Raw genomic sequence first — 121,896 nt, 5'->3', positions numbered from 1 at the left:
TCTTGTTCATTTTAATGCCTGGTTAAACTAAAGGTACATTTGTTTGGACAAATACAATGATAACAACAAAAATAGCTCCTAAGAGTTTAATTTCAGTGCTGATATATCTAGCCATTCTCCATGTTTTCTTGATAATAACCAAAATCACTTCAGTTCTTACATCAATATCTATGGCATTGTACTGCCAAAAACAGTGCTTTTAGACATTCCATGTTTTCGTTTCTGTTTTAGTCACATGATACACACGGGAGTTAGTACTTGATTGCATAACCATTGTTTTTGTTGACTTTTGATGGTCTAATAATTTTTTCCGCAACTGTATACAGACAGTGCATTAGATGAATATCGGTGAAATGTGTTATATTAGTTGTAAACACCAGGTGGCGCTGTTGTATCACTAAAACAACCAATAAGCAATAACAAACAGGGCCTGGTGGATGTTAAGGGTATGGCTTTAAAGTCAAAATTATTGATAAATAAACAAATGTTTGAGTAATAATCTGTATAAAGTGACAATAACTACACATATGTGATAATGGTAGGCTGTGACATGTGTTGTAGTGTTTTAGGAGCAGTGGTTGTAGTTTATGAGTGAATAACTGTTGTTTTTCGCTCTTTAGTCCAGTGTTAACGCAGACATACTGGTTGTGGGGCTGAGACTTTAAATACATTTTCGTGAGTCTATAATAAAGTTTTAATGGGAGTCCGGGGCTCTGCAGTCTCCCCATTGGATGGAGGGGCTGCCTCTGTCGTACGTCCGACCGTTTATGCAAATCCGCTCCCGAATATGGACACGGAGGAATGAAATATGGTGGAGGAGGCGAACATGGAGGACCGAGGACCGTGAATCCGCCGCTGTGCTGTTTCTGGGGCTAGTGAAGAAAAGTGGATGGAACTCCGGAGGGACTTTAACTACGGACCAAGCTCGGTGGAAACTTTTCTATTTACGTGTCCGTTGTTTGGGCCGACAAGTGCGTCGAAGTAGTTTGTTGTAATGCAGTGAAGACAGACTTTTCGGGGGGATAAAACGCAGGGCAGGGGGCTCCAGCCCTCTCACCATCCCGACGCTATGCCGTGGGTCAGCGGCGGTAAGCGGAGAGAGAGCTCGGAGCTGCCGCTGCCCGCGGGCTGGGAGGAAGCCCGGGATTACGACGGAAGAGTGTTTTTTATCGACCACAACACCCGGCAAACTTCATGGATAGACCCCAGAGATAGGTATGGTACAGGCCCCGGGGCTGCTGGGAGCACACACACTCACACAAAGTCCGATGAATTCAACAGGTCCCCCCGTAGGAAGAGGCTGGAGGGACGGGAGGGAGATGTCAGAGCGGCCGGAGGGAGAGCCAGGGAGGGCGGAGGCAGAAGGCTCACTCAGGGGCCACTTTAGTTAGTTTGGTTTACTTTATAGAGGCAGGACGATAAATCCACGGCTTCCTTTAATGTTTTACAGGGTTGTGTTGTAGTTATATTGTTGCTGCGACAGATGAATCAGCTGAGATTTGGCCTCCCTCCTCTAGAAGCTGTTCCCATGCTAACATGGGATGTAACGCCCATGGTCACCCACTGTGGGCTCCTTACACTATCACATTCACATTTCACTAACGTGGCTCAAGTCAAGTAAAAAAAAACACACACAGTGGGTTTGACAGCTGCTTCATGCTTTGGAGTTAAATGTGATCACAGGAATGCACTAAATGTTAGTTTGTGGTCATAGTCCAACTGTCAGTGTGATCATATGAGGTTTCACTTGGACCCTTTTTATGCAAAACAGGCAACTTGATGTCCATGTTTAACCCCCAGACCCATCAGTATTTATGACTGGACTGACCTGAACATTCCTGATTCACACATCTAACAGAGAGCCATTGTTACCAGGCTCCCCTTTACTTTCCACACAAGGACACCTCCTTTGGACCACTGTGTCAAGTACAGCTTCATAATGTTGCCCCTCTCCCCCCAAATCACCCTGAATGTGTGTGTGTTTCACTTGATTTGACAATGGAGCGCAGTATGACAAGAGCTTTAAACTCCAACTCCCAGAAATCTTTGTGAAAGTATGTGAGGAATGCTCGCTGGGCCACTGGGAAAGCTGCAAGGATGTGCTTTTGTGGGGACTGGGATTTCACCAACTCAGAAACAGGCTCAATCAGGCATTCAAAGCAGACTTTGTGAGATTACTGGGAATTATAGCAAGTATTTAAACTGTGCTGCATTATGAGAGAAAGGCAGAAATGCACAGCGTCTGACAAAAACATCTCTAAATGTGGTTGGGGAGTCCAGAGTGAATTTGCATCTCTGTTTAAAGGAAAAGGAAGTTGACTGGTGTGTAACTGTGTTCAGCACATTTTAAGGCACATTTCTTCCATCTGATTTCAGCAGTGGGAATGTAGTAGCTGCATGTAATCGAGATAAGAAAAACCTGATTTCCTTGATGGCCCCCCTCCTCCCTGCATGTTGATTAACCATTGTTATGTGAGGCTGATAGCAGTTTCACAAGATCTTAGGCCTAGTAGTCAGCGTTTGATAGGGGGCTATGGGGTTTTACTTTTGCATGACTAAAGAATGTTTTCTGCATTTGTTCTGGTGCTGCTCAGTGATTTATAGGTTGTTTCGGCCAGAGGAATGTCTTCTGTCACCACCTGATACTGACTTTCCAATAAATCACACCACTGTACAGCACTAAAGCTAACTTTTTGCTAACATGCAACAGATACAAAAAGGTGTCAGCTCCTCGGCTGGTGCAACTGCTTTTAAAATGTGTGATTCCTTCCATCAGCCACAGATAAAACGGGCTGTTTGCATGCCACTTAGGCATGATGGGAATTGCAGGAGCCTCACAGAGATGAATGCAGCCACGATATGAGTTTCGTGCTCGTCTTTCAAAGCCCTGTTTGACAGCTGCTCTGTTTGGAGTGCAACTAAAATCAGAGGCTGATTGTTATTGTAGGCCTTCATCACAAGCTTAAACTCAGAGTGACACACTGCCACATGATTATGTGCAAGTAAGGAACGACAAGTGATCATGATCAGGTTCCTTAAATATGTCACATGACAAGATTCAGTCAGGCGTAGGCTGCTGGTTGTGGTGTTTAAGAGCCAGAGAGTGAGTGAGGTTGATCTACATTTATGACAGTGGGTGATATTTTTATCTGACAGCTTGTTGGACTTGGGGATGTTCTTATTATTATTGGACGGAATTTATTTACTTTTATAATTCTGCAGATACTATAGGATAGTTTAAAGTGATGCAGCAGATACACGCAGATTAATATTTGTCAGATTCTTGTTTGTGTGAGACATGAAGTTACAGATGCCTCTCATATTTGGAACAGCTGAACAACATGTCAAAGGAATCACAATGTAATGACAGATGTTACAATTGCCACATCAGTTACAATTTTAGTGGCTAGCCTAATTGTTGTACTTCATTTTTTCTTATCTCCGCTGGAATCTGTCCTAAACATGCACAGTCACTAATTATGTGGCATTTGTGTGGCAATATGCTTTATTTGTAATGATTTGTTATGACAGACTTACTTACCTTTTATTAAAAAAAAACAAAAAACAAAACAGCTCCTGCAATTTGTATTTCAGTTGTGGTCATACTTCAATTTTGATCATATTTGATTTGATTATTGTTCTTCCCAGTGTTAACCTCTCAATATTTTGGTGATAATTCACGGTAAAACTGTGTGACATGAGCAAGTGTCACATCCTGATGAAGATTTTTGCCTCATAGCCTGATAGCAGCACATATCATTGAAAAAAATATTTTCTGTGAATTAAATGAATCAGTATATTATATACAAACAATACACATCTGTCTGTATATTTTTATGTAAGTACTTTAGTGTAAATGTTCCATTAAATGTTTAACATGAAAGTTATAAAATATGAATCAGTAAATTCTCAATTGTTGAAGGAAACACAATATATGCATATAAATATAAAATATTACAATAGACAATCAAAACAGTTGATGCATCAACATCACGAGAACCAATGTGATGTGTTGTACAGATTACTTAATATATTGATATATTGTCATATCTCATTAAATAGTAATGCATACTCCTGATGTGAACAAAAGTCCAGGTTCTTAATTGGATGAATCTGCAGGTTTGTGAGCACCTTGTGCAGTGGTGGAGCGCAGGTCCGACCACCCCGTGATCTGGAACGTTGTACAACTTGCACCCATGGTCGCTGGGTGTGTGTGAGCCTCAAGTCTGCTGACCCACTGGGAGGCGTGTCAGCGGTGGATTATCGCCTAATCACTAAAACACAGGGACCATTGAGCTGAAACAGAGCTGTCAATGATGATCATGATGCACTGTAACAGAGCTGCGTATCAACCAGAGTTCAAGTTTGTTGCTTGTGGGTGAAGAGGACATCCAGAGGGAGCTGTTTTGGTTTAATGACAGCATGTAGTGAAAACTTAGATGGATGTGTGAACACAGTGCACAGATACCTGGGAAACTGAGGGAGCACCTCTCAGCTCTGGTGTTTACATACTGTGACCTGACTGTCAGACACAACGAGTAAAATAAAAAAGTCCATAAACATGAGCTCCTGTAACTTTAATGTCCACATCATGTCTTTAAGGACGGTGGATACCTTGAGCTGCTCTGGGGCAGCCCTGCCAACTTCTGCAGATAAGCCGAGCAGTTCTGTGGGGTTTTTTTGTTACTGTGGAATGAGTGTTATGTTAGGCATGCCTACACTAATGCCCAGGGGCTCTGCTCGCTCGCGGCCCCAGACAAAGCAGCAGAACAGAGGCAGTTCCCACGTGTCTGCCTCCTCCTCTCCATCATGGGCCCTGTAGGCCTCCTTTATTAGCTCTGTTATGCAACAGCCATGGCCGGCCTGCCGCTCAGCAAAGGGAGGCCTTTATACTTGGTCACAAAGCACACCAAATTCAATTATTCTGGAAAGGGTGAGCTGTGTTACCAGCATCGAAAGGTTATTCACATGCGCTGAACCCCGCTGTTATTTTGCTTCCCCCAGTGTTTTCATTATGATGGCTCTTTTTTGTCTTTGGGTGGGGGGAGGTTACAAACACGCCATTACTTGATCCGGTGTCATTTTGCTTATGTGTTTTCTGTGTTCTTTTGCACGCGTGGACAATGTGTCAGCCTTCAGCTTTCACCCCTTTCCTTGTTCTGGAAGTTCAGACCTCCAGTAGATTGGCTGGACACTGCCTATGTGCCTCTGATACCTCTAGTGCCTCTAGTGTCCAGGTTTCTTTAAGTCTGAATGACTGGACAAAATTAAAAACACTTAGTACCTTCTTAGCATCAGTCTTACTGTGTTGCTGCGGCGTCTTTTAGCAGCCTCAGTCAACAGTCAGACGTGTAGGCCGCCTGTGTTTTATGTGTATATTGTGACGAGTGCTACCTAAACAGGACATGCCAACCTCAAGCTGTTGGACACCATTGTTCTTTTCCCTTTCACATGTCTGCACAATTCTTTACTTATTCAAAATGGAAGAAAAATGTAGTTGGCAACACCAGCTATACCTGTGGGTTGGTGTGTACTTTCTGCAGCTCATCATCACTGTTTAAATCCTAACTATTAAAGGTAACCACTGAGTCAGGAGGGTAATTCAGGGTATTATAGTGTAATCTGCAAAGTCTGCAAATGAGTACTTACACCACAGCATTTTAGGTAATGATTCACTAACGCTTGTGCTCAAGATTTTATCATTTTATATGATTAATATTATTATAACTGTATAAAAAAATATCTGCACAAGAATTCACTTTTAATGGATTGTAGTCTAAACCATTTATTAATTGTTCTGAATCCTCATCCGGGTCGGTTCTGTAGGAGAGCTTTTTATGATATTGCGTGCTAACGTTACAAAGAAAGAGTTGGTTTTGCCAAATTTGTTGTTGTTTTAGTTCAATTAACTCTGATAAAAGTAAACCATGTATTTAAAAAGTATATAACCACAAAATGTACTTAAAGAAAGAAAATGTAAAAGTAGTCACTGTGTAGTAAAGTGATGTTTTACTCTCGCATAATGATTTTTCAATTCATATTACTGATGCAGTCATGTGTATGTTGCATTTTACTGCTCTACATGGTTATGGTCCACATAAATAGATCAAATCATCATATGTTTGTAGGATCGCTGGATGTCATGAGCTCAGAACAGGCCTTTTTTCAAGTGTCTGTAACTACATTTTCCAGTAAATCCAAGAGGGATTTAAAGAGTGTGTTTAGCTTAAGTAGAAGAACACAAACAAATAATCGCATATGGAGACTTATGGTTTTCACTCGACAGGAAAGGGATGACAAATTGAAATCCGAAAAGTAACTAAAGCTGTCAGACAAATGCAGTGGAGTAAAAAGTCTGTGCCTCTGAGATGTAGTGAAGTCCATGAATTGTGAAAGGCAAGATAAGTAGCAGTCACTACAATCAAAATGAAAAATACAACTAATTGTTAGCTCCTTATGAGAAAGGCAATGAAATATCCAGAGGGTTTGGACTTGTTGATTAGTCAAAACAACAGCTGTCATGACAACCCTTTGGCCTCTGGGAAATTATAAAAGGATGTTTTTTTCACAGTTTTTGACACACTTTTTCTGCACATTAAGTGATAATGAAAACGATTTTTGACTGTTGCCCTTGTCTGTGTGAAAGCTTTCATATAACGAGAACATGCACACTACTGTGAAGAGCATCACTACCATTAGAGGCATTAGATTTATTCATATTGAACAGACTGCAGATTGTACATAAAGATCCTCCAGCGATGAAAGATTCCCTTCATGTTATACTGGATGTTGTAAAAATACTCAAATATTATTAGAGTCTGATATGATTTTCACACAAAAAAAAATCTATGTTTTTAAAAACTGTTAAAACAACATTATCTTTCAATCTCTGAATATGGAAATACTGTTGGCTTAAGAAGAATAAGTCAGTGGATGAGAAGCAATGGGTTTTGGTTTCCACAGTGCAACTGTAAAAGTTCATTCATTAATTTTCTTAACCACTTAGCCTATCCCAGCTCCCTATGGTTGAAGGTGAGGTGCACCCTGGATGTGACACCGGTTCATCGCAGGGCTGACATATACAGATGACCAACCATTCACTCACAAATTCACACCTGTGAGTGATGGAGATTGACCGATGTCGAAGTCGCATAATAAACTGCATTACACACCAAAGTATTTGTGATGCCATGAATTCTTCAGTAGCCACTTTTACACAGAGATCCCAGAAAAAAGGTGAGATGGTTATCTCACCTTTTTGCCACCACTGACTGATTTCCACAGCCAATCTAAAGGAGTAACAGAGGTGAGACAGGTTGGACTTTTACACAGCGGGCCTACATTCTGGAATCAAAGGGGCGGTGACGCAGCACAGCGTATAGTGTGATGTATGTGATGTATTTCCGATGCCCATCGGAAATACTCCAAGCATAGCGTAGTCCAGAGTCATTGTCTTTCACCATTCCACAAATGTTAGCATGGATAGGGTCCTCTGCCCAAAGTGACAACAGCTCACAGATCATCTCCCCAGTTCAACATCTTTTTGGTCACGTTGATATGTTTCTTTACTGTACACGGCCCGGGGCGGGGGTCGCACTTGCAATACATCATCAAAACGTCACACCTTGGGGTGAGAATGAGAGGTGTTCCTTTTACATAGAGTTCCAGAATCATGATTCCACCTTTATCAGGGCTCTGTTACTACCTCCAGAGGCATTACAGAGGTGGGACCAAATGATCCCACCATTTCGTTTACACAGATGTCGTTCCAAAATCAAGGTGAAAGTGCTGTGTAAAAGGGGTTAGTGAGTGTCAAACTGTGCAGACGTCATTTTGTTTGAATTCACAGCGACACTTTAAGATTAATACCTCCAAGGTTTTGGAGGAGAGGAGGTGCATTAATTCAACATGTTACATTGCGCTTACATGAAGTTTGTCTTGGAGTCTGTTTGTTGTTGGGAGAAGATCATTTTTTGACATTTGCTACCTCCATTACAAAGCTGACAACTCTCTCCTTATTGAGTTTTTCCTGGCTTAAAATGAGGTGAATCGTACCATCCTCATATATGCAGCACTGTATTTTACTTCATCAAACACCTCTTCAAGTGAGCAAAATGAGGGAATGTTCACTGATTATGTTGTTATCACAGCAACATTTATTGAAAGTCTTGAGGAAAAAATGTACACCACAAGAAAGATTAAAGCAGCCTTTTCTACTGCAGTTAAGTAATATTTCTCTTTGATTTAAAAAATAAAAATAAAAAATTACAGCACCACCACATTAGCATAATGCTGCAGATACAGTTACAAGTGACAGTTTCACAGAGTGCAAGGCTTAACATATAATAGAGTTTTCAATGAAGACCTCCATTTTCCCCTTACATAGATCCTGCTTACGTCCATGATTTTAAAAAAAAAAAGTAAAAAATTTGTACACTTGCTCCCAAATTACACATTGGCTCTTTTCTAACGTACTGTTAGCTTAGCAATGTGTCAGTAGCCTACCAGCACCTAATACAACACAGAACCCTCCAAACATTTAATCTGACACAGGGGTAGATTGTCTCTTGTGTCCCATTCCAGGGCAAACTAAGTAAATAAGACGCATAAAAAAAAAATCCTGTCCCATCCCAGTCCCAGAAGAATAACTACAATCTCCTTGTACATTGGGGAAGTCTTGAGGCAGTGACTTTCTAACATCTCTGGCACCTTGCATTTCATAAGTGATTCCTCAGATGCATTTAATTTCATTATTTATATTAGAAATGCATTATTTATATAAAAGCCAACATATTGTTATAGTGATTCCTGTTCCTGCCCACTCCTGCAGGTGTTTTTTTCTCCCTCTCCTAATCACGTAATAAATAACTAAAGTGAAATACAATCTTCCACATGGCAGCGTTAAAGTTTTCTTGAGTCCCTCCACTCCGTTGTCCTGTTGACCTGTCTACGCTCGGCCCCTAGCGAGACCAACCCTTCCCAAGTGTCCAGACACTGTCTAAATGTGTACAGTGACAGGGATGTGGGGCTACTTATAGAAGACCTATTTCCATGAGATTCAACACATAATAGGACCAGCAGGTGTCCGTCTGTCTGTCTGTCTGTCTGCCACCGTCCACCAGCTGCTTCAGACCTCGCTCGGAAATACTGGACCCGGCCCTCAGAGAGGCTGGACATAAATGACATTCCTCCCAAAGTTGTTTTCACATTTCTTTTTTAACACAGAAAGGAATTTTTAGACCAACAACACTTGTGGCCTTTATTTTCTGAGACTCTGTCTGTCTATCTGTCTATCTGTCTGTCTGTCTGTCTGTCTGTCTATTGCCCTCCATAGACGAGCTAACAAGGGAGCGGTGTGGGAATGAAAGCAGGTGGTATTTGTGTATCGGAGTTAAAATGAGCGCATGCAGAGTTCTCCGTTATCACCCTGTGTGCCCGTCTACAGCATGTCACCGCATTTGTTGTTTTTTCTGGTCACGTGTGCACTGCTCGTCACTCAGAGGTCAAGCTTCAATTCTTATTCCTAGACTTCAGCAGCTGGGACAATAACAGAGTCTGAGTGGATGCCCACTAAGGTTCCTGTGGGTGTTTTATCACATTAGTGTTTGGTTTATTTATACAGTGAGCCTGCGTACAATTAAACATCAGTGTCAAAAATGTATCCATCCCTTTCTGTGCTATGAGGACACTGCTACATTGTGACGACGACGTGTCTCAATTAACACAGGTTTTTTAATTCAATATAAACTGAGTGAACTGGCAGGAGTGGCTGTAAAGTTTCTGAAAACATGTGGTAGTCATGCTTTTTGTGGTCAAGCTGAAGGATAGTAACCCAATCCAAAATAAAGAATGGAGGCTATGGTGTTTGAATAAAACATAGTGAGGAAAATTATTGTTAGTGTAACACAGAGGCCATCGTGAACAAAGGCTGTGGAGTTTGTGTGGATGGTCCAGACCAGACGAGGTCCACCAGCCCAGACTCCAGTTTCACATGCCTTTCCCATGCAGCAGCTCGTCACCGGGTATAAAGGGGCTGCTTCAGATAGAAATATCTCTGGGGACAACCAAGGATGGCACAGATTATTCTAGAATTAGCAAATGTCTTTGACAACTAAATATATTTGGCTGGGAAGTGGCAAGTCACTAGCAGCATTTCATCCGTCCACAGCTGAACATGCCTGTCATTCTGTAGGCATCTCTGTTTTCTATGTTGCATATCTGTCTCATTTTCTGTTTCCTCTCTGATTGTAACACGATCCTGAAGAATGTGTAACATTTTTGGGCAAAACTTCACCCATCATTAATAACCTCCATCTTTAACTGCTGGCAGTGTTACTGAGTATTAAAACCAACAGATTTCTTTCTTATTTAAACACAATTTACATTATTGCTGATAGGTTTTCAAATCATGCATAGTATCTTAAAACATTGTTGTTTTCTCTTCATATATTTGCAGACATTTCCACTAAGGAAACTATTCTGGTTATCTTTTAATTTGCTGATAAAACATCAGAAATGTCCTTATATTCCTTCTCTTCCTCATTTACTTGAATGCATGACCTTCTGGGAATCTCAGATTTTCTCAAAATACATTCCAATACTTTAACAAGTGTGTAATATCTATCATTAGGGATCTCAGTCAAAATAATAAAGAAATAGTTGTAGATGAAGTGAAATAATGGGAGATCACAGGACTTGCTGTGTTCACCATCGTCACAGCTGAAAATCTATCTGATGTGACATTTATAGACAAGCTAATATGGTTAGAGATGTATATTCCTATTATTACATTTCAATTGAAGGAAACAACAAGTAAACGTTACAATTGGTAAATGGGGTGTGATGGCATTGACGTGTAACTGAATGAAACAGGCAGTTATATGCCGGAAGCATTTGATATGATGTAAATACACAAATCAATAAATGTATAGCATAGGCCCCAGGGGGATGTTTTACATACAATGTGTCAGTTAAGACTATCTTATAAAGACTGTACAAACACTGACATAGGAACTTTGAGTTATAACAAACATCTGGTGTTTTGAACAATCATGACAAAATCGATTGATTAATCAACTAATTATTTTATACGCTACACAGATATTCATCAGGGTAAACCTGGTGATAACCTTGGTCAGTCAGACACACAATATTTATTGGACCGCTTTTAGGTCATATTCACCACAGCATCATTTATGCCACACAGTGCTTATCTGATGGCACAATGAATGTCTCAAGATTTATTTTTGTCCATAGTTGCACTAATTTTTGGCCAAGATTATGTGTTAATGATGGAGAGTCGGACGACTCGGACCACTGTTTGAAGTATGTTCAGTCACATCCCAAAGTTTCTCAGTGGGGTTCAGGTCTGGAGTCTGTGGTGGCCGATTGATGTGTTAAAATTCTCAGTCTCATTCTTCCTGAACCATAATTTGGTCCTGATGAATCCTGATGAGTACATTATCATCTTGGAATATTCCAGTGTCATCAGCGAAGAAAAAAAATCCACTGACGTTCAGGCCTGGTCATTCCTGTATGTTCATGCCGTCAACTGACCTAATTTTATTGACACAATGTTGTTGAACCTAGACCTGACCAACTGAACCAACCTCAGATCATAACACTGTCCCCACAGGCTTATACTGTAGACAATAGGCATGATGGGTAATCACTTCATCCACCTCTTCTCACCCTGATCCACCTATCACTCAGGAACAGGTTCAGTCTGGACTACTCAGACCACATGACCTTTTACCAGAGACCAGTGTTTACGGTCTCTATCAAACTGTTGTTCAAGAAAAAAAATGTAACTCAATGCATCAGTTAAAAAATGTGTTTCCAATAAATACATATTAATCACTGCAGTAATTATCCAATGGAAGGATCTTACATAGTAGCTTAGTGAAATTCAGATGCTGACTTTTTTATGACCTTGCAGTATTTAATGTACATACTGACTGTGCTGCCACAGCTGACTTTGCAGACATAAATGAGTTTTGTTGGCTTCCTCACAGGATGTCAGCCCGTGCGTCAACATAAAACCTCATTGACATCAGCCAGTGATGCACTGTCTCAGAGCACTGCGCACTACGAACTAAAACTAACTTGTGAACACACATGAGGTCAGTATCTGTGTAGTAACCCTGTAATATAAAGTGTTTTGCTATGTGTACTACAGCAGTCTCAGCCCGGCGTTAAATCCAGCCAGGTTACGCATGATGTTGACCGATTCACTGTGTCAGCACACAGAGGTTTATCTGGGGTCACTGTGTCGGTCGGACAGATGACGACTGGCACAATTATTATCAGAGCTCAGGAAATGATGTTAAAGACGTGTGACGTTTTGCTTATAAAGCGTTGATTTCATTTGAACAGACACAGCACACTTCAGCTTTAGTGTATTGTATTTACTGCGTATCATCCACTGTGTTGTACACAGCCTCCAAAGACATGACTTGGAAAACCAGAGGCTACTGTCACAAGACTGCGTAACAAACCAAACATTCAGATACTCAGATTCAGATCTGTGAGAGGACATGGTTTTCCCTCTGTCTCTTTCTCTGGGGAGGTCGGAGGGCAGCCGAGGACTAAACTCCCCCACAAACGTCACATAGATTCCCAGCTCCCACCCAGGCCTCTTGTGGTCTTTCCCTCTGTTTTTATGACCTCTGTGACTGAATCCAAAATATATCCCAGCTACTGTGAAAGTGCCTGTGCGTACCATACACAGCTTTGTTGTAACTCTTCTGAATCGTCTCGTCACCGCTCCCCCTCCACTCATTATTCACATGAATTGTGACCACATAGGTGTGACTGTCTTGTTCGAGTGTTTTTTAAGTGTCAGGACATTTGTTTATCTTCAGCAAACACTTAAAGCAGGAGAACGTGGGCAGTGTGCTTGTGTTTGTCTTGTGCTTCTGTTTGACTACGTGCACTTCTTTTACCTTACTACTGACTTACAGACTTTTCCAGACACTTTCACCAGTGGGTTTCTATCAAGTAGAGGTAGATGATACAGAAAAAATGTGCTGTATGTACACATATGCAGTACAATACTCATCATTCAATAAATTAATTATGAATTTGAATAATAAATGTGATATATGTTAATGTTGTACACGTGGTAATATGTTGTGCTCTTTTGAATGAATGAATGATTTATTTGTTTTTAAAATGGGACAGTGCATATTAATAAACGTTTACACATAAATATGCAAGATTATAACCATAAGGCTAATTTCCATCTGGAGTCCCATTGGCAGGAGAAAAAAAACCCAAAAACTACAGCTTACAAAAAAACAACTTACTTTTTTAATTTCACTGTAGTAAAATTGTCTTAGGAGTATGCATAGCCTACTTCTTTTCCCTGTCTGTTGTCTTATCTAGTTGTCAAGACTTAAACTCAGCGTATAATAAAACACTTTGTGCTGCAGTTGTTCTGAGAATTATTAGAGCTAAGTAATAATAGGCTAAGCGAACGGGTTTCATTCTGAATTTTTAAGCAAGAAAGGAGTCCCAGGGAATAATCACAATGTTGTGATTTAGGCTTTTTTTTCATTTATTATTATTAAGAATCCCTTATTATTTTAATTAATTTTATATATTGCCCAACAATACAGTAGCACAGATCATAAGGCTTTGATAATCCTGGAACTGATATTTTCATCCATGCTGAGTTATTGTTTTTTTCTTTTGTTTTGGGGTTTTTTGTAACACTGGAAATGGGTTTACTTCTTCAGGCTGTTTCAGATAATTGAAGTCAGATAATTAAAGATGTTAATGGAGATTATTCACATTTCTGTAAAATAAATGGGAAAATATCAGATCTACATTTCTCAGAATTAAAATAAATGGATTCAATACCTATTTGCTTTTTTGTAATTGCTGACTCATTATTTGTTGTTTTTGTCCATTTTACCGTTTTTGTTTTATTTGGTCCCTTAGACATCGAATGTTTTCCATTTTCAAAATTGGAAAATGGGACAATTAAACCATAAAAAATTATCTAATAGTGTAAATTAGAGTTATATGAAACACAATGACTCAGAACATTCCAATAAAACTAAAAGACCTAATACTACGTTATCAGCCATGAGTAACACCCAGCCCCAAAAATGTGTGAAAATGCAAAGGGAGTTCATTAGTTTTATGGCATTGTTGAAGGCTTCTGACAAGCCTTTGTGAATCATCCTCTACGATTCTACTTAATACACCCAAATACCGCTGGATATGCTAATTTAATTAAATATTAGTGTCAGAAGTGTTTTATTGTGCATCAGATATATTTTTTGTTGTCACTCACATAAAGACTGGTTCAGACAGAAGGCAGACTTCATCTGTGCTTCCTGTTAATTCCAGTCATCAGCATGTGTCCCACTTTTCATGGCCGTGAAAACCATTTCATTGCGAACAAATTGTAGTTAAGATGGAGTGCAGCCTTGGGTGAGGAGAGCTGCTGTGTCTGTCTCTTGAGGAATGCGGTGCAGAATGCCTCAGCTACTCTCTCTGGGCCGTCCCTTCATTGTGTGCATTCCTCTCCAGGATCAGGCCTTGTGCTCTATCTGCGTTGTGAGCATTCTGCGGTACTCGAAGGGGTCACTGTTGCTGGACCTTTTTGTGTGCGCTGATTGATGATAATCAGGCAGTTCCAGTATGTGCTGCTGTCATCAAAGCCACTGGTTCACAGCTCACTGATATGTGCAGATAAGTAGTCAGCCATGCATCAGCCTGATGTCATTAGCTGTGCTCAGACCGTCATAGTCACTGCTACAGGCCGCCACAGTGGAGCTGATGAGGCCACATCCACAGACACAGCTAAAGACATCATGACACTTGGGCTCTGTTTTTTTTTTGTTTGTTTTTTTTTAGCTGAACCCACTTTTATTAGTCTTTGGTACATTTATTTGTGTAACAGCTCAAAAAGTTTGAATTTGAACCCTCCAGGTGCTGCAAAGCTATCTTTATATTCATTCCGGCAAAAATCAAGTGGAATTCTTCAACCCGTTTTAATTCCGGCTTAATTTGTTACATTTTGTAATTAGTTACGTCACAACATTTGCACATATAAGGTCAACACTTCCTACGAACATTTCTCCAAGTACGCCATAATTGTTTATCAGTAGCAGTGGTTGTAGTCCATCCTGAAAATATGTCCAAACTTTGAGCCGATTACCTAAAATGTTCATTTGTTGGTTGTATTAATGAACACAAGTGGCTGAACGTGACAGAAAGTACAGTCAACAACCTGGAGGGGGTGGGGTGTGAAGTGGCTCATTTGGATTTAAAGGGCCAGCGATCAAAACAACCTTTCTCATGTCCTTAGTCAGAAACCGGGTTGAAGATGGACCTGTGGAGTTTAATTAATGAAGAATTCAGACCCAAGCATAGCATTTACAGTTTATGTAGACCAGAGGGAAATGTTTTAAAATGCGTAATTCCATTTAAAAAAGCAAAATATCACTCTTTTAAATGGCTGCAGGTTTAAGAAGAGCCCCAGCCTTTCGGTAAATGTCATAGTTCTTGTATTTTTATCCAATGAAATTTATAGCTTCCATGTACACTTCCACTCTAATTTCCAGATGTTACACACATGGGTATCTTTTTATCCACCTAGCTCATTTCCATTCACTCGCTGCAGTTTATGCTACCCATATTGAGATATCACAGTATTGTGCCAGATAACTACACATTTTGGGTTTTTTCTTGAACCCATTCTCTAACTTTTTCTGGTATTTCATTATTTCCATATCCACTTTTAAAGTCAAAGATGTATTAAACTAAAGATGAACTAAATTTGATTTTGGCTTGGTAGTATCACAGTGTGTGTAAAACCGTTGTTTGCTGTCAGATTTCTATATTTATCCCTTATCCTCATTGAGCTGTGGGAGGTAAACAGTCCCTTAGCTCTGTGATGCTTCGTATCCTGTTAATTTCCCTTTTGTTGCAGATTGATCCAATTACATCTGAAGGGATTATCTTAAATCCACTTGTAACCAAACACTCCCCACATCCACCATGTTGTTTTACTTGGAATATACATGACATTACCTAACTTCCCTCACGAAACACGGTTATAGGTCAGTAAATCCTCTTGGGCTTCATTAATATGGTTTGCAGTACATTTACTGTCCTGTACAGGTCTCAAGACATTATTCCACAGTGGTGAAGGTATAAATAATTATAACTGTGTCATTTTCATCGCTGCCTTCAGGGCTTCAGTTTGGTCTCTGGCCCACCTGAACTGATTTGCTCCCTCTCCAAGGGGTACTGAAGCAAACACCTTTGTAACCCTATAAAACACATGAGCTTGTAAATCACCAACATAGGAAGAGTAGTTCGACTTTAACAGAAGCTGTGGTTCAGTATCGCAGATATGCAGAGTTTCTGCTCTTCATCTTGTTCAATGTTTTTTTTCAGTGCAAGGTTATTATTTCTTTCTACTCATCAGCAGATCCCTGTTCGAGGTGATTAAAAAAGTTTCATTCATTCATTATCTGAACCCACTTCATCCTCACTAGGGTCACGGGGGTCACTGGAGCCTATCCCAGCTACTTATGGGTGAAGGCAGGGTACACCCTGGACATATCGCCAGTTCATCGCAGGGCTGATTAAAAAAGTTTATTACAATTTATTTATTTAGTGAGAAAATGCCTTATTTAGCATCTTAGAGCTACTGGTTTGTTCCTTAAACTGATGCTCAAGTGCATATGTACATTCCTCTCAGTTACTGTTGCACTAAATGGATGTTAAATCATTTCAGGATCACAAAACCGCTGACGTTTGCTGACTGTGTTGGAGATGAGCTGCCTCTCGGGTGGGAGGAAGTTTATGACCAGCAAGTGGGGGTCTACTACATCGACCACATCAACAGTGAGTACATCCATCCGCTTTGTCTCAACCCATAAAAATGAAACTGGTGTGGATGCAAAGAAGAACATACCGACTCTGTGATTCATAAAAAAGTTACCGTGCATTATCATGAGATTATTGGCTCATTTTTCACTTCTGGCTGTTGACAGAGACCACCCAGATTGAGAACCCACGGACTCAGTGGCGGCAGGAGCAGGAGCGCATGCTGAAGGAGTACCTCGTGGTGGCCCAGGAGGCCCTCGAAGCTAAGAAGGAGATGTACCTGATCAAGCAGCAGCGTCTGGAGCTGGCTCAGCAGGAAATGTTGCTCTTTCGTGAGCTCTCTGAGGATAACCGCTCCCTCACCAGCAGTAAGACACACTAATGTCCAGCCCACTCCCTTTACAGTGAATATGTGCCCAGTCCTCTGTGGTTAATCACAACATATGCAGAGGAGCATACATAAAAAGACAGATATAGGGCTGAAAAGAGTGGTAACTGGAAGGTTAGATGGACGTGACACTGACCTTAGCTGACCTAGTCATGTCCCTTGAACATTCTATATAGTTGACGTCTCTTCAGGAGCTGCTAGGGGTTTTAGATCTATAGAAAACCATCCAAAGCCTCAGTCCTGGTTCACCCCACCCTCTCTTTTATCCCAGTTCAACCTCTGACTTCAGACAGCTGTCACACACAAAAGTAACCAGGGGGCCGTCCATAGAGAGCGGAGACACCGAATCCCCCTCAGCCTCAAAGATAACTGTCATGTCATCACTGTTCACTAACTGCAGATCCCCCTCTCTCCTTTCTCCTCCTCTGTTCACAGCACTCTCCAGCTCGTCATCAAACGCGAAATACGACCCTGACCAAATAAAAGTGGAAATAGCTTGTAGACGAGAGCGGGTAAGTCATTATCAGAGGAGAACAATGGGCTGCAGCAAGGGGCCCTTTTTGGGCAGAAAAGGGGGCTGGGGTGTGGCCCCTACAGGATACTGTGCCTCTGGCCCAGGGCCTTGAGAGGATGAGGATGAGATCATCATCAAAGGGTCAGGCAGAGGCTAGGTCAGTGACTCACCAGGCCAAGTTGGACATTTCTGTGTGCTCAGTCATTTGGTGTTTCCTTAATCGGGGACTTTATAACCTGAAGTGTTAACTCTGAAAAGCTGAGCTCAACTGAAATATGCTGAAATAAAAAAAAAAAAAAAAACTAAAATGCTCTGTTTATTACAAATATGAATTTGTATAAAGATATTTCACAAGTACACCATTTAGAATTTTTCTTGAACCAATTCTGTCCTTTTTCCTCTATTTCTCTTATGTCTATAAACAAATTGAAATTACTTTTGGTGTAAAGCTAATGGTACGTACTCTAAAACCATACCTTAACAAATACTTTGAAAGTCTTAAATCGCTATGCAGAAAATTGTGTTTTTATGTCTATAAAACTAGAGTTTATTGTAAAGATGCACAAGTAGCGATATTTTAATTTTAAAGTATTAAATGTTTAACCGCTCCAGAAAAAATTTAAAGACCAATCCAAATTTCCAAACTTCTGGAGTGTGGTGAATAGACAGATGGATGGTCATGACTGAACTGCTTTCATTTGTTTAACAGGAGTAAAATAAAGCACCAACAGCAGTGAGACAGACTGACAAGACACATGAAAACTATGACTGGAAATCTTGGTTATTCCACTAAGTAGTGATTTCTAAATTCTTCCAAAGTTGAAGTAGTAGTATTTTATTAAAATGTATTATTTGAGATCTTCACTGTCTTGGGCACGTGACCAGCATTTTTTTTAATCTGCAAGTGAATGCTATAAATGACAATTCTTCTGATTGTGATTTTGAAGAAATCTGTCACTAGATTCTAGAATAAACAAACGTCCCACTTAGATGTGTAACTGTAAATGCTAAAACCAGTGGTCTTTTAACGTTTCCCAGGCTGTGTATTGTATTTATTGTCAACACACTGTCAGTATTAATACAGATGCACATACAGTATCAAATTTAAAAAAAAATAAATGAGCAATAAGCTGTAAATTAGACAGTAATCAAATATGTTTAGTTTTCCATGTTAATTGACTAATGTAATCTTTATTGTAATAGATCATTCAGGTGTTATTCTTCGCCTGTTAACAAATTTAAAAAAAAAATACTATTACAATAACAATAAAAATTCTCATCTGCCATTTGTTTAGGTGAGAAAAGCCTTGGTTTTATGGTCCAGAGTTGGTGGATGTGGATATGTATGTCCGCTGGTCTTTGTATAAACATATCTGAGCATTCCTCTATGTGAATAGTCATGACTAAGCACTTCAGGTCAGCGGTGGTGGTGAGAGAAGCCCATTGTGTGCCATGGTAACCCGGTGCTCGGCCTTGTGTCCACAGCTCTCCAGGCTGAAGCAGGAGCTGGCCCAGGTGAAGCAGGAGCTGCAATATAAGGAAATGGGTGTGGAGACCCTACAGGAGTGAGTGTTCCTCTGCCTCTGTGTCCCAGACCCCCACCCTTCCTCCCATGGCCACCCTTCTCCCTCCTAGACACTGGCCCCGCTGCTCTGCCCCCCACCCAACAGCCTTTTCCCTTCTCATTCTCTCTCACCCTCAGTGTTTGGTCTTGTCCTTTACCTTCAACTTAACACAGACTGGCCTTTTTCTGTGTCCTCTCCACTTCCTGTCCTTATCTTTGTCCATATTTACTGTTTCGTTCAGCTGAGCAGGTTGTCTGATTTAAAATATGTGTCACTAAATAATTTCACGCTGCTCATACATGCAATTCATCATATTTTAATTATCTAAGAAGGCATTATTTTATTCATCTGCCCAGGAAATCACTAAAGTTTTGATCAAAAGCCTTTTTATCTGTGTAGAAACCTACAGGTTTTTAAGGAAATAAGAGGATCGTTTTATTTAACTTTCCCCTTTTTCTGACTTCGTTGTCTTGGTGAGTGTGTGATATTTTTATGTGCTTACACATAGTGTCTTTTTGTGCTGGGAACATTTCTGAGCCGTTCCAAATTTCATGTTAGAAAATAGAGGCTCCACCTCTTGGAGGGAAAAAGAGAGCATTTGAGAAAAAGGCAAATGGAGGGAGTTTTGATGGAAAAGGGGACTCCACCTCAGGAAGAGGATGCACCAGTGGAGTGCAGGGAGCCAAGGCTCAGCCTGGAGAGGAAGTTGCTCCATGGAGAGGGAGGGAGGAGGGGGGGTGTGTAGGGCTCCAGCGCAGTTTCAAAAACACAGAGATATCTGGCAGCAAATTCCTCTGCACTTCCTGAGGCCTGGCAAAGAGTCCTTATCTCTTAGATAATACACAACTCAAGTGATTCCCAGAATAGCCAGGAGAATACACAGCTTGCAGAAAACACGGCAGCATCCTCCTCTTGAGTTTTTTTTTGTGTGTGTGTGTGTGTCCACGTACTTGCTCGTATGCGTGTTTGTGCCTTTGTTTTACCTCTGTGTGCGTTCCATTGTTTCATTGGGTCGGTTTTGCCCAGTGGGGTTGAGGCCAGGAGGGACCCTACGGCTGTTGTTTGTTCAATCTTAGCTGTTGTCAGCAATATAGCTAATTGTTCTCCACACTATGTCGCATCAGATAAACAGCCTTTTGCGTATATCCCCCTCCCCTAAAGTCATTATTATGAGAGTAAAAGAATTCAAGAGTTTATCTCTTTACCACAGTTTGGCACATATATATCTTTTCTGCTCATCTGTGTTACAGACCATCATAGCTTATCTTTGCAAATGTTGTCCTTTTTCTGACATCAGACATAATTTCACTGCACCAATATAACTCGAGATTAAGTATTTATGTAGCCCAAAAGCCTAATTGACTTTAAAACATATTACTTGTTAAGAAAATATTAGCTGGCTCTACAGAATGTAGGGCGGGGGTTCAGTCCAGGCAGGCACTGAGGGGTGGGCAGTGGCTTTTTTTACTAAACATATAAACTCCCAGGTCCTGCCAGTGGGGCGGGGGAACAAAGCAGGGCTTGTTTTGGGAGGAAGAGGCAGGGTCGGTGAATGAACAGTACCTGCTGTTGAAGGCGAGTGAAGGAAGCGAGCTGTGGTAAGAGTGGGGGCCACGTGCCAGGCCCACTGATGGAGGAGGCACCATGCCTGCCTGCCGCACTCCACCAGCAGCAGCTCCCTGACCGACCAACAAACCCCCCTGTACCAACCGACCACACGGAAGAAAACAGGCTGATTCACTTCAAAGCAGCAAATCAGAATAGTTCAGTTCATCAGCATCAAGATTAGCTCTTTACACTGGCCCGTCACATGCACTGTCAGTATTTCATAACTGACCACAGTCTAAAAACGGCTCATGAATGTTACATCCCTCACAAAAACACTTACCATGTCTGTCTGGTGATTCTTTGTTTTCTCTAATGACTTATATTCCACTAACGGCTTTTCCAACATGAAGCAACACCCTGTTTCTACTGAGGAATGTACGATGTCATTCTTTAACTTTAAGAGGCTGCACTGTGTCCAAACTCTGCACATAGAATACACCACAGTTTAGCATGCACAAGAAGAGTGATTTTTTTGCCCCATAATTAACAATACCTGTCTCTCCTACCCCCTTTTGCTGAAAAAATTACTTGTATTAAATACACCACATGCTGCTGTCATTTCAGAAAAAAATGCTAGTTAACACCACATAATCATAGTTTCAGCATTGCACATTTAAACCTTTATTCAAAGTCAGAAAAAACTGAGGTGAGTGCTTCATTTCTGATGTAACAGTAAAGAATTACTTTGAAAGAGACAATAAAATGTAAAAGACTATTCAGTGAATTAATTTAAGGTAAGGTAATATAGTCAGGGTTCCCGCAAAGTCTTAAAAAGTCTTAAATTTACAAAATCTGCATTTAAAACTTTAAAAAAGTCTTTAAAAGGTGTTAAATTTGATATGGTAGGTTCTTAAGTTATGGTGCCATAAACTTGTTCACTGTATTGTGTTTAAATGTGTCTGTTAAATATCCAAGCTGCAAGGAAGTAACGTTATTCTACTCAGTTCCACCGGTTCTAACCCAACAATTTATACTGAAATTAGGAACCAGTAATTGCTAACTTTGCAGCCCCCAGTGAGCAATGACCCGGGACAGTGGGAATCAAGGCGCTGGAATAAATCATTACATTTTCCTATATTCTAGGAGTCACAAATTTTTAGCCAGTATGGCCATGAAATAGGCTGTGAAATGGGTATTAAATTCTGTTCTAAGTAGTCTTACAAAAGATCTTAAAAAGTCTTAAATTTAACTTGTAGAAACCTGAAGGAACCCTATATACTGAGTTAAAACACTTTCTGAAATGCAGTCCAGGTTGCAAGTGCAGAGTGCAAAACAGAAAAAACTGTCCCCTTAGTCTCTTAATTTTCATTTATCTGTTCTCTTAGAACACTTATGACAAAGAACAGCAGTGAAAGACAATAGTGAAGTGATATGGAGGTAAAATATATATATATATATACTAGTAAGGGCTTTACTTATAAATATTATCATAAAAACTTAGCTCACAGTGTTAGTATTGCATTTATTATCAGTAATAAGTACTAGAACAGAATTGTATATACATGTACAAGACCTTTTGGTTGTTGGCTACAGTAGGAGAAGTGAAGAAAAACAGGTCTATTACACTGGTTGAAACATCACTTCAATGAGAATTATGTAACATGCAGTAAAATCATAAATGTTGTGACATAGATTTACCTGTCACCTGAGTTTTAATAAGTCTTCACATGTCTAAAAGACCGCAGGACAGTAACTATTGATGGACCACTAAGACACAAACTTTGGACTTCATGCATATGCAAGTATGTTCATTTGTGCCATTGTGTCGCAGGATCGACAGGAAGATGTCCAGCAGTCAGACTAACTACAAGCTGGACGAGGCTCAAGCTATCTTCAATGAGCTGCGCAGCATCAAAAAGGCCATCAGCACAGGCGAAAAGGAAAGGCAGGACCTCATCCAGGTAACTCCTTTAAAAAACACGAAAACTCCTGTCGCTGTTGTTTTTATTGTTGGAATATTCTATGCTGACCTCTAGTGTCTGTCAGTGTACTGCTGCTGCAATTGTCTTAATAAGCACATTTCCAGACGTCTGAATCACCAACCACATCTCAGAATCCGTCAGCAAAGCAAAGAATGTCATGGAGTAATAATGTATAAATAATGGAGTGGTAACAGGACAGTGATTCAAGGCTGATCATCACACCACATTTGAAGACTCATTTCCTGCTAATATCTCTTTATACACTTGTAATGGAGCTCAATGACACACTAAAAATATTATTAATAATATGTCTAAAGGATAGTTTGGAAGCAAAAGCCACCTTTAAAGGTTAGTTTTGGTAATCGCTTTTCCCTGTTTGTTAATGTCACAACAGCCACATTTCCAATGAAACACCCAGAACTTTTAGTAAGTAAAACTTTATTGTCATAACACGTTTACAAAGTGATAAAAGTACATAAACAGACAAACCAGGCAAATATTTCAACATACATGTTAAAAATAAGAACGGCCAAGGACATAAGACATGTGCACAAATACACATAGTAACACAAATATACATACATACACACCCACTCATATAATAATAGCTGTTTACTATAAAAATGGTTGACGATAAGGGTGAGTTTTTAGAAGATGATGAAAGTTCAGACCATTGATTGTCTTCATTTCTGTTTTTACACATTATTTTGTGTGCAACATCCTCTAGATAAATGCAATACAAGGCTGGACTTTGTCCATATGCTTTATTCAGTAACCCCATGCTAATGTGTCAAAGCACAATGAAAAATTGCATGACTTCTTTAAAATGGTGACTGAAATACATTCTTTAGATTCTTCAGTAGCCACATGACCCCTGCCAGTGGAATTTTTTTTGGTACAGGAGAGTATATATTAAACTCTTTAGCACAATACGAATACAGGCAACAACGTACATATTGCCAATAAGTAAGCCAGAAGTTGCCAGAAGTGCAGGAAGGACATAAGGGATTCAGGAAAGCCTTATATCTGCCATCGTGAACCACTAATAAATAACACTGCCATTAAATCAGTCGCTGCAAGTACCACACAGCAACATATTTGAGGTAAAATAAAGCCCCTGGAACTAAATTTAGACACTAGTCATTAGGATGCTACTCTACATAATACACAAACCACCCAACAGTTACACTGTTACCCACGCTGTTATGTTTTTAACATATTTATCTGGATGTTAAATTGTGACCACACTGTTACATATATAACATAATTAAACTGGACCTAATTGCACTATTGCACATATTTCTATATATATCTATATTTTTGTACTTTGTCATATTTTCCTGAGACACAGGAAAGTAAAATTTTTTTTCTTTTTTTTTTTTTTTTTTTACATTAAATAATTCTCTTCTCTGATACATTAAGTAAAGCTGTGAAACTCTTGCTGGGAAAAATGCATTGCTGGGGCTGAAGAGAATATTTACTTCTAGTTCATATTTCTATCTATTCTGCACATTTCCTACCCTTATTTCCCATTTATTTAGATTTATATATTGTTAAATGTTTTTTTTTTTTTTTACTCTGGATACTTAGAGATGTAAACAAAACCTTGTGCACTGTACTAATGGACTGAACTTATATAGCACCTTTTTTCTACACCTTCATGGTGCCCAAAGTGCTTTACAGTGCCTCACATTCACCCATTCACACACACATTCATACACCAGTAGGCTACTTGTGTTCGGCAATGGCAATAAACCTGATTCTATTCTATTTAAAGGTGTCTAATTCCTGGAGGGAGTTGGCCTGCTACTGATATAATGTCAACTATTGTTATATTATTTGGAGATAGTTATGTAGATTCTTTAATAAGTTTGATTGTGTCATCCCACAGAGCCTGGTGAAACTGACGGTGAACTTCCAAAGCAGCTTGTCCATCAGCGACTCGGCCAGCGAGGTGGCAAATAGCACTGGAACCGCGGGTGACTCGTGTGTACTGCAGCAGTACTGTGACACTGGCTGTCAGACTGATTTAATGGGAGAGGTAGGAGACACTGCGAGTCCTCCCTTTGAGGAGTAGAGAAGATGACTGAGGCTGCAGGAGGCTTATTAACCCTCCCATCATAGATCTGAAAGGACAGCACATTAGATCATATTTGTAATCCATGTTTCAACGTATATTTAAAACCACGCTCAATACTTTTTCATGTCGTTTTTCCCTCAAGTATGGTTCCCAAGATTCCTCACATTTGGTGGACAAAGTGAAACTCAACTGGCAGTATGAGGAAGCCAAGAAAAAGTAAGTCTGTGTGGTTGTTTGTTTATCAGTCATAGTACTATGACACAGTGACATGCAGCTCTGACTCACTGGCCCTGCCGGCCCCCACTCTTTCCTCTGCCCTGCATTCAGTCCAGTGGGAGGACGTGTTTTAATAGTATTTGCGCCTGGTGGCCGGGGCTGCTGAGCGATGTCTGGCTGCAGGAATGAGCTGGGTGGTCACATTTTTCCCTGGCCACGCTGCTGCTGACTGTGTGCAGCCTTTGTGTGACTGGCCAGTGCCTGCCTCAGTACACACCCTGCTACTCCGCAAGGTGGTTTAATATACACACTGTGTGGAGTTTGGTTAAATATATCCCAGCTCAGGCTATAGCAGGAGAAATTATATGTTGGCAAAGTAGGCGTCAAATGAAGCCTGAAATGTACTCCATAATGAAGTGGGCCCAGGTATGACTGAAGCTGATTTAATGATGCAGGACGGACAGTGTATGTTCCAGCTGTGATGGGCAGTGGCAGCACCATGTTATTATGATGGCTCCATGCAGTCTTTTTTTTAAAACAAGATTTATGTTGCTGTGGTGACCCAGCAACAGCATTGCCAACCATGACATCAGGGAAGGAGAGAGAGAGTGAAGAAGAAGGGAGACCTGTGGAAACTTGCATGCTCTGTCCCTGAGTCACTCTGTCTGAGATCCAGCACACATAAACACAGTTATTTCATCCTGAGCTGAGGACTCGGACCTCTGAGGTCCCACTCAACTCTGTCTGCACAACATCTCAGTGACACGCACCTGTACGACCACTGGCGGATGCAGCAGCAGGTAGAAATTACCACGCTGAATGCTGTCATTATAGTCTCAAACTTGAAGCGTACTTCACTTAAATATGTGAATCTGATTCTGCCACAAGGCTATAAACACTTGTGTAGAAGCTGTACAAGTAACAAACTCAATAACCCTTCATACAAATATTAATAACAGCTGCATGTCTCTTAAAAGTCTAAAATCATCAGAATTGTGTTATTTCATTGGAATATGAAGTTAACGTTATTTTCATCTAATGTGTAAGTATAAGCTCAATGACGTCTGCTTGAGAACAGCACATATCGTGGTTTGTTGAAGCAAGGGCTGAGTGGCATGTCCTAGTGAAGAAGTTTATGTTTGTGTTTTTTTTTTTTTTTGTGGCTTTTTTCCCATGAAGTTATTTAAAATAAAGCAGGATTCAGAAATGGTTTAATAGAACTATGTGCCGCGTTTGTAAAAAATAATAATCTAACTGCAATGACAGCCTGTCAAATTACATGATTGCAAAAAACTGCAATTTGAAGGTTTAGATTTAGGAAGAGTTAGAGTTATTGCCAATAGGAAAAATTGGAGAAAAACTGAAAAAATAACAGTCTCTGTCCTCTGGTAATATATGGCACTGTGTAAAATATGCACAATGGAACTCACTACAGTATGTGTATTATTTTATGCCAATTAATGTTTGTATGTTTGAGAATACACATTCAAAGCTAGTAATCTGCATTTTCCAAACAAGTGAACTCAAATGGCAATGTTACCCTGGATAATTTTAATATGATTATTTCACAAATGTGTGCAGCCCTAGTGCAATGTGGTGACTTTAGGGGGATACAATTGGAGAAATGGAATATAATACTCATAATTATGCTCTGATTAGTTTGTAATCACACAAAAGTAGTTATTGTTTTTGTTGTGTTAGAATGAGGTTTTTATATTCACGGAGGGCATGGGCTGATATTTTGAATCAGTCATGTTTCCGATTTTCTTCATTTTTCCATTTATTAGCGGATGGCACACCTGCAACTGCATTTTCTCTTGTAGATGTAGTTAAATATCATGCAATTGATGGAGAAACATATTAACAATGGATTTATTACAGCTAACAAACAGGTTTAATTTTTACTGTTTGTTGTGTAAGAAGAATTTACAGCAGAGGTAATAATCTTCATTTTGCAGTTTGGGCATGTTTGTCCACAAGTAAACTGATTAATTCAACATATTACATGGTAATAGCTGAAACCTGTTTGTTGGAGTTTGATGCATGGGTAAAAAGCCACCTGCAAAAACCTGCTGTCAGTTAGTATTCTTCTGTTTTCACATTGGAAACATGACAAAAGCATCACTAAAGTCCAGTCTCAGGATTTATATTAACTCCTAACAGCTCTGCTAAGCAACCTCTGGACAGTGCTCAGACTGACATTAACTTTTAAGAGATTTTCTTTTATATCCTTCTTACTTTTTGGGTGTGAAATAAGTCTTAAATTACATTTAAAAGGGTCTTATAAAGTCTTAAATTGAACTTATTGAAACCTGCAGCAAGGAGACATTAATCTGCTTGTGGCTTGTCCTTATCATAAAAGTAATGTTTTTATGCCTGTTTTTAGGTCTTTGGGGAAGTTACAGGCAAGAGTTAAATTTGTTATAAGAATAAGTATTACAAGGTAACTGTTTCTCCATGCACAGGCTATGAAGACTGTGACAATATCTCTTCATATAAATTTTAGGCCATCAGCACAAAAAAATAACATGGTGACATAACATGACCGATGGTCTCCAGTTGTGATGATCTGGTATTCTCAGTTGGTAATTGTTTTTTCATCAGAATGACAGCACATATTGTCTGCTTGTTAATATGACACTGTGAAGATGAACATTAAGAAGTTGGTCTACAATGTTTTAATACTTTACAGATTATTTTAGGGTCTGGTCTAGGTCTAGAGGAGGGCAAATTAAGAAAAGGTTATGTGCATCAGATCTCAATAATTATGGTCAATGTTGGGAAAATGACTTTTAAAACTAGTTGCCATCTTGAAAAAGTAATGCTTCGGCTGTTTTAACAATTGTTTGATTTACTGACAAATAGTGTGGTGATGACAACAGAGTTATATTCAGATGTGATCTTTTGTAATCGCTAATATTTTGATTAGTAAGTTGAATTTTTTTTTTTTTTACTGATTAAAATAACAATTATTTTCCACCAGTTAAGTTAATAGTGGGTTGTGGGTTGGTTGCTCCTCAACTTCAACTTAGGCAGAGCAGCTCAGTTCTCTGCACCTCATTGTATCAGACACTTTTGGCTCAAAGTTTCTGCACACAAATGTTTCTAAAGTAGTAACAGCATGTACTTGCCTGCCTCTGAATATAAATTAGTCACTTCTATCTTGAGCCAGCGCCAAGTATTGAGAGAAAAACAAAAAAATGTCAACACCTTTATTTCAGCAATAATGAAGGTTAAATATAAAGGTGAAAAAAAAATGCCAACACATGCTGCTCTGTGCTGAGTCTCCCTCTGCTGTTTCCCAGGGTGCAGAGCATACAGCACCAGCTAGCACAGCTGGACAGTGAGAGCTGGTCTGGACGGGCCGAGGCGGACCGAGACCGGGACTTCATGCAGCTCCTGCGTGAGAAAGAGGCACTCCTGCAGGAGATCATCTTGGTCAGCAAGCAGCAGCACTCACCGGAGACGCTGCTGCAGCTGGAGGAGGAGCGCAGACGGTTAGAGGAGGAGGTGCAGAGGGCCCACAGCTCCCAGAGCCAGGGAGCCAATCAGAGGTCAGTATGATGGCGATCTGAGCTGTCTCAGGCAATGAACACAAATTTAGTTTGTGCACTTGTGTGCTGAGCTGTCTGGATTGCACCTGTTCTGAACAGATTTTTACTGTAATTAATATCAGGGCTCATAAATATTGTAGGGTTAATGTTTAACATTGTTTAAAAAAGAGACAGAAATTCCAACATCCTGAAACCGGGAACTTGTAGGATCTCAATGTCTACAGAGACTCTGAACCTTCAACACAGATTCCACCCAGTCAGTCAAATACTGTCACGTTTTATTGTTTATTAATTGTGAGCAGTACAAAACATTCAAGCTGCTGCAGTTTAATAAATAACAGTAACGCGCAGTGCTCTGACAGTTATGATTAAGTTATTTTCATATACTTGAAACAGACTGTCCTGTGACCCTAGTGAGGATAAAGCGGGTTCAGAATGAATGAATGAATGAATGAAACAGACAGATAAGAGAGCAGTAGACAGATATGAGTGATGACTATTTGACAAAGCCAAATGTTATTAGGTCATAAATACTTAAAAAATAAAATGCATCAAGACAAGAATCAATTACTTTGCAACTATTTTGATGTCCAACTCACAATATTAAATCTTTTCTCATACAATTATCAAACATAAATATTCAGATCTTTGACTGTCTTGTGGATAAAAAGTTTTTATTCATCCCATGCATTTGTGATGCATCTGAAAACTTTTTTCCACTACTGCACTACTGTACCTTTGCTTTATGTGATGGTGAGCTCAATATGTTTAGATTTAGATTTGAATTTAGATTTAGATTTATTTATTTATTTCGAACATGCAAAGAAACAAAATAAGACAAAACGAAGCAAATTAAAACAAAAACAAAATAACATTTAAATGAACAGAATCTATCTTCAAGTACATACAAGTCTGAATCTTGCATGGTCGAAAAGGAGTAGGAAGAAGTATAAGCTTAGTTTGGTTTAGGACAGTTACAGCATCCATTAGTAGGAGATAATATCTTTATCGGGCGGATAGCACTTGAACCTCACAGCAAGAAGGTCCTGGATTCGATTCCAACACCAGTCGATGGGGGTGGGACTGTGTGGAGTTTGCATGTTCTCTTCGGGTACTCCGGCTTCCTCTCACCATCCAAAGACATGCACTGATAGGTTAATCGGTTAATCTAAATTGCCCATAGGTGTGAATGTGAGAGTGATTGTTTTTCTCTATATGTCAGCCCTGTGATGAACTGGTGACATGTCCAGGGTGTACCCCCACCTTCACCCATAAGTAGCTTGGATAGGCTTCAGCGACCCTAGTGGGTTCAGAAAATGGATGGATAATATCTTTATCTAACTTCAGTGTATAAAAAAAGCTATAGATGAGATCAATCAAAGGTTTTTACTTTGTATATTATGGAATACCATATGTCAACCATGTTTGTAGCTTCAGGGGGAGGAGCTTGAATATAGATGTATCCTCTCTACTTTAACCAGACTATAACACAGACTAAAACACCTCTGGTTTTTCAGTAAGATGAACACACCTTACTGTTTGATATGATACCACAGGCTCCTGGGATACACAGACTAATTTATGTTTTATTATTGTGTTTTCTGGGACATCTGTACTTTATTACTTAAAATTACCTACAGCAGACAGCAAGCAGCTGAGTAAAGATGAGCACACACTGAATGACTGACCGGTCCTGTACGAAGTCCTGTAGTATTTGGTGTTTTAAATTAAGTTAAATCACCAGATTTTGCTAAATGTTCCTGGCTGATTTGCTTGAAAGTTTCAAAAATAATGTCATTAGTCCTGGGAAACTCCACCATCCAAATTTTCAGCCTTGAATCTTCATTATATTTTGAGGTGTTGAGGCTTTGAAAATTGGGTGGGATACTGAATTTATGGTAAAAACATGGAACATTTAAAAGATGTAATGTTCAATATATATACAAAATTATATCCTTCTGAAAACTGTAAAAAAAAAAAAATTGTCATTAGTGCTTCAGAGCAATTTTGATCTGTCTTTGTCTTAGTCTATAGTTGAGGAAACAATTATTAGACCACCCTTGTTTTCTTCAATTTCTTGTTCATTTTAATGCCTGGTGCAACTAAGGGTAAATTTGTTTGGACAAATATAATGATAACAACAAAAAGCTCATAAGAGTTTAATTTCTGAGCTGATATCTAGCCATTTTCCATGTTTTCTTGATAATAACCAAAATCACTTCAGTTCTTACATCAATAGCTATGGCATTGTGCTGCCAAAAACAGTGCTTTTAGGTTTTCCATGTTTTCTTTTCTGTCTGTTTTAGTCGCATGATACACACAGGAGTTAGTACTTGATTGCATAACCATATTTTTTGATAACTTTTGATGGTCTAATAATTGTTTACGCGACCGTATTTGTTGTATCTCCACAACATCGGATCATTGAAATTTTGGTATTTATTTCTCATGTTGTACTGCTGTTTTGGAGAGATTTTCCTCAAATAGAATTTTCTAATTCATGAGGCAAAAATAATTTCATGCCTATATTTTAAATGCATTTCAACATAAATATAATTAGACCTTGTGTGCATTAAAACATGCACATAATACGACGATGGTATCTATAACCAAACTATACCCTTTAAGATATCAAATAGGCCCTTTGCTGACCGTTTAAAGCCTCTGGTGACACATGGATTGACCTAGTTTTAAGGCGTTTAAGTCGTGTGTTTTTTTAAGCCTGTAACTGTTTGTGATGACTGTTAACAGCTGAATACATGACCCAAACAAACGAATGAGATGAGGAAAGGCGAGGAAAAAGGTTTGTGATGTGACAGGAAATACCAGAAAGTGATTGAACTCTGGCAGGAGAATTAACAGCAATAACACACTACATTACACACACACTGCATCTCCATCAGTTTTATTACTATATAGGTTGATGGCTTTACCTAAAATTAGCTGTGTCTCTACAGACTATAATACATATCGTTAGCCTCATAGCATAATTTTTTGCCAAATTGTGATATCTGCATAATTTTTCTCTCCTAACACTGCTGCTTCATTTTTCATCATTGGTCATGACCTGAAAAAAATGTGACTTAGGCAATTATGCTATGAGAGTAATGCTATTTTAGAACAAGAACTGATGGTAGTTTCCCGACCATGAGATCTGATCAAACTTTGACGTGAGGTTTTGATTTTAACTTCTTTTGACAGGATCCTGCAGCAGGAGAAGAGGAACGCTCTGCTCCGACAACTGGAGGAGGCAACACGCATCACCACCTACCTTCACTCCCAGTTGAAGAGGTACAGCACTCACTCGTTCTTTACATATAAATGTCCTTTTGTGTGTCTGTGTTTTGTTTTTAACACCTGTCTCCTCTGACTTCCACCAGCCTCTCGGCCAGCTCTTTGACAGTATCGTCCAGCAGCAGCCGTGGCTCTCTGGCCTCCAGTCGGGGCTCGCTGGCGTCCAGTCGAGGCTCCCTGAGCTCCATTAGTTTCAGCGACATCTACGGCCTTCCCCAGTACGATCGGCACGACGGGGCAGGAGAGCCGCTAGACTCCCACCTACGCTACCTGCTGCCCCCAGAGACTGTGTCCAGAGACTGTTCCATTTTCACTCCCGACCCCCTGACCCAAAGCAAAGCCAAACGCTCCCACGACACCCCACAGTCCCTGGCCTCCCTCTCATCCCGCTCTTCGCTGTCCTCTCTGTCCCCGCCCAGCTCTCCCATGGATACCCCCTACCACTCTGCCCCTCAAGACTGCCCCCTCACCCAGATGACAGAGGAGTACATGGAGCAGGCAGGTCGTGGCCTGTTAGAGGGGCTCCGGGCCCAGTCGCAAACTCTGTCACACACCGCCATGTTGAGCAGCGAGGACACAATCGGCCCTGCAGCTGTGCACCAACTGGACAACAAGAGTCACCGAGACAGCAGTGCACAGGGCGCTTTCACCTCCTCAGGCACGTAAACACAGCCATCCACATAGGTCAAAGCAATACACATTACCTGGTGATTATTGTTGGATTAACTGGATTAATGTGTTACACTGTAGGAGTCACTCTGAGGGGAAATAGTGCCAACAGAAGTGGAAGAAGAGCCAGGAGAGTTTCTGCAGGTGTGTCTGAGGACGCCCTGGCAACAGACAGCGGTGTCTTTGAAGCCTGGGGCAGAAGGTAAGCTGAGGTCCAGCCTTATGATGCTAAAATAAAAACACAAGGGCAACTGCACCTCCTAGTGACGAAGAAGAAAACTGCTGCAGAAAATCACCGACAGACAGTCGACAAAGTAAAGGACAAACCAGTGTCAAGGGTTAGCTCAGAACATCTTTAATGCACCTTAGCACCGATTCGTCAGTCTAGGACTTTCAGTGCAGGGATGAACTCCCTCTCTTGGTTTCGATAATGATGGATGATCAAACACATCAGTCCAAAATCTCCCAGAGATCAACCCAACCTAGCGATATCTCTCAAAATCTCTGTTAGGTTAATCTGGTGACTGCAAATGCTATAAAATTCAGATTCAGTTTCAAAATACTTTATTAATCCCAGAGGAAAGTGTGTCAATAATGTTGGTCAGGTATCGCCACTGATTTCCAGAATTTGTACAAGGAATCAGACGCTCTCATTACTTCATTTTATGTAACCAATTGGAAATTTGTGAGGGAGGGGGGGTCGGGGGCCTGTCCCATCTGACACTGCGTAAAGGCAGAGTACATCCGGAACAGGTCCCCAGTTCATCTCACTGAGAACACAAGCAGTTGCATTTTATTTAACTTAACCAATAAGTGCTGCTGAAGGCTTCATGTAATGCAGAGGTGAGTGATGGGGTTGAAGCCCAAGCTTAACTCACCCACAGGAAAAGGCATAAACAATATCTGCATTTGATCAATCACTATTGGATCATTACAAGTGAAGATCTTATACCAAACCCTAATATGATTCACATCATCATCAACCATTTGACATAAAAAACAAACTGTTTTTTTTTTGTATTTGCATGTTTTGACTCATCCATATAAAAGCAGCTGAGGGCAGATATAAACTGTGCAGTACAGTTTTAGACAGGACACATGTATTGTCATCCTGAAAGTGAACATTCTCATTGAGGATTTCCGTCTGTTTTTGATGTCTTTAAAAAGATCAAGCAAACATATGTAGCTCTTCGAATCTTTTCAAGTTAATTCTGTGAACTCGCTGTATCAAAGATGAATCGCTCAATCAAAGATGAATTGTGTAAAACAGTATTTGTCATGTAGGCCCCTTAACTACATTTAAGATGTTTTAGGATATTGCATAACAAAAAGTATTTGTTCGATGAGGAAGGCAGTTTGTTTATTGGTTGTTTTGTCCAACAGGGCTGAAGAGGCTGAGGAGATGTCTTACATCAAAGAGCTGACATCTGTGAGCGAGCCCACCCAGATCCAGCTCGGACTGCTGTGAGTAAACTGAGTGCACACTGTATGTGGGTGGTGTGCTCATATCCTGTTAGTATCTGACTCCATATTCTCTGTGTTGTACTTGTCTCTTTATAGGTGGGAGTCCAGTTCTCAGTCTCTCCGACTGCATCTGTTACAGCTGAGGAATCTGAACAGGTCCATAGTGAGAGATGGTTATAAAGTGTGAGTATGATCATCACAGTGACCACACCTTCACACCTTTCATATGTCTTAATTTTCCCACTACTAGTTTTAATTAACTATTTAATTTTGTTAAATGAATTTAAACATGTATCCATGCATCTTCTGGCTCACTTAATCTTCATGATGGTCCCCGGGTGGTACCAGAACCTATCCCAGCTACCAGCGGGCAAAGGCACAGTACACCAGTGTGTCACCATTTCATCACAGGGCAGACACATACAGACAAACACACCTACTACTCATTCTCACACCTACGGGAATTTACATGGACCAACTGACCTATTAAGGTTCATGTCTTTGGGCGGTGGGAGGAAGCGGAGTACCCGAAGAGAAAGCAGAAATGGGGTGAACATGCACTTTCCTGCTGTGAGGTGATAGTGCTAACCACTGGATCACCGTGCCACCTGAAATTAAACAGAAATGAATGAATGAATAATAAACACAAAACAATGCAACAAACAAATTCTAAATCATGGATTTGCTCAAATATTTGTTTGTTCATTTTATAGTTGGTGCAGTGTTTGGCCTCACACAGTTCCAGGCCCTTCTCAGTTCTCCTTATATCATTGTGCGTTCTCTCTGGGTACCCTGCATCCTCCCACCGTCCACCTTCCCTCATAGATATTCAGGACCTGACGCCCCCGAGATCCTCCTGAAGACTAAGCAGTTCAGAAAATGGATGGATTTTATAATTTGTATCTGATATCAAGTGTCTTTAGTCTTACCTTTTTCCAGCTTCTATAAATCAAGGCTTTTGTCTAATACAAGAAAATGAAACACTAAAACTAAATAAAAACTAAACTTAAACTAGTGAGTTGCTCAAAGTAAAAACTGTCATCATTATAATAACTGTGCTGCCATTTAAAGAACATCCTTGTACCTTCTGCACCGTATGTTTAATGCATGTTATCTAATGATTCTTTGTCTCTTTGTGCAGGTATGTGAAGGTGCATTTGATTCCACTGGACGCCGGCAGAGCCTGTGCGTTTTACTGTTGTACCGCGTTGGAACCACAGTCCCAGATGAGTTTCAACGAAGGCTTCCGCATTCCTGTCCCTGCAAACGCCCTGGCGGTGTGTGCTCTGCAGCTGTCTGTCTGCTCCCTGGGACCTCAGGCTCAGGAGGAATTACTGGTGGGTCTGAAAGTCCGACTAGGAGGCCACTGATCTGTTTGCCATCAGTTAAGTCAATGCTAATGAGAAGTAAAATGGCGTGTGTTTGCCTGCAGGGTAAAGCCCAGGTGAGTCTGGCAGATTGTGAAGGAAGCGCAGAGATGGTTTACCACTCGCTCCAAGTCCAGATGTTGAGCGGGACGGAGCTGCCAAGGCCTGAACAGAAGAACCTGAGCCACCGCAGACAGCACGATGGTCAGGAAGAAGAGCAAAGGCCCAGACCCATGGTAACGAGCATGCATACGCACAGGCTGCTTCAGGGAGGAAAAGAGAAAGATAGTGGCGGTCATCTTCTCTTAAGGAGGGGCAAGGAGAAAAGTATTCTGTATTTCACAATGGAGAAGAATAAAAACCTTTTCTTGTGCTCTTTGTGTGAGCAAAAATCTTAAACAAACCACAAACGGTACATTTGCAAATTAGAACGACAACGCGTGTTCTTTACATGTCCTTTCTCTCAATTAATCAAGTTTTTACAGATTTTTGTAGTATTTTTGAATAGATTGAAAGTTAAGACTCAAAATTAGTGAGCAAGAGGAGCAAAGTATGCAACAGGGCAAGGAAATTAGTGGGCTCTGCTTACTTTTTAGTCCAGCGGCCCGAAGGTCAGATGGACTATTGGTATCAGTTGTCCCCGTCTTCCATCTGTAAGCAGTTTTTCCAAGAATCATCTTCTCCGAAACCATCAGTCAGAATGACTTGATATTTGTTGTGGATAATTTTTGGGCTAAGGTCTACCACGTTTGTTCAAAGAATTGGGAAATATTAATTTCTGAATTTTTGAAATTTTTTAAAACCCCATTGGTTTACAATGGGACGCATTTCAAAGTGCTATAACTTGAAAACAGATGAAGACATTGTGATATAATCACTGTTGGCAAAAGAGAGGATGTCACCTATAGGCTCTCATTTGGTGCCGTGACCTTTGACCTTGACTGATCTTGAATGGTCAAACGAATGTCAATTATTGTCTTTAAATATGCCGTTGGACTACAGGACCCTTGATCCTATTTTTCACTTGTTAGTCTTATTTTCAGTCTATCATCAAATATACATTTTTAAAAAAAACTTGTAAATCAAACAAAACTCAACAGGAATCTAGTTTTAGTCTTAAATATAATGACAATGTGTCACTCACTGAATAAAGTGTAAAGCTCATTGTTTACATACATCTGTATTATGTATCATCAAGTTTTCTTCCTCAGACAAAACTCATAGCTGGTTATTTTGACACTGTTTCCTAAAATCTACATAAAGGATACTACATTAGTCAATATTTTACATTATAGGTCTGTTAGCTTAGCTCTGAGTCTGTTTTTAGACAGAATACAGTGACAGTAAAACCACAAATCACCTGTTTTCTGTAGTTTGTGTTGTCAGTAGCTGGACTACAGATCTGTTTAGAATCGTCCAAACAAGGTCAGAACTGTCACAGTTTAGTCTGAACTATGGATTAACAAACGGTGAACTTAGCAAACAAAATAACGTCACATAATAACTTTACATTTTCATCATATCACAATCAAACTCACTCATGTAGAAGAAATACTGTCATTTCAGCATCAACCTCCATTCTTTTCATAGAGTTGTGTCCAGTGGTGAAAGCAACAACAGTGCATCTAGCTTTTGTTGCTTTGACTAAAAGTTGTCTCTTAATGGTTCTCATCCCATCTGGCTGTTTTCTGACACTTCAGTCAATGGCTCCATGCTGTTTAGTTTTCCTCACCATATGAGACCAGCACAGTGACTCACTGCCCCTAGTGGTCACATAAATCTGTAGGATATTTGGTGTAAATGTATTCCGTTCAGATTTCCTCAATCCAGTACATTTGCATCTTTGGCATAACTTCATAAATCTTTATTCTGAACTCTAATGATTCTTTTAGGTCATATCTGGATATTTTAAAATAGAAATACTACATATGGCTCCTTTGAATATATCTTCCAGAGGAGTTAGTTCAGAGGAAGTCATTTGTTACCTGTAACTCATTATTATAAATTCCTCTTCCTGCTGTTGCTTAGCAGTGTGTAGGACTCAGTGTGCAGGTGTTCAGATCATCAAAGTGCAGAATTGACAAGAATGTGGATCATAAGCCAAACCAGCCTTCATACACCACCCATAGCTGTCAGAGGAGGAGGGAGTGTTGACAGTAGTAGCAGACGGTGTTTGATAGTTTGGTGTTTGATTTTGCAGGACACTGTATGCACTCTGCTGTCACGCACCAACACCACCACACATCTGGAGGAGAGGGATGCTGAGAAGAAGAGTGAGGAGCCAGGGGAAGCAACATCTGAGAGGTGCCACAACTTTTCCATCTCAGACCGAACTTAGTCATCATGTGTTTCCTTTAAAATGGTCTCCAGTATATTCTCAGTGAAGTGACAAGGGTGTGTTCGACAGGAGCTGGCAGGCAGAGTCCGTGGACAGCGGCTGCAGCAACAGCACAGCATTCCCAGCTCTGTGCTCCGAAGGCCTATGTGCAGAGGGCGTCTGCATCACCACTGGAGGGCGCTGTGAACAGACCACCAGCAAACTGTGTGCAGTGAAGGTAAAGGTCGGCAGCAGTAACTGACAGCAGAACACGTGTGGGATTAAAGGCTGAATTAAAATGTGGTTGAATCGCTGCTGCAGGTGGAGAAGGCGACCATGACAGAAGGTCCGTTCCCAGAGCCAGTACGAGTCCGGCCCAAGGAGAGGGGAGCGCGCTGGGGTCATGCTTCGCCATTCATGAGAGGCAGCACCATAGTTCGCTCTCAGACCTTCTCTCCTGGTGCTCGCAGTCAGTACGTCTGCAGGGTGAGTTTATACATGGTCTATTTCACCAACAGGGTGGGAATCATAGAGTAGCACACAATACAGTACTGTTACTATAACAACCGCATCACCATACACTATCTCTGTTCATTCATTTATTTTTTATTTAGAACATCAACATTTAAAACCAAAAACAAGGAAAAACATAAAAAAGAAAAAAACAACATATTCGAAAAGGAGCGGGTTGAAGTTCATTTTATATACTCCCACCCCCTTACTCCATCTTTTTGTACTGTCCCATGTCAGCTCCCCAAACTAACTTAAATCATCTTACATATCAAAATAAATTCTGACCAAGCCTGCACAAAATGCAACAAGCTTACGCTCTTATACTCTGTGCTATCGTTTCAAGGCTGTCATCATCCACTTAAAGATTCATTAACATTTGTCAGCTCTTAAATGTTCAGGTCTGTGTTCACCTGCACTTTATGTAATAATAAATACTGACCTGAAATGACTTCAGTCAATGAAGAATTCCCATAAGATGGTAACCTGCTGCTCTGAATTCTGATTTCTGACATATAGTTAGTTTGATTTACACAGATGCTTTAGAGGTTCATTCAAATTAAATGCTTTTAATGCATTCTAAATGTAAAGCGGGACAAATTAGAACACAATCCATGTACTTAACAGAAAAACTGCTGCATTACTGGTGTATTTATATTAGGGAAAACATGGACTCATGTTTGCTTTATATATACCATTAGAATATTATGATGTTTGTTCAAAATGGTTAACGTATGCAGAGTTTCTAGTTAGACAGCAACAAGAAAAAGCCAACGAATACCACCTCAGGCCTCCAGAAACCAAATAAAGAGGAAGATATCTGAAGGATTTGTCAAAGCCCTAGTGGGCAACAGGCGTCAGGTTTTGACCTTGTTTTACCCATACATTCAGTGTGAGAAAGTGCCTAATCTTGAACCAGTTCTTCATGCTTTGAAAGACACAACAGAAAGTTGAGTTTCAGAGCACCACCAAGCCTCATGTCAGGAGATTATTGTGATCAATAAGATGGACTGACTGCCATTAAAAAAAAAAGGCTAGAACTGAAAAAGTAATTTGGACAAAGCAATTTTGACCTGAAATTAAAAACAAAAAATAAAACAGACACACGTAAAATTATTTGGGGGGTTTTCCCCCCTTGATTTGTTCTGTTAGCACTTGTACCTCATGTCATGCATTTTGTAGGACCTAATATCTGAAAAACTAAACTAAACAGGACAGTTTCTCAAAATAAAAGTCCTTATGCAGTCATAAAATGAACTAAAGCTAGGTTGAAATAAAAAAACATCAAAGGCCTAACAGTATAATGAATATGAACCTGTCATGTAATCTGTGTAGAAAATGAACAGAAGTTGGCGCTTGTAGGAAAACAAACTGGTTGAACCATCTGTGAACTGGCACCAGGTCTGTGTTGGTACAATGGGGGCATGTGAAGTCTTTCAGTCCTTTAATATTTGATTTTCTTTTATCTTCCAGTTATATCGAAGTGACAGCGACAGCTCGACTTTACCAAAGAAATCCCCTTTTGTGAGAAACACAGTGGAGAGAAGAACATTACGCTATAAGCAGGTACAGTCTGGTTCTGAATCCTTGTGCGTAAACATGTTCAGAGTGTTTTCATTCACTCATCTGACGTGTGTTGGTGTGTAATGACAGCAGTCGTACCGCTCCTCCTTGGTTGAGCAGCCGACACGTACATCTCTGGACCTGGAGCTGGATCTCCAGGCCTGCAGGACACGTCAGAGGCAGCTGATGGAGGAGCTGAGCGCCCTGAGGGAGCTGAAGCTGCGTCTGGAGGAGCCTCAGGCCAGGGAGGCCACGGAGCTCCCCCACTGGGCCCTGAGGGATGAGCGCTTCCGCTGTCTGCTCAGAGAGGCCCAGAGACAGGTGAGACCCACCGCCCAAAACTGACCCGGTCACAAATACTCAGGAGATCTGGCCTCGACGATGCTGACGGTGTTTGTGTTGTGCTACAGGCGAGCCAAAGCAAACAGGAGCAGCGGCAGGAGGAGGCGGCGGAGAGGAGGCTGAGGAAGGCCTCCAAAGAGGTTCTGCAGATGAGAGGGCAGAGCCAGAAGGAGCCCCTGCCCGTGCAGACATTCAGGTCAGGACCCACCGCAAAATGTCGTCTCTTTAATTCTAGTTCTACATTTATCTAAATATTTGGATGGACACCAAATTTCTTATTTTTCTCTTTATTATTTCCTTTTTCACTTGTTCGTGGTTTTTTACCCCTCGGCCAGAAATGGCCAACGGAGTGTTGTAATCATTTTGTTGTCTGTCCATTCAACGACATTATCACATTATGTGAAGAGTACATTTAAGATATCTGCTTCAAATTTATACTGTGGATGCACCTTGGCATGGAGCAGAAGCCTATTGAAAATAGGTCACACTGACCTGCTTTTTCAAGGTTAAATGGCCTTGTGCAGTTATAATATCTGGGTACTTTCAATATAAATATGCATGTAATAAGTTTTGCACAAAGACAGTCTAATCTAAATTATAGGGCAGTAACTTTAAACAGAATCTTACACTGTATTTGGCTGAGGGGTATTAAAAGTGTGCAGCATGTTATGTTCTACTTGTCTTTTTGTCTGCACTTGCTTGTTTTATGTTCCTGCTGTTAACTGAAATTTCCCCACGGTGGTATACATAAAGTCATATCTTATCTTATCTTTAAAAACTGCAAAGTCGCTTTCATTATTTTGTATAACGCCAACACTGTTATGGTAAATTTACATCAAATATGACATTTAAGTCACAAATTTACATGTGTTTTTTAAAAATGTCTTCAGTGTAATTTTTGCTCTTCATAAATTCATCCTGTGCGCTGGGTTGGACCCTTTGGCAGGACAGTTTTGGCTCATGGGCCATATGTTTGATACCTGTGCTTTATAAACTTAGAGTATTTCAGAGGTTTGTTCTTTTTAAGTTTTTCCTCATAAATGTACCACCTTAATCTCAGAGAATTTGTCTTCTTTCATTTCTTTTAAATTTGAAACTTCCGTTTAAATTTCCCTGTTTTCTTTTTTTTATTTTCTTGAAAGTCTGGGGAGGGCATTTCCTCATACATTTACCACTCTAATCTTATCGAAGTATTCAGTTTTTTTCCTATAAATGTATCCGCTATAGTATTTTGAGTGTTTTCCTCACAGATTTACAGCATTATAACCTCAGAATGGTTGAGTTTTTCCTCATAAATGTACCACCTCTATTTTGCATGATATGTACATTTTCCTACTCATAAATTTACCATGTAATGCTGGGAAATTTAGGTTTTTGTTTGGTTTTGTTCCTTCCTTCCATAAACTGTTTGAAGGACCTTGACTTTTTTCCACAAAATAATGCCAGGTGTGTATTAAATGAATGTTTTTGGGTTTTTTTTGCAGAGAGAAGATGGCTTTTTTCACAAGACCAAGGTTCAACATACCTCCTTTGCCAGCTGATGATGTATGAGTGCTTGTTTCTGTATTATGTGACTAAACATGAAGTATTTGTCGAATTTTCTGAGCTCATGAAGTACAAAGACCTTTTCAGTCGAGGACACATGGGTGACACACAGATGATGAAGATAAGAAGGTTTCACATTTTGAGAAGTGTTTGTGCGGCTATACTAGAACACCTTAGACACAGTTATTTGATGACAGCGTGGCTGTTCATTTCCTTTTTGGGGAAAGCGCCTTTCATAACAAAACAGTATCTCTTTACTTCTGTTGTTTGTGCTTAAAAAAGGCTGGAAGACGGGAACAAAAGTCGGTTTGGACATAATTCACTGTACTGTAACTTATTTTATAGTACTTTTCCTTGAAGGAAATTAAAAACGCTTCCTGCTTTTTAAGTGTATTTTGTAGCTTTGAACAAATAGCACTTCAGTGTTTTTACATACAGTAAAATGGAACTATTGTCTGATTTTTGTTTCTGTTACCTAATTCTTAAGAGTTATTTACATAAAATGTCACTTTGTAATCCACTTTTATTACAAATGTCAATGTCTTTTGTTATGTTATTAAAATTAATATTATTTCATATACTTTTCAATATATGGATGAATATATGAGACACTGTTTTCAGATTTTTTTTATGATGTCTGTATGAACATCTGCAGTGTTACCTCTTGTGAAGATAAAACCATTAAACCATATCTCGACACTTGGTATCAGTCACATGTGCGACAGCGGGGAGTAAAACCTGGCAGGTTTAATGACTGACCTCTCCTGGGACGAAGAACTCTTTCTGTGCCACTCGCACAAACCTTTTCTTAAACTGTGTCACAGCACGACACGTGATTTGTTTGGAACCACAGGCGGGTTTTGCTGACCCACTTGAGTGTAAACCTGCCGATTGTGAAGAGGCCCTACACCGGGGAGGCAGCTTTGTCAGCTAGTTCACTTTGTACGACATCCTGTTAGAGCCTTTCCACATAAGCCACTAGAAGCTGAGGAGCAGAAAAATGTCACTACTGTGACTCTACTTCTCTGCTCTCTGTCTGCATTAAAATGAGTGAGTTTGGAGACGTAAACACAATAGGCTCTAGGCTTTGTGAAAATAGCAGAGCACACCTAAATGTTCATATTCTTGTGGCTCATTCCCAACAGAAAAATGCAGCTTGCTATTTAAAAAATGCCCACAAGGCCCTGCAGGTAAACCAGTCCTAGGCCTGTGCTTGTCTGACTTTACTCATAAATGGTAATTTATGCATTTCCCAGAGGAGACATTAGTGTAGGTCCAACTTTTGGACTGTCAGACTTGTACTGGTGTACTTTTAATCAAATTAAGTCATCAGTTTTAGAATCAAAACCAATGAAAACCCTTTTTTCTGAATTAAGGCTAAACTTCACATTACTGCCTTTTATGTTTGTTTCAGTGGTTCTTTTTGTTCCAATACAGTCAAACACCAATTTGCAGAGTCTGTAAACTTAAACGTAATCCTTCAGTTGACATAACAGTTGCTTTTATTTGTGTTGTGAACAAATATTGTGGGCTTAAAACAACCATCCAGGAAATTTCTACCTGGATAAACCAGCTTCTTCAGACATAAAAAAATGAAAATAATGCAGATGATGACAGTGCAATTATAATTTAATATGATGTATACCTCTGATGCTGCCTATTACAGGTTTACAGGAACAGTTTGACAGCTGTTTATGTTAGATTACTGTAATAAGAAAGACAATATAACAGGCAGTGTGTACCAGGGGTTTATCTTTCAATGTTTACAGCTCATAATCAGAAGTATTCACTCTAAATACACAGTCATCACACTATTAACACCATTTGTACCGTACGTCCCATTATAGAAAACCTGTGAGCTCTATTAAAAAATCTACAACTCAGATTCAACAGCTTTCATTGTGTTCCAAATAGGTAAGCCTCAGTTTAACCACAGACGTGTCACTGTACACAGAGATGAATAAATCTGCTACATTTTCACCTCAGCATCACAGTAAGTCTCACGTTAACACACTAACCCCTAGGAAAGAATGGACAGCGAACGTCACTGATTTCAGTCCAGTCTGTGTCTGCACATCTGACTTTACTAGATGGGGATGGAAACAATGGTTGGTAGCTCCCCAATAGGAGGTGGGTTGTATTTCTCCACCCTCATGAGCCGCCGCAGGATGTCATCCCGATCACGTGGCCATCCGTAAACATGCGTGTTCTGAAGCCAGTTTGGGACGTGACACTGACATGAAAACAAAGCAGCAGAATGAGACGATAAGGAGACTCACAAGTTACCTCAGATATTATTCTACATGTCATGGATCATAAAACTTACCTTTCTCGCCCCAGGGAATAAAATGGGAATGAACCTGAAATTCTTACTCCCATTCTGGATGAATTCATTCTGAAGCTGAATAATACACACATGTAGAAATACGTAAATAGTTGTAATGATTCACCAGTTTTAAAACATTAGTGTTAGTAAATGCTGACCTGTTTGTGTATGTAGACTGTGTTGAACGTCCGCTCGTCATTCTCAAGGCCAACAGGTGAGGCTGTCACTGTGTTGTAGTACTTCGGACTGATGATGATGATGATCAGGTACTCTTTCTACGTAAGACAAGAACATAACCATGTCTACAGTGCAGCATGTGAACAAGCTGTTTTCATTCTTCTGTTACAACTAAACTGCTTTATAGAACATGTTCGCTCTTGCAGACAGATAAGGAGCCTTCACATTATAAGAGAGAGTGGGGCTGGATTTACTTTGAAGTGTAAAGATGATGAAACAGCTTTCCCATTTGGAGACTACACATGTGCTTCCTGACTTGTTAACATGTTCTTTTATTGGAAGCTCTAAGGACAAGTCTGGATTCAGATCGGTCTCAAAGTTGACAAAATGTATTCAGATCACAAATAAGGTGGACACTCAGTGCTGAGGACTCAAAGACAATGAGCCCCGAACAATACATGAAATCTACATTTACTGGCCCTATGGGTGGGCTCACCCCTACAAATGGGTTGGTCTTTAACTTAGCGTTATTTAAAAAGATCAAACAGATGTGGGGCCTTAACTGTAAGTAAACTTCTGCCAACAATAAGTTTACCCTTATCACCTATATTTGACAACACTATGTGTGTATCTAGAAGAAGAACAGAGCCTACTTAACTCTTGTGCAGACAGATGTTTCCTATCTTAACAAGCTTAACCTCGTGATAACATACTATAACAGAGTACTACATAAATCCTGGTCACAAAGAACTCACTATTAACATTATTGACATACAACAGATTAAACAAAAGAATCCTATGTTAAAACAATAACTACTTAATACTAAAACAATTCATCCTAAAACTTCAATATCTAAAGTAAAATATATTTCAGACTCCTTTTTAACTCTTGTACATGAAACAAGACAAAGAGTGACTTATTCAGCAAAGACGTGTGTTCACCTCACTGAGATACCGCTCCATGAAGTCTATCTTGCTTATGCTCCTGAACTGCTGCTCAAAAAGGTCGATCTGAAACAAATATAAACATTAATCAGCCCTCAGAAAAATGCAAATTAGACCCAGAAGGTAGGTTGTATCAAACTGTTTTTGTGCCAAAACCTTTAAGAAACGTGTACATACATGAGTATCAAAACCGTTGTGTCGCAGCAGAGCAACAAAGTTGATGATCTCGTTGACGTGCTTTTCGTTGTCTGCTTCATACGTGACAAAGACCCTCCCTGTAATCAAGAGCAATGAGTAAATACCGAAGGAAGGACAGAGAAGTTTGGATAATGATGAGAAGACTTACTCTGCTCCAGAGACAGTGGGGTGCTGTACGGAGGGTGCTTCTCTTTGGCCGGAGCTTTGTGGCCACTGCATAGAATCAGAAACTATTTTCAGTCACAAACAACCGTCAAGGTACATGTTCATCAGACATGTTTCACATGAAGCAAAAAACTGGACTCACATCTGTGTGTATGCCACTCCAGGAAGCCTGAAGTCACCTGGATCTAAAGTAGGGGAGACAGAATAAGACATGTTTCACAGTGCTTACTGCTTGTGTCATTTTTGTGACTGACATCCACCAGGATGAGTAAATCATCTAGTGTTGATCAGAACAGAAGCTACCAATGAGGTAGGTAAGTTTTAACTGGCTACATTTTCCAATATGAAAACCATAGTGGAGCTAATGGAAATATGACCAAATCTGGGCAAGTTGTGCTTATTACAAGCACCAAAAACAGAGGCGTTTAAGACGGGCAAAATATTCTTAAAGTGAAAAGTTGCACAACTGGTCTCAACCTTAAAATATGGAAAACAATTCTGTTCCCCTGCTGAGTTATTTTGTGAAATAACTTTAAATATAAATAAATAAATGGTTACTGATTAAATGTAGCTCAATATTAACAGAAATATCATAGACAAAATGAAGTTACTTTCTTATAAAAAACACACTTCAAAGGACTATTTTCCCTTTTAGGCTAATTTCCCACAAACAAAGCTTCTGTGTTGTTAGTCTGGGCTCATACTTACAGTGTGGCCCGGGTCCTGGGTGGTACTGAGGCCAGAGGGGTTTGTTAGGTGCCCTGTTAAAGGCCTCTGCGGGGCACTGGGCACAGCAGGGAGCCCCCTGCGGTGAGCATGAGTATGGAGACAGAGTATGGTGACAGAAGTCAGCAGAGGGGGGGTTGGAGCGCAGGGACAGGGGCTGCTCCAGGAGGCTCATACTGGTGCTGTGTCCACTGGGAAGGGACAGGAACTTGTACCTGGACTGGCAGCTCTCCCCAGAACAGCTGGAGAAATCTTTGGGACTTGGACATGACGGGAGGCTGTTGGGGTAACCGGGGGACCAGCTGCTGGCATAGCTGGGGTGGGGCCAGGGGCCGTCGGCCTGGCTGGGGAAGGGGGTGGGCTGGCCGTACACAGGGGGCTGGTAGGAGCAGTAGCTGGGGCCAGGGTGGCGGGGGACAGCCTGCCTGTACTTGGGCTCCTGCTCTGTGTCTAACCTCAGTCTGCTGAACAGAGAGTCATCTGGAGAGGTGATGGCGTCCGGAAGGGACCCATACCCCCCAGGGTTTGGGCTGAAGTCCTGCTTGTGGACAACACTGGCATGTGGCTCCTGTGTGCTCATGGTTTCATCATCCTCCTCAGGGGTGTTATGATGGTTGTTTTGATACCCGCCCCAATGACTTGTGTGACTGTCAACATATTGAAAACATACTGAATTAAGTCTTTTCATTAAGACAGAAGAATGTGGATCAAGACAAACAAGATATGACACTTGAAATGAAACTGTAGTCATTCACAAACTTCCACACATTAATGATCACCTCATCCCATGTGGCTGTTTGTAACTACATTCATGTAATTTAAAAATTATTACATTAGTTCATCAACTTCAACCAAACATGTCATTTTAAGCAGTGTTCTGCTTTTTTTGTGCTGACACCTTGTTACTGGACTCACCTAAACAGTGCAGAGGAGGGACAGATGGAAGTGGGCAGCATCACTGGGCCTCTTCCTCCTGACATCCATGTGTGTCTGGTTTCAGCTGCATCTAAAAGTCTGTCCAAATCCACAAGCGTCACTGTAAAGATTCAGTGAAGTTCATAGATACATGTTTCTTTTTCATGAGCTCAGCCATTTCCATTCTCTCTGGTATCCTCTTCATTTGCATGAGGCTCATGTCGTACATGACAGTGTCTCCCACACAGGGGACTTTCTGTCAACGTTTGGTGGCTAATACTATGGAGACAAACTCACAACTCATGTGGGAATAAGAACATGATGTTTATCACCAGCAGAAACAAGACTGATGAAAAATGCAACCACAAAACTTCCAGCAGATTAAAGGTACCTCTGGATTTCTGAGTAATTACATGTCTGATAAACGATAACATACAGCAATGACTGAAATTAAATGACACAGATTATACACACATGTATACAACCTGAGCTGTTTGGAGTTTAGTAATTAGAAAATAAAAGGATGCGGAAATGTGTCTTTTAACCAACACTTTCTCCACCAGTCTAGCACTAGACATGGAATTAGTTGGGTTCAAATCTGTTTCACTTTAAGTGGTTTTATCTCCAAACACACGTCTGCTTGTTCCTGTAAATGTAAATACACATTCATTAGAAGCGGCTCTGTGGTCACATACAAACTGCTGTTCACACTTTCCACTGTTTGACCCACATGTAGCTCCGACTTCTTATTATTCGCAGACATTCTGCACTTTGACATAAAAACGACACTTCCTGTCAATATCTGGACAATTTACATCAGTGTATCCAGTAATTCACCACTTTACAACCTGTTGTCAGGTTTTTAATTAGTAATGAAATTGAATAAACTTTTAAATTAACTTCCTCCTACTATTTATGAGCACTAATATTTACCTAGAACATTAAGTCTTCAAAATGCCGCCGATAGAACAATTTAATTATGTTGAGTCTCATTTAATAACTTTACGCAACTCACCGTCGCTGCGTCAAGTTGTCAAATCTCCTACAGGTCCGTGAAGCCCCCGCGCCTTTAATGTAAAATACAACACACAACGGGTTTTAGTCTCGCAAAATTGTGGAAGTGTCCTTTTTGTCGTCTTTTCAGCACAGATGGAAAAATAAAGTCGACGAAGGTTAGTTAGTTCTTGTAGTTTGGCGCAGATCAGCACCGCCCCGGCTGATGCTCCACCTTTAATCCACCGTGTGTCTGTGTGTGTGTAACAGGAGGCTGACACGCGATACACTGCAGATTTATGACACGATGAATTTATTACACAAACCCTGACTGTGTTACTACATGACTGAGGAAAGTGTAGTTCATAATGCGTCAACACAAACCCCAATAAAGCAGCACACACATTTCCATAAATTACCTTTTTTGGTATTTTTCCACAATCAGTCAGATTCATTCAAGCTTAAAAGTATAAAGTTTACAAATAAAATGCAGTAAAAATGAATTAGTGTTGTCTGAGCAGGTGGAGGAACTGCACAGTGTCGACTCTTCTTTGTTTAGAGAAGCAGGACTCCATCCAGGCCTTGTGGACGGGTACAGCCTGAGGGTACTGGTCCACCAGATCCTGCAGCTCCTGTTTCACATCAAACAAAAATGATCACTACTGCTGTCTTTTTTTTTGTTGTTTGTTTTTTTTTGTTTTACAAACTGCTTCTGCTTTGATAACTAGCAGCTTGAACATCTGAAGCAGTCTTAATCTATATTTCCATATTAAAAAAATGTCAGTGAGCGATGAATATCAGGGGAAGCACAGCCGTAGGTCAGATGAGTTTCGGTGAACCACAGGATGATACAAACCCGCGAGTGAACGCTGTTCTCCACCTCTGCAACTATGTGGGTGACCTCTGAACTCATGATCTCCTCCTCATCTCCATCATAAGTGCACTGAAGCTAAGGAGCTGGGTCATTTAAATGTCACAAAACAGTAATACAGATAACAGTACAAAAGCCTTAGGCCACCATTAATTTGGCTGTTTTTGGAGGTTGTAAATAGTGTGCATACTTATTTACCAGTTACTTCATTAAGCAACAAGAAAATACAGCAGATATGTGCACAAATACGTACACAACACACACAAATACAGGCTTCTAAAGGCAAAAGTCAGTACTTGGTGTAATCTCCTTTGACATCATAAAAAGTCTCTTAAACATGAAACATCTGACGTTTTGAATGGAACAGCTGAAGATTAATGCTGTAAATCTCATGTTGTCCAAAGAGTTCACTATATACTCTGATCTGTAGAAACTGATTTTGTTCCCTACACATTTTTCCTGAATATATTCCAGTTGTATCCTCATCATCATATGTTATAGCTTAAACATAACATAAAACCGAGTGGTGGCCTGAAGCAGTACTGTATGCTACCATGTGTAGATGTAGAGTTTATCAAGGAATATAGTTAAAAGTTAATCTAGTTAAACTACATGTTGGTCAGTGGAAATATACATTAACATCAAGTAGATGCGATGCTTGATCTTAATCTGTTTGTGAATTTATCTCATGTTTGTGCGGCCACATAGAGTTCGACCTTTGACTTTTGGCCACCAAAATATAATCAGTTTATCACTGAGCCATGACTAAAGAAGCTAAAGAAGAAAATGTGACAAAATTCTTACTAGGCAGAAAAATAATGGTTGATCATGCTCATGTTTTGTGCTCTTACCCCTGATCCAGCTTTAATGGAAGGAAATAGCAAAAATCATGTTCAATAAATACCCTTGGGTTTAGTGTCTGTATATCTGCATTTCTTTATCAAATCCCAAATTGTACAATTGTTAACTATCCCGTAAAAGGCTTGTAAACAATACAGTATACGTGCTGATTTCTTTAACCCATAAAGACCCAGTGCTACTTTTATGTCAGTTCCCAAGTGAAATTTTCTCTATATTTAACCTTTCTTAAGTGATTTATCGCCATTTATTTACAATATTATCCTCTGTATTTTCTAATTTATCAGTATAAATCATATATTTTCCTATACTGAATTCACACATCATGTAGATGTACATAAAACTTCAAAATAAAGTTAAGGGTTATTATATCAAAAACCGAGAAAACTGCAAAAAAAAAAAAAGTGACTTTTTCAGTTCAGTCTCTCAATAACTGAACATAAACCCAGTGTCTCCATCCACTGTCACTGATCCAACCAAATGGGTTTTACTGGTGAATCAATGTTGCAGAAGATGACGGTGTATCCACGGTAACTACGGAGCCTCTGAACGTCCAAATGGATCATATCTGATGACCATGAAAAGATGACAAACTGTATTTCACACCAATTATTTACATGGATTGATAGGATTAGTGGATCAACAGGTATTCGGTGATGGATGTTTGGGTCTTTATGGGTTAATATTATTGTAAAACATGCATGATTTTGACCATATGAATGATCGCTTACTCTTTGTGGCTCCAAAAGGAATTAGGAGAAAATTATTTTTTATTTGTCAGAGATAGGCCTATCATTATTACTGTATGTATGATTTAAGAGTCACGTGACCTGCAGACGCTGATTGTAAGAATTAAAGGATATGTGATGAGGTAGCGTGCCAGCTTCTTCCTGTCTGATGCAGGCAGGTTGTAGAAGAACACGTGGACTCCCTTCATGAAGCTGGGCAGCTCTGGGGGAGCTTTGTGGCTCTGGGGAAGTGCAGAGGGTCCGGGGGTTTCTGCTTCTTCTGCATCACTCAGCTCGTCTCTGTTCTGCGGTTCAGGGGGGGATGTTGACACTGAGGCGGCAGGAGGAGACGTCTGAGGCACAGCTGCCTTCCTGGTAGTCCTGCTGTGATAGTATCTGTCGTTTGGTTTAAGGATGGTAAACAACTACATCTTCTGTTCAGAGCAAAAGATTCTTAGAAATACCACACTGTAGATTTGCTTGTATGTTGAGAAATGATGAGGATACATGAAGGTGGGGACACCTCTGGAAGCCAGATGTTTCCTGATGAGTCTCTCTGTGCCGTACCAGTTGAAACCTTTGGTGGAGTGGCCGATGCGTGGGAGATGAACACTTGCTTTGTGGGAGAGAGAAAAAAAGATAAAAGATAAAAATGCAAATATGAAGCACAAGAACAAGAGAAGAATATCTATAACCTCCTTCATTTGCTATGTTTACACTCAGGCTGAACTGAAGGTAGGTCAACTGTCAGAGAAGTCTGCATGAAAGATTTACTTTCACCTCAAATGTAAACATCATATGTAAGGTGACCAAGAGGCACGAATCTGTAATTTTCCTAACCTCAAACTTGAGGTAAATCAGACACTCTTCACGTGTTGTTCTGCAGTAAATGTGATCGCAAGAATTTGTTTTGCACAGGTGACACCACCTACACAACACACAGCGCATCCTGCATATCTTGTCAGTCAAGTCTAACAATTATCAGACTTGCTGCTTTCATCATGTATTTTAAGGAGCTACATGGCCCTCCTATGTTTCCACCCTCACAAAGAATTTATTATAATCAAAATGTGAGATGATCGCTTAAGAGCTGGCTTCATATAAAAAGGCTTGAACTTGTTTTTACATTATTTTAAATAAATCCCTCTCAAATCCTTAACTTACAGAAATAAAAATAGCTTCATCACTACTTACAGATTTTATAAACACTTAAACACTAATCACACTGAAACTGAAACCATTTACACTTGCAGCTGGTGCATTTATTTACCTCAAACGTAGGCCATGTTCTCGGCTCTTCACTTAACAACAAACCTCAAGTAAAGCTGTGACACTGAATGCATGTGGATGAAGACTGATGAGCAGATATAGCCTAAGTTTTGCAGATTTTCTATTCAATCACATAAGTTTTTGTTTTCAAAACTTAAAAAACCCTGATTACTTGCATTAATAGTGTACTGTGTTTATATATTCTACACTTTACACATTTTGATACCTGTGTGCATGTGTGTACTTTATTTCAAATTGTCCTGCTCACAGAAAAATACCAAAGACTACAAGTGCTTTTGAGTGTGTTTTTGGGGCTTACTTAAATCATGGTTAGTATGTACAGTACTGGTGCAAAAACACAATGTTTACTATACAAGCTTCACAGGAATTGCTTGCTTTTGCACAAGTTTGGTTTTTAGTTTGTAGTTAGTGTGCAAAACATGCCTATAGATTCAGATAGTGTCTAAGCAATGAGAAAAGTAGATGGTAAAGATGACTGAGGTGCATGTCAGTACCCTTATTTCTTCTGGCTGCAGCATAAATCTTCTTTAGCCCTTCATCCAACGCAGTCAGAAAGATCCCAGATAAGTTGTTTGCTTTATCTCTTTGTTGTGCCACTATGAGGGCCAACTGAGGCAAGAGGAAGTAGATGGAAACAGTTTTAGGTATAATCTCACCATAATCACCAATTTATTTTTTCCTTTCTGCTATGAGTTCTCAGTTCTGTCACCGCACATGAACCCAAGATCGGTATAACACGCTTTTGATCAATACTACGAAAAAGCATGCATCGTGAATTGATCGTGCATTTCCTGGATGCTGAGCTTTAATTTCTCTGAATTTTGATGGAGCCAACCTGATCCTGGCCGTCCAGTCTGGACTGTTTGTCATCGATGGGGAAAAGCAGCACGTTTCCAAGGTCCAAGTCTGAAACCAGTGATGAGCACTTTAAAACAGTAAGTTATGGATCCAACTACAATAATATCTCAAAGAATTAGTAATAAAAATACATGTAATCATGGCCGACCTTACCTTTCATTTTACCAGCCAACTCATACTTCTTCCTGGGTTCATCTGATCTCACCTCCAGAGCAGTAAACAGCCCTCCTCTGCCCCACCGGCCTGAGTCATCTACGTGAAAGAACATTGTTATCAAATAAACCTTTTAAATATGTCTTCCTGTTTCAAGAAAATGCTGTAAAAAAAAAAAAAAAAAAGGGTTTGCTGATCTAGAGTCCATACCAACACAGTGGACAATGATAGCATTTCCCTGAGCAGCATGAGGATGAGTCACATCCCCCAGAACGTAGTGGATATCTGTGCTGTCAGAGTCTGTGGAGCATACGCTGCTCTCATCCTCCTCTTCCTCCTCTTCCTCACTGTCTACAGACTGTAAGCACAGTGATCTGTACCCACATGATTCCCACCATGCCATTCTGTGTGACAAATACAAACTGATTAATAACTGTGTCAAACGTGGTCTGAAAAAGAGAACATATGTGTCAGACAAATCTTTACTTTTTCTTATATTTCTGCTCCTGCTGTTTCTTCTTCATGTCCTCTTGAAGTTTGGCTCTCTTCGCTGCAGCCTGCTCCCTCCGCTGGCGTCTGAGCTCCAGCTCAGCCTCAGTAAGAGGTTTCCTCTTCCGGGTGGGAATCCCAAGTGACATCGACAACGAAACCTGAAAGTGAAAAGATTTAAGTACAAGTTCAAAGAAAGCCACTGCTGATACCACTGATACTTTATTTTGTTTCTATTTCATAAACAGATTTTCTTCTCCCTTTTGTGAAAAAATTATCATCATTATATTATTATCACAGTATCTTTAAATAAGAACAGTTTCAATCATATACATTTCTGAATACAACACAACAGATGTGTACGAGCCACTACCATCAGTTAAATTACATCTTAATTGCAAATATGTATGCATTCCCAATTATTTCATGTACAAATCAGAGTCATTTGTATATTGAAATACTGTGCACTATAATAACTAAAACTCTGTTAGTTTAATCAAATCAGGGTTAATGCTGGTTTTTAGTCCAAGTCATGTAATCAAGTATCCTATGTTTGCCTCATGTTGAATACATTTACATTCATGCAGCTGCTTGTGTGACCAGTAATACCTACAAACTGCTCCTGATCAAGTCATGATAATTCTATAATGGTGAGCAAATACTACTGATGGATTTTTGGGTAAACTAAATAGAGTAGTCTTATATGTCACTGATTCTAAAACAGCGTTTTTCTGGACTACTTAAAAAAAAAAAAAAAAAAAAAAAAAGGTTTTAAAAAATTTAGAGTGTACCGACTTTTCCAGGGACCACTAGACCACTGCTGAAGTCACTTCCTTTTTTGTATTAGTTTAATTTAAAAATACATTTTTGTGTTAAAGAGGATCACACATCTTGTCCTGTGGTTGGAAGTCACAGCACTTCGGTTGATTCCACACATTAAAGCATATGTCTTTGTCCAGTAGTTTTTGTATATAGCTAAAATATTGACAGCCAAATTGCCTTTTACATTATTCAATATTCAAGCCAAATCTGAACTGAAAGTTCTGAGGCTGTTTGATGCAGTTTTGTGTCTGTTGCATTTACACATAATGCCTACAGAACTTCCTTTTCAAAACATACTTAAGATACAGCTGCACATTCTGGAGGGCTGGTTTGCTTGTTGATGAACTATTTTATGTTTCAATTATGCTGGAAACACAGCATGGAGCAGCCACAATACCCAAAAAGAAAATTGTAAATACCAAAAATTCACTATATTCTGAAGGACATAGTAAACATTTCCTACATCATCTTATTCGTCACTCTCTTACTAGTTCCCTCCTGGAGTCTCTATAACTTAGTAAGACTGTTCTCTAAACTAAACTCCACCTCTCACTTTAACTTCATTAAATCTTGGCTCAGTTGTAACAAGTCTGAGATTCTCACTAGATTAAAACTTCAAGGTAACAAATGATAATCTTGTTTTTGTTAGCACCTAAGAGGCCAAACAGGTGTTAACATGACCCATTTTCACATCAAGCCTCATGTCATAAAAAAAGGCCGCTGGGTCTAGTTTTGCGTACAAATATCTGAAGAGAAAATCAAAAGACAGTTATTTTACTGGGAGGCAGGGTGCCTTTAGCTAAGTGCACTGAATCATGGCTGATGAGAAAATATTCACAACATGCTCTTACTAGTTAGAAGTGAAAGAGACCGAATCTTACGGCGGCTTTGTGCCTCAGAGCTCGTCCCTCTCCTTTAGCTTTCTGCAACTCCTCCAGCTGCTCCTCCAGCAGAAGCTCAAAGCTCTTCTGGTCTGCAGAGCTCGGGTCCTTACTGTAGTCTTTCCCCTCAAAGAAGTATATATGGTCTAAAAGACAGGACAGCATTTAATCATCAGTGCAATGTGTTCAGATGTAGTAAATTTGACAAATACTTGGATAAATTAATATGACCTCATAGATTAAATCTGTGGTGTACATTCTTAAGTGGTGACTACATGTTTGGAAAGTTAGAACCAAAAGTAAAATGAAAAAAAAACAAACAAACAACATACTAATGTTGTCCTTAGAACGGTGTAATTTGATAATAAAACATACTCTGGCCGTCCGATTCAGAGCTTGCCTCTTCATCTTCTTCATTGCCTTCAGCAATGGTGTTGTGTTCATCATCCACCCATAGACCATCTCGTGATGGACCGAGAATATTCTCCAGTTTCACATCTTGTACAGAGCTTTCATCTGATGACAAAAGCTTATCTACTCCAAACTTCAAGATCTCACTTAGCTGTTGGGATGGGGGCAGGAAGTTAGAGTGACTTCAGGGGTTGTAACAAAGAAATGTGTGTAGATACATGAACTGTGAACTGCAGTATTTACAGGATATTGATAAGGTGGTGTGGAGATGTCAAGGTGAACAAACCTGCAGTCCTGCAGCAGCAGACTGAACTTGATCCAGCAAAGAGAAGCGTCCTTCTTCAATAACTGTATTAGTGAGATCCAGCTTGGACAAAGCTCGAGAGTACATGATCTCCTCCACTGTGTCTCTTGCCAGAAGGCGGATCACTTTCACAGGCCTGTGAAGATTTTATAAGAACATATCATTATCATTATTAGACACTGCTAATACTTTTTTATTTCAAGTCTTTGGGGAGGCCCACGACAAACCATTTTGTTTTTTTGGCTTCTCCGGCATGTCTTTTACTGTTTTTATTATTATGTTTTATTGTCTTGTATACATGCGAATGAACAATAAACAATAAAGAACAGTCCTTCAGAAAGATAAACCAAGCAAAACTCATCATTTAGCCTTTTAGGGGGAAAGTGTAATGACTGTCACCTGTTCTGACCAATGCGATGGCTACGTGCAGCAGCCTGCAAGTCATTTTGAGGGTTGAAGTCACTATCCATAAAAATGACAGTGTCAGCAGCTGTGAGGTTCATACCCACGCCACCTGGAATGACAGCTTATGATGAAGCCTCAAAGCAGCTCAAATAACACATTAACACAATTAAGAAATTATTCCTATTCCAGGTAAAAAGTAGAAATAAGCACAAACAGTGATGAACAGCAACATGACCTACAATTCCTCTAACTTCTCTCACATAATCTTGTTCACATCAGTGTGTTATTGTGCTGCAGCTCTTATCTCTGTGTGATCATCACCCTTTCCTCCCTCATCTCTTCTGTGAATGCAACTTTACATTCAGATATACAGGAAAGCCACAAGTGCAATTCAGGCCAACTGTAACTTAATAATGTTGAGTTCTCTTATCTAGACTACTGTGTAGTGTAGAAGACATGTTCACCATTTAGATCAATTCTAAAAGCATACTCAAAACAGCTCTTGAGCAATTTACACTAACTATCATATCAGTGTCTTATGCTACAATTTTTCAACATTTTTTTTTTTTTCTACCAAATAAATGTTTCCATCATCCTGACTGCATCCACTGCTGGTGAATTTCACTTTAACTTCCCTTAGACTTTATTCACCTGCTTTGGTGCTGAGCAGAAAGACAAAGATATCTTGGGTGCTGAAGTTCTTCACTGCTAAATTTCTTTCTTCGCCTCGGACAGATCCATCCAGTCGTTCATAGCTATAACCTGAGCAGAAAAGCTCAAATCAGCATGATGCATGTTAAATTCAGCAAGATTATGATCATGTTCTTAAGTCGTCATAAAAGATGCATTAAAACAGAAGCATCCAGCTGTGTTACATGGCACAGACAGCTGTTCTGCAGGAGGAAGCTGTCAGTCAGACCCAGTCCATCTGGACCTAAAGCATAATATTCTATAAAATTGTAAAAACAGCAACAAATCATAAATTATCAAGTCAAGAAGAACTGAAAAATACATATTCATTTATTTGCACCATGGAGCCGAGGGTTGGCTCCAACAAACTGGTGAACCATTCCCTTTTCTTTTCCCATGAGTCTAGTCTCAATCAGAAGTACATCAGAATCAGAATACTTCATTAATCCCAGGGGAAATTATTGTGTGTTACAGTTAGTCCGTGCAAGTATAATAAAAGTAGCAGACAAGAAATTATCAATACTAATATACATATATACATATACATATATATATATATATATATATATATATATATATATATATATATATATATATATATATATATATATATATATATACACACACATATATATACACATATATATATATATATATATATACACACACACATATATATATATACATACACACACATATATATACATATATATATATATATATATATATATATACATATACATATATATATATATACATACACACACACACACACATATATACACACACACATATATATATATATATATATATATATATATATATATATATATATACATACACACACACACACACACATATACATATATACATATACATATATATCAGTGGCGGCTGCTCGTTTTTCAGAGAGGGGAAGCTCATTGTCGGCTTACATAAAAAAAACAGTCAAGTTATTTAAACATAAATTCGGCCCTCCGTTCCTTTTTAAGAATATGGTCAGTGACCTTATCGTACCAACTAAACAAGAAAACGTTGAAATTATGTTAAATTGAAACAAGGAAGTACAATGAGTGTGTTTTATTCACAGTGCAAGAAATGAACAAGTAATTTCGTAGTGGTTTCTCTCTCGATTTCACAAGCAGAATGCGTGACAGTATTAAACTGAACTCTGTCAATTGAAGGAGTAGATCTCAAAATAGCTGTCAATCAAATGGGATTCAGCCTTTCGACTGATCCTCCAATCAGCACGTGGAAGCCTGGCGTCCAGCCAGGCCGAGCTCCACCCACAGCTCCATTCACCCCCAGAGATGCCGAACGTCCGGGGGCGGGACAACATGGTGGCATTTATCCAATTACTGTCCAGTTTTGAGGCAAAGAAAAAAACTGTTCCACTCAGTCCCATTGAAGTGCAAGGATGCCGAGCATCTACGGGCAAATGTACTGACTATAGATCATATGAGAAAACAGTGCAACGGGAATGTATGAGAAGCTAACAACATTGAATTCATTGAAGGATTCATTCAAGATCAATAAAGTATCTATCTATCTATCTAAAGACATATTAAAACACTCTATTAAACACAATTTTAACAGTAATTTGTACAATATGTACTAGACAATAGTCAATATAATATATAATATAGTCATATCTTTATGAGCCTCATTACATACAATACACTATGAAGGTTCATACAGCATTTTGTATGATTCCACTTTACTATTAAAATCATACACTAGATGGCAATAAAGGGACATCTGGGTGAAACTCATTTCATTGTCATAGAATGGTCATAAGGCACATCACAGTTTGTGAGTTTCAGTCTTCAATATAAAAAATCTTTTTCATTAATAAACTATTTGATGTTATGTATCAAGCGTGTAACCAAAACAATGTCTCTCAGCATTACTTTCTTTAAAACTGTGGGAGCACAAAACTGCATTCTGTACAGGTTATGTGACTGCAAACCATGAGGTCAAAGCAAAATATGGTTCAGATTCAATGAAAAATAAAATAATGGATACTGGTCCAGGGTGAAATGTCGCATACATACAAAACTTCAACTTAAATAGCTTTTAGAGCTTTGAAAAATCTGTAAGAATATCTACAAACAATGAAAATTACAATGAAAATTGATGTTTTTAACGCAAGTGTTTCTCTGTGGCCATCTAGTGCATGAAAGATGGCTAACAAGCAATACTGTATAAAAATGGACTTAGAGATAAAACTCTATAGTTGTGATCAGTCCTTGTAACTAGAAACACTGGATAAGAAATGCTTAGTGATACTTAATAAATAAATGTAATCTGCACTTGTGTAAATTACTGAATGCTCGATGCCAAAACACAGGTAACAGGTCATACTTGTACTGAGGTGTGAGCAAAATAAGTAAATGAAGTGTAAATATCTTGTCTTTGTAGAGTTGGGAATTTGAAATGTGCAGTATGTTTCTTTTTTATTTATTTTCCTTTTTATGGCAAAGGAACCTGCCAATATTATACATAGATCACAATTAAATGAGATACTTGAGATTATTTCATATAATTGCATTTGTCTCTGCTCACCTATGTAAATACAGTGTGATAAAAATAAAAAAAATAGATATATTAAAATTATTTTCACATCATTTATCATCGTTTGACTAGAATTAATGACATCTTCCTGCCGCGACTCATTCTTCTTCTGCTGCGAGTTCAGAGGTGAAGGAGCACCACAGCGGTTTATTTAGACTTTGCAGCTTGATCTGACATTTCAGTTTTGGGCCTGGCAACATTTTTTCCTGAAAAGCCCAAATTATAAGGTGGGAGCCTCTACCAAATTTGGTGCCAGCTCTAACTATTATGTAAAATAAAACAAGCTTTGAACTTGATGCATGTTTGTCACACACCAAGTGTTACACTGAAGCAGTGATCTGAATTACACTAAATCAGGAATGTTTCGTCAATTTCCCAGGGACTCATCAGATAACGCTGCTGCTAGTGTTACATGTTCTGTGATGATTAACCAGCTTATTGCTAAAATAGATAAAGGTTATAAAGTCTGCCTTTATTTATGACAGTCATAAAACAATAACACAGAAACTCTGAACCGGAAGGTCATGTCACTTATGTGTTTCCTCCATTTTCACCTTTGCAAATAAAAGCTTAAAACATACAGTGAGATGAAACATACATTCATTCATTTATTCATTTCAAAAGGTAACCCAATAAAATACCTCAAACTAATACATTTTTGGAGCTGAACATGTTGTTCCACAGTTTGACAATAGTATTTACTTTAGGATATGGTTGGGAGGAGCAGAAATAAAAGGTTAAGGTAACACAAGTTAAACGTGTTCCTAAAATGTCACTAAATAGTGAGTAGCTGGTTATGTTTTTAGATTCTAATTTGTTACAAACAGTGACGTACTATAAACAGCATGACAATAACACCTTTGCAGCAAGTATTTGTTCGAGAATCAAATCTGATCATTTATGAGACTAATGATCATCTGGAATCACTGATTATAAAGTGAGACTAACACATTCTTTTCAAGGCCTTTCTTATTCATGGCCTCTTTTGTCCACCACATTTGGTTTATTTAGGTTGAACTTTGTAATTTAATGATATTTCAATACTGCAAACACAAATATAATTCTATAATTTCCAAAATATAAAAAAATGGTGTTTCTTCTGTATAACTAAGAGTTATGTGCTTAATTAAACTATTAGACTTGCAGTGCAGTGTTAGTAGGACAGTTAATAGGACAGACAACACTTGTTAAAAAATCACAATTACTATCATGACAATTAATGGTCGAGTTAAATTTCAGTCTTGACCCTCACGCTGCCACTACTCACCTCTGTATTCCATGTAATCCTGAAGAATGTCCAGCACCCTGGTCATCTGTGAGAACAGTAGGACTCGATGGCCCCTTCAGTTGCACACAGGAAAAGAATGACAACATGAGACAGGTTTTAATAAGCAGCAGAACCTCAAAGTGCCAGGAGGTGCATTGAGGGCACAGGTAGTGACCTACCCTTTGTGCAGGTATGTCAACATGTTGTCCAAAAGGCTCAGCTTCCCGCTGGCTTCAACAAGATGCTCACCCATCTCAAAGGGCTCTGGTTCCACTCCTAATGGGAAGCATTTTATGTGACTTTTATATTCAACTCACATTTGTCCTTGTGTTGTTTTAGGACTAAATAGCTCATCTCACCGTCAAACAGGTATGGGTGGTTAACACACTTTCGCAGCTGGATCAAGATGTTTAGCAGCCGCGTCTTACTGCCCTGTTCATTTCCAAAAGCATCTGAAAGCAGATATTATGAGTCAAATTTTCTTGAAGAGGCACTTAATGTTATACGTGTCTTCAGCAAAATTTATATTAATGAAAACATTTTTGTCAAAAAACATTTTTTGTCAACTGAAATAATAATAAAAAATGGACTTTACAAAAAAATTAACTGTATTGTGCCTTTACAAAGCCAAAATAAATAAAAACTATATAAAAAGATTTTTAGTGTTTGTCCTTGTTTCACATATACAGCTAATATACTGAGTGGATTCCAGCTGAATGTTTCTGGTTAATAGTTGTCCAATTGTCTTCTATGGATTGTTGTCCATCTGTTCTAAATGAATATAGTTTTAAATGGTAGGATATTTTGTTGAGTTCTTATTACACCACAGTTTTTCTAACTTTTTTTTTAATCCCTCAACTAATACCACATTATACGAAAAAGATTAAGATGAACTCTGAAAAAAACATTCCAAAAGAAAAAAATACTTTCAACCCTCTATACCCACTATCCACTATAACTAAAAACTAAACTGAAATTAACAAATAGTCCAAACAAAACAAACATTGAAAGAAATAAAATGCAGAACTATAACATTAGTCATCTTTCTGTGTCTACTTTCAGTGTCACATCTCAGTGCAGAGGTCTCACCCAGGTCCTTCATCAGAATGGCTTTGTAGTATTTCTTCTGCAGAGCTGACATTCCATGATAAACCACCAGCTCCGTCTTCTTGGGCAAATCAACAGCCACTTCTGACTTGACTCTACGAAGCAGAAAAGGCTCCAGGATGCTTTGCAGTTCAGCAGCTGCAAACAGAAGAAAGGACTTTTTATTCATATTCATAAAGACTCCAATATGTTGATGTTTCTTTGTCTAGATTCATTGACTCCTTCTTGTTCCATTATGTTTATTATTAATTCTGTTGTATGCTGTTGTAATCAGCCATATCAAGCCAGTTCTCATTAAACTTAGTTTCAAAAGTCAATATTTGTTTCATACGTGCCATGCGCTAGAGCCAAGTGGATGATACTGTGACGTTGGCATCTATCTACAGACAAGAAAACCTTTATGTCAATTACTCATTATTGTACAAAGTATTATCCTCTTAGATGGCCATTGCTAAATGTGAAGAGACATATTCATTGGCTTCAGCAGACTGGAATAATGTACCTGCTCATTTGACATCCATTGCATTGATTACTGTATTTAAACATGCTTTGTCTTCTTACTTTAAGGTGGAATGTTCTTGCTGTTTATGAGCTTGTTACTGTGTACATTTCTTTTGCTTAAACTCACATGTAGTTGGTGATCAGATCAAACTCTATATACATTTATTGATGGCCACTTTGGTCATAGTATTGGTTATTTTTATTTTGTTTGTCATTATTTTTGTCATTTTTCATTGTTATTAATATAGATATGCATGTTTTTGTATTTATTTAATTTTTCCCATTTCTTTTTGTGATTTGTTTATGTGTTTATTAGTTTGTCACTCCACTGTTGTTTTTGTGTGGTATATGTTGACAGTGAGAAGGGACATCTCAAGGGGTTTATCCTAATAAATAAAAATAAATACATGATTACAGATCTTTTTTTTTTTTATCACATACTGTACCATTAGGTTAGCACATCCTAATGCATGAGCCCATGCATGTCTAACTTCTTATACAGTCAAAGCTATTATTAAAAATGTACATGAATCTAAAACACTAATGTTGAACAGGAACCTGTAAAACATACATAAACTATAAACTACTAACTATAAAGTCTTTTGGAAAGGTTATTTGCTTATTGGATCATTTATGTCTATTAATCACGTACAAACCATCTGAAAATACAATATCTACTCTACAGCAACTGATTTTCCTTTTTTTAAATTTATTTTTACTGAGTCACACAGTGTGTCTGTAAATATATTCTTTAATCAGAAATGGTTATGCTTTTCCACTGCACAATTAGGACATAATAATAATAATAATAATAATAATAATAATAATAATAATAATGTGTGTCTTACCAAGTGCAGGTTGCTTCTGCACTTTGGAGTAAGAGTTGATAAAGCTGTCAACATCATCTGCTGAGAAGATGCTGGGCTGAATAAAGTTCAGCAGGGAGTAGAGTTCCTGTAGGTTGTTCTGGATGGGCGTCCCTGTCAGCAGGACTCTGAACTCCACTGAAAACTAGAACAAAAACATAATAGGGAAAGAACTGTAGTGGCAGATTAAGGAGTAAAAAACAATCTGAAGCAGGTCAGTACCTGTGTCAGAGTTTGGTGAAGTAGTGAGTTCTGATTCTTCAGTCTGTGAGCTTCGTCTACTACCAGCACCTTCCACTTCCACCTGAAAAACACATGAAAAAAGAGACTTGATATATGACAGTAATCAAAAGCTATGCTAGAGTTCATGCATCTGAAATCCTGGCAACTTTGTAAGAATTCTAGTGACACACTCACCGTTTCAAGAACGATGCATCTTTGAGACAAAGCTGAAAATGATGTTAACAACAACATATTAATTTCAATCACAATGAACCTTCTATCCAGCGTTCTTTTACAAAACAGCCACAAACCTCATATGTAGTGAGCAAAACACTAAAGTCCTGTGTGTCTGTTTCCCTCTGAATCTCTGCACGTCTTTCTTTGTCTCCTTTATAGCACAGAACCGTCAGGGAGGGGGCAAATCTGTAAACATGCAGCACACAAATTAGAGTTTCCAACCAGATTAAATATATGCTGTAGTACAGACTGTATGAAACTCAATAAATAGTTAGATTGGTTTATTTTTTACCGTTCTAACTCATTTCTCCAGTTCTCCATGACAGAAAGTGGACTCAGGACTAGATACGGGCCCTTCTTTCCCAGAGCTCCAGACATGTACACCAACAAAGAGATCGTCTGTAGAAAACATAGACTGTGACTTCTTACCAGACAATGTGCAGCCTTGACACCTTTTAAGCCTTGATGTTATGATCTGAATACTTCTTCTACCACTGAGTTCAACAAATGTTTTATACTGGATGTAAATGCTGATGGATCACACACACCTGGCAGGTTTTTCCCAGCCCCATTTCATCTCCTAAGATGCATCCTTGTTGGTTTTCCAGACACTGAATGAGCCACTGCACCCCATCCAGCTGGTAGGGTCTCAGCTGGATCCCTGTAATACACAGCACCAGACGAACGAGATGGCTGAAGCAGAAATAATATTAAACTTATCATATGAATACTGGACCATTAGATACAGTGTCTGAAAACATGCAAGTACGTGAACACCGACATTAACATAAATTAAAAACTTAACATGAAGAGATACAAAGTTTTAAGCTAACATATAACGTCGAACCTCTCAAACCCCACTTCTGAAGGTCGGTCTGGGCCAGGGTCGACTTCTTTTTCGCGGCAACACTGTTCTTTATTTTTGTGAGAATGTCTGACATGTTTGAAGACACAGGATTGATATACAGAAAACTTGTTTCACTTCAGACATGTACGGACTCAACCCCTGCTGCTCTGTGACCGGCACTTCCTGGAAAGTCACGTGACACCAGGTTTAAAGGCGCGCGCTGTCAAGCAGGGCTCTCACGGCAGGCTAACTCTATCACAGTGTGTGTGTGTGTGTGTGTGTGTGTGTGTGTGTGTGTGTGTGTGTGTGTGTGTGCGTGTGTGTGTGTGTGTGTGTGTGTGTGTGTTTGGTATTTAGGCCCAGCCAGGATGTCCAAAAAAGATAAGTCTACATAAGAGACTTCTTTAGAAGTCAAAGTGCAAGTTACTCAAAGGGACGAGTTACTCCCATCCTGCAACACCTTCACTGGCTCCCAATTAACCAGTGTATCCACTTCAAGATCCTCCTCATAATTTACAATGCTCTCAATAATCTTATTAAGTATCTGAGTTTTATTGTAAGTGCTGATAAATAAAAAAATATATATTATTATTATTATTATTATTATTATTATTATTATTATTATTATTATTATTATTATAACTGTAGAGCCTCAACGACGCAGAGATTTAAAAAAAAAAAAAAAAAAAAAGCTCATATTTAATGCCAAAGAGATACACTTTTGATTATTTTTATTTATTATTTTCATGTATTATTTGTGTAACCCATAAAGACCCAGTGATAAATTCATGGCAGTTCTTGTATGAGTTTTTCTCTGTTTTTAACCTTTCTTAAGTGATTTATCACCATTTAGTCTATTATTATGCTCTGTATCTTGTATGTTTAAGTGAAAATCCGGTATTTTCCTAATTGATTTATTGATCATGTAGATGTTCATAAAAGCTTGGATTAAAGTGTAGGGTTATTATTTCAAAAACAGAGAAAACTGAATAAAGAGTGACTTTTTTTTTCAATATATCATGAAGTGAACATAAACCAAGTGTGTCCATCCACTGTCATTGATCCAGCTCCACGGGTTTTACTAATGAATCAATGTTGTAGAAGATGACAGTGTTTCCATGTTAACTTCAGAGCCTCTGAACGTCCAAATGGGTCAAATCTGATGACCATGAAAATATGACAAACTGTATTTTGCACCAATTTACACACATGTATTGATGGGTTTTTGTCTTTTTAATTCTACTTCTCTTTTTAATCTAACTTATTTTTTAGCTATTTACACTGTATTTATTTATTTATTGCTGCTGTTGTTGTGACTGTTTATGTGGAGTGGTGACCATATTCTAAATTTCCCCTTGGGGATTAATAAAGTAAATCAATCAGTCTGTCTGTCTGTCTGTCTGTCTGTCTGTCTGTCTGTCCGTCTGTCCGTCCGTCCGTCCGTCCGTCCGTCCGTCCGTCCGTCCGTCCTTCTATCTATCTATCTATCTATCTATCTATCTATCTATCTATCTATCTATCTATCTATCTATCTATCTATCTATCTATCTATCTATCTAGGATTAGTGGATACTAGATAGTAGTGGAGAAAAGTATATTGTAAGTTATTTGTTGTGCCTTAAATGTTTAGGAACTTTATTTGTTGTGTGTTAGTGTTTATATTTTTCCTCATGTCAATTTTCTGATGGACCCTGTGGAGGGAAAAGGTCCTGAATGCAGAATGAATGTTCTTCACTGACTAATACTGTTTCATTTTTGACTAAAATAATGCAATAATTATTCACAACAGCATTTTGGTTCAATCAGTAATATTAATCAAAATATATTCAACCATGAATCTACCTTTAAATCTGCTCCATGGGTCAGTAAATTATGCTTTGATGGTATATCAGCAGTCATTTAGGTTCAGCTGTGGTTTTCTGGTGTGGAGCTGAGCCCAAATTTGGTGCTTTGTCGGTCAGTCTGAGCTGAATGTTCAGCCCATGTTTACTTGTGAAGTCAGAAAGTAGGCTATGAATCTGAATGGATTTAGATGTTGTACAGAGGTCACCTCAAAACCAACCAGAATGTAGGAAATCACATCTACTGAATCCAAACCTTTGCCATGTTTGTGCTTTACCCAATGTAGCTTAGATATTGTCTATCTTCAGCATGCTGCCCCATCACCACAAACATGCAGGGGGAAACATGACACCAATCCAATGAGTTATGTCTAAGCCACTGTCTTGTGTGGCTGCATGTGCGTCACAATTTTGGTCACACCCACCAGATCTCACTCAAAGGATTTTTGAGAAGTTGGCAGCCCTGGTTAAAGTATGGGTGTGTAATTATATGGACTATGGATGTGTGTACTGTATGCTGTATTAAATGGATGTGTATTGCACTGGTCTACAAGTGAAGTACCTCCAGAATAAGAGTAGTTAAACTTTACCAAGTTTGTGTCACTATTAAAGAAAAAGTAAAAAATGCTGGTTGGCAGTAGTTTCCAAGATACAGGCTCGGGTCAAAATGTTAAATTCTGGAAATAAGTTTTACTGAAAAGGAATGTTTCTCAGAGCTACAGATCTACCTCAACACATTGTCTGCACTTCACAATACATTCACTTTTCAGGTTCTTTCCAGTGAAAGATTTCTACATCTATTGTACAAATGTACATAAACCAATATATAACCTATGTGTAAAAACACTTTATCATATACATTGAAAACATCAACTAACCAGCATTTTTGTTGTTTTCCAATTCATCATATTAAAGTATAGAAAATTTAGCGCATTTAATGGACTCATTAGACCACATGACTTTTTTCCACTGAAACATCTTTATGTTCTCTATCAAACTGAGATCAAAATGAGAAGCTACTCACTGCATCAGTTATGGATAAATAAATGTATTAACCACTACAGTAATTACCGAGCAGATGGTTCTCACCTGTTTGTTTAGTTAAACCCAGGTGGGGACTTCTCTTTTTGACCAGGCCGTGTATTATATAACCCTGTGTGAATTCAATAAGGATTTACAAACACTAACACTAAAAAGCAACAGAAACTCAATTGTCAGAAAAAAAATGTCCAAACTGAAATGCAATTTACAGTGGAAACACGTACTGTTTTCACTTAACAGTGTGTATTAAAAGTTTTAATTGTTTAAATTTAAAACTAGAAGCACTCGGAGAGCGCAGACCTCCGCCAAGGCTGATCAGTGCCCCCCGCCCCCGATCACCACCAAAATTTAATCATTTCTTCCTCATCCCATTTCCAACAAACCCTGAAAATTTCTTCCAAATCTGTCCATAACTTTTTGAGTTATGTTGCACACTAACGGACAGACAAACAAACAAACAGACAGACAGACAGACAAACAAACAAACAAACCCTGGCAAAAACATAACCTCCTTGGCGGAGGTAACAATGAAACATAGAAAACATGCTTTTGTGAGCTACTGAGACAGCCTGTTCACTCAGTTTGTTAGTGATGTTACCTTTGCTCCAGTAGGTGGCAGTAGTGCTGCGTTCAGGATCTGCACTACTGTTAACACTCACAAAAGAAGAAGAAATTGGACCGAATCATTGTACAGTCTGACCAGATGATTTACAGCTACAATAATGACTGTAAACTCGGAATTAAACGGCGTCTCTTCGCCATTTACTGGAATAATGATAGCTGTTGTATCCAGTTTTATCAATGGGTCAACATTTGTGCTTCAGAAAAAGGGGATATTACGCTCCCGTGACAGAGGTAGACTAAACACCAGATAAGTACAGTGCAATTGCTCTTCCTCAAAAAAAATACCTATGGAGGAGAAGTAGAAAAAGCATAAAACTCATATCATGAAACTGAGTGTTTTTAAACCGACTGAACTGTTTGTATTTCCCTCAGGAGGCTCGTACCTGGCAGATGCCGTGTGGTGGAGTGGTACAGTGGCCAGTGAGTATGGCGCCATCTACCGGTGGAGTCTGGTTTTACAGCCATGTTTAACATCTCATTCATTTAAAAAGTACATAGATCTACTTTTTCTTTCTTTTTTCTTTTTTTCTTTAGAAATGATCTGCCTCGGAGACTAAATGTGCTAAAATATTAGTAAATGTGTTTGTAATGAAAATAATTTTCTCTATGAATTGATTTGATGGACCTCCTTAAAAATTGGACCATCTTTTTAATCGTTTTAGCCAACTTTCCACATATTTAGCTCATTGTATTTGTAAAATCAAAATCTAAAAGTTAAATGTTAAATATAAATGTCACCTTACACCATCTAACAAAGCAACAACAATGGTCTACAGTTTTGTTTTGTTTTTTAATGAATTATCTCCCTCAAAGATTAAATGCACTAAATCTTACATACTTTAGTAGGATGAATTGGAAAACAAATGTCAAAAGTGCTGTGGCTAGTAGATGTTGTAAATGTATACACAAATGTATACATACACACATTTTACACACACACACACACACACGCATATATATATATATACACACACACACACACATATATATATATATATATATATATATATATATATATATATATATATATATATATATATATATATACACACACACACACACACACAGGGTGGGGAAGCAAAATGTACAATATTTTGAGGCAGGGATTGAAAGACAGTGTATGACCAATTAGTTTATTGAAAGTCATGAGAATTTATTTGCCACAAGAAAATTTACATAATAGAAAATGTTTTTATTCTATGTGTCCTCCTTCTTTCTCAATAACTGCCTTCACACGCTTCCTGAAACTTGCGCAAGTGTTCCTCAAATATTTGGGTGACAACTTCTCCCATTCTTCTTTAATAGTATCTTTAAGAAAGTCGACATTGCTGTGTGATGTTCTATTGGTAGCATGTTCTAAAACGCCCCAAATAGCATAATCCAGAGGGTTTAGATCTGGGCTAGAAGGCGGCCATAAACATGATTCCCAAAAATTGCTCAAGTTGGATTTGTTGCTGTTGTCAACAAGTGTTTTGGTGTTCTTGTGTAAGATTTTAACTTCAAATCATATTTTACTGCATTTCTAATGGTCTTGTTGTCTACCTCAAGTTCAATTGCCATTTTTGTCATGGATTTGGTTGGATCCTTTAGGATTTTGGATTTGAGAGCTTTAATAAAAGCTTTGGTACATTTTTTTTGCTTCCTCCACTTCCAGACTTTCTCGTAATAGTTTTGCTCATAGTCATTCTCTTCTTTACATTATAAACAGTCTTTATGGACACTCCGACTATTTTTGAAATCTCCTTTGGTGTGACGAGTGCATTCAGCAAATCACACACTCTTTGACGTTTGCTTTCCTGATTACTCATATGGGTAAAAGTTTCTGAAAAGGTATGGATAATAGTGTTAGGTATGATTATGACATCAATATATGTTTGGTTTCAAAACAATTGACGTAGTGCCTGCTGAGAAAAAACAACTAAATGTTCATTGTAAATTTTGCTTCCCCACCCTGTATATATATATATATATATATATATATATATATATATATATTATACAATAGATTAATAAACCTTCCTCTAGAAAGAACCTGAAAAGTGAATGTATTGTAAAGTACAGACAATGTTTTGAAGTAGATCTGTAGCTCTGAGACAAACATTCCTTTCCAGTAAAACCCATTCTCTTATTAATTCTCAGACTTTCACATTTTGACTCAAGACTGTATCATGGAAACTATAGCCAACCAGCATTTTTCACTTAATTTATCTTTATTATTGACTCAAAGTTGATAATGTTGCAGTACTTTTATTCTGGAGGCATTTTACTTGTAAAGTTGATAACGTTGCACTACTTTTATTCTGGAGGCATTTTACTTGTAAACCAATCTCACATTTGACATAAATAGTTGTTGGTGAGTGAACTGACACCTGTTTATGAATCTCATTAAGTGATTATTGGTCAGATTGGGAATTTCCTGGCGTACAATGCAGCCCCTGCAGTGATAGTCACCCCACTGGGAGCACTAGGAGTTTTATTTGGGTAAGTTGTCAGGTGAGGTGAGGGGATTTCTTTTATATTATTATGTCTCTAGACTTAAATTTTGTGATGTGTTTTTTTTTTTTTGTGTGTGTGTGTGTGTGTGTGTGATGTTTGTGTCATACAGGGCTGTGTTGGCTTCATGGATCCTCGGGGAGCATCTGAACACCCTGGGGAAGCTTGGCTGTGCGTTGTGCTGCTGTGGCTCTGTGGTACTCATCATCCACGCACCTAAAACAGAGGCTGTAACTTCAAGACTGGAGCTAGAAGACAGACTATCAGACCCAGGTGAGAGTCAAGTTTATGGGCTTTTAGTTCTCCCTCAGTAACTGATAAAGCTGTTTTCTATGACAGCAGTCCCCAAACCTTTTAAGCTCAAGACAAATGTTGTGTTTCTTTGGGACCTGAACTAAAAAAAATTTGAAATGAATTACAACAATATCTCCTCTTTTTATTTATAATAAATCCACATGTCAGAACATTTTATATCTCCATAAATGTAAAAGATAAGATTGAACTTATTTTGTTCATGTGAATTTAATACTCTGTTCTCTCACAAATTGTTGAATAGTCCTAGAGATGCCCTCACCAGACTCAAAATGGGTTGTTTAACCTTTTTTTTTTTCCTTGGGTTGTCCATTTGGTTATTATTCCGTACATTTTTGCCAATTTTATAGATTATTTTATTGATTTATTTTTTTTTATTTTCTTGAAATATTTGTGAAGTTTATAGTCACAAATTTTACCTTCACATAATATTTTAATATTTAAATATTAAATATATGAAAGAAGTATTGAGTTGACAGAATGAGAATCAAACATGATACTGAACAAAAATAACAAAATAATCAATACAATGGACAAAAATCACTAAATAATACACAAATGGGTGGCCCAGTAAAAAAGATTCCACAACCCATTTTAGGTCCTGACCCTAAATTTAGAAAAGGCGCCTCTAGGATTATTCAGGATTATCTAAAAATAGATGGTAGTGAGTCAGTCACTCAGTCACAGAGTATACTTTATTTGAGCTATGACTCCTGTTAAATGTTTGGCATTGCATTTGTTTCACATATTTATAAACTCTAAGACTTATTACAATATTCTTTCTCATCCTGCAGTGTTTGTCCTCTATGCCCTGTTGGTGGTTCTGCTCCTGATGGTCTTGATTGTGTGGATTGCTCCGGCTCATGGTACATCAAACATCATGGTGTATGTAGCTATATGTTCCCTCTTGGGAAGCTTCACTGTTCCGAGCAGTAAAGGACTTGGACTTGCTGCACAAGATGCTTTTGTTGAAGGGCCATCGAGCAGCAGAGCTCTGGCCCTATTCCTGTGTTTGCTGGTAACGCTGGCCATCAGTATCCTCATACAGTTCTTCTTTATTAATAAAGCCTTGGAGTTGTTCAGCTCCAACATGTTTGAGGCCATATACTACGTGACCTTCACATCTACTGTAATTCTGGCCTCAGCGATTCTCTTCAAGGAGTGGACTGCATTAACTGTAAGTGACAGCCTCGCCATGCTTTGTGGTTTGACAACAGTGTGTATCGGGGTCATTTTACTCAGAATTTCCCAGGAGGCTGTTCTCACTTGGAAACAGAATGAGGCAAAGAAAAAGACAGAATAAATTAAATAGCTTTGTCAGTTGGGACTTTTATACTATTTCACTTTAATCATTAACATATAAACTTGACATAAACTCCAGTTTGACCAAACTTTTAATTTTTTTCTTGAGTTGACTTGCAGTTTCCTTTGGAACAGTTCTTAGTTACTGTGTAACCCACAAAGAACATGCAAAGGTGGTATAATATGTTGTGTTGTATAATTTTCTGTCTTTAAATGATCATTCCCTCTCTGGCTGCAGCTCTCATTATAATGAAAACTGCAATTTGACCTTAAACTGTGCCTTTAAATAACTCAACTCAAACACAGCCCCGGGACCAGGATCAGTTAAGACATTTTGTCATTTAAGTTATTGTTTATGCTCAGAGACATACAAAACATTGTTGGCTGGTTAGATGAATAATGGCAGATGATTCTGTTTACAGCTTCATGTTTCCCTCAAGACCAAAAGTTCACTCAAGGTATCACATGCACTTTAACTTATTCATTGTGCCTGTGAATAATTCATTGTAATTTCAGTACTGCTGTTTTAAGTGCAGGAGTTTTATATTAAATGAGAAGCAACAATGACTGACTGTTTTGTCTGATGGAAAGATTTGTAAAACTGTATTCCACTTTATTCTGTAATTCATTTGTAATTTAAAGAAATTAAATCAATTGAGGAAGATGACAGATGCATGTTGCGGTTGTTATAACACAAACTAACCTAGGATTACAACAGCTGTGCTTGAACTGTTCTACCGGATGGTTTTCAAGGCAGCTATTATAAAACAATTAAGCAATTTCCTGCAAAGGATCAATAAAGTATCTATCTATCTATCTATCTATCTATCTATCTATCTATCTATCTATCTATCTATCTATCTATCTATCTATCTATCTATCTATCTATCTATCTATCTAGTAAATTAACTATTTAAGTAATTTAAACTGATCAATGTAGGCATCCTTATTGTTTTTTTTTTTTTTCTCGGTATGAGGTTGTTTATTGCAAACTGAGCCAGAACATAGTATATTATTCAATTCAATACAAAAAAATGCTTTATTTGTCCCCAGGAGGCAATTTAAAGGCACATATTAGCAGTATGATTACAGGACATTTTATACAACCAAAGAAATCTAAGAAAGTAGAAAGAAAAGAATATAAAATAAAATAAGAACAACTATGTACAATAAATAAGGAAACTTGTGCTACAGATATTAATGTAAACATGTGCTTGTATGAATAAAGTAGATAAAGTGCAGTCATGATATAAATATGAGTTGTGCATTACAAGAAATTTTAGACTACAAATGATATTTCAAAGGTAATAATGACTAAATAAATATCAATATAGATAATGGGTGCATTCATGTATGCACAGTTAATGGTTAATTACTATTTAGCATATAAAATATAGTGTGATTTGAGTTTTATTTTATATTAATGCAAATCTGCAAAATAACCAATAAGAACATCATAAATTAAATGTAGTTAAAGTAAAGTATCAGAAAATGAAAACACTCCAGTAAAGTGCCAGTATGTCTAATGTGATCTTAAGGGCAGTGTGTGAGTGAAGTTACTGAATGTTTTAAGACGTGTCGTGGGTGTTGTGTGGTGGACTTCAGCCTTTGGAGGGCACACGGTTCAGCGGTCACATCTTCGGTGATAAGCAGAAGAAGAGCCTCTCGGTGCGGCAGTCGTCGGTCGATGCTGGCTCGATGTGGAGCGAGAGAGAGAGCACTATGTGATGGTTCGCCGCTGCTCCATTAAGCGGGCTAGCTGTTAGCCAAACTCCAGTCATTTTTTTTTTATCGGGGATCGGAATCACTTCAGGACAGGTATTTCTTTTACGTTTCGACTTTTCGAGCAAGCAATAAACCGATGTTCGGATCCGTGTTTGAGGCTAACTAACCAACTATAACTAACTAACCTCGCTTGCCAGTGAACTGAAGCTAGCCGTCGTGCTAATGTCAGCTAATGTGGCTAACAAGGGGATGTAGCAGCAGTTAAAATACACATACAATAAAACCATAAGTTCCACAGACATTGCTACTCTCACATCTATTTGCAGTACAGTGAACAGACATTCGGTTAAATAGCACATGTCCAACCAGTTCAAGCATTGGGAAACATTAGCCTTATGCTAGCTGCACTTAGCGTCACCAGGTTAACATTAGTTTACCTGAGCCGTGTTACTTCCTGAATTCCAGCCTTGAAATATAAGTATTTACATAGCAGGAGACGCTGCCATTGCTGAGTTACTCAAGGGATTTCTGTACAACACCCAGATTGCCTCTTGACTCATTGACAGTCCGCGTGTTTGCATGGAAGCTCAGGAGTAAAACTAGACTAAATAACCTAAATGTGCTGTAACTCTGATGGCTTTCCCCCGTACATCTAATCATACTGGTTCAGTTTGCAGTATCGATTGTGGAAAGGGTAGGTTATTACTACAGTGATGCTGTTTAAAGCCTTACTCTGTGATCTGTGTCATCTGGTTGGTTGTTTCTTCAGGTGTTTGGGCTGGCCACAGCTGTACCTTTGGTCAGCATTTCCACTGTTTGGATGTAAATGTGACAGACTACACCAACACATCCAGCCTCACTATGGGTCAGGACAGGGGAAAGTATGATTTTTACATCGGTCTGGGATTGGCTATCAGCTCCAGCATCTTCATCGGAGGCAGTTTTATCCTAAAGAAGAAAGGACTGCTGCGGCTGGCAAGGAAGGGGTCGATGAGAGCAGGTACTGACCTTTCTGAGTAGAATACATTTAACCACTAATTTAAAAGACATGCAAAACACACTGACCATCTGTTGTCAGGTGAGATGGGGCACTCCCAGTTTTAGTTGTGCAACACCGAAAGCCAGCAAAGAAGTCAAACCAGTGGAATCAGCATTACTACTCTTTGCCCACATTTCAGGCTTGCCTGGTCTCTGCAGGTGTATGTGTTTTTGTGTGTGAATGAGTCATCTGCACTCTCCTTGTACATTGGTAATAATTAACTTCATTATTTCCCCTGACCTTCAGCTCAGATTGAGTGCTGCTGCTTGAATTGCAATTAAAATGTCAACAAAATTAAGGTTTTGTTCACATGTCATTTTATTTTGTATTGTCACATGTTGTAAAATGTTCTATTTTCCTCCTCAGGCCAGGGTGGTCATGCATATCTGAAAGAATGGCTTTGGTGGGCTGGTTTACTTTCAAGTAAGTACCGTCATCTTGTGTAATAGAGTTGACACCCAAAAATATTTTTACTCGCTAATTTCCAAACAAGTGTTGCTATGTGCACATTCTTGTACTTAACATTGGTAACACCACACCCCAGACACTGTTTAAATGTTTACCTCTGTTGGCTACCATTAGAGCATAACAACTCCCTGTGTATGTTTCAGTAAACCTTACATGTCACAATCCTTCACAGTGGGAGCTGGGGAGGCAGCAAATTTCGCAGCGTATGCCTTTGCTCCTGCTACTCTAGTCACTCCACTGGGAGCCCTAAGCGTCCTTGTCAGGTATAGATGACTCACTGACATCCTCATTTTCCAGTTCAATACATGTAGTTAAATGGTGCACTGATAGGATTTGTGAGAAACTGTCATTGTTGTTGCAGCGCCGTGCTGTCGTCATACTTCCTGACAGAGCGGCTAAACCTGCATGGGAAGCTCGGCTGCCTGCTCAGCATCCTGGGCTCCACCACCATGGTCATTCACGCTCCACAAGAGGAAGAGATCAGCAGTCTGGAGGACATGGCCAGGAAGCTGGTTGACCCAGGTACAGAGAGACCAGATTTACACCCTCAGGGTTACTGCAGGTCCTTATAAAGTCTTAAATCACCCCCACTTTGAGGTGTGGGGGCAGATGTGTGAGACAGTAATTGTTTGGAACATCCACAGGTAAGATATGATGCATTATAAGGGTTTAAAAAGGTTAATATTTTGTTTTGCTGTGCCAACTAAGAAGAGTCAACACCAGTTTAAGTGGGGGCTACACCGTTTTAGGAATGTTGTCACTGAAGTTTTGAAGCACTCTCCAAATGGACAAGACTCCCTTGACAAACATTTTAACTTACAGGATGTCACGATCAGTTTGTATCATTGTATTTAGATCCACACTAATAAATTAACTGTGTTGGTGCTTCTGTGAGGTAAAATAACTGTTTAAAAAAGGAAATTTGTGTTTTTGAAGAGACTGAGATAAATATTTCTGTTCCCTTTATTGGAAAAATGGCAGACTCACAGTGAACGGCAGATTGGCTGGATGATTATAAAATTGGAAGTGATGTTTTGGGCCATTTTCTCACATAAAATTCTGGATTTTGAACTAAATCATTGCACCAGCATTGATGCACTTCATCACAGTTGATTTTATAGAATAGAGTTTACAAAACACCTGGTAGTGTGTAATATCTCCAAATATGTTGGTTGAATTAAGATGATATTACTTTTATTAAACTGTATCTGACACTTCAGTTGTATTCTTTGGGAAACATTATTTCACAGCCATGTGTGTCAGTGGCATCTCATTAAAAACTATTTCTCAAAGAAATAAGTTAAAGTTGTTTGTGTAATGTAACTTTCATCCGATTAATCTGATTATCTTGGGAACTGTGCAGTGAGCCCTTGACAGAAGCCTGTTAAAAATAACAGATATGACGCCCCCTGTGTCATCTTCAACACTCAAGTTTGAACTTTTGGCCACAAGGAAATACTTGTCATTATTTACTAAATTAATTTAGTTTGCAAGTAATTCTGACTGAACTTTTCCTCTTTTGTATTTCTTTATTCTTCATACTGGTCTTCTAATGTAACTTGCTGCATTATGTAAATTCCCATCTTAACTCCAGGCTTTTCCTTTTCAGAGTGGTTCTTTCTGTTTCTCTCTAGACCCTGTTGGATTTTTTCTACATCATGTGATAAATATTCTAACAGACTTTTCCTCTCTGTCCATAGGGTTTTTTGTCTTTGCCACACTTGTCATCATTGTGGCCCTCATCTTCATATTTGTGGTGGGTCCCCGACACGGTCAGACCAATATCCTTGTGTACATCACCATCTGCTCAGTGATTGGGGCACTGTCGGTGTCCTGCGTCAAAGGACTGGGCATCGCCATCAAAGAAGCCATTTCTGGGAAAAGTGTTCTGAAAAACCCTTTGGCATGGATCTTGCTTTTGGGCCTTGTGGCCTGTGTGAGCACACAGATAAACTACCTGAACAAGGCTCTGGACATATTCAACACATCTCTGGTGACTCCCATCTACTACGTGTTCTTCACCACATCTGTACTCACTTGCTCCGCCATCCTCTTCAAGGAGTGGGAGCACATGGGCACGGATGACGTGATCGGTACCCTCAGTGGCTTCCTCACAATCATTGTGGGTATCTTCCTGCTCCACGCCTTCAAAGACATTAGTGTTAGTTTGGCCACTCTGGCTGTGTCCATGAGGAAGGAAGAAAGAGCCTTTCCTGCGGCCAATGGCATGGCATCCCACAGCACCTACGAACTTCTACATGAGTCCACAGAGGACTTGGACGACAGGGAAATGGGCTTGCCTTTTGACAGCATCTCTAGAAGAAATGGGGCGATGACTTCCTCATAGGATCAACAAACTGTTTTTTCAGTCTCCTCCTGACTCACAATCTATAGCATCGATGTAGGCACGGGATCTAAAAACAGTAAGACAATCAGCTGTGTGGGGACAGGACAGACCAGTGGATTGTATTGTATGTTTTAATTTGCCTTACTTTTCTCAGAATATGACCCAGTCGTATTCACTTACAGAACTTAATTTCATTCCTCTGTAGCCGTGTAAATATGAGTTTTTTTAAAGAAATGTTTTGTTATAAGTACAAGTAAATGCATATTAATGCACTGACTTACTTTCTATACATCAAAGATACAGTTTTAATATATATTCTATATGAGGTAAGGTCCTGCTGACAATGATGACATTTAAAAAGGACAAGTCACTATGATTTGAAGTCTTGTGATACTTGAACGTAACAACATTCTTTGTTGGAGGTCATTCTGAACTTTTTTTTGTAGGGTTTACATGAAAAGCTCTTAAAATGAACCAACAGATTTGTTACATATTTATTGAATTAAAATGATTAAAACATTTGAAACACAAGGCACAGTGAATAAATGCTTAACATGAGTATGAGCTTTGTTACTGTTTGATTTTCTTTAAAAAGTTTAGCATGCATGCTCAATAATATTGAAAACACAAATTTAACTTCACCCCCACTTAAAATACGTTACTGTTCACCCATTATTTCACCACTGCAAGCCCTTAAATATTTATTGATAAAACTAGTTCCCCTTCCCAATCTCTAGCTTTCTGCAAGTATAAAACAGAATAGTTTACCAAAAAAGTGAAATATCTAATTTCTGATAAGGCACAAGTGAATACAAAAAAAAAATTATCAATTTTGACAATAAAAAATGTGGCCCAACTTCCTGACATTTAATGGTCCTCTGCTTCTAAGACCTAGATTAAATGAGAAGGAATATTTCTGATAGTCTGGTAATGCTGACAGTGTTTGGAAGTCGACGCTGGTCCACAGGATCCACAGTGGGAACTCAGCTGCTGGCAAGTGACTGATGTATCGGAGGTTGGAAGCATCGGACGTGTTCCACTGGCATGTTCTCTCCGTCTCCAGACTTCATGTACTTGTTCAGGATGGCAAAGATCTCATTGTTTAGGACCTGGAATTTGCGGATTCTGTCCACCATCTTCTTCAGTGGCTGAGGGGAAACATATGTGATGAGATAATATGAAAACAAAAGTTTTTAGGCATAGTCCTTAATATTCTCCTGTTCTGAACAGGGCACCTGAGGCTAGAGCTGATAATGTTTTATGAATAGTACAGAGCTCATAAAGGAAAAACGATAGTGTGTTTGAATTACTATGGCTTTTGTCTCTTCTCTAAAACTTTCCCATGATTCTCACTAATAGGTTTTGTATCATGGATGTAGTTATACCTAAATGCTGAAATTTTATAACGTAACGTTATCGTACAGGCTAATTGTCTCATGTTTCTCAAATCAATTTCTCAACTGGGGCCATAAAAGAAGTAGCCTCAAAGTCACTCCTTCACGTGTAAATATTTTTCTTCATCAGAGCCCAAAGCTTGGCTTAAGTTAATAGAGGAACGCACATACACGGCTGCGAAATTAAAGAACACAGTTTTGATTCACTCTGCATTTAAACACTCGTGCAAATGCACATTTTAACTTCAATACAACCAGTAGTGCTCACTGACCTGTAATATAACATTATTGTTCAAATTAACACTGGGCGATATGGCCAAAAAAATTACATATTGATTTTTTTTTTTTTTTTTTTTTCAATGTTATGTCAAATTTAGGATTTTAATTGTTTTCCAGCTGTAAGAACTGACAACAAAACATGATTCAAAATATTCTTTACTCACAAAAATTATCTACCATATAAAACTGGAGAAACACATTCACAATTTATAGATTACAAGAGGCAAACGGGCTGCATTTAGTTTTTAATGAGCAAGAAAGATTTCCAGGGATTTTACGATTTAGACATTTTTTTAAAAAACATTTTTAAGAAAGTAAACCTTCAATTAGTTCTATTAATTTGATTTATTTCCCAGCCCTAATTAACACAACACCCATTTATTACAATGCCTTACATCTCAGATTATTTTTACTCTGAAATCAGGTGTAAATGCTGTAATTTTCAGGTGAAGATCTAAACAATGATCCCAATAACGCCTCCACAGACAAGTGCTGGTCATTAGAGACAACTGCTCTTTCATGCCATTACTGCTAATCCTTGTTACGTTAACTCACCACACTCTTGATAATCTCATCCTTGCCATCGTGTTTCTGAACCTTAAGAAGGTGGTAGCTGAAGTCCAGAATGTCGAAGCGTCTCTGCTGACCCAGGAGGGCGATGATCATACAGCCAGCCCAGTGGAGGCCGTCTCCAAAGCACTGCCTGCAGACGGGACAGAGGAAGACATCACATTAAAACATTATCAGTAGGATTTATTATCTAGTCCTTCAGTTTGGGTTTTGAATATAGTTTTACAAGTGCTTAAGTGGTTTTATTCATTAGTTATAGTTCTGTTCAGTAAAACTCCCATATTCTGCATGAAGTATAAACACTGATGGAAACTGCTGAGTTTAGCTGTCATTGTATTACATTTTGTTTTGCTGAATAAATCTTTTTCCTCACTACAGTTAGATAAAAAGGCAAGTTACTTTTGTTTATTTAATGTGACCAAGAGATCAGAGCAAATATAAAATATAAAGAGAAGTAAGATCTTTCATACAAGAGCTTCATTATTTTGATAAGGAGATTTAAAAATGTTGAATGTTGTTTAATGACATCCAAGGTCCCATGTTGCACATTTGGTTCTCATTTATCTGTGTTTTTAATTCAATGAATGGATTAAATTTTTCACTGCAAGTTTTAGTTTTTGTCAAGAATAATAACCAAACAGTGAATATTTCAACTACTTACTCCACTGTGAATTCATGTGCTCCCACAGGAATACAGTACACAAACTGCATGGCACTCCAGAGCCGGTGGAACTCCACGCACTCGTCCACATGCATCACGCCGTTGCTGGGCAATGGCCCACGCCAAATGGGATCCTCCAAGAAGCCTCGCACACGTGTGAGGATGACCTCGAACATGGAAAGGCCACAGCACAGCCTCTCTTTGGTCAGCAGGTCACCCTCACGAGCAATTGCGATTTGCTGAAGGAAAAATGACAGGAGCGATGATGAATAATAACCACAGAGATGATGAAATGTGTCACTGTTGATGTGGCCCTACCTGCGGGGTGCCGAGGCGTTCAATCAGTGGAACCATATGCAGAGCTGTATATTTGGCCTCCAAGCGCTTCATCTTGGCATCAAGGCGTTCTCCCTCTACATGATAAAGAAAATGAGATGACAAGCAACATCCAGACCTTTTCACTGACAGATGAACTGCATGTTCCTTCTTAGAATTACCTTTGACATGGACTCTGGGAAGAATGTTTTGAAAAGGTGCAGCATGCAGCAAGTCGCAGACTTCTTCCTGCGACTGAAGAGAAAACAAACAGAATACCACAAGGTCAAAGCACTTGAATGTACAGATTTGTCTCTGATCATGAGTAAGAAAGGGAAGTGTTGGCTGTACCAGACTCTGTTCACTCAGCAGGCAGAACAGGAGAGCGTTGCCCACTTCACGCAGGTTCTGGAAACACACGGTCTTGAGTTCAGCATACTCAACAATGTCTTTCAGCTGATGGTGAAAGAATTCCAGAATACCTATAGAGACATGCAGGCCAATTATCTCACTCTGTGGCTTATATGAGGTAAAACAAGTGTTGGCTGTAGATCTGGGCAGCAGTAAATAGCCTATTCAGAGGAAACCGCATGCTGCTTTTGTCCTAAATTCCACCTTTTAAAAGAAAGAATAATATGACTATTCTCCATGGCATTTGGAGGTAAAGTCTCTTAATAAACACGGCAAATCTCTATTTTTGCTTTTCCAACATATCAGATATGCAAAACAAAAGATTTAATTTGCTTTCAAAATAGCACTCTGCCAACATCTGCAGGAAAATGGAAACAGTTTGGTTTTATTTCATTTAGTGCATAAACATGGAGACTTCGCATGAGCCTAATTAATTACTAGATCATTTTCACAATAAGGAGATGCTATGGAAGGCTGGATTTCTGTTAAGACAAGGCCATACATCCAAATGAAACAGACGATAGACAAACATAATAAAGTACCCAAAGCCCCATAAAAATCAGTAGCTAAATAGAGAAGAGTGAGCATAAAAAGCAATAATTGAAAATGAAGCTGATGTGGTACCGTATCTGTCATTTACACAGGAATGCAGGTTTACATTGTGACTTACCTATTAGATCAGTGGACCACTGAACAGTTTGATTACATAGGTGTGTTTCAATAAAATGTCAAGAGAATTTGAGACAAATTTGTGAAAGATACAAATAATGTCCATGTCCAGAAATTGGTTTGGATTGCATTGTGTCACCAGACAGTAGCGCTATCTAGGAACACGTACTCTTGTGAAAAAAGACACAAAAAAAAAGTGAGTAGTTTATTTAATTTCAAAAGAAATTTAATGTAGTTCTGATGCTCTCCACACAGATTTTACATCCTCTTGGTTGCAGGTATTGCCCAAAGTGCTTTGGGTCAAGTTTCCAAATCCTGACGCCAAATAAAAAGATAAAATTAAATAAAAGCACAGTAGAACAAGGTCGTGTAGAAATAGAAGAGTCTTCTCAAATAAAACAGATGCTGGTGCTCTTCATTCACATCGTTTTATACTTAGCTTCAAAATAAAATGTGAGCCAATAATTAACACTTGTGAGACTTCATTATTTCTTTTGTCTGAGCTTTAATATTGTGGCTTTGTGTGTTGGTAGGGTTAGGGTTAGGGGTTTGTGGGTCTCCACTCACCTGGAGAGCCATACTCATGGCGGGGAAGTCTGCAGATTTTGGGCATCACTTCCATCAGAGTTTTCACATACTGCATTATGGTTCCTTGGAGCTGTATGAGAGAAACAGTGCATTTATTAGCGGCATACATGATTAAACCACTGACAGATTTTAACAAAAAATCAAGACAAAAACCAACTGCACCCGCAACCTTTCAACCACTACTGATTCACACCTAACATTACAGCCACCTCTTCCCGCCGGCATTGTTCTGTTCAACAGGAAGCTTCCCACACACTGTCGCTTACCAGGCTTTTGACCACTTTTAGCAGTTCCTCCATCACCACAGCGATGCCCTGGTAGCCCAGCAGTCTGCACATCACCTTGATGTGCGGGGGACCCAGGAAGTTCCTGTAGGAGCTGAATATGCTGCTGTACGCCAGGTTCAGGGTCTGCATTCACAGGCAAAAGGAGAGCTAGACAGTTAAACTCAAGGATACAGCACTTTTCATATTATCTTGAATAATTTCTACAATGATCCACTGTGGCCTTATGGTTGATAATGAATTATGTCTGGCTATGGGAGGGCTGAGTCACCATCCAAGGACAAACATTGCAACATTTTTTGGTTTGGAAGATTAAACTGAAAATTTTTAAGATATCAATCTTAGTCTAAATCCATAATAAACCTTTCATTGAAGAGGATGCCACAAAACCCCATGTTAGATAAAACATCATCCCCTGTGGCCAGTAATTCACAAGTAATATGACTAAATTTACCTTTCTTTCTGAAAGAGATTTGGAAATCAGATTACATAATTCAATCCAGTCTTGGTTTTGATTAACCTTCTGGGCATGTTGTTCAGAATTTTGCGGTTGGATTGGGATTACACTGGTCCCAGCAGCAGAAAAGCAGATTTAATATACAAAATCTAAAACTTTACGAACTGGTCAAATAAACCATTTGGATCTTGGATTGTAATGTCTTAATTCTCTGGATTTGATTTTAAGTGGTAGAGATAAAACAAACATCAGTCTATCTATGAAGTCTTTTAGTGCTGTCTAAAGCACAAAAGGAGTTTTGTCCAGTTAAAACAGTTCAGAATATCAAAGAAAATATATTCAATTCTAACTAACATTTATCACTGTTCATGATTTACATTGCATTACAGCCAGGCTATTTAAAAGACGCTGAAAAACAGAAAGTGTTTTCTTTGTTTTAGTGTGCTGTTTTCTGTCTCATCATATCAAAAACATCGGAAGTGACCCCAGGGTGATCCAATCCAATATTACTTTGAGAAAAAAAAAACAAACAACAAAAAACAGAACATTAGTAAAAGGCATTACCTGATCCTGGATAGATAAAAAAAACAAGTCTGATTTCCAAATCTGGATCCTTCTGATCCAGATTAAACTTTCTGAACTGGGCCCAGAATATTAAGCGAGTCCACTAGTGGGTCACGAATTAGCAATCTGCCTCATAGAGCAGGATTAGTTGAGGTTTTGACCTATGGGTGTTGACAGAAAACTCACTGAGTGTTAAAGGTGTAAAAGATGTAAAAGGAAATAAAATTTAAGCGTAATCTGCCTGCTCTAAAATTGGTGTTTTTGGTATCCAAGTATAAACTGGCACATGATGAAAATGCAAGAGGAAACATCATGTGATAACCCAATAGATTAGGAAATATTCTCAGGGGAACCCAAATATTCACAGTATATTTCATGTCAATCTGGCTCACAGTTGCTTAGAGATGTGTTGGATGGTTGAACAGATGGACAGACCAACTGCATACTGGCTGTGGTTACATGGACAATATTCCTTCAATGTGACTGAAATCCTGCTGTTCAAAGAGTCCCACTTTAGTGGTTACATGTTCAAAGCGTTTAATCAAAATGTAACTTATGTGACATATGCAAATAATTTCATGTGTCCTGCAGGAAATGTAACAAGGCATCTCCACATGAGGTCTCCATGGATTGGACTTATTTGACTAGCACATGTCACAGATGCTGCATTGGATCGAAGTTGGATTGTCTTCTGTTAGACAACTTTACTAAACTGACCACTGAAGACTGGGAACATCCAACAAGACCTGCAGGTTTGGAGATGCTCTGACCCAGTCCTCTAGTCATTATAATTTGGCCCTCGGTCAAAGTCACTCAGTTCCTTACAATGTCCATTTTATGGATTCCAATACATCAATTCAAGGACTACACATTCACTTACAGCCTAATACATCCAATCCAGTGAAAGATGACATTTTAATGAGATAAATAACATTATTATCACTTCACCTATCAGTGGTCATAATGTTATTGCTGCATACAAAAATAGAATTGATTCAACATCACTAGACAGATTCAGCTCCTTACTAATATCCATTGCCAGAGATCTCTCTCTCTCTGTCTCTCTCTCTCTCTCTCTCTCTCTCTCTCTCTCTCTCTCTCTCACATCAGAGTTTAGAACCTGCTGCAGCTTTAATCCAGCAGCACTAGTGTTGCGGTAGCCGAGATGAGGACGCACTCAATCCACACAGCAACAACAGCAGCAGCAGCCCACGTCACAGCCCACAATTCAGTTACCGTGGAGAGGACCCTGATACGACTGAGGGGCAGAGGGTCAGGATGGTGAGAGACAACACCTCAGGCACTGTTGATTGATTCGTTCAACACCTACTGCCACTTTTCCTGGTGAGTCCTCTTTTCATTCTCTGTATGCATGTCCGCTAATGACTCACTAAACACAGCTCAATGTCAGAGACAAGTGTGTTTTGTTGCAATGATCCACTAGAAAACCACTTAAAACAATGCATTTACTGATGTATGCTGTCAGTTTAAGTGAGATAGAAGCTTTCAGATAAGTCCTTTTATTTTTACATTGATAACAGCTGTTCAAGTCCATGACAAGTGCATTTAAAGAACCTCTTAGATGAACCTAACGGCTATATTATTTGTGCCACATTAATGGCAATAAAACACTGGAAATCTAAGCTGTAATGGATTCTAATTCTTCTCATAATCTTACTTATTCGCTTTCCTCTCTATTTCTGGCAATGTGAACACCTAATAACCTTCAACTGCCACATCTGTCAAACACATCCACTTTAAAGCTGCCGGCAGTTGACAAAATGTCACAAATGACACTCATTCATCCATCACTGGTCTCAGATAAGATGAGCAGGTTTTAACTGTTGCCCCATCACAACACCTGTCCTGATGTGACTAACAGCATGAATGACTGTCTTATATAATTCACTGAACATCTGTACTCCTGCTCACCTCCCTCCCTTTGTTTCACATAATCCTTCATACAATGCTTATTATCCTCTTACACTGTTCCCTTTCTGGCTTTGTGCAGTGTAGGTGTGTTTGTAATTTTATAATTGAATTAACACTGTGCTCTGTGAAATGGCTTGTTAAATGAATACAACCAAAACAATATCAACAAACGAACAATCTGTCACACTCACTCTAATTTCACTTGTTTTTATGGTTGGATGGATACAAACACAAAAACAGACATTTCTTGAGTAGAAATCATTGCTTGCCGGAGGGCAAGCATAGTGTTCAGCTCGTATGTCTGTCTGACTGTATGAGCTGTAGCAGTCACATTTCATGCATTATTGATATCAAACCAAGACCAAATGATTTTCCATGGTCTCTAGTCAACTTGATTAGTTTTTGGCAATAGTAGGTCAAAGTACAGCTGAAATATAGGCCAAAGTTTGGGTCAAGTGCCCAATTTGCATATTCAGAAAACTTCTTCTTTCAAGCTTCTATCTTGAAAACTAAGATGGATATTGACTAACTTTGTATTATCGACTTATAGGAAGTTGGATATGACCTTTCATTTGGTACCAATTTTGCTGACCTTGGTTAACCTAGAAAGGTCAAACGCAAGGTCATGGTTTTCAAGATACTCAATTTTCGCCCATAACTCTCTCAGTCTTGCAGATAGAGAAAAATGCCTAATGCCATGTTATAAAGTGTGAAAAGGTAAGAGATGAGCAATTTTTTCATTTTCTGTATCATTTCCCATTTCAGAGTTATGGCAGAAAATGTTGCTATTTCTGGCACTTGTTTTGCAATTTTCATTCACTTATAACTTCGGAACTGTTTAAGAGAGAAAAATACGATTTCTACCACAATGTTCAGCTTGGAAAAGTAGGACATAGTGTTCTTTTCGTTTTCCTCCATCACTTCCGTTTTCTGAGTTATAACAGTTGAAAGTTTGCATGTCACTTGTGTGTAAATTCACAAAATGGCTTATATCTGCGAAATGATGGCAGATATCGACAAACATAGTATTATCGACTAATCAGAAGTCACATATCGATGGCCAGAATACAAAACCTCCTATATGAAAAAATCACTTTTTTCAGGAAACAAAAAAAAAAAAACGTTTAGTTTTATTATAGTATGGTCTTTGTTAAAGATATCCAAGCATATTCTACTGTTCTCAGACTCTCTTTCTATATTATCTGTTAACAAAATCATCCTTGTTCTCACCATTTAATGTGAAAGCTCAAAATCTAAAAATATGCAGATAGGAGGTTTTGTTTTTTGGCCATCGATATGGCCTTTCATTTGGTACCAATTTTGTTGACCTTCGATCACCTTGAAAGGTCAAACTCAAGGTCATGATTTTCAAAATACCCAATTTTTGACCGTAACTCCCTAAATTTTACAGATAGAGAAAATGACTAGTATCAGATTATAAAGCGTGAAAATATAGGCCAAAGTTTGCGTTCAAAGGCCTCCGGCAAGTGCACTGCCTATGGCAGTTTCGTCTTAATGTTTTTCTGTCACTATCCCATTCTCTTTGTCTTTTTCAGCCTGGTTCTGTATTATGAGCACACAAAGACTGTAACAATTAAGGAAACAACAGTCTTCAACACCAGTAACAGACTACACTCCAAAAGCAGCCTTGCATTATGGGAGTTGCAGTCTACAACATCTCTGCCACCTCGGCCCGTGTGACGTGGCCCAAATCCCCGAGCTGCCTCGACACCTTCTACAGTGTCATGTATGACCCCAACTGGAACAGCCTGCTGATGGGCTACAAGCGCAAGAGCTTCATGCACGAGGAGCGAATCCCTGTCAGCCAAACCAGCACACACCTGGCCAACCTCCTGCCCCAGACCGCCTACTTCCTATGTGTGACATGCCAAGCCGCCAATCCAGTTCGGGACCAGTGCCAGGTGTTCAGCACTCTGAGTGAAAGCAGTGATGGTCATGACAGAGCCGGCTGGGAGCTTGCCATGGGCGTCTGGCTGACCTGCTGCATCTTGCTCCTGGTAATCGCGGGCATCCTGTTGTGGGGATGTCTCCACACCATCTGCTCCCTCCCAAGTCAAGCTGCCGAGGGCTGCTCTGCGATGACTGATGCTAACCATCAAGATATGTCCGGATCTGGACACCTCTACACTCCCAGCAGCAGCGAGGACAGCTCCAATCACGCCCCCATTATACAAACCCCCCTGATCCCACCGCAGACCACCGGCCACATAATTACCCAAGACCATGAGCTGAGGACGCTCGCTAAGCTGTCTGGTAGCGAGCCAGTATAAATCGAATGGATTGAGGTCATTACAGCGTTGTTCTGCCCTGACTCAATTGTCAATATTTTTATCCACTGATGAAATTCCTTTTCTCTTCAGGGATATTTTTATTTTTACAGGACTATTAAAAAACAAAAATTTTAAAACTCCAGATTCTGTATGTAATATTATTTCAGGAAATGCAACACTTGAGGGAAGAAAAATCCTAGTCGTTCTCACTTGTCTCTATTCTCTATTATTGTATGTTGCAACATTCAATGTCTGAATATTTTTCTTGGAAATCACACTCATGAAGGTTGTATTGTTCAATTTGTGCGCTTGAGTATGTGATAACCTATGGACATTTCCTGTTCTGCACCATGTACTGTGCACATACTTTAAAGAGGTTCCAAATGCTGTGTATTGTAATGTTTTCACAGAAGTAAATTGTAGATACATGTGTATTTTCACTTGTGAATGTCTTACACATAGAAAGTCAAATCATGGCAAAATTTATAAACACATCGCTCATGACTGAAACACAAGAAAATACAGTTAAAAATAGCATATACTGACCTTCGACCCATATAAATAGTGGGGCTGAGCATTGGGTGGTTTGTCCCTCTGAAATTCCTGGGAAAAGGGCAGGATGGTGCGCACAAACCTGAACACACACACAAACACACAGTCATTATATACAATCAAGCATAGCAGAAATCAAACCAGTCTTAAACATTTGTATTGTACAACAGGAGCAGGTCAGTATAAATAAGAAGTCATTTGTTTCCCAGATTACAGTCTTTAGTGTGAAAGTCATCAGCACTTCTCTGTCATCCACAGATTGCAAGGTTTTGCTCTGTTTTGCTATATGAACAAAACAAACAGCTGTCATCAGACAGTTGATCCAACATGAGCAGCATCTGCACCCACAAACAACCCATCCAATAGATGATTTATGGTCCAACTTTGAACTCTGGCGCAAAGTCTCATCTGTTTTTCTAACATCAGGGATTCTAACACTCATTCTGACAACAGATGAAGACAAATGAAAACCTTTATGTGCGTAGGGCCTCTTCAGATGTCTCCTTTTCTTTCTACATGTCCTGTATCTGTTCAATGAAAAGCTATTTAATAAAACCAAAAATGTTTAAAGATAATGAAAATTCTATCTCAACCAGGTGTGTTTATTTACTGCAGCATTTTGACGGGAGTTATATTCTTGAAGTACTTTACTTATTGCTATTTTCTGTACTTTAAAGCTAAGGTACGTAGAAATCCTTTATTTCTCTACTGAGTGAGGATTTCTCATTGAAATAAATATCTAATTTGCAGGTGGGTCTTGAGTACAATATACATTATCATGTACATATACGCATTCATAACTTTACTCATAACAGGACACCAATAACATGCACACACACACACATGCAGACAGAGTTAGCAATTCTAGTAAAAACATAGAGGCAAGTAGAGGTTTATGATAATGTAGCTGAATGATAGTTTCTATAGTATCAGAAAACAGTCTTTCCACATAGGCGTTACTGTGAAGACCTGGTGCCATGATGATGAGCTCTGTACTCAAGATCTTAAATAAGGTGGAGAATTGGACAACAAGGCTTGTAAATGAAAATGTAAATATGTAGGTGCCTTATAGCTGAAGAGTGTGACAGTTGTCTGTTATATTTATATATTTTTATTTTACCTTTATTTAACCAGGAAGTCCCATTTGAGATTAGGAATCTCTTTTGCAAGGGAGACCTGGCCAAGGTAGCAGCCATACAAAGTCCAAACAACATAAAACACATACATGATACACAATGATCATGAACAATAAAACACAATAACAACTATTCAACCATAATGGCATCAAGGAAAAACAGTGACACTCCTTGAAGATTTTGAAGATTATCCCACAACCATGGTGCATGGTAGGAAAATGCTGTTTTTCCAAAGTCTGCCAGAACTCAGGGAACAGTCAAAAGCAACCACTTGGAGGAACGCAAATGGAAACTACTATTAGAGCTAATAGAAAGATTACTGAGGTATTTTGGGAGTTTACCCAGCAGAGCTTTACAGATGAGCACAAACCAGTGTTTTTGTCTACAGGTGGTTAATGATGTCCAGCCCACTAAGTCATAGAGAGTGCAGTGGTGAGTGAGAGATTTTGCATTAGAAATGAAATGTAAAGAAGTATGATATACTGAATCGAGGCTCCCTAAAGTGGAGATAGCTGCATGTCTGTACAGTAGATCACCATAATTAATCACAGGCAGAGAGGTAGCTTCAACAAGTTTTTTCTTTGCAGAAAATGTGAAACAGGATTTATTTCTAAAATAAAAGCCAATCTTTAATTTGAGTTTCTTAGTTAGAGATATGAACTTTAAAAGAGAGCTGTTCAGTAATCCATATTCCTAAATACTAAAAGGAAGACACCCTTTCATATCGTAACATATTGTTATATTGTAATACATAACACCAAAATGTATAACAGAGCAGATACATCCCTGGTAGCTGGCATCCAGGGGTTTTAGGGCAGCAGTAGCAGCTTATGAAATCAGGATGTGCCCATAGCCTCAAACACCAGAGCTGGCAATATACACCCTATTCCTGTTGCTCTATTGTCTCTGTCCTATGCATAGATTTAATATAAACGTGGACAATGAAACACTGTTTCATGCCGCATTGGAAAAGGGTTAAGGGAAGCCTCGGAGTCTGTATCGAAACACAACCGTATTTCTCTATACTGTTTCTATATGCCCTTCTTTTAAAAGACCTGTTATTGTTAACAAGAATTTTTTTCTCCAGTGACACCATAAAGCACCAACATATGATGTAATCTAACAGTACACACTACACAAAAGAACTGCTAAGCCCTCAGACATTACTACCATCTAGTAGCAAACCTGTTGGTGGAGCCGTTGTAGCAGTAGTTGGGCAAGAAGTCATAGTTGAGCTCCCAGAAGACGTGCAGTGTTATCCGGCCATAGGGAGCAGACACATTGTGGTTGGCTTCCCGGAACATGGCATCGAAACTGTCCAGAGTTAAGAACTTACTGAGGAGTTTGTGTGTCATGCGGTTGATCTCCAGCAAGCCTTCTAGTTCCTTTAAATCAAATGTTAAACAGAGAAGTCAATCCAAGGCTCTCACTCTTTGCTTCTAAAAACAGAAAGAAGAGAATCTAAGCCAGAAGACACAAAAATGAAAAAGTTATAAATTTACACAGATGATCTCACCATGATAGAAGTGAGGTCCTCACTCTCAAAGCGGTTGATTGCCAGCTCCAGAGACTTGTGGAGCGCAGCTGACACTCTCTGAGTAATGAGCCTGTTCAGGTCAATGGAGCGACCTAAGAGCTGAGGTTAGACATGAAAGAACACAACATGATGCCAAAGTAATGAAGATTGCACTAGTGAACTGTATACATGAAAGACTACTATGAACCTGAACGTGGCGCTGTTTCAGCAGAGTCTCGTAGCGGTTGGAGGCAGGCCAGGGAATGTTTGCCCCCTGGTTTTTACAGTCAGTTCTTAAACGTTTGTCAAGCAGAAGGCTGGGGGAAACAAATCAAAACAAGGTTGCTTAGCTAAGGACTACATTTTCCTCCTTTTTTCCCCCCACTGCATTTTCTAAGGCAAAATAGATATACTGTACTTGACCGACCACTTTTACAAGATGCGGTCTTCCTTCCTAACCTTCATGAATAACCTAATGTGCAAATGCCAAGAACTGGACAAGGACTGTTTCAACCACCTTCATGACCTCAAAATAGCTTATTACTAGTTCCGTGGCTAGAGTATTAGTATTGTGAAATAAAAATGAAGATGGTGACCAAATTATGGACATAAGATGTACTGGATATATGTGTCTGTATGCATATTAATGTTCACTGAAATGTGTGTATGCTCAATATGTAATGCACATACTGATATTATTATCAATATCTTTCTGACTGTAGATCTTATTGAGGGTGGGAGGAGGGGGGGATTAGAAGGATTTTTGTTTCTGTTTGGAGTGTTATATTGTTGTGTTTATGATTGTATGTTCATTAAAATGGAAAATCAACAAAAAATAAATAAATAAATAAATAAATACTGTACTTGACCTACCTTCCTGCTAGAATCTTATAGTAGGCAAATATCTGATCTGCCAACTTGTAGACAAACTGATCAAAGCACAGATTCACCTTTAAAAAAAAACAGTGTCAAATAAATGAGAGTAAACATTTGAGACTGTGAACAAATGGAACAGAATTTTTTTTATTGCATTTGTCAGCTCTAATGCTTATTACTTAACTTCCAGCTGCACGTAAAAAACACTGCCTTTTAAAAACTACATTAGTTGTATTTATATAACCTGTTGCATAATGACTGAAAAAAGCACAGAAAATGAAAAGGTAATGGAGAAAAAAGCATCCAATTTATGCACTTTTCACTTAACAATGGATTTTTGTAAATGGAAAAATACAGTCCAATAAATGCTAGCCCTTATGTATATACTTTGCCATCAATTACCTCAGCCTCTATTTCATCATAGAGGAACTGTTTCTTGAATTTCGTCAGAGCATAGTGTGCGCTGTCATTGTACAAATCCAAAGGGTACAGCACATATCTGAAGATATAAAGAACAGAAGTAACTTTAAACTTCCTTCTTTATTGAGACACCACTGTGTGAGGATGTCCTTGAAGATGTCAAAAGTAATTCAACCAAAAAGTACTGGTTGCCATGTGAATATAAATGACAGAGGAAAGTTTCAGATAGAACAGCTATATCCTGTTAGTGAGTGTAATCATGTAGTGTTTAAAGTGTTCTCTATGTGCATTTAAAGCTTGTAGTTACACAGCTCAAGACTCACAGCACTTATCTTTCATGCCAGTTGTTGTGCTTAATGGCTTATGTAAAACCTGTCTGGTATCAACGTAATCCTGCAGCAAAGATTTAGAACAGACATGACAACATTTACGGTTAATCCTAATTTTTTTAAGTATTTTACCCAGGATTCCTTTTGAAAATGTAAGACAGAAGAAAACATTTGTTGGAACTGAACATCTGCCCATCATACTATTAATAATCTCATACAGAATACACACAGAAAAGACAGAATGACACCTCTGTGGATAAGTTGTAGTTGCACGTCCAATCATGTACAGAGTCATAAAATATATACAGAAATATTGAGGGTAGTAAAATGGAAGCTGCGTGTCCTCTATTGATATTCATGATTCCAGTGAATAATTTCTGTTGAGGAAATGCTGTCAAGACCATATTTACAGGAGCATGATGTAAAATAATGGTGTTTTCATTAAAGACTGACATCACAGTGCAGGAGAGGCCTTTTCAAATAAAATATAATTTTATCTTATTGCACATACGTTTTTCATAAGTAGTCAACAAATTTCAGTTACGGTTTTAAAAGATTGCAATTTCTTAGACTTTTCAAAGAATTTCCACTTACAAATCAATCATTTTAGTAAGTGTAACCCTACAGCCAAGTCACAATTTTGTACATTGTCAGTATCTATGAATGTAAAAGGAAGCTAGCTCTAGGAGAAGCTCTTGCAGACTCCAGATGGACCAGAGGATTTGTGGCTACTAGATTACCTCAGATATGTTTTTAAGTGTAGATTAAGGATTAAGTGAAATGTAAAGAGCAGTTACAAGTTCAAAAAATGTTTCCTGATAGACAAGTAATTTTAGAAATAGCGGAAAACTGAGTAATGGAATAAGAATATCCTCTATTCTCTCTTTGCTAAAAGGTGGCAGGCTGTGCTTACTCCATCATAGAAGCCTCCTTGGTCTCCAGGATGTGGTCTGTGAGGATCCAAGGCATGGACATTTCAATGGGAAACTGAATCCTGCGTCCCATGGTGAGCTCCAGAAAGAACTCCCTGAACCACAGCTGGGACAGGTCACAACACTGCTGCAGGGTCTCTGAATAAAAATGTGAAAAGAAGCAGGTTTCATGATGACATACTGTAAATCCCCATAAAAAGGTGCATGTAGGAGCTAAATATTCAAATTGTTTTCTTTCTCACCACTGAAGTTAAGCAGGTGGGTGTAAAAGAAAGACTCGCGGTGAAACTTCTCAATGTCCAGAATGGTGGGACCCTCCAGACTGCTGCGCAGAGTCTTCTTGGAGCCACTTTTATCGGCAACGAGGGATTCCAGCATCGTCCTTACCATGTAGAGCTGCATTTGTGGAAAACAGCAAACATTACAGCCCACAGGGGATTAATTACCAGAAAGCAAGCATCGAATCTAATCACAACACCTACAAATGCCACGGAACCTTGATATATCTATATTCTATAATCACTACAGGTGGGTGGCTTGCATTAAAACGTTGCTCGCCACGTTGCCTCCAACACGTCACTGAATTTTATCACATACAAAGACTACATTTATTTATTTGAAGGGTGGAAATTTCTCATTAGCTTGTTATCTCTTTTACAAAGGCTGACATGTACCAGCAGGGATGCTTCGCTACAGTTTTTATTCAGTATCTATCAGAAGTAGCTTGATTTGACCTCACTGGGGAACATATAGTCTTTTTTGTCCATTGCATTTTTTCTTTATTCATAGGCTAAAAAAATGTATGATTGAGCTAAGATCAAGACAGGAGGTGATCGTTAAGCTGGCTTTATGTTTCTGCATCTGGAAAACAGATTAGTTCTTAGAAGTGAGCTCTAAGCTGATACAACTGTGACTTATAACTCACATATTGTCATTTTGACAATAAGTGCATTACTATTCAACACTGCAATGCTCTGATTTAAAAAGAACCACACAAGGTCATTTGAGTGACGAGTTAAAAGGGAACAATACTGAATACTGAAGAAGCTGGTTTATGAAGGCAGACTGACTCTGTGAGCTTATATTATCTCCCTGATCCAGGGTGATTGAGCTTTGACATGACAAGATGAAGACCTGAGCAGAAATCTGTTGAGCTACAGGGCAATGTCAGCGTCATAAGCCTGATTATTGTGGATGAGCAGCTTCTCTGAGACCTTGGAGGTGTGAGAGGAATGAGGAAAAAAGCAAGAGGCAGTGGAGGCAGGGAGGTGAAACCTGAGTACTGGAGGGCCCCACGGCACGTCGAGGAACCTTGATATCGAATCCACCCTTGGGGTCTTTTTCTCCACGCAGGGCAGGATCATTGTGTGGCTCCCGACCGGTCTCCCAGTCACAGACTGTCTTTCGAATGGCCTGGAGGACACTGCAATATGCCAAAAACTATGATGAGAAGTCTTTGAGGCAAGCAGTTCCAGAAATTACAAGTGTCAACATAAATACAGAAGCAGCATAGCCTCCTTTGTGAATTATAAATGTGATGTCGTATGTGAAAAATATTAATGCTTTTGAATGATTTTGAAGTGAGCATCTTCGCAGAATGCCAGATACTACAAGTAGTGTCGATCTGATTACTTTTAAAATGTGTCTGACTACAGCATGTATGTCTTTAAATAAAAATATGAATGAATTCTGTTCAACATGAGTAATTGCAATTACAAAGGAAAGTATTGTAAATACTTTGAACTACTTCAACATTGAAGTAACCTAAAGCAGACAGAGTCACTCTGAATGCACAGTATATTCACACTTGGTATAGAAATGTAAGATACAGTATATGCAAATACAAGATGTACTGCTTTGTCCGAAAAAAACAAACAAACGTGAAAATGTAATTTTTACCCTGATCTTATATTTTCAACAACATCAAGTTAAATTGACAATCAGTTTATAATGACAGAAAATAAGAAAATTATTGTAAATTATATCTCCATATATGGATATTTTTCACACTAGTTTGTGAAGTGCATTTTAATCACTGCAACTAATCCTCTTGAAAGAAAAAATTGAGAAGAAAAGGTTTATCTCCTGTGTTTTCAAAAACATTAAATGGACCAAACAGATAGAATATAAATAACAATAACATAAATTTATAGTTCAGTGTGTAGGCTAGGATGGTGCAGATAAGCTTTGTGTTGTTGTTGTTGGTTTTTTTTTTAATCAAGGGTTTATGAGAAAGTAGTGATTCCTCTTCTATTTCCAAGCGAATAATCCAGATTAAGGTAATTCCTTTAAGTAATCATTTGGTTTTAAGAATGTGACTGTATTCCATTTACCACTTATTTTAATTGCAACTGTAACTATGCCTTGTTAGCCATTTTTTTGTTTTTAACGATCTAAATATGTGAATTACACTTCTGCCCAAAGGAAACTAAGCCACTGTCTAGACTGTCATTCAAACATACCTCTGGATGACATTTTTCTTCTTCTTAATAGCCTGGCGCAGTGGGTCACGTAGAGTGACTTGAGCAAAGTCCTGCAAAGCTGAGTAGATGGTGTGACGGATGGCATGATTAAACACACTCTCCATGCGTCCCATCAGCACCTGAAGTCCTTTTATCATTGCAATCACCTGACAAAAACAAAAGAGTTAATGAAGTAACAAGATGATGACAGGTATCTGCAAGTATAAACAAAATAACTGTTGAAACCTTTTTAATACCTTTAAAAGGAAAGAATAACAGTGCTGCAGTAAAAGAAACAAGAACTATTCACTACAGACTGTCTGGAACAGTGTGCAAGTGGTGTCAACATTGATGCAAAACAGCTCTTCTAAATTCAACATGCCTGTGGCTGGAGAAAAAAAGTGCTGTGGGGTGTATAATGATAGTAGCATCTGAAGGCGTTATTAAGAGTATGTCCTGAGTGGCAGACTAGTCATGCCTAGTATGCACACAGCAACTGAAATTATAGCTACAGAAATTGGCCTATCTAGCATTGTACATACTCATCAAAATGCATGTGTTTTGGGTTTGACTTTTAGTCAGACTATCTGTTTATTCAGAAATACTGCAGTTAATTGGAAATGATCACATGAAGAATATGAAGACCTGTTGTAAAGAACAGTTTAGAGTTTGTTTTGGGAATATTGTGATGATTGAATAATCATTAAAATTCATATGGAAGAAAAAAAAAATCACGAGTACCCTCTATGAATTGAATAAAAAAAGACACAGAAACAGTATATTGAAGATGGAACTGACCTCAACGAGGGCAAACTTCTCTTCACTTGTGTAGTTGTATCTGGTGGCTCTTTCATACTCCTCAGCATTGTCAGGGCACTCTTTGTTGGAGTATTTATCTGTCGGATGAACCAGCTTCCAGGAATACTGTAACAAAAAGGTTTTTATTAAAATGTGATGCCAGTCACAAAAAAATCAACACACACCATAAAGTGATCAGGGAATTATTAACTATTCATTAAAGCTACTTCCAGTACAGTTCCACTCTGTTGATCCCTGCAGCTCTATGCAAAGGGACATGACTGACACACGAAACAATAAGAATATCACAAAAGAAACATCATATTGTCTGTCAGCTTCCCTGCAGATCTTATTAATGTATGCTTTCTTACCACTTCCATGACATGAGCACTCCACTGGGAGAGCAGCTGCATGCCCTGCAGAGCCAAGTCAAACAGCTTCCTGTACTCGGCATCTGTCTTATGGGACTCCTGGCGGCCTGATCCTGTCACCACCTACATGGACATGAAAAAAAAAAAAAACACCCCTTACAGCCCGTCACAGAACACTGGAGTCCATCACATAATCTCTGCATACTTTAAGTTGACAACGATACTGGAATTATTTTTTTGCAACAATACAGGAGAATGCACTGATTATAAGAAGTAATGGACAACAGGAACAAAGTGTTCAGTGCAATAGTGGAAGTCAAAGAATATAAAAGATTAAAACTGCCTCCCAAATATCAACATTGCTGCCTGCATGGCATCTACAATTCTTATCCACTTGTGTCAGCTAAATTTCCATTTGAATGACACTGAATTGTGACCTCTGAAAATCCACTGGGGCAAGACATCTGCTCAAAAGCTTGTTACATCACCGCTGGGTATACAAATATCCCTCACATAAAAGCGAGCTCACTGAAGCCCACTTGTAAAGAAGATTGTCAAACATGCAGGTAGCGTATTCACTGTTCCCTTTATTCATTTTTTATAAAATGCGAAGTGGTTCATGTCTGAGTGAAGGGTAAACATAATACACTGATGCACACTTCAGTAGGACAACTGTAAACACTTACTTCTAAGACAATTTAACACCTCACTGATGCACAATTGTCACTGAGGTGTACTGTCAGGTCTCACTGTAAACCCAATGGAGTTCAGTACTAACCTCGCTGTTGCTATAGCGAGCCAGCTCAGAAATGAACCGCATGTGATCCTCGCGAATCTGAATCATCTGCTCACAGATGTTGTACTGTGGGCTGCTGGATATAGATGTGCAAGTCCACCTGAGGGGAGGATGGAGGATAACATGGAATCAATAATGCGGAATACTGGGAAGCATTACTACTAACAAATAAAAAGAAGACAGATGTGGAAAAAAAACCACCACCTGAGGAATTGGTATTTGCTTACTACTTATGCTATTTATGGCAGCTTCAAATTAAACAAAACCAGAAGAAAAAAGGACAATAATACTTAAAAAAAAAAAAAAAATTCTAAATAGTACAGTCAAGCTTTAATTGATGCTGGGGCAGAAAAAAAAGCTGTAAATTCAACTCTGTCATACTTTCACCATCAAAAAGTGATTATAATATTTAACAGAAGTGTTATTATTGTATAATAATTACAAAATTAGCAGTGTTTATGAACATGAAAAATAAGCCAAAACTACAATGAACAACAGACAACTAAAAGGAAATGAGGCAGACAGAGGTAGAAAATGTGTTTTTGTTTTCTCTCAAGCTTAATGATTCCTATTTATGGCTTTGCACATAATAGGACACCTTTATCAACCAAATTTTTTTCATTCATATTTAAGCTCATTCAGTTTCTATAAATCAAGGCTTTCCTCATAATAATATGATAAAACTAAAATTAACATAAAAACCAAATAAAAAATAAATCAACTAACCTAGACACTTCCTAAAAATAAAGGTCAAACCTTTGCTCTCATGCTTACTTACAAAAGAAGTAAAACTAAACTGAAATCAAAAACAGAACTGAAAGACTCAATAAAATAAAAGTTAATGAGCATTTCAAAAACCCTGACATTTCTTTGAAATGTACTTTTCAATTGAATACAGTTATATCAAAGTGGTTTTCAATAGTTAATACAACTCCCCAAGGTCACAGGATCAAATACACATCCTGACAAACCCAACAGTTTGTGTGAATCTCACCTGGATTTGTTCTCTTCAAAGTGAGCGCTGGTCTTGATGTACCGAGACAATTCAATCTGCATGTCCCCAAACAGAGGAACCACCTGGAGTTGCTGTGACAACAAGAACATTAAAACTTACAACAGCATATAGAAAATCCCTACAGAAGATCTAAGATTTACATTATTTTGCAGACCACTTTTGCAGGTATAAAAAAATCCATAAGTGCTACTTTGTAATATGGGTCACAAAATACAGCCTGTTGAAATCCTTTGTTTAAGAGCTTGATTAACAAGTAGGTGGCAGTGCATAAAACCACTTGACACTTCATGAGCACAATGGGTTTACATCATATAACACAGGCTGTGATTATTATCAAGTGGAGATGAAATACCTTACATTTAAAACACAATACCACACTAAATTCAACTAATTGTTAGCATAAAACTGTAATCAAGAAAATTATTCCATTATGTCCTGTTGCATAGTGAATTACATAGAATTTGTGCAAAATGTTATGTGTCTCACACACCCTGTGTGCTCTACTTCCCTCGTACCTTGAAAAACTTGTCAATCTTGGTGAGGTTAATTCGCTTCTTGGCATCTAGTTTGTAGATGTTACTGCTGTTTCCATCCATGAGGTACAAGCCAAATCCCATTACCTGGAAAGCACAACAGTAGTTATAATGTGGGACAGCTAATACATTCAACAACGACCCAGGGAATGTCACAGAATGAGCAGAATCATATATGTTATATTGACAAATCCACACTCACAGGTCAGGGCATACTTACTTTGAGCAGCATGTGTTTCTCACTGGGGGTGAGGTACATCTTGTTCTCATAATAATCAACACACAGGTTGACGATGTCTGCCAGCAGCTCTTCGTATCCATTAATGACTTCAAGCTGTTGCTGCAAAGACTGAGATGACACAGAGCAGATGATTGAATATCTCATTTTAGAATTTAAAAGTCTCTTTGTTCAAGAAAATGTACTATTTGAAGAGCGAAGTCAATAAAACTGCAGCCAAAAAACCCAAGTTACTTATCTTCAATTGAGTTCCTTTCACACATTGCTCATGTGATTTCTAAAAAAAGACTGAGCTTATTCTGGGTGGATGAAATAAAATATGGGATGTCAAATTGTAACTCCAGCTCAAAACTTTTTTGAAGAAGCTTTGATACAGTTAAATCTGTTAAATCAAGTAACTTACTGAAACTGAAATGGAAGGATAATAAATACTATCAAATAAATGTTCTCTTTTCGTTTCAGTGTTGACAGACTATTACTGAAGAGAGGCAGTTGAATTATGCTTTGGTGTGACAATTCTTAAGACTGTTCTGATAACAGACAGAGGAGTGGCTTCATCACAGCCAAACCAGCATGTTTTTTGCACTTATGTTGTCAGATATTTTGTATAAATAATAAATAAATACCATTGCCAATAACGGTAAAAACACTGAATATCAGACATGATAATCTGATGATTGGTCCATAATCGGTCAAAAGGTTTATAGGAGGCTACATAGTATTACAGATGATCCTGATCTGCTTTGAAAACCTGGCATCAAGAAATCTCAACCCTTTGTGTTAAAATGACCCAAATGTCCATGATGCACATAACCAACCTGGGTGATTTTGTTGTGGTTTGCCAGGAACATGGACAAGTTCTGAGACTCTTGAATGGATGAGGGCTCAGACATTTTTCTGAGGAACTGAGCAGCTCTGAGGGAAGGAACACATTAAACTCATTTAATTAACAAAACATTCACACAAAGAACACTGTAGTATGTTTTTTTTCCACCTGACACACACATATGGATCATGCAGGAATGCTGCCCTCTAGTGTCTGCTCTGGTAATCAGCTGTATGGGTTAGTGATGTCTCCTGCGCAAAAGATGTGGCTCTAAGAGCCAATACTTTGTCATGAATCAGAAGAGCTGATACCCATTGAGATAGAACCGGCTCCCCACTTGTTTTTCTTTTTGCTGCTAAGCCGTCACTCTCTGTGGCTCATCTCTGCTCACAGCAGAGCTTTGTTTGACAGGGCAGCATGGTGGACATGGGCCAAGATGAGAACTTATCTTGAGGAAGTCCTTATCCAACGAGCAACAGAGTCACTGTGGCTGGTGTCAGGACAAGGTCTCAGTCTTCCTATGTCTGGTGAAGGTGAATGAATACTGTGTATTCTGGCAACATTTGTTCCTTCTGAGAGAATCTTCTTGGAAACAGGGCAGATGCCAACAGACAGAAGGAATTGCATCAGCCCCGCCAAGCTGAGACATCTGAAATTTCTCAATGCCAACCTGCACTGAGGACATCCATCCTGTTTGTTTACTGAGTTTGGTTCTGGTTGTGTGCTGTGGATTTCTGTAGTTTATCAACACACAGACCCCTCACTATTTGCCAATTTAGGTTAAAATATGAGGCTACAAATCATACTAAATTAAAAGCCATTTGGGAGCCGAAAGAGCCAGCTCTTCCTTGGGAGCCGGCTCTCTGAAAAGAGTCAAACTTCCCATCACTAGTATAAGTGCATACAGAGTACTGTGTTACTGGATACCGTTTATAAGCAGAGTGGTCATTCTTGACGCTGCATTTCATGTTCTTCAGCTCATCGAGCACAGCAAACATGTTGATAAACTTCCCAAGAGTGAGTAAGTATGCCTCAGAGACAAAGTCTTTCCTGCGCTCAGTGTGGCACAGACGGCGAACCTCACCACAGAAACGGTCGATAGCAGTGCGCTGAAAGAAAAAAGAAAGAAAGAAAGAGCGGTAGCACATCAGATTTATGCCCAGCGTTAACAGTGGACACTTGAGGAGATGTGTTTGTTACCTGGAAGTACATGAAGTTCATCAACTTGGTGACTTCTGGCTCCAGGACCTCCACTGTCTTCTCATAGATCTCCACTCTGTTAGGCTGCTCATTGCATTTCACCTGCAAACGTAAAAGAAAACACAAGTTAACGCTAGGGAAGTGAGGTTAGGCTCCACTGCAGATTAAACACAGGCAGAAGTCTACTCACTGGAAGATGCCCTTCCTTATGCTATCTGTATACTATTACTTTTAAAGAACCACAACCTTTGAGCTGCAACTGAAAACAGCAGCTTGACAAAGGCACGTCTTTTTATGTGCTATTTTCATTTGTAAGGATTTAATCTTTTTAATACCACGACATGCACCATCATGTGCATGTTCTACCAAAACAACCTCTCTCCCAGCACTAATTTACAAATGTACTGTTGCATCTTGCGCTGCTCCACAACTAGCCGGACTAACTAGATAACTTTCAGTCCTACTCCAGAACACAGCAACAGTTTCCTCAGATACTATTCAACATCATGATGTAGGTGAAGGTGTTTACCTGTGGAATTGCACGAGAGCAGCTCCTCCAGGTGTAGAGCATGATGGCATACTCCTGACCCTCTTCCAACATCTCATTCTGAATCAAGAAAAAAAGAACATTAGTGCATTACATACAAAATATAAAAACTCATTTACAATTTAAAAACTAAAATCAAAAAATTAATCCACACATAATTACTAAAAACATGCATGTACCAGTATTTGTTTTGCAAATCAGCTACTCTAGTGGACAGCAGAAAAGTGCCTTCCTCAATACAAAGCGCGGCTTCATTCAGACCCTGAGCAATTACATCTCAGTAATTAGATACAAAGCCCAGCTATTCCTGTTGGAGATTGTCCAAAGCATCAGTTTGTCCCAAAGCCTTGTTTAGACACCTGTTTCTGGGCCTGGATCCTAGACATACTAACTACTCTGCATGGGTCGGTAAATCCATTTCTAAAAAGCTTTTGTCCCTCTTATGTCTCCACAAACAAATAATTACTAAGGACATACAATAGAAGTGACAATAAATTTCCCACTGATTAGAGTGTATGACTGTACCATGCTGGAGTGGACAGTGGCTTGCTCGATGTATCTGGCAATACCAGTGACAAAGGCATTTCGATCCTCAAAGTTGGTGTTGAAATTGGGCTGTGGGAACATGAGAAAAGATGTTTAGAAAAATACCACTGATAAAAACGTTCTCTTCTGTGAGTTGGACTTGTTTACAAAACTTTACATCATTAGACTTCATTTGAGGATCCAATTCAGCTTTTGCCCATATGTCTTTGTATTTCCATATTTATTATTTCCATTTTTTGATGTTTTTCAGGGGAAAAGTGTAATTAATCGGCCGTTTGGCAAGAAAGATGCACTCATTTGTTATCATTATGAAGCTTTCAGAGGCAGAACTGTTTTCAGACTCCCACAAACTACATTTATTAAAAGCACAAATTAATCATTATGAAGTTAAAAATTAAACAGCAAGAAAGGTATTAGAAGTCAGGAGTCTTCAGAGGTTTTCTAGTATGTCTATTTAAAGTGAGCAAAAAGGAAAAACTTGCACTGTCACTAGCACATCACGAAGTTCCACCTAAAGAGAAAATGTGCCTCATTAGTCTGTGTAAATGAATGTTTTACAAACTGACCTGGTACATAACTGAGGAGGGGAGAGGCTCAATGCATGGCTGCTGGTCTGGAAGCGGCAGCTCCTCCAACAGATCCACGTTGGAGAGAGCATCCTCTAAGGTCACTGTGGACGTCATACTGCTGAAAAAGGTCAACAAGAATCACATTTACAACAGGTAACAGCAATGCAGAACAGCCTTTGTGTGTAGGTTTTCTTACAACTGACTAAACAGCATTACTCTGGCTTCAGAACGGTTTCATCTAAACTTAGGGTGAGGACCCAAAAGAGTTGGCTGAACTGTTTTCATTGAGTCACCAGTTAGTAAGAGTAAAATATATGACAATAATCAAATCAATTCACATGATATTATATGCAAAGAAATTTCCAGTATAAATGTTGACTCAGTGAAGCTTATGACATGCAGACGAGAGGCCTCAGTCATAAAGACAAAGCAAGAGAAATGTAAAAGTTGTAACACGAAAAAAACAAGGTAAAAGATGACGACTTAAAAAACCCCAGAACAAACAAAAAAGACAGAAGTAGAAAATGGCATAACATTACAAGATGAACCAAAATTCCTTGAACGAACATTTCCAGACATTCTTACAATACAAAAGTACATGTGTTTGATTGTGTACATGAATATTTGAGTTATTTGTTTCATGTGTCTGTTAATTGGTGTCGATGTGTTGCTGCCTTGTTAATATTACTTTTCAATGTTAGAAGAGACAGTTGATATTATCTGTATATCAGTGACCACTGTTTCGACATCTAGCAACATTTAATTTAACATGATTTTGACAGTGGAAAAGTCAGTTAAAGTGTTGAGATTAGGGCAATTCATAAAGGACTGTTATGAATTTGGGTCCCTGGGAGAAATAAAATTCTGTTTTCAGGTCTCGAGGTGGAAAAAGTTTGGAAACTACTGGTTTAGCAGGTGACACATTTTTGGGTATATAAGTCCAATTCATCATAGGAAGATACAGAAAGAAACTGAAGAGGAAGTGCATGTTAATTATCAGCTAAAACATCAAATGCTGCAGAATGCTGCCACTATCAGGCCCATTTCGGAGGGCTGACAGGGTGATTTATGTTCCACTTTAAACAAACAGCTGTTGTATTAAGTCTGCAGCGTTTAGCACTGACAGCCTGTGATTTGTGGGAGTCTCGGTTAAAAACAAACCAGGTCACTAACATATGCTGGTCATTTACCTGCTCCTCATTTTATTACCTTTTCGTCCTTCTACCTACTCCATGAATAATTATTAGTTGGACAAGTTTGTAAACCGCAGACATCATTCAAATGGGCATGTGTATTCCACCCCACTGCATAATTTTGCCTACATTTAGAAGTACCACGTGACCTCAGATTGTCTGTGAAATGGATAACATTTGGGCCATAGTTTAGTATGCACAGCTACATTTGGCCATGATCTTCCAGTAGAACATAAATTAAATACACAAGTTCAGAGTGAAGCAAGAGCTCTGAGATATTACATAAAATAGATAAGATTTTATTTGTCACATGTAGGGATGTAACGATATGAAAATTTCATATCACGGTTATTGTGACCAAAATTATCACGGTTATCATTAGTATCGCGGTATTGTTGAAATTGTGCTCAAAATGTTCAAAAAGTGCTTATACACACACTGAAATAATTTAACCAAGTTGTAGTTTTAAATAAATAAAAATATATAAATAAATAAATAAATAACATAACATGATAGGCACAATGTACTTTCTGTTGGCAGAAACATTCAAATATTAACCCTTAGTGGTCTGAGCCTATTTTGGCCGTTTTTCAGTATTTTTGATTTTGCCTTTATATACCATATACAGAAATGTTTACAATACCCATGTTTGGTATCTTTTTTTCAGCACAACTTCATCTACATCATCTGTCTATTATTTTTTCACTTTAACCTACTATAAAAACATAAAAGGCCAGAAAACACACAAAAAAATCTAAAATCTGATTTGAAAAATGTATTTACTTTATTGCATAGATAACACAAAGATGCTTACTGAACCTTTTCAAAGACTTAAAAGTGAATATTGGTTCCAAATATTAGGTATATAAAATCCAAACTGTAATAAATTAAAACTATACTCAAATATTTGACATAAAAGCATAGCTTTACATTGGGTTTTTTCCCCTAAAAGTGCGGTAATCAAACACGGTTATCATGATAAGTAGAATTTAAACGGTAATACTAACCGTCTGCAATTTTACCGCGGTTTACCGAAATACCGGTAATCGTTACATCCCTAGTATCATGCACAGCTAAACATAGTACAATGCACAGTGAAATGTATTTTTGTACCAGCAGCCAATAGTAAAAGAGTAATTTCACACATTGTGCACACAAAAGTATTAAGATGAATGTATATCTAGAAAAATGTGTTGTGGGAATATATAAATACTAGCACGTTAATCCCTGGGGAACCACAGGTCATATTAAAGCTATACTGTATGATGTGGCATTTTTACACTTCTCCTTTTTAATCTCAAAATGCCCCTAATAAGTGTGTGGCAAACTAAAATGTAAAAGAAGTCCACCAGGTTTTGAAACTCAAAAATGTTTAATTCTCATATATTTATGATAAAAGTCTGACCAATCATTTTATTCGGTCCGAATAAATAATTGGCCGAGCCTGGCTGAGCCTCCTGCCAGTCATTCGTTACCGCCACTCAGGCAGGGGGAAACAGGCGGGGCTTTGGAGGGACGTGGGTTGTTCATGTTCAAATTTTTACTAAGTGCCGTGCAACATGCCAGATCGGTAATTTTTTTAATACCGATATCTAGGGACTGAAGTTAGTAAATGCATCATTCCTGTTTTTTTATGGGGCTCAGATGGCTCAGAAGGTAAAGTGGGTTGTCCAATAACCGAAGGGTTGGCAGTTCAAATCCCACTCTGTCCTTGTGCCATTGTGTCCTTGGACAAGACACTTAACCCTCCAGTGTCACTCAGTGTTTGGTGGTGGTCAGAGGGGCTGTTCGGCACGAATTGGCAGCCATGCTTCCATCAGTCTGTGGCTACAAATGTAGTTTACCACCACCAAAGGAGAATGTGAGAGCGAATGAATGAATGAATAATGGATCAATAATTATGGTGCCTTGAAAAGTGCTACAAAAATCTAATCCATTATTAACTTCATTTCCCATCATGCAGCGTGGTACTGTGCTTCCGGTCAACCATCATGGGCTGAAGCTAGTCAATGCGTCGTTCCTGTTTTTAACTTAATTTCCTGTCATGCAGCATGGTACTGTGCTTCCCATCAACTGTCATGGGCAACACAACGTGACTGTAAGGTTATTGTATTACAAAATTACTAATATCTCCCAAAATACTGGTCCTATCAACTTGCCTAGATATTTAATGTGGAGATGGGACTATTCCTCAACTGTAGGTACCAAATTGGCCAGTTAAAAACATGTCAGTTTCTCAGAACTGTACAGATACACACACACACACGCTGAGACCTTCCAGTATTATGATATAGATTGATATTGTTTCATGTCATGCTCTATTGTTGTGTCTATCACATTCTTTATGTATTTTTCATCATTTAGACAATGCCTAATGATTGTTCAAATGCATGCCGACTGAAAATTTAGGATGGAGGAACAAAAAAAGTAGTGGAGGTGAATTAATGTGAAATACAGTGTAATTTTGAACAAACTGTTTGTATACAAGTTTCTAATAATAATTACTTTTGCAATAATAATAATAATGAAAAAGAAGAAGACACAGCAGGAGGAGAAGGAGGAGGAGAATTTCAAAAACACAGTCTAATAATATTAATATCTAAATGCCAACTGATAGTATAGTACTGTATCTGTAAGTGGTATGCTTTGCTCCGCATTCCCATGCTGCTGACTGCTGACTTCTGGACGTCACAACACTGAACAATCAAAAAACACACTGTAATCAGAACTGACCATGAGTCTAACAATCCACAGTAGCAAACCACCCAAACAAAAGCAGGGTAGTTACAGGACTGGGGTCAGAGGAGATTGCTAACCTTAGTCAATATTATGATTGGATTCATGTATTTGTCAGATTCACAAAGTAAAAGGGGATGGTAATGCTTGCCATCTGTGTGATTTGTGTAATCAAGTCATCTTGGTTTGTAGTCAGTAAATTTGCATTATACCAGATTTGGATTTTCTTTGCAGAGGGCATCTGAGAAAAAATATTTCATCAGTAAACTAAGAATCTGGAACTCGCTTTCCCACATACAGGGGTTGGACAAAATAATGGAAACACCTTAAAAAAATCAACAAAATATAATTTAATATGGTGTAGGTCCGCCTTTTGCGGCAATTACAGCCTCAATTCTCCGAGGTATTGATTCATACAACTTGTGAATTGTTTCCAAAGGAATTTTAAGCCATTCTTCAGTTAGAATACCCTCCAACCCTTTTAGAGACGATGGCGGTGGAAATCGACGTCTTACTTGAATCTCTAAAACTGACCATAAATGCTCAATAGTGTTGAGGTCTGGGGACTGTGCCGGCCATACGAGATGCTCAACTTCATTAGAATGTTCCTCATGCCATTCTTTAACAATTCTAGCTGTATGGATTGGGGCATTATCATCTTGAGGTGAAGGTGTTTCCATTATTTTGTCCAACCCCTGTATTTGAAAAATGTATGTCCTTTGACATCATTTGTATAGACACAACCCTCCAGTGCTACATTAAAAGTGAGTAGACAGTGAATGAAAGTCAAGAAAAAGAAGAGTGTAGAAGTTCATTGAAATCAACTTCCATTACTCTTCTAAGGCAATCTTTGTATTGATTGTATTGTACCGTACAGTTATATGCTATGAATGCACAGACCTAAGACTAATAGGCTACACTAATTGCTGCTGGTAACAAATTCAAGAGGCAAAATATTATCAAATACTGATGTGCAATTTATCTTAGTGGTCGATAACAGTGGATGTTGACAAGATGATATAATAATGATAATGTGGAGTAGGAGAAAGCACATAGCTGACAACAAACATTGCAGTGTAAGTTTGTCAATGCTTTGTAATTTGTAATTCCACCATGCAAAAAGACAAGAGGTAACAGGAACCTTTTCATTGCTCAGTGTACTAATAGCAGCTGATAATATAACTAGTCAGCTGCCAAACTGTTTAATACGAAACCTGCTACCTAACATACCTTTCAGTTGTGTCATACTGTGGTTAACTGACATTAGTTAATGTCAGTTAACCATGTCAGGTAGCATTAGCAAGCAAGAAAACCCTTGTTTCTGTATACTGAAGGCAATTTTTTGCAAGAATTAACATGTATGGGTGACTATATATACATTTGTAAGAGGAATTTCAGTTTATAAAGTAGAGCCCGACCGATATGGGATTTTTGGGGCCGCTGCCATACCGATACTGGGGACTTAAAAAAAAGCCGATATCCAATATATTGGCTGATATCCGATATTGGCCGATAACCGATATATTGGCCAATATATGAAAAAAGAACATTTAACTATACAGGATATAATAATCTTATATTAGATAATTGCGGACAGGTGGATTAACAGTTGCATAAATCTTTGTTTATCACACAAAGATAACTGACACAACTTTCAAACGCTGTATAATAGTCTTATAGTAGACTGGTATGTGACCTGTGGGGAACCATGGATTGTAGATGTGGTAGTTTTAGGGAGAAGAGACTTTTGAAAAAGATGTGAGTCTGTATTTTATAAGTAGTGACATAAAAATTGTTCAGTCAATCATTCTTTAAAATGTAAGCAACACCTACCTTTAATAAGTCCAACTACAAAGCAACCTATGCAATCACAAAAATAATTAGAGCAAAAAATATTACCACAAAATTATGTTTTCCCTCACAAATTTTGATGCGTCTGCCTCACGGCATTACAACTTCCCATGTGGACTAAGGACTAAACTGAGCATGTGCAGAGTGAATTAGGTGAGTCCTAAATTGTCCCTGATTGGAGCAATTGCAAGAGTTACAACTGACCCGTGTTACAACTGTACCCGGTCTCCCTTACACTATTAATACTCAGGCTGGCCTGCAGAATGAAACTGTGAGGAAGACAGGAAGCCCAAGGACATATGTGTGTGTGTGTGTGTGTGTGTGTGTGTGTGTGTGTGTGTGTGTGTGTGTGTGTGTGTGGGTGTGGGTGAATAGTTCATAAGACTCGGGGGAGACCGTGATTTTCCAACGGGGGGTGGGGGTGGGTGGGTTGGATTAGCAGTCCATCCTTGTTGGGGGGGGGGGGGCGGGGCAGCAGCAGAAGTGAAAGTGACACCAACATGCTTCACTGTTCCTCTAACTCTCCGGGCAGCACACACACACACACACACACACACACAGGAGCAGCAAGCGACAGAATCTCAGCAGCAAAAAAGTTAATAAATCGGTTATATTGGCCGATGTTGATTAATCGGTGATAAGCTATAATCAGCCCGATTGATCGGCCAGCTGATCAATCGGTCGGGCTCTACTATAAAGTAATGAAAATGTCATTATTAAAGCTGCAGGAGGTAAAAAACAAACAAACAAAAACATGTCACCAGTTCATTGCAGGGCTGATGAATACAAATGAAAAACCCTTCCCTCGACCATCCACACCCACGGGCAATTTGTCCTCTCTGAGTGCTCTGGCTTCCTCCCACCATCCAAATACATTCATCTTAATAGGGTGAATACTCACTCTAAATTGCCCAAATCCAAACACTGAATATAATACAGATGGCCAGATGCCATTTCCTGCAGTTATGGAAAAGAGTAGATGTAGAAGTCTCAAGTGCTTTCAGACCACTTGAATTACAATACACCAAAAGATAATTATGGATTTTTTGCCCAGAGATGCTAAACAACTATCAAGCACTGCAGTTTTAATTAAGCATTTTGTATGCAGAAAACATAGCAACATTTTAGAGAAGTGGAGAAGCCTCACGAGATGCAAATGCTGGGTTTTGGGTAAACTGCTAAATTATCTCATGGTATGAATTATTGAGAGGTATCAGCATAAATGTTCAGTAAATGTTTAGTCCAAAAGAGTTTTCTTAATAATGCTTACAAATACACTGCATTCCCTATAGATGGGCTGTAATATCAACCAAATTTTATTTATATAGCGCCAAATCATAACAAAAGTCATCTCATGACACTTTACATACAAAGCTGGTTGAAACCAGACTCTCCAGCCAATTTACAGAACCCAACAGAATCCTCCAGGAGCAAAGATCTGTGACTGGTGACAGTGGCAAGGAAAAACTTCCTTTTATTATTCCTTACTGTAATACTTATTTAATGTTTTGACTCACTTTCATTTTGAGATAACACAATAAGTCACAAGACCTGAAACTAATCTACCTTCAAATAAAGCTGAAATTTAGAATTGAGTTATTGCTCATGTCAAAGTGACAAGTATTCAGCTAGTTATAAGGCACCTTGCACTTCTCTCTCAATTACAATACCAAAGAGATGTACCACAACAGCTCTTAGTCAAGTACAGGGAGTAAAAATAGGTGTGGTTAGTTGTGAAATTTGTCTTTTGAAAGAGAGAAGGAAGTCTCAGGGGAAGAGTTATGTAAAGCAGTTTTCAGAGCATGTCTTATTAATGATTTAGGCAAATATCTTTTTTTAGCATGTTAAAGTGAACTGCAAATAGTCAAGTAAGCAGTAGAAGAGGCTACAGATCAGTCAGCTTAGCAACAAAACAAGGAAGTATGAATCACAGACGATGAGAACATGTGATGAAGGGTTTACTCCTAGACAGGGAGGGACAGACTGGCGCTGAATATTTAAGCTGGCATCCAAGAAACAGAAAGTGAGAATACACATAAAACTGTTAAGATGGACTCTAAATAAAACATCTGACTTTGGCAAAATGTTCCTATTCAACAGGTGCAACTGCTGATGAGACCATTGCTGATAGAAAATTAGAAATAAGGAACTCTGGTGGCTTTTTCTGTTGTATGCAGTTCCTCTTAAGACTGAGCTGTTCAGAGCTGTCTCCTCTTGTAAAATTAAGTGACAGATACGGCACAAATTTGAAAAGTCAAGCCTCTAAGTGTTAATTTAGCCCTCCAGATAGTTGGCCCAACACACTGCTGAAATTGCACACAATGTGTTTCTAAGGCTTCCTGTGTAATTAAACTGTAAGGAGCTTAAACTAGTTTCAAGTAGGTAACCAAGGTGTGCCAAGCACCGAGCCAATACATGGCACCACCACGCAACACTAAAAATAGTACCAAAAGTACTTAGATTAAGGTCCTTATACAAACAGCAGGAGGAAAGCATCAATATGTTTTTACAGAAAGGAAACAATCTGCGACAGAGCATGACTTAAAGACTTAAAAATGATTCTCGTGAGATAAACATTTGACACTTCAGCATGCTCTACTAAAACCAGCACATCACACTGCTGTAGATCCTTTCACATCTTATGACGCATAATATTCCATTAACCCTTTCATGCATGAATTATGAGAACCTTAATCAGGATTTTTTTTTTGAGTGTTTTTATTCCTCTTTAGGCATGAAAAAAAAACCCAATGTGATTGAATTTTTTTTTTTTTTTTTTTTAAATCAACTTGTTTTTCACGGAGTTACAAAAATGTCCACTCAGCTACACCATGAATTTTATTCTTGAAACAAAGAAACATGTATTTAAAACCCAATATCATAAAGTGATATGAAAACAGTGAAATGAAACCATGTTTAATGCAGCTAATCTAATGTTTTCTCACATTTTAACATATTCTAATACTAGTTATTACTCACTTCATGGAGATAATATGCAAAAAATAAATATTAACAATTGATTTCCACTCAAGAACCAATCAAGAACAGCAAAGTTACAGTAATGGTATGAATTGCAATTTATGAGCTGATGCATAAGCGTCCACTGTGTTGGTTGATATGGAACTAAAACAACTAAACCCATGAATATACAAGAGAACAGCTGGAGAAGAACTGTCCACTGTAGTGACCACTATGCATGAAAGGGTTAAAGTGAGAAACAGATGCACTAGCAGTGTTCTATATATGCCTCCTGGGACTTTTACTGCTATGAAAAACCTGCAAAAAGACTTCAGTGCCACTTGTGAAGGAAGTTGTAGATGTTCCTGTAGATCAAGGTGTGAAAAAGCCCTTTACACTTTTTCAAACACATGCTGATGATGTTTCACAGTTACCACTTATCAGTGCACTACAAATCTCTTAGATATCTCAGCTTTCTCAGAGACTGAAGTAAACAATGACTTGACTTCTCCAAAATAATAACACCTCTTAACTGTAAAACACTGCACACACAAACATTTATATTCACCAGCAACAGAACAACATCTGACTGCTGTTTCTCTATGCAGGGAGGAACTGCATTAGTGTGATGTTTAATCAAATCATCACAAGCACGAGATCAGAGTAAAATGTGTCGAAGGCAAACATAAAATAGATGGCACTCACAGCATGAAACAAACATAGCATAAAACACTGTTACAAAGAACAGCCAGATTACAGTTCATCAGGTGAAAAGCTGTAACAGTTGAGACTGAGGTTAGAAAAATAAACTAAAAAAATCATTAATAGAAAGGTGTTTTTGGAAAGCTACAACAAAAAACTGTTCTTCATATAAAAGATTAATAAATAATGGGTAATCCAAACCCACTGCTTAGTTTCAGTGGCTTACCCACTTGATTATATATAGTGTACTGAAGCATCTCTCCTGAGGTTTGTTCCTCTGACTTGACTTTTGAGCATCTTATAAGAGCAGAAAATCAACCACAAAAACAACACCGCTGTCACCAATAAACAACTGTTGTGGTTTCATCTGCTGTATCTCCATGCCCCATCACCTTGACTCCTTCCTTCCTTCCCTTGCATCCTTCAAGATAAACCTTACAGGCAACAACTATAAGCAATGCAAGTAAAAGTGGACAGTAGACACAAACATCTTCTATCAGTAATTTACCTCTGAAGCTGCAACATCATTGATTATGAACAGATGTGTGGCCATTATCTAAAATATTTCTGGACTTTGGCAGTTGCAGTAACTGATAGGGCATGTATGGTCAGTGAACGCATCACTTTGGGAGGGTGGGAAGTACAGTAGCCTTCAGTTTGGTTCCTGAATACAACTGACCATGTGGGAAAAACAGAATATAAATGTCATGTTTAATTCCACACTGTTCACTCCCTGACAGTTGAAGGTGTTACCTTAAATTTGTAGCTTTACTATTAGTTTTATCTCACCTGGCGGACACACAACTACACAAATACACTCTTGACAAATAAAGTTAAAATTGAAACAAAATAAAAATATGTGATAACAGTCCGTTTCTAGTGTGGAAAATTTTTAAGAGTCCTCTGGAAACATGTAGCTGTGGCATGGCTGTATCCCTGGTCCAAACCGGGGCCTGAGATTAGTCACCGTTCGGGCCTGTGAGCCAGGAAAACGGATTGGCAATGCAACAGGCTGTTAACTCTCCCAGACTAACAACTCGGACTGCCATTTTGGATAAAGTGTGTTATCATAACAGGCAACTTTGACGGAGTTTTGTTGGGAAGGCTACACCCAAAGCAACGACGCAAAACTTTTTTTTTTTGCCACCGTGGGGGAGTTAGCTAGAAATACCCAGTGTGAAACCAACTTCAATCAGTCCTACTCACCCGGAGTGGAAGGTTAGCAGGAAAACTTATGCGATAGAAGCGGGATTAAAGCGCCATATATCCCGGTTGTTGACTCCTTCCCGCAGCTTGGAAGTAAGTCCTGAAGTTTTGTATTTTTTCTGCCGTCGGCCACAGGAATCTTCCCTCGGTCGGTGTTATTATCATGGGCGGGGGAGAGAAGTAGAGCAGGGAGTTCCTGTCCCTCAAACAGGGAAACTCTACAGGAAACTGATCTCAGAGCTGCGTTGCAGAACTCCTCCACTAGGGCATGGACACGGAGGAGCAGAGGTGAACTGACAGGAATGAACAGGAGCCTGCCCCAGGCTGTGGAGGTGGAGCACTGCCCAAGCCCCTCCCCCAAACACGGCAGACCTCCATACCTTCAGCCCAGGCATTATTATTTATTTATTTATTTCATACTTTAGTTACAAAATATCGTATACACATAGACCAGAACATGGCATGGAAAAAACAAAACATAACATAACATAATGCTCGAGGTGAGGCAGGAAGAAATTAAATACAACTACATAAATAGGTAAGTAAATAAAAATAAATAAATAAAAGTAAAGGAATAAACAAGAAGAGAGAAAAAAAATAAATAGCCCCTGGCATTAAACATCACATTACATTCATCACTTCACGTCATCACTTAAATGTAACCCTGTCAACTACCAATACTGTAAATTGTTTGATCTACTCCCTTTAAGTTTACGTGTTTTTAGATATATATTTCTATTCATATATTTGTTTTATTTTGTGTGCTGCATGTGTGATTTCTATTTTAATACTTGATATCTAACCTAACAGTATACCTGTTAAGGTCTTGATTGTATTGATTATATATGTATTTTAAATATTATTCTACCAAATATTAATGTGTGGGCACTGCACCACTTTTTTTTTTTTTATCAAGTTATTTAGATTTATCCCTAAAGAATGTAAATGGAAAACAGGCTGTGTACAGTTGAATAAAATAAATTATGATGAGCGAGCAAATAAAATATGCAAAAATGTTTAATGTTAAATGTAACCCTGTCAACTACCAATACTGTAAATTGTTTGATCTACTCCCTTTAAGTTTACATGTTTTTAGATATATATTTATATTCATATATTTGTTTTATTTTGTGTGCTGCATGTGTGATTTCTATTTTAATACTTGATATCTAATCTGACAGTATACCTGTTGATGTCTTGATTGTATTTATTATATATGTATTTTAAATATTATTCTACCAAATATTAATGTGTGGGCACTGCACCACTTTTTTTTTTTTTTTTTAAATTAAATTATTTAGATTTATCCCTAAAGAATGTAATCGGAAAACAGGCTGTGTACAGTTGAATAAAATAAATTATGATGAGCGAGCAAATAAAATATGCTAAAATGTTTAATGTTAAATGTAATCCTGTCAACTACCAATACTGTAAATTGTTTGATCTACTCCCTTTAAGTTTACATGTTTTTAGATATATATTTATATTCATATATTTGTTTTATTTTGTGTGCTGCATGTGTGATTTCTATTTTAATACTTGTTATCTAATCTAACAATATACCTGTTAATGTCTTGACTGTATTGATTATATAAGTATTTTAAATATTATTCTACCAAATATTAATGTGTGGGCACTGCACCACTTTTTTTTTTTTTTTTTTTTAATTAAATTATTTAGATTTATCCCTAAAGAATGTAATCGGAAAACAGGCTGTGTACAGTTGAATAAAATAAATTATGATGATCGAGCAAATAAAATATGCAAAAAATCTATCATGTTAAATTGAATCCTGTCAACTACCAATACTGTAAATTGTTTGATCTACTCCCTTTAAGTTTACATGTTTTTAGATATATTTTTATATTCATATATTTGTTTTATTTTGTGTGCTGCATGTGTGATTTCTATTTTAATACTTGATATCTAATCTAACAATATACTTGTTAATGTCTTGATTGTATTTATTATATATGTATTTTGAATATAATTCTACCAAATATTAATGTGTGGGCACTGCACCACTTTTTTTTTTTTTTAATTAAATTATTTAGATTTATCCCTAAAGAATGTAAACGGAAAACAGGCTGTGTACAGTTGAATAAAGTAAATTATGATGAGCGAGCAAATAAAATATGCAAAAATGTTTAATGTTAAATTGAATCCTGTCAACTACCAATACTGTAAAATGTTTGTATATATACAAGTGCTACCCCCTTTAAGTTGCCTTATTTTATTTTACACATCTATATTTATACATAATGGGTTTTTTTTATCTTGTATACTGTATGTGCATTTTCTATTTTACTGTTGGCTGCAGGTACAAAAATATATTTCCCTGTGCATTGTGCTATATATATCTGTGCATGTAACACAAAACTATCAAATCAGTATACCTGTTAATGATTTCATTTTATTTATTATATATGTATTTTAAATATTTTTCTGCAACCAATTAATGTTTAAGCCTGCACCACTTTTTATTTTTTATTAAAAAGCAAAAATACTACAATTTCCCAGGTAGTGCAAAATTGCATCCATAGTACAAAATTAAAAGAACACAAAATCAGCAGAGAAGCCATTAACACCATATTTAGATTTATTCCCATAGAATATAAAAAGAAAACAAGTTGTATACAATTGAATACAATAAATTATGATGAATAAGCAAATAAATTATACAAATGTTTGTACATTGAACTTAAAAGTGTCATTTATGCATTGTCTTTAAAACTTACATTATATTTTATTTCATTACCTACATTTACATTTATTGCTGTTTTATCTGTTGCACTTTGTAAGTAAGTAAGTAAGTAAATTTTATTTATAGAGCACTTTTTACAGACAGAGTCACAAAGTGCTTTATCAATTCAAATCAGAATCAATTACTTTGGTAAAGGCATCCTGAACCACTTTCATTGTAACTTGGAGCACAATGACAATAAAGTCTATTCTCATTCTATTTTCATGCTCTCATTTAATTCTGTCAACTAGCAGTATAGCTGTTACTTTGACCAAAAGTTTTGGGAATGAGTAAGAATGATTAAATTTTATTTTTCTTTGTGTTCCTGAGGCACATTGAAAAACAATTAGAAGCATTTAATAGGTTAAAGATTTACAAACAAAAATAAATCACATTTAAGCAAAGAATCCATTTGTATCACTCCCAAAACCTTTGACTGAAAATAAAACTTAAAAGTGCCATTTACAGTTCTCTTTAACCCTTGTGGATGCCTCTTATTTATGACCCTCTGGGAGCCAAAAATGTACATGCACAAAAACTGCTATAGAGTGTTTATATATCAGTATTTTTTCTGGATAAATCTCTTCAAGTATTTCAGCTCTGCCCAAACCTACCAAATCTTCAATATTTTTAGTTTTATCCCTTTAAATGCCACTTTGAATAAATTATGTCTCTGTGGTTATTTATGGAAAAAAACAACACAAAAAATGAGATTTTTTTAATGTAATGAATAGTGGGGGAATGCAGCATAATGGGTGATTAGAGTCTTGGATAGAGGTCAAGTCCCCAAAGGGTGCAAAAAGTGTCAGTGCAGTAAAATAGACCTGTAAGAGTGACTGACATCAGACTGAAACATGAAAAAGAATCATTCATACAGAGCTGAAAGACAGCCATAATGATTACCAAAACAAAAAAGAAAACTTAACTGAAAAGAAATGATGCTTACACTAATTTTAATAAAACCTCATGTTGATTTTGTAAAATGTATTTCAGCAACATCAACTTAACTCAAGCTAGGCAGCAATACTGCCATTTAATGAACCACCAAACATGGCCAAATGACTTAAATTGCTTTTACAAATAAGACAATTATACAGTTTAGTCCTTCTGAGATTTCAGTCAACACCTTTAGTTTTTCGCTCATTTTATTTGTAGTCGACCCCACGTACATAATTGATGAAAAGTTCTAACTGGCTAAAAAATAGTGCTGTTACAGAAGACTAGTATTAACATTTCCTCAATAGTACTGATGTCATTTCCATACTCGTTTAATCTCAACAATGCAATTCAGTTAAATGGTCAGAATACAAATATGTAATCCGCAGTTATTCCGATTTATTTCATCTCTGAATCAATTCATTGTATTGTTCATAATACTAATAACCTCTTTAATTAAAAAGCAACGTAGCATCATGCTTATTAATATTGTTGTGCAACATTTATTGTGCTTTATACATAGGTACATTATGAACATGGACAACTCATACAGTACATCTTACAAAAACTTACAATTTTTGAGCCACATTTCCTCAAGCAGACTGTTCTAACAGGTCATAAAAAGACAATGCTCAAAGTGCTCAATAAGTCTCTAAGAGCAGATGCTGACATCATATGTTACACTGTGAACAATCCTTGCAGTCTGTGAGACAGAAAAAAAAACAGTGGGTTTGTGTCTGTCGCAACAACACATTGACACCCAGACAGCTCCTCAGCACTGCTCGAAACCTGCCATCAGGGAGAGAGCGAGGGACTCCACTGTACAAGAGAAAACAGCAGAGAAAGTGTCATCACTTCAGTGTCAACAACCCCTTATATGTAAAAGACTGTGAAGTAAAACAGCATCAACATAACATGTAAATCTCTGGTTGACATCCATAAAGCATAACTTTTACTCACAATGAGGGAAAGAACCTCGACATACGGCCTTATTCAGGATTGTTACGAGGAACATGTGGCAGTTTTTGAAATCAGACTCCATTTTATCGATGGACTCGATCCTAAAATTGAGAGACAAACGCAATATTCAGTCACAACACAATTGCCAAGAGCGATAAAGCAGCAGATGACAAATACAGGCTTGGCAGCTGAGACTGTTAATGAATAGTTTAGAATAAAAATGTATCAGTAAATGCCTAAAAAAAAACACTCCACAAGAAATATTATCTGTTAATCCTTCCAGTCGATATAAACCCTCTTACTTCCAGGCTCCAAAGCCAGCTTGCCATCGGTCTGAGAAGATGAGGACTAGATTAAGAACCTTCATTATTGCCTCCTTCACAAAACTGACCTGAGAAATTAGACCAGAAGATAAAAACATCAACAATAACTAACTATAACATGGATAAATCCCTTCCTCTGAAGGAGGGTCTGAATAACTCATCCGAGCTCTGGTGGTTTTTACCTTCTCCCTCAGCAGACAGCGGTCATGAATAGTGGCCAAATATCTGTAGTGAATCTTGATCAGCTGGTCTAGATCCTTTGCTTCCTGGACTTGGTGCTGAAACTCCAGTCCTGTGCTGTGCAGAATCTGACAGGACACAGTGATAATAGATTTAAGATTAGAGGTGTATATTCTCTCTTCAGGGTGAAAATGGTTTTCTCTTTTTCTACACTGCATTTATGCAGTCAGATCATGGAACTTCAAAAAACACTGAGGCAACAATCTCATTACTGTGATGGATTAACTGTCACAGGAGAACTTATGCCACTTGGAAATAAACTGAAAACACTGCCAGTTACAGGATGACAAATCCAACTTAAACTGTGCGACATTTTGAAAGGAGGTATATCTCTCAAGTAAATGCATAAATCTTGAATCAAGCTTTTGTAGTTACAGCCAATAAATATCAGACCCTTTTTATTTGACAGGATTATTCCCATTACCCTGGTCATGATGTAGTTGTGAAGGCTGTTGACAAAGTGCATCAGTTTGACCCGCAGCAGACACATTCGGTGAATCTGCTGATTTACAGGCTCTTTGACCTTCACGTCCTCACCCAGGGCACCCTCCAGTTTTTTAGCGACATCTGTAAAATCTATGAGAAGCAAACAGGCTTTAAATGTTACAGAAACCACTGGTAGTCAAATGATTTACTGGGATCATTCAATACACAATAAGGAATCTCATGCATGATGAACAGCTGGTTTGTTTTTATAAATATCACTAAAAAGAGCACAGGATCTGAAAGCTCCATTCTAACTCTTACCACTGAATCGCAGTGTGTCTAAACTGTATTTAGCCCACTTGATTTGCAGCAGGAGGAGAAACACCTGATTGTAGATTTTCTGACACTCTGAGCTAATCACAATGTCAACAGGCCACGGAACCTGAGGAGAACAAAATAAATATAGTTCCAAAAGTCTTAGAAGACAATCAAATATGTTGTTTTAGAAAATTATAATGACCTCTACATATGCACTTGTGTATCAATATACTGTATGTACAACTGGAACATACAGAAAATATGTAAACAGTATAAATCCGTAATTTGAGAAAATAAAACTATTTAGAAGGTATACTGGATAATGAATACAAAGAAAGTAATAAAAGTCTAAAGAAGAATTCTGGGACCTTCTCTGTGAAGCTTGGTAAAATATACCACAAGATTATGTAAGAAAACTCCCAGACAGTCGACCCAAGAGGGTTCAAAATGCATTAAATCCAAATGGAGTTGACATTTTGCCATTTAGTTGTGATTTTACACATATTTCCTGATGGATTTTTCTAACAACTGTGCAGTAAAGATGCATGCTCATTACAACCCTGCAAAAACAACAAATAAAAAGTAGAGTAACACTTTTGCATAGTATTACACTTCATAATGTACAACTGAATTACATTATTTATATATAGTCAATTTTCAAGCACATATTTAAGGATAGTTTTATATATACAGTATAATTACTGTTGTTCTAAAACCATTCCAACACTTTAGGGTTTTTCTTATTTTTTATTCCAAATGCTCTCACATATCTTAATATTGATGTAACATCTTTGCAGCTATAAGAATATGAATAAAAAACAAAGGTTCACACTTCTTACTTTGTAACTTAGGGTAAGCACTTCAAGATTATTCACTGGGTGTTTTTTCCTTGCTGGGTCAATAGTCTCCAAGAAGATTGACAACCTATAAAATACAAAATGAAGAACAAAAGATTGACTTTTTCATATAAAACATGAGGAAAACTGATGACACATTCCATCTGATTTTTAAACATGCAGTACCTGCTACTGTCCTCAGGGCAGCGCTGTCCAACTGCTTCCTGCAGCTGAACATTGAGGAACGACAGCTGCTGCCAGCTCTCCTTCTCCTGCACTTTGTCAAAGATGGCAGTGTAAAAATCATACATAGTGTCTCCAGCTTCAAGGAGGAAGTAGTTCCTCATGGCCTGGAGGTATTCCAACAACCTATGGAGACATTAAGGAAATGTGTTACAGATGGTTTATGTGTAGAAATAAACTGACCCTCGGAGGGCGATGCTTACTTGTAGTCTTTTTTCAGAGTCTTCATGAGGTTCCCACAGCATTCGATGTACCTCCTCTCGATGTGTGGGTAGAGGCAAGAGCGCAGGGTAAGCTCGAAGGTCTGGCAGGTGACAGACTGAGATGAGCGGTCCACAATGACATTACCTCCAGAAAACCG

General features: G+C 38.4%; 7 protein-coding genes across 14 annotated transcripts in view; 4 read left to right on the top strand and 3 right to left on the bottom strand.

The window, feature by feature from the left end:
• Positions 1–730: 730 nt before the first annotated feature.
• On the top strand, positions 731–43,163 carry wwc3 (WWC family member 3). 2 transcript variants are annotated; one of them, XM_030132537.1, is made up of 23 exons: positions 731–1,215; positions 16,760–16,869; positions 17,019–17,219; positions 17,675–17,751; positions 19,239–19,318; positions 22,698–22,827; positions 24,740–24,889; positions 25,071–25,144; positions 28,450–28,698; positions 31,900–31,989; positions 32,079–32,650; positions 32,743–32,863; positions 34,045–34,125; positions 34,222–34,308; positions 35,267–35,462; positions 35,558–35,728; positions 37,693–37,796; positions 37,900–38,047; positions 38,131–38,295; positions 39,793–39,885; positions 39,976–40,203; positions 40,293–40,420; positions 41,709–43,163. In XM_030132537.1, the coding sequence occupies exons 1-23, from the start codon at positions 1,070–1,072 to the stop codon at positions 41,773–41,775; spliced, it is 3,468 nt and encodes a 1,155-aa protein (XP_029988397.1). In that variant the 5' UTR covers positions 731–1,069; the 3' UTR covers positions 41,776–43,163. The 2 variants fall into 2 exon arrangements, with proteins under 2 accessions (XP_029988397.1, XP_029988396.1); XM_030132536.1 differs by having other exon boundaries at positions 732–1,215; positions 39,973–40,203.
• A 3,649-nt stretch (positions 43,164–46,812) lies between these two features.
• On the bottom strand, positions 46,813–64,764 carry chd1l (chromodomain helicase DNA binding protein 1-like). 4 transcript variants are annotated; one of them, XM_030132540.1, is made up of 27 exons: positions 64,596–64,764; positions 64,297–64,409; positions 64,041–64,147; positions 63,823–63,934; positions 63,707–63,738; positions 63,512–63,593; positions 63,272–63,434; positions 61,905–62,060; positions 61,175–61,267; positions 60,995–61,091; positions 60,816–60,889; positions 56,936–57,046; positions 56,279–56,393; positions 55,862–56,015; positions 55,540–55,726; positions 55,165–55,310; positions 53,459–53,622; positions 53,183–53,376; positions 52,973–53,071; positions 52,797–52,867; positions 52,456–52,570; positions 51,179–51,287; positions 50,807–51,067; positions 49,071–49,152; positions 48,237–48,846; positions 47,222–47,320; positions 46,813–46,953 (listed from the first exon to the last, which is right to left on the bottom strand). In XM_030132540.1, exons 1-25 carry the CDS (start codon positions 64,687–64,689, stop codon positions 48,718–48,720), a joined length of 3,060 nt encoding a protein of 1,019 aa, XP_029988400.1. In that variant the 5' UTR covers positions 64,690–64,764; the 3' UTR covers positions 46,813–46,953; positions 47,222–47,320; positions 48,237–48,717. The 4 variants fall into 4 exon arrangements, with proteins under 4 accessions (XP_029988400.1, XP_029988401.1, XP_029988399.1 ...); XM_030132541.1 differs by having other exon boundaries at positions 48,237–48,850; positions 49,075–49,152; XM_030132539.1 differs by lacking the exon at positions 49,071–49,152 and having other exon boundaries at positions 47,222–47,342; positions 50,774–51,067.
• A 3,387-nt stretch (positions 64,765–68,151) lies between these two features.
• nipa1 (NIPA magnesium transporter 1) lies at positions 68,152–72,875 on the top strand. Of its 2 annotated transcripts, none has more exons than XM_030133224.1 (5): positions 68,152–68,332; positions 68,474–68,521; positions 70,492–70,582; positions 70,707–70,867; positions 71,701–72,875. In XM_030133224.1, the coding sequence occupies exons 1-5, from the start codon at positions 68,200–68,202 to the stop codon at positions 72,207–72,209; spliced, it is 942 nt and encodes a 313-aa protein (XP_029989084.1). In that variant the 5' UTR covers positions 68,152–68,199; the 3' UTR covers positions 72,210–72,875. The 2 variants fall into 2 exon arrangements, with proteins under 2 accessions (XP_029989084.1, XP_029989086.1); XM_030133226.1 differs by having other exon boundaries at positions 68,234–68,332; positions 68,474–68,591.
• A 1,002-nt stretch (positions 72,876–73,877) lies between these two features.
• On the top strand, positions 73,878–78,345 carry nipa2 (NIPA magnesium transporter 2). Of its 2 annotated transcripts, none has more exons than XM_030131576.1 (6): positions 73,878–74,026; positions 74,703–74,933; positions 75,339–75,395; positions 75,613–75,703; positions 75,802–75,962; positions 77,141–78,345. In XM_030131576.1, the coding sequence occupies exons 2-6, from the start codon at positions 74,795–74,797 to the stop codon at positions 77,785–77,787; spliced, it is 1,095 nt and encodes a 364-aa protein (XP_029987436.1). In that variant the 5' UTR covers positions 73,878–74,026; positions 74,703–74,794; the 3' UTR covers positions 77,788–78,345. The 2 variants fall into 2 exon arrangements, with proteins under 2 accessions (XP_029987436.1, XP_029987435.1); XM_030131575.1 differs by lacking the exon at positions 73,878–74,026 and adding an exon at positions 74,065–74,627.
• Positions 78,268–114,803, bottom strand: cyfip1 (cytoplasmic FMR1 interacting protein 1). 2 transcript variants are annotated; one of them, XM_030131568.1, is made up of 31 exons: positions 114,511–114,803; positions 103,862–103,982; positions 103,275–103,364; positions 102,732–102,809; positions 102,203–102,304; positions 101,930–102,111; positions 100,995–101,091; positions 100,159–100,287; positions 99,921–100,025; positions 99,385–99,476; positions 98,373–98,490; positions 97,595–97,717; positions 97,224–97,349; positions 96,426–96,592; positions 95,239–95,386; positions 94,206–94,359; positions 93,945–94,101; positions 92,685–92,781; positions 92,280–92,356; positions 91,615–91,723; positions 91,407–91,526; positions 91,076–91,275; positions 88,749–88,836; positions 82,941–83,084; positions 82,654–82,744; positions 81,358–81,488; positions 81,189–81,261; positions 81,010–81,104; positions 80,692–80,930; positions 80,016–80,163; positions 78,268–78,935 (listed from the first exon to the last, which is right to left on the bottom strand). In XM_030131568.1, the coding sequence occupies exons 2-31, from the start codon at positions 103,976–103,978 to the stop codon at positions 78,771–78,773; spliced, it is 3,762 nt and encodes a 1,253-aa protein (XP_029987428.1). In that variant the 5' UTR covers positions 103,979–103,982; positions 114,511–114,803; the 3' UTR covers positions 78,268–78,770. The 2 variants fall into 2 exon arrangements, with proteins under 2 accessions (XP_029987428.1, XP_029987429.1); XM_030131569.1 differs by having other exon boundaries at positions 103,862–103,979.
• fndc9 (fibronectin type III domain containing 9) lies at positions 85,089–88,739 on the top strand. The gene is made up of 2 exons (XM_030131578.1): positions 85,089–85,323; positions 87,468–88,739. The coding sequence occupies exon 2, from the start codon at positions 87,567–87,569 to the stop codon at positions 88,200–88,202; it is 636 nt and encodes a 211-aa protein (XP_029987438.1). The 5' UTR covers positions 85,089–85,323; positions 87,468–87,566; the 3' UTR covers positions 88,203–88,739.
• Positions 114,804–118,022: 3,219 nt separating the features above from the next.
• Positions 118,023–121,896, bottom strand: part of tubgcp5 (tubulin gamma complex component 5) — a 13,696-nt gene continuing 9,822 nt past the window's right edge. The window contains exons 15-23 of the mRNA XM_030131570.1: positions 121,739–121,896; positions 121,479–121,661; positions 121,296–121,380; positions 120,460–120,580; positions 120,137–120,288; positions 119,655–119,780; positions 119,452–119,540; positions 119,150–119,250; positions 118,023–119,008 (exon numbers count right to left, since the gene is read on the bottom strand). The exon at positions 121,739–121,896 is cut by the window's right edge and continues 31 nt beyond it. Of these exons, the coding sequence (XP_029987430.1) occupies positions 118,962–119,008; positions 119,150–119,250; positions 119,452–119,540; positions 119,655–119,780; positions 120,137–120,288; positions 120,460–120,580; positions 121,296–121,380; positions 121,479–121,661; positions 121,739–121,896 (1,062 nt within the window). The 3' untranslated portion in view covers positions 118,023–118,961. The remainder of the gene's footprint in view (positions 119,009–119,149; positions 119,251–119,451; positions 119,541–119,654; positions 119,781–120,136; positions 120,289–120,459; positions 120,581–121,295; positions 121,381–121,478; positions 121,662–121,738) is intronic.

This window comes from Sphaeramia orbicularis, chromosome 4 (assembly GCF_902148855.1).
Source record: "Sphaeramia orbicularis chromosome 4, fSphaOr1.1, whole genome shotgun sequence".
In the NCBI taxonomy this organism is placed as follows: Eukaryota; Metazoa; Chordata; class Actinopteri; order Kurtiformes; family Apogonidae; genus Sphaeramia; species Sphaeramia orbicularis.
Note: the sequence above shows the minus strand (reverse complement) of the source record. Positions and strands in the feature narration are given on the sequence as shown.

Coding starts and splice junctions, on each gene's coding strand:
- nipa2 (XM_030131575.1), top strand. CDS start 74,567: ATGGCTTTCCCCCGTACATCTAATCATACTGGTTCAGTTTGCAGTATC. Junction 74,628..74,702: donor CAGTATCGATTGTGGAAAGG/GTAGGTTATTAC, acceptor TTGTTTCTTCAG/GTGTTTGGGCTGGCCACAGC. Junction 75,396..75,612: donor GTGGGCTGGTTTACTTTCAA/GTAAGTACCGTC, acceptor AATCCTTCACAG/TGGGAGCTGGGGAGGCAGCA.
- nipa1 (XM_030133224.1), top strand. CDS start 68,200: ATGACTGTAAACTCGGAATTAAACGGCGTCTCTTCGCCATTTACTGGA. Junction 68,522..70,491: donor GTGGAGTGGTACAGTGGCCA/GTGAGTATGGCG, acceptor AATCTCATTAAG/TGATTATTGGTCAGATTGGG. Junction 70,868..71,700: donor AGACAGACTATCAGACCCAG/GTGAGAGTCAAG, acceptor CTCATCCTGCAG/TGTTTGTCCTCTATGCCCTG.
- fndc9 (XM_030131578.1), top strand. CDS start 87,567: ATGGGAGTTGCAGTCTACAACATCTCTGCCACCTCGGCCCGTGTGACG.
- cyfip1 (XM_030131568.1), bottom strand. CDS start 103,978: ATGACGTCCACAGTGACCTTAGAGGATGCTCTCTCCAACGTGGATCTG. Junction 92,782..93,944: donor AAGGAGGCTTCTATGATGGA/GTAAGCACAGCC, acceptor TTATATCTTCAG/ATATGTGCTGTACCCTTTGG. Junction 80,931..81,009: donor AACGCCTCGGCACCCCGCAG/GTAGGGCCACAT, acceptor TTTTTCCTTCAG/CAAATCGCAATTGCTCGTGA.
- wwc3 (XM_030132536.1), top strand. CDS start 1,070: ATGCCGTGGGTCAGCGGCGGTAAGCGGAGAGAGAGCTCGGAGCTGCCG. Junction 16,870..17,018: donor CTACATCGACCACATCAACA/GTGAGTACATCC, acceptor GGCTGTTGACAG/AGACCACCCAGATTGAGAAC. Junction 35,463..35,557: donor AGGCTCAGGAGGAATTACTG/GTGGGTCTGAAA, acceptor GTTTGCCTGCAG/GGTAAAGCCCAGGTGAGTCT.
- chd1l (XM_030132539.1), bottom strand. CDS start 64,689: ATGTCAGACATTCTCACAAAAATAAAGAACAGTGTTGCCGCGAAAAAG. Junction 63,435..63,511: donor TTCACCAAACTCTGACACAG/GTACTGACCTGC, acceptor TTTTTGTTCTAG/TTTTCAGTGGAGTTCAGAGT. Junction 62,061..63,271: donor GCAGAAGCAACCTGCACTTG/GTAAGACACACA, acceptor TTCTGTTTGCAG/CTGCTGAACTGCAAAGCATC.